Source organism: Taudactylus pleione, unplaced genomic scaffold (genome assembly GCF_031769625.1).
Source record: "Taudactylus pleione unplaced genomic scaffold, aTauple2 ptg000128l, whole genome shotgun sequence".
Taxonomy (NCBI): Eukaryota; Metazoa; Chordata; class Amphibia; order Anura; family Myobatrachidae; genus Taudactylus; species Taudactylus pleione.
Genome location: NW_028284530.1, coordinates 11,584,616 through 11,728,794, shown reverse-complemented (window position 1 = coordinate 11,728,794; position 144,179 = coordinate 11,584,616). Strand labels below are relative to the sequence as shown.

The 144,179-nt window shown below is 45.0% G+C and overlaps 1 protein-coding gene across 2 annotated transcripts; it reads left to right on the top strand.

Annotated features, from left to right (window-relative positions):
- Window positions 1–50,494: 50,494 nt before the first annotated feature.
- On the top strand, window positions 50,495–143,705 carry FAM120A (family with sequence similarity 120 member A). 2 transcript variants are annotated; one of them, XM_088472728.1, is made up of 17 exons: window positions 50,495–51,121; window positions 81,101–81,347; window positions 85,582–85,664; window positions 89,530–89,658; window positions 90,737–90,833; window positions 94,321–94,412; window positions 101,416–101,699; window positions 102,305–102,386; window positions 104,229–104,450; window positions 118,465–118,639; window positions 125,323–125,572; window positions 125,814–125,928; window positions 126,424–126,633; window positions 127,043–127,226; window positions 129,639–129,795; window positions 136,925–137,024; window positions 141,711–143,705. In XM_088472728.1, the coding sequence occupies exons 1-17, from the start codon at window positions 50,648–50,650 to the stop codon at window positions 142,026–142,028; spliced, it is 3,219 nt and encodes a 1,072-aa protein (XP_088328854.1). In that variant the 5' UTR covers window positions 50,495–50,647; the 3' UTR covers window positions 142,029–143,705. The 2 variants fall into 2 exon arrangements, with proteins under 2 accessions (XP_088328854.1, XP_088328855.1); XM_088472729.1 differs by having other exon boundaries at window positions 50,496–51,121; window positions 129,657–129,795.
- The last annotated feature ends 474 nt before the right edge of the window (window positions 143,706–144,179 follow it).

The following is a 144,179-nucleotide window of genomic DNA, read 5'->3' as shown; positions in this document are numbered from 1 at the left end:
TGGTGGTGGATTCAAGTGGGGACGAGTTAATACTTTGTGAGGATGAGGATGTACACACTGAAGAGGGTGAGGAATCGGTGGATGAGGAGGATGAGGATGACATCTTGCCTCCGTAGAGCCAGTTTGTGCAGGGACACATTAATTGCCAGCTTGTTTTGTGGGGGCCCAAACGAACCAATCATTTCAGCCACAGTTGTGTGGCAGACCCTGGCGCTGAAATGATTGGTTTGTTAAAGTGTGCATGTCCTGTTTATACAACATAAGGGTGGGTGGGAGGGCCCAAGGACAATTCCATCTTGCACCTCTTTTTTTCTTTGCATTATGTACAGTTTGGGGCCTAGTTTTTCTAACTGCCATCCTGTCTGCCACTGCAGTGTCACTCCTAGATGGGTCACGTGTTTGTGCCGCCCACTCGTGTCGCTTAGCATAGTCATCCAGCTACCTCGGTGCAACCTTTTGGACATAAAAACACTATTGTGAGGTGTGAGGTGTTCAGAATAGACTGGAAATGAGTGGAAATTAAGGTTATTGAGGTTAATAATAGCATAGGAGCAGAAAAACCTACAAATTCTGTGATTTTAGCTGTTTTTATGCTTTTTTTCAAAAAAATACAGATCCAAAACACAAAACCCAGAACCCAAAACACGGAAGGGTGGTTTTGGCAAAACCAATCCAGATCCAAAACACGAAGAAAGATCCAGATCCAAAACCAAAACACAAAACACGAAAAGTGGCCGGTGCACACCCCTAGTTCATACATAGATAAAATTAGGTGTTTCCAAGGAATACTTATGCCAGTTCCACAATCATCATGTAATCTGCCTATCTTGGAGCCCCGTAGCTGGCACCAGTATGTGAGTGATTGAGAAAAGTGCTTGGTTCAGATGAATTACTATAATTTTGACTCATAATTTAATATTGTTGTTTATTAGAAAGATAGGTTTGCAACTTGCAGAGTTATTGATGTTACTTGCTTTATGGGCAACCACTATATAAGGCTTAAGGTGAGAAAGTGGGGTGCCCTATAATATGGTATTGAACATGGACTGGAAGTAGGTCAGAAATGTAGTTGTAGTTGAACATTTATTTTTATAATAAGCTGTTCTGAAATGGTCTGGACCTGGGGACATTTCTGCTGTCTGACTTTAATTACATTTAAGATTTCTTCAATAGTGATTTAACTATTAAATTGTTCTGCTAGAACCGGGGGAAATTTGGGAAGGTTTGTCTAGTGCACAAAAGATTGTCAGAAATGATAAAGTTCTGTATCTGTATTAGTTCTGGAAAACAGAATATAGTTTTAGGATGATATGAAATGTGACCTGATTTTGTTTTGATGTTGAGAATATTATTTTAAGTCTAAGGGTCAGGATAAAGGGCCTGATTCACTACAGATCGCTATTCTGCTTATACGCGCACACTGCAGTTGCTAATATCAGTGATATGTAAATGTATGCATTCGCATTGCGATCGCAGCCTGACATAAGGACGCCCACTTCCCTATACTCACCTCTGTATATTAGGGCAACATAGCGAAACAATCGGTAACATCGGACCCATATGCACAGTTGCACAAGCCCCAGGGCCGGTGCAAGGCTTCTAGGCACCCTATGCAAAACTATTGCCAGCGCCCCCCACCCCCCACAAACACACACATTGCACAGGTGGAGTGCCGGATAACGGGTTGGGTATGAAATCCCGGCGGTCGGGATGCCATTGGGCAGAATACCGGCAGCAGCATCCCGACAGTCAGAATCCCGACACCTGTAAGGACAAAAGGTAAGTCTAACCCTTACCCCTCCCTCCACCGGTGCCTAACCCTAACCTCCCCCACGAGTGCCTAAACCTAACCTCCCCCTCCACGCACCCTAAACCTAGCCCTCCCCGCTAGTGCCCGATATTTACCTTCTGCATGCCGGTGGTCGGGATTCTGGTGCTGGAATCCTGACGCTGTCTGGATTTCGGCCGTTGGCATCCTGCGTGTCAGGATGCTGACTACGTCTCGTTTTGTGCATATATATATATATATATTATATATATACTAGGGGTGTGCACCGGCCACTTTTCGTGTTTTGTGTTTTGGTTTTGGATCTGGATCTTTCTTCGTGTTTTGGATCTGGATTGGTTTTGCCAAAACCACCCTTCCGTGTTTTGGGTTCTGGGTTTTGTGTTTTGGATCTGTATTTTTTTTAAAAAAAGCATAAAAACAGCTAAAATCACAGAATTTGTAGGTTTTTCTGCTCCTATGCTATTATTAACCTCAATAACCTTAATTTCCACTCATTTCCAGTCTATTCTGAACACCTCACACCTCACAATAGTGTTTTTATGTCCAAAACGTTGCACCGAGGTAGCTGGATGACTATGCTAAGCGACACGAGTGGGCGGCACAAACACGTGACCCATCTAGGCGTGAAACTGCAGTGGCAGACAGGATGGCAGTTTGAAAAACTAGGCCCCAAACTGTACATAATGCAAAGAAAAAAAAGAGGTGCAAGATGGAATTGTCCTTGGGCCCTCCCACCCACCCTTATGTTGTATAAACAGGACATGCACACTTTAACAAACCAATCATTTCAGCGCCAGGGTCTGCCACACAACTGTGGCTGAAATGATTGGTTCGTTTGGGCCCCCACAAAACAAGCTGGCAATTAATGTGTCCCTGCACAAACTGGCTCTATGGAGGCAAGATGTCATCCTCATCCTCCTCATCCACCGATTCCTCACCCTCTTCAGTGTGTACATCCTCATCCTCACAAAGTATTAACTCGTCCCCACTTGAATCCACCACCACAGGTCCCTCTGTACCTTCTGGAGGCTGGTCTCCCTGGAAGAGCTGATAATTCATTTTGATGAACATCATCTTCTCCACATTCTGTGGAAGCAACCTCCTACGCCTTTCGCTGACAAGGTTCCCGGCTGCACTAAACACTCTTTCGGAGTACACACTGGAGGGGGGGCAACTCAGGTAAAATAGAGCCAGTTTGTACAGGGGCCTCCAAATTGCCTCTTTTTCCTGCCAGTACAGGTATGGACTGTCTGACATGCCTACTTGGATGCTGTCACCGATGTAATCCTCCACCATTCTGTCAATGGTGACAGTATCATATGCAGTGACAGTAGACATGTCAGAAATTGTTGCCAGGTCCTTCAGTCCGGACCAGATGTCCAAACTTGGTCCTGCCTGCCCTGCATCACCGCCAGCGGGTTGCTTAGGATACCTAAGTTTTTTCCTGGCAGCCCCAGTTGCGGGAGAAAATGAAGAAGGAGCCGTTGACGTGTCACGTTCCGCTTCAGCTGACAGTGTGTTCACCAGCAGGTCTTTGCACCTCTGCAGGCTTGTGTCGGCCGGAAAGAGAGACACCACATAGGCTTTAAACCTAGGATCGAGCACGGTGGCCAAAACGTAGTGGTCTGATTTCAACAGATTGACCACCCTGGAATCCTGGCAAAGCGAATGAAGGGCTTCATCCACAAGTCCCACATGCCGAGCGGAATCGCTCCGTCTTAGCTCCTCCTTCACTTTCTCCAGCTGCTTCTGCAAAAGCCTGATGAGGGGAATGACCTGACTCAAGCTGGCAGTGTCTGAACTGACTTCACGTGTGGCAAGTTCGAAGGGCTGGAGAACCTTGCACAACACGGAAATCATTCTCCACTGCGCTTGAGTCAGGTGCATACCCCCTCCTTTGCCTATGTCATAGGTGGATGTATAGGCTTGTATGGCCTTTTGCTGCTCCTCCATCCTCTGAAGCATATAGAGGGTTGAGTTCCACCGCGTCACAACCTCTTACTTCAGGTGATGGCGGGGCAGGTTCAAGAGTGTTTGCTGGCGCTCCAGTCTTCGGCACGCAGTCGCTGAATGGCGAAAGTGGCCAGAAATTTTTCGGGCCACCCAAAGCGTCTCCTGCACGCCCCTGTCGCTTTTCAGAAAATTCTGCACCACCAAGTTTATTGTGTGAGCAAAACATGGGACGTGCTGGAATTTGCCCAGATGTAATGCCCGCACAATATTGGTGGCGTTGTCAGATATCACAAATCCCCAGGAGAGTCTAAGTGGGGTAAGCCACTGGGCGATGATTTCCCTCAGTTTCTCTAAGAGGTTGTCGGCGGTGTGCCTCTTACTGAAACCGGTGATACACAGCGTAGCCTGCCTTGTAACGAGCTGGCGTTTCTGAGATGCTGCTACTGGTGACGCTGCTGCTGTTGCTGCGTAAGGTGATACATCTACCCAGTGGGCTGTCACAGTCATATAGTCCTTAGTCTGCCCTGTTCCACTTGTCCACATGTCCGTGGTTAAGTGGACATTGTGTACAACGGCATTTTTCAGGACACTGAGGACACTTTTTCTGACGTTTCTGTACAGTCTCGGTATCGCCTGCCTAGTGAAGTGGAATCTAGACGGGATTTGGAACCGGGGACACACTACCTCCATCAATTGTCTAAATCCCACTGCACTAATGGCGGATACCGGACGCACGTCTAACACCAACATAGCAGTCAAGGCCTCAGTTATACGTTTTGCTTCAGGATGACTGCTGTCGTACTTCATCCTCCTCGCTAAGGACTGTTGGAGGGTCAATTGTTTAGTAAAAGTAGTGGTGTTCCTACTTCCTCTCTGGGATGATGAACGACTCCCAGCAGCAGCAACAGCAGCAGCGGCAGCAGTAGGCGTAGCAATGCAGGATCCTCCAGAGGAATCCCGGATAGGAGAGTCAGTCATGCCAGTGACATGGCCTGCAGGACTACTTCCGATCCTGACTAAGGAGGAAATTGACGAGGAGGGAGTTGACGGTGTGGTTTGCAGGCGCTTGGATACAACAGGACAACGGGATTTAGGTGTCCCTGGACTGCTTACGGTCTTAGCCAAAGTTTCTGAACTTGACAGTAACTTTTTATGAACGCGCTGCAGGTGCCGTATAAGGGAGGATGTTCCTAGGTGGTTGACGTCCCTACCCCTACTTATTTCACCTTTACATATGGTACATATGGCAAGACAGTTGTTGTCCGGATTTGGATAGAAATATTGCCAGACCAAAGAGGTGGAATGTTTGGTCTTCTGCCCAGGCATGACCGTGATGGGCTTTTTCATCCCACGGACAACAACTGTCTCCCCCGGAGCCTGATTTAAACAAACCACATCACCATCAGAATCCTCCTCGCCAACTTCCTCCTCAGCGCCAGCTACACCAGTATCCTCATCCTGTTGTACTTCAACAGTGACATCTTCAATTTGCATATCAGCAAGTGGACTGTGGGTGCTCCTTTCAGCACTTGCAGGGGGCATGCAAATGGTGGAAAGAGCCACCTCTTCCCGTCCAGTGCTGGGAAGGTCAGGCATCGCAACCACCACCACACTTGGACTCTCCTTGGGGATTTGTGATATCTTCTTAGAAAGCACAGTTCTTCGCTGTGCTTTTGCCAGCTTAACTCTTTTGATTTTTTTAGTGGGAGGAGGGCTTCCATCGTCATGTGAAGCTGAACCACTAGTCATGAACATACTAGGGATCGACCTTAGCCGTTCCTTGCCACTCCGTGTCGTAAATGGCATATTGGCAAGTTTACGTTTCTCTTCAGCTGATTTAAATGTCTTTTTCAAGGTCATTTTCCTGAACTTTGCCATTTGGGATTGTATGTGCCCTCTACTATGACATTGGGCATCGGCCTTGGCAGACGACGTTGATGGCATGTTATCGTCTATGTCATGACTAGTGGCAGCAGCTTCAGCACTAGGAGGGAGTGGTTCTTGATCTTTCTCTATTTTATTTTTATCGGAGAAAGTTTGGTCCTCCATTTATGTTATATCGATTTGATATATACGTGCGGCTAAACACAGAAAATAATTTTTTTTTTGGTTTGGACTGGAGTGTACTTTGTGGGTTACAGCACCCTTTAACGGTCAAGCCAGCCGGCCCTTTACTTATGACACAGGCGCACTCTTGGCACTACTTTGTTGATGCACGTGCGGCTACTGCGCACACAATTCACAAACACAGAAAATAATTTTTTTTTGGTTTGGACTGGAGTGTACTTTCGGGGGTTACAGCACCCTTTAACGGTCAAGCCAGCCGGCCCTTTACTTATGACACAGGCGCACTCTTGGCACTACTTTGTTGATGCACGTGCGGCTACTGCGCACACAATTCACAAACACAGAAAATAATTTTTTTTTGGTTTGGACTGGAGTGTACTTTCGGGGGTTACAGCACCCTTTAATGGTCAAGCCAGCCGGCCCTTTACTTATGACACAGGCGCACGCTTGGCACTACTTTGTTGATGCACGTGTGGCTACTGCGCACACAATTCACAAACACAGAAAATAATTTTTTTTTGGTTTGGACTGGAGTGTACTTTCGGGGGTTACAGCACCCTTAACGGTCAAGCCAGCCGGCCCTTTACTTATGACACAGGCGCACGCTTGGCACTACTTTGTTGATGCACGTGCGGCTACTGCGCACACAATTCACAAACACAGAAAATAATTTTTTTTTTGGTTTGGACTGGAGTGTACTTTGGGGGTTACAGCACCCTTTAACGGTCAAGCCAGCCGGCCCTTTACTTATGACACAGGCGCACGCTTGGCACTACTTTGTTGATGCACGTGCGGCTACTGCGCACACAATTCACAAACACAGAAAATAATTTTTTTTTTGGTTTGGACTGGAGTGTACTTTCGGGGGTTACAGCACCCTTAACGGTCAAGCCAGCCGGCCCTTTACTTATGACACAGGCGCACGCTTGGCACTACTTTGTTGATGCACGTGCGGCTACTGCGCACACAATTCACAAACACAGAAAATAATTTTTTTTTTGGTTTGGACTGGAGTGTACTTTCGGGGGTTACAGCACCCTTAACGGTCAAGCCAGCCGGCCCTTTACTTATGACACAGGCGCACGCTTGGCACTACTTTGTTGATGCACGTGCGGCTACTGCGCACACAATTCACAAACACAGAAAATAATTTTTTTTTTGGTTTGGACTGGAGTGTACTTTCGGGGGTTACAGCACCCTTAACGGTCAAGCCAGCCGGCCCTTTACTTATGACACAGGCGCACTCTTGGCACTACTTTGTTGATGCACGTGCGGCTACTGCGCACACAATTCACAAACACAGAAAATAATTTTTTTTTGGTTTGGACTGGAGTGTACTTTCGGGGGTTACAGCACCCTTTAACGGTCAAGCCAGCTGGCCCTTTACTTATGACACAGGCGCACGCTTGGCACTACTTTGTTGATGCACGTGCGGCTACTGCGCACACAATTCACAAACACAGAAAATAATTTTTTTTTTGGTTTGGACTGGAGTGTACTTTCGGGGGTTACAGCACCCTTAACAGTCAAGCCAGCCGGCCCTTTACTTATGACACAGGCGCACGCTTGGCACTACTTTGTTGATGCACGTGCGGCTACTGCGCACACAATTCACAAACACAGAAAATAATTTTTTTTTTGGTTTGGACTGGAGTGTACTTTGGGGGTTACAGCACCCTTTAACGGTCAAGCCAGCCGGCCCTTTACTTATGACACAGGCGCACGCTTGGCACTACTTTGTTGATGCACGTGCGGCTACTGCGCACACAATTCACAAACACAGAAAATAATTTTTTTTTTGGTTTGGACTGGAGTGTACTTTCGGGGGTTACAGCACCCTTAACGGTCAAGCCAGCCGGCCCTTTACTTATGACACAGGCGCACGCTTGGCACTACTTTGTTGATGCACGTGCGGCTACTGCGCACACAATTCACAAACACAGAAAATAATTTTTTTTTTGGTTTGGACTGGAGTGTACTTTCGGGGGTTACAGCACCCTTAACGGTCAAGCCAGCCGGCCCTTTACTTATGACACAGGCGCACGCTTGGCACTACTTTGTTGATGCACGTGCGGCTACTGCGCACACAATTCACAAACACAGAAAATAATTTTTTTTTTGGTTTGGACTGGAGTGTACTTTCGGGGGTTACAGCACCCTTAACGGTCAAGCCAGCCGGCCCTTTACTTATGACACAGGCGCACGCTTGGCACTACTTTGTTGATGCACGTGCGGCTACTGCGCACACAATTCACAAACACAGAAAATATATTATTTTTTTAGCACTTGGGGGGAGCACCCCTGATGGACAGAGCACCCCCTGGACAACACTACAGCACTCCTTTAGGACTGGGACACTGCACAGGACTTTGGAGTGGACACAGCCCCTATGGAGAACTGACTGCACAACACAGTCCAGCCAGCCCCTATGGACTTTGAAGTAGTGGACACAGCCCCTATTAACAACAGCAGCACAGCACAACACAGCCAGCCCCTATGGACTTTGAAGTAGTGGACAACAGCAGCACTACACTACACTACACTACACAGCCCTAACTCCCACCCTCCCTCTTCACTGTCCACAGCCGAGTGAGAAAATGGCGCCGACGTGTGTACCTTATATAGGATCCAAAACCCGCGAGACTCGGAAGGCGGGAAGATGACGTTTTGCCTCGATTTCAGATCCGAGTCAGGCGGGAAAAGTCGAGCCTGACTCGGATCGGACTCGGATCGGGGGGGCTCGGGGGGGTTCGGATTTCAGAAATCCGAACCCGCTCACCCCTAATATATACACACACACACACACTGGTGGCCAAAATTGCAGACACAGTTTGAAATTTGAGTGTTTATCAACTTCGAATGCTTATAAAAACTGTTTCACTTCACGCAGTGCAATGATTCATATCAAATGAAAGGAAATTTAATGCTGAATTCAACACAGTAAACAGAGGTCAATATTTGCATTACAAGGGAAGTTATGCTGTGAAAACAACAAAGGGTGAAAATCCCTGTGTACTTATGAGGTTACTGTCCTATCACTATTTCGTTGGGTATCCTTTATTTTTCAAGACCGCAGCACAACGACGTGATCCAGGACTGTGGTGTTAAGTGAAAATGGTCTTTCGTATGCAGCAATTGCAAGAGCAATTGGTGGGAATGTGACAACATCAGGAGTACAAAAGTTTTGTTTACGCTATCAGGAAACACAATCTATACAAAACAAAGAAGGAAAAGGCCGGAAAAAGTGCACAACAGCTGTTGATGATAGGAGAATAAAACTAATTTGCGTCAGGGACAGATGGATGTCATCTGCGGCCATTCGCAGTAAACTGAGTGCAACTAGTGTTTTTGTCAGTGCAAGAACGGAATGGAGAAGACTAACGGAGGTTGGCCTAAAAGGTAGGATTCCCCGAAAAAAGCCTTTGCTGAATAAAAAGCAGCAGCAGAAACGAATACAGGGCTTCATTCAGAGCCGCTCGTAAGCGGCAGTACGCTCGTTCTGAGCGATGTTCGCACATCTGCGCATGCGTACGGTTTTTAGTACGCATGCGCGAACCAGTCAGTGCGGCCGAAAATCGTTTGTTCGCTATATAGCGAATGCCTGCTATTTTGAGTGACAGAAGGAGGCGTATGTGGGTGGTAACAGGGGAAGGTGCTTGAAAACGGGGAGTGGAGATCAGAACGCAGGCGTACTTAAAGGTCAAAGCGGGCGTTTTAAGGGTGTGCATAATTAATACAGCAGCGGCATTGACCACGTCACTTGGTTGTTTTATAGTCAGAACTGCTCGCAATATAGTGGTAGGAAAAACCAACCACAAGAATACCGAGCAGTTCATACGCTGATCGATGTACTCGATTAATCTAATAGATAGCGGACATGACGTATGGTGCGAGCGGCAAGGGGGACTATTTTTCAAAATTTCGACCGCAAGTTTTGCTCGCTCATTCAGACTTAGAGGCGTGAACAGACCGCAATGAGCGAATGGTTCATTTGAATAGCCACCCCTTGTTTTGAACGAACGAGCGCAAATAGCGAGCGGCTCTGAATGAGGACCACAGTGTGCAAAAAGAACACATTGCATGGACAGAAGGTCAGTGGAAACAAGTGATATGGAGTGACGAAACTAAGATATCGATATTTGGTAGTGATGGGAGAAAATGTGTGAGACGTCGCATCGGGGAAGAGGTACATCCAGATTGCATTCAAGCGATAACAAAGAATCCTACAAGTGTTATGATCTGGGCATGTATGACAGCAGATGCTGTAGGCCGCCTTTATGGCATAGATGGCACACTGAACAGTAGAAAGTACATTGACGCCATCCTACACAGTGGCAAACGCAGGATTTCTAGAGGGGGGTTTCCAAATGCTTGATTTTAGAGTGAGTGTGACCAGTCCATGAAGAGTGCATATTTACCACTTATCCAGCTTTAATATGCGCAATACAAAGTGTATTGTGTATCATAATTCCAGCATATACAGGACCAGAGATCACAGTAAGCCATTAAATGCGGCAGTACGGCCATCCTGCCTGAGCTGAATGTTTTTATTTTAGATGTAGGCATCATTCCTGGGCATGGGAGCAAATCCGGGAGTCTGGGAGCAGCAGAATAACCTAGCACTGCTCTGGACATATATATAAATATTGGACTCTATAGCAGTGCATCCCTAATGGTGCATGTTTTCCAAATTCCCTAATTGGTGCACAGGTGTATTTATTATTGGCTGATACATGTTAAAAGAACCACAGGTTTTGCTATTTATTTCATTTATGATACTGAGAAGAACATGCAACGCTAGTAAAATTCCATTATATTACTATTCATGGTGTGGGCTGGGGAGGGGGGTTTCCAGGCAGATGGAAACCCCCCCTGCGTTTGCCTATGCTACAACCAAAACTTCTACCTTCTATCAGGGATCTTTTTCCAGATACTGCCCCATTTTTTTCCAGCAGGATTCATCTCCCTGCCACACTGCACATATATGTAAACAGTGGTTCACGGAGAATGACATACAGGTGCTGGGATGGCCAGGAAACAGCCCAGACCTCAACCCCAAGCTGGCAACCTGGCACAGTGCTGAATCGCATCTGGTGTCTGTGAGGAGGCAGGAAGCGGCAGAGGGGCTGGAGGCGGAGCAAAGTCTCCGTCGGCTATTTTTTTTAAAACTATACTAACTAAGGAGCGGAATCCCGGGGGCCAGACTGTCAGAGAGTGAAGGGCGGGCAGAGCGGCTGCCGGCTGCTTACACTCCTAACGCAGCAGCAAAATCCAGGAGAGGGGGGCTAGTTACTGAAGGGCGGGCTGTGCAGGAACTGGCCCGACGTCCCGGCAGCACAAACCACCCCCTGCCATCTAGCAGCATAATGGGCTGGCCAGTGACGTCGCCGGCGCCGGCCCCAGCTGCCGCAGCCTCTGGGTTTTTTTTTTGCCTGTTCCAGGGGTGGGAAGTGGGTGTAGATAGGCGCCCGCCGCTGGGATTTCACCTAGTCTCTCAGCCTGTAGGACTGGGCAGGCTGAGACCATGCCCTCAGCGGGCCGCCCCTCTGGTCCCGGCGCCCTTAGGCAACTGCCTAAAGCTGCCAAATGGAAGCGCCAGCCCTGACAAGCCCTGACCCTAGAAATTGCTAACAGCCACGCATGCTATCAGTGCTATGGCTGCTTATGGCCATGCAGTGGATAATTTATGCACAACCCCGCAACAGCATTGAAATGCACTCGGCCGTCCTACCGTCACCACCCACAAACGGCACTTCCTGTCAATGACTCTGCTCTGGGTCTGTGTTCCCTCTGCAATCGCAGTTCCAATCGCAATTGTTAGTTCACTCAAGCGCACCACGATTCATACGCATGCGCAGAACGCAACAATCGACCGGCTGCATGCATATTAGCAACTGTGCTCCTTGCTGAATCAGGCCCAGTATCAGCCGCATCTCCCTTTTTTGTACAATCACTGTTTTAGTCATTTAAAGCTTAGCTGCTTGGCCTCTATGCTTATTAAATGCCCTCAGAGTACTGCTTTGTGAGCTTCCTATAATGCATTGGGCAAAGTCTCAGTTAGATCATTCAAAGTGAAATATTCCTCTAAGATATCTGGTAATTGTTAATGGATTCAGCAAAGGACACAGATCTTTAGTATCATGCAAATTCCTGATTATCGGGAATCTGCGCATGTGCAGAATGAGTCTTCCGAGATCGCCTTGCTATGCCTCTGTCTGATTGAGAGGCAGAGGTATTTGCGGGGCAGGGGCAGCCTGTGTTTCGAGAAACGGGGGCTCGTCGCCCCAGTTTTCCAAGAGTGATGAGCAGGGCCGGCAACAGAAATCTTGGGGCCGGTACACTGATGTCACTGGGTGCCCCACCTTTTCACCACCAGCTGCGACCCCGCACCCACACATACTTCCCCTGCATGTGTGATATGTGAAGCATGATATGTTAACTGAAAGATATGCCAGCCTTTAAAAAAATTAAAAATTCACTATGACTTACCACACTCACACTGATGATGCAGGCTAAATTTTTTGTCTGCAATCTATTCCAAGGTCTTCATTGATGATAGTGCTGTGAATGCCTTAGGGGTCGGAGGGACCCCTGTATGTAATTGTATGTTTGAGTATGTATGAGTATGTATAAGTATGTAATTGTATGTATGAGTATATAATTGTATGTATGAGTATGTATAAGTATGAAATTGTATGTATATGTAATTGTATGTATGAGTATGTATAAGTATGTAATTGTATGTATATGTAATTGTATGTATGGGTATATAATTGTATGTATGAGTATGTATAAGTATGTAATTGTATGTATAAGTATGTAATTGTATGTATATGTAATTGTATATATGGGTATATAATTGTATGTATGAGTATGTATAAGTATGTAATTGTATGTATGAGTATGTAATTGTATGTATAAGTATGTAATTGTATGTATGAGTATGTATAAGTATGTAATTGTATGTATATGTAATTGTATGTATGAGTATTTTTAAGTATGTAATTGTATGTATGAGTATATAATTGTATGTATGAGTATGTAATTGTATGTATGAGTATGTATGAGTATGTATGAGTATGTAATTGTATGTATATGTAATTGTATGTATGAGTATGTATAAGTATGTAATTGTATATATGAGTATGTATGAGTATGTATAAGTATGTAATTGTATGTATAAGTATGTAATTGTATGTATGGGTATATAATTGTATGTATGAGTATGTATAAGTATGTAATTGTATGTATGAGTATGTAATTGTATGTATAAGTATGTAATTGTATGTATATGTAATTGTATGTATGAGTATGTATAAGTATGTAATTGTATGTATGAGTATGTATGAGTATGTATAAGTATGTAATTGTATGTATGGGTATATAATTGTATGTATGAGTATGTAATTGTATGTATGAGTATGTAATTGTATGTATGAGTATGTATAAGTATGTAATTGTATGTATAAGTATGTAATTGTATGTATGAGTATGTATAAGTATGTAATTGTATGTATGGGTATATAATTGTATGTATGAGTATGTATAAGTATGTAATTGTATGTATGAGTATGTAATTGTATGTATAAGTATGTATGAGTATGTAATTGTATGTATGAGTATGTATAAGTATGTAATTGTATGTATATGTAATTGTATGTATGAGTATGTTTAAGTATGTAATTGTATGTATGAGTATGTATGAGTATGTATAAGTATGTAATTGTATGTATAAGTATGTAATTGTATGTATGGGTATATAACTGTATGTATGAGTATGTATAAGTATGTAATTGTATGTATGAGTATGTAATTGTCTGTATAAGTATGTAATTGTATTGTATAAGTATGTAATTGTATGTATATGTAATTGTATGTATGAGTATGTATAAGTATGTAATTGTATGTATGAGTATATAATTGTATGTATGAGTATGTATAAGTATGTAATTGCATGTATGAGTATGTATGAGTATGTAATTGTATGTATGAGTATGTATAAGTATGTAATTGTATGTATATGTAATTGTATGTATGGGTATATAATTGTATGTATGAGTATGTAATTGTATGTATAAGTATGTATGAGTATGTAATTGTATGTATGAGTATGTAATTGTATGTATAAGTATGTAATTGTATGTATGAGTATATAATTGTATGTATGAGTATGTATAAGTATGTAATTGTATGTATGAGTATGTATAAGTATGTAATTGTATGTATGAGTATGTAATTGTATGTATAAGTATGTATAAGTATGTAATTGTATGTATGAGTATGTATAAGTATGTAATTGTATGTATATGTAATTGTATGTATGAGTATGTATGAGTATGTAATTGTATGTATGAGTATGTAATTGTATGTATGAGTATGTATAAGTATGTAATTGTATGTATAAGTATGTAATTGTATGTATGGGTATATAATTGTATGTATATGTAATTGTATGTATGAGTATGTAATTGTATGTATAAGTATGTAATTGTATGTATATGTAATTGTATGTATAAGTATGTAATTGTATGTATGAGTATATAATTGTATGTATGAGTATGTAATTGTATGTATGAGTATGTAATTGTATGTATGAGTATGTATAAGTATGTAATTGTATGTATATGTAATTGTATGTATGGGTATATAATTGTATGTATGAGTATGTAATTGTATGTATAAGTATGTATGAGTATGTAATTGTATGTATGAGTATATAATTGTATGTATGAGTATGTATAAGTATGTAATTGTATGTATGAGTATGTATAAGTATGTAATTGTATGTATATGTAATTGTATGTATGGGTATATAATTGTATGTATGAGTATGTAATTGTATGTATAAGTATGTATGAGTATGTAATTGTATGTATGAGTATGTAATTGTATGTATAAGTATGTAATTGTATGTATGAGTATGTATAAGTATGTATGAGTATGTATAAGTATGTAATTGTATGTATGAGTATGTAATTGTATGTATGAGTATGTATAAGTATGTAATTGTATGTATGAGTATGTAATTGTATGTATATGTAATTGTATGTAATTGTATGTATGAGTATGTAATTGTATGTATGAGTATGTAATTGTATGTATGAGTATGTATGAGTATGTATAAGTATGTAATTGTATGTATAAGTATGTAATTGTATGTATGGGTATATAATTGTATGTATGAGTATGTAATTGTATGTATGAGTATGTAATTGTATGTATAAGTATGTAATTGTATGTATATGTAATTGTATGTATAAGTATGTAATTGTATGTATGAGTATATAATTGTATGTATGAGTATGTATAAGTATGTAATTGTATGTATGAGTATGTATGAGTATGTAATTGTATGTATGAGTATGTATAAGTATGTAATTGTATGTATATGTAATTGTATGTATAAGTATGTAATTGTATGTATGGGTATATAATTGTATGTATAAGTATGTATGAGTATGTAATTGTATGTATAAGTATGTAATTGTATGTATATGTAATTGTATGTATAAGTATGTAATTGTATGTATGAGTATATAATTGTATGTATGAGTATGTATAAGTATGTAATTGTATGTATGAGTATGTATAAGTATGTAATTGTATGTATATGTAATTGTATGTATGAGTATGTATAAGTATGTAATTGTATGCATGAGTATATAATTGTATGTATGAGTATGTATAAATATGTAATTGTATGTATGAGTATGTATGAGTATGTAATTGTATGTATGAGTATGTAATTGTATGTAATTGTATGTAATTGTATGTATATGTAATTGTATGTATAAGTATGTAATTGTATGTATGGGTATATAATTGTATGTATGAATATGTAATTGTATGTATAAGTATGTTTGAGTATGTAATTGTATGTATGAGTATGTAATTGTATGTATAAGTATGTAATTGTATGTATATGTAATTGTATGTATAAGTATGTAATTGTATGTATGAGTATATAATTGTATGTATGAGTATGTATAAGTATGTAATTGTATGTATGAGTATGTAATTGTATGTATGAGTATGTATGTATATGTAATTGTATGTATGAGTATGTATGTAATTGTATGTAAGAGTATGTATAAGTATGTAATTGTATGTATGAGTATGTATGTAATTGTATGTAAGAGTATGTAATTGTATGTATGAGTATGTATAAGTATGTAATTGTATATATATGTAATTGTATGTATGAGTATGTATGTAATTGTATGTATGAGTATGTAATTGTATGTATATGTAATTGTATGTATAAGTATGTATGAGTATATAATGGTATGTATGAGTATGTATAAGTATGTAATTGTATGTATGAGTATGTATGAGTATGTAATTGTATGTATATGTAATTGTATGTATGAGTATGTATGTAATTGTATGTAAGAGTATGTATAAGTATGTAATTGTATGTATATGTAATTGTATGTATAAGTATGTAATTGTATGTATGAGTATATAATTGTATGTATGAGTATGTAATTGTATGTATGAGTATGTAATTGTATGTATGAGTATGTATAAGTATGTAATTGTATGTATATGTAATTGTATGTATGGGTATATAATTGTATGTATGAGTATGTAATTGTATGTATAAGTATGTATGAGTATGTAATTGTATGTATGAGTATATAATTGTATGTATGAGTATGTATAAGTATGTAATTGTATGTATGAGTATGTATAAGTATGTAATTGTATGTATATGTAATTGTATGTATGGGTATATAATTGTATGTATGAGTATGTAATTGTATGTATAAGTATGTATGAGTATGTAATTGTATGTATAAGTATGTAATTGTATGTATGAGTATGTATAAGTATGTATGAGTATGTATAAGTATGTAATTGTATGTATGAGTATGTAATTGTATGTAATTGTATGTATGAGTATGTATAAGTATGTAATTGTATGTATGAGTATGTAATTGTATGTATATGTAATTGTATGTAATTGTATGTATGAGTATGTAATTGTATGTATGAGTATGTAATTGTATGTTTGAGTATGTATGAGTATGTATAAGTATGTAATTGTATGTATAAGTATGTAATTGTATGTATGGGTATATAATTGTATGTATGAGTATGTAATTGTATGTATGAGTATGTAATTGTATGTATAAGTATGTAATTGTATGTATATGTAATTGTATGTATAAGTATGTAATTGTATGTATGAGTATATAATTGTATGTATGAGTATGTATAAGTATGTAATTGTATGTATGAGTATGTATGAGTATGTAATTGTATGTATGAGTATGTATAAGTATGTAATTGTATGTATATGTAATTGTATGTATAAGTATGTAATTGTATGTATGGGTATATAATTGTATGTATAAGTATGTATGAGTATGTAATTGTATGTATGAGTATGTATAAGTATGTAATTGTATGTATATGTAATTGTATGTATAAGTATGTAATTGTATGTATGAGTATATAATTGTATGTATGAGTATGTATAAGTATGTAATTGTATGTATGAGTATGTATAAGTATGTAATTGTATGTATATGTAATTGTATGTATGAGTATGTATAAGTATGTAATTGTATGCATGAGTATATAATTGTATGTATGAGTATGTATAAATATGTAATTGTATGTATGAGTATGTATGAGTATGTAATTGTATGTATGAGTATGTACTTGTATGTAATTGTATGTATATGTAATTGTATGTATAAGTATGTAATTGTATGTATGGGTATATAATTGTATGTATGAATATGTAATTGTATGTATAAGTATGTTTGAGTATGTAATTGTATGTATGAGTATGTAATTGTATGTATAAGTATGTAATTGTATGTATATGTAATTGTATGTATAAGTATGTAATTGTATGTATGAGTATATAATTGTATGTATGAGTATGTATAAGTATGTAATTGTATGTATGAGTATGTAATTGTATGTATGAGTATGTATGTATATGTAATTGTATGTATGAGTATGTATGTAATTGTATGTAAGAGTATGTATAAGTATGTAATTGTATGTATGAGTATGTATGTAATTGTATGTAAGAGTATGTAATTGTATGTATGAGTATGTATAAGTATGTAATTGTATGTATATGTAATTGTATGTATGAGTATGTATGTAATTGTATGTATGAGTATGTAATTGTATGTATGAGTATGTATAAGTATGTAATTGTATGTATATGTAATTGTATGTATGAGTATGTATGTAATTGTATGTATGAGTATGTAATTGTATGTATGAGTATGTAATTGTATGTATGAGTATGTATAAGTATGTAATTGTATGTATATGTAATTGTATGTATGGGTATATAATTGTATGTATGAGTATGTAATTGTATGTATAAGTATGTATGAGTATGTAATTGTATGTATGAGTATATAATTGTATGTATGAGTATGTATAAGTATGTAATTGTATGTATGAGTATGTATAAGTATGTAATTGTATGTATATGTAATTGTATGTATGGGTATATAATTGTATGTATGAGTATGTAATTGTATGTATAAGTATGTATGAGTATGTAATTGTATGTATGAGTATGTAATTGTATATATAAGTATGTAATTGTATGTATGAGTATGTATAAGTATGTATGAGTATGTATAAGTATGTAATTGTATGTATGAGTATGTAATTGTATGTAATTGTATGTATGAGTATGTATAAGTATGTAATTGTATGTATGAGTATGTAATTGTATGTATATGTAATTGTATGTAATTGTATGTATGAGTATGTAATTGTATGTATGAGTATGTATAAGTATGTAATTGTATGTATAAGTATGTAATTGTATGTATGGGTATATAATTGTATGTATGAGTATGTAATTGTATGTATGAGTATGTAATTGTATGTATAAGTATGTAATTGTATGTATATGTAATTGTATGTATAAGTATGTAATTGTATGTATGAGTATATAATTGTATGTATGAGTATGTATAAGTATGTAATTGTATGTATGAGTATGTATGAGTATGTAATTGTATGTATGAGTATGTATAAGTATGTAATTGTATGTATATGTAATTGTATGTATGGGTATATAATTGTATGTATAAGTATGTATGAGTATGTAATTGTATGTATGAGTATGTATAAGTATGTAATTGTATGTATATGTAATTGTATGTATAAGTATGTAATTGTATGTATGAGTATATAATTGTATGTATGAGTATGTATAAGTATGTAATTGTATGTATGAGTATGTATAAGTATGTAATTGTATGTATATGTAATTGTATGTATGAGTATGTATAAGTATGTAATTGTATGCATGAGTATATAATTGTATGTATGAGTATGTATAAATATGTAATTGTATGTATGAGTATGTATGAGTATGTAATTGTATGTATGAGTATGTAATTGTATGTAATTGTATGTACATGTAATTGTATGTATAAGTATGTAATTGTATGTATGGGTATATAATTGTATGTATGAATATGTAATTGTATGTATAAGTATGTTTGAGTATGTAATTGTATGTATGAGTATGTAATTGTATGTATAAGTATGTAATTGTATGTATATGTAATTGTATGTATAAGTATGTAATTGTATGTATGAGTATATAATTGTATGTATGAGTATGTATAAGTATGTAATTGTATGTATGAGTATGTAATTGTATGTATGAGTATGTATGTATATGTAATTGTATGTATGAGTATGTATGTAATTGTATGTAAGAGTATGTATAAGTATGTAATTGTATGTATGAGTATGTATGTAATTGTATGTAAGAGTATGTAATTGTATGTATGAGTATGTATAAGTATGTAATTGTATGTATATGTAATTGTATGTATGAGTATGTATGTAATTGTATGTATGAGTATGTAATTGTATGTATATGTAATTGTATGTATAAGTATGTATGAGTATATAATGGTATGTATGAGTATGTATAAGTATGTAATTGTATGTATGAGTATGTATGAGTATGTAATTGTATGTATATGTAATTGTATGTATGAGTATGCATGTAATTGTATGTAAGAGTATGTATAAGTATGTAATTGTATGTATGAGTATGTATGAGTATGTAATTGTATGTATATGTAATTGTATGTATGAGTATGTATGTAATTGTATGTAAGAGTATGTATAAGTATGTAATTGTATGTATATGTAATTGTATGTATGAGTATGTATGTAATTGTATGTTAGAGTATGTAATTGTATGTATGAGTATGTATAAGTATGTAATTGTATGCATATGTAATTGTATGTATGAGTATGTATAAGTATGTATATGTAATTGTATGTATGAGTATGTATGTAATTGTATGTATGAGTATGTATGTAATTGTATGTATGAGTATGTAATTGTATGTATATGTAATTGTATGTATGGTTATGTATGTATGAGTATGTATATGTATGTATGAGTATGTATGTAATTGTATGTTATAGTATGTAATTGTATGTATATGTAATTGTATGTATGAGTTTGTATGAGTATGTATAAGTATGTAATTGTATGTATATGTAATTGTATGTAAGAATATGTATGTAATTATATGTATGAGTATGTATGTAATTGTATGTAAGAGTATGTAACTGTATGTAATTGTATGTATATGTAATTGTATGTATGAGTATGTATGTAATTGTATGTAAGAGTATGTATGAGTATATATAAGTATGTAATTGTATGTATATGTAAGAGTATGTATGTAATTGTATGTATGAGTATGTAATTGTATGTATGAGTATGTATAAGTATGTAATTGTATGTATGAGGTGCTGCTGTCGGGATGTAGTTAGCAGACCAGCGGACGGGATGCCACCAGTCTAAATCCCGACGGTGCTAGCCCAACACAGGACTTAGGCATTCTAAATACCGATGCCTATCTTAATCCCGATGCCGGAATCTAGACAGACGGCATCCCAAACGAGGTAAGCCGGGACGTCTTATATATAATAATACACAGCGCAAAAAATATATAAAAATCAATAACTGTACAAATGATTCTGATTAGAAATGTATATATATTTATTAAAACTCTAATAATCAAAGCACATATAGAACATATGAACAGCAATATAGTTAAATCACATAAATGAAGCTGAAGCCGCAAAAACAAGGACACAATAAATTGCAATACGGTAATCAACACGGATGAAGGGATCAGTCCTGAGAAAAGCTGGAGGTTGTTTGTATTGCCCTCCGTAAAGAAGGTCTCCTATTAAGCTTTGAATAATATAGGACAAGTCCCGAATTAGTGAGCTGGTAAATGATGAAAAAAGCCACAATGTCTCATAGGAGATGCATTAGATATATGTATTGTTGCTCTTAATAGAGCTCTCACCATGTGTTGTGAGTCCCGAGGGGTGAAAGAAGCTGAAAATCTCCAAGTGGCTGTATTAGTATGTTCAGCTGAAGCAATCCTGCGGATGTGCACGCCAGCGTTCAGCTACAACAGGATAGCGGTACAGTAGGTAGACAATGCTCCGGACGTAGCCCACGGTATAAATCAGTGTGTGTGGTCATCGGGTAGGGTATGTCCGCAATGAGTTTCGTATCCAGCAAAGGAACGTGTTGGAGTGCGTTCACCAAACAGGTCAACCGACAGTGAGCTCCGTGTCTAGCGGCAAAAGTAATGATGTGGTAACTCCTGTAATGTTCATAGACTAAGCGGCAGTGACTGACGCGTTTCCCCGTGGCTACACCCGGGACATCTTAGCTGTAATGCTGGGCATACACAGCCAGATAAAGTGTCTGTCAGACCGACAGACATTTTATCTTGCCGGCTGCCAGCCGCAGATGTCGCCGGCATACACTGTGAGAGAAATCTCACAGTGTATAGCCCGACATCCGCGCTCCGCCCCCGGGGGAGGAGACATTTCCCTGTTCCTTCCGTAGGAAGGAACACAGGAAATGTCTGTCTGTCAGCCGCGCTGGGCATATACTGCCCGATGCGGCCGACAGTTACCGGGTAAATATCGCATCGGACGGGCATGCTGGACAATCCTGCATGCCCGACCGAGCAATATTTAACCCTCGGTCGCCTGCACACACGCTACAATTATTGGGCCGATCCGCCGATATCAGGTGGATCGCCCCGATAATTGTAGCGTGTATGGCCAGCTTTAGCCGTGGGGGGAGGAGTTAGTTTTAGGCAGCATAGTGGGGTTAGGTTTAGGTTTTGGGGGCGGGAGGTTAGGGTTAGGCACCCCTAGGGGGGTTATGGTTAGGCACCCCTAGGGGGGTTATGGTTAGGCACCCCTAGGGGGGTTATGGTTAGGCACCACTGGGGGGGGGTTAGGGTTAGGCACTAAGGGTGGAGGGTTAGGCAAGGGGGGAGACTTAGGTTTAGGCACTAACGGGGAGGGTTAGAGTTAGACTACAAGAAGGGAGGGTTAGGAGGAGAAGGAGGGAGGGTATTTTGATAGGAGGCATCCCGACTGCCGGTATTACATACTCATTCTGCTGCTGTCACTTGTAAGCAACACACAGTACTCTGGCCTGACTGCATATTCATTTTTGGTGGTTTGTGTGAGCTTTTGCTTGTACCATTGATGTGCATGTACTCTGTACCCTATACTGAGTGTGCCGTGTCAGAAAAGCTGAATATAGATGAAAATATGCTTATTTTTTGTGTGGCTTTATCACATGCTTCTCTGAATCAGGCCTTCTGTGTTCTTGTGTATGACTTGGGACACAATATGCATATGGATAAGGAAGTAGGCTCCATTACTGCTGTAATAGGCAGGCATGTATCCAGGGGAAATGAAATTCGAAACATAGTGCTATATGAGCAGTGGATACAGCAATACCTACAAGCTACTATAACAGCAAAAGCACATTTGGTATGTGCATACTTGCCGATATCCCGGCTGCCCTTCCCGGGAGGGAGCAGACAGGTCGGCTTAGCAGGTGGCGGGGCCGGTAAAAGGGGACATTACACCCCGTTTAGAGGTGGGGCTAAGGTGGCGGAGCCACATACTCGCATAATTTTGGCCCCACCCTCGCTACACAATGCCGAGATTTCCGGTATTGTGGAGCAGGGAGCGAGGTCATGATGATGTGATTCAGCGAGAATCGCGTCATCAGCCCCACTGCTGCGGGTGTTTGGGGATGCATTGCGGGGAGGACTGGAGGGGCCAGGAGGCTTGCCTACTTTTCTGGGGAGGTTACGGTTAGGCACCACTAAGGGAGGGTTAGGGTACTTACCTGCCCTGTCGGGATCTTCTCCCTTCGGGCTGCCAGCGTCGGGACTTCATACCCATTCCGTTGGGGGATGCTTCAGAAAGTTAGGTGGGCTCTAGTATCACCAACTTATACACATTGGTGCTAATTCTGAGTTGCACACAAGTCGGCTGCAAGTACATTCATATTGTGTGCACAGAACTAAATGTGGTATGCTGAGTTCTACGCCTGCCCAGCTGTAATCAATTACGTGTCCACAATATACCCATCCATACACTTGGTTTCAGAGTCGTCGTCATTATCAGTGCACACATGCATGATCCCTGTCCTTGTGGCAAGAGATTGGGCTGAAATAATAGAGATCTCGGCATAAGTACAAATCTGTATAGCCAGCCATTCTGTCTACAAACTCATGGCATGCCCTTACTAAAGGTACCCTACGTGCAAACGCCCTGGTATCTCCCAGTTACGGTGGAGCCTACTACTGATGTCTACTCTAGCAGCGCAGCACATCAGGGCAGGGAGAGAGCAGAGACTGCTGCTGCTCATTGGCAGCAGCCTTCCTTACCAGCCCAACACAAACTGCTGTGCGCTGCTCTCTCCCTGCATAACACTGCCCAGTTATGCCCATTGAGCCACAAATGGAGATGCCACTGTAAAACATAAGATTTGCATTTGACCATAGATGTGTACGCTCAGCTACGGAGCAAGCACAGTGCAAAAGATCCTTCCGCAAAATGGACCCGCAGCCGCATGCAACGCTATATCAACCAATTAGGTTAAAATGTAATTACAAATGCTAACTTCTCTCAGCCAAATAACCATTCATGTAAATATTTTCTTCCAGCAATTCTGTTCTTGTCATATGTCTGTCACCAGCGCAATTGGGTAGTTCAAACATATTCTGTCTCACATTCCCCATCTCAGGAACTGATATATCCACCCCAGGAGAGCACTCGCTGGTAACTGATGAAGATAACATTATGGCATAATTCACATTCCCTTCCTGTCCTCCATCACAGAACATCTGCTTTACTTAACCATTGGCTGGATTCCAGAACGGGTTTTTCAAATGACCTAATTAATGCTCTGATTCTCAAACGTTAATTAACAAATTTTAAAGCAGATATGGACTTTGGGTTGGCATCATTAAGTAAAGATTGCATAGCAATTAGGAAGCTCTTCTTGTTCTATAACATTGTTAAGTAGCTAATTGTTTTGGAATTTAAAGACAGTGTTAAGTGCTAGAGGCAACATCAGTGTATTGATCTGCAAGTCAAGGGTTAATAAGAGCCGGTCAATTTTCTGTGATTATGGGATGAAGACCCAGAGATCCCCAGGAGACCTACATAAAGGAGTAGTATGCAAACTCTATTTCAGAAAATAAGGGGCTGATGTAGAATTGGGTGCAATCGTGTCCCAAAACCACATGCGAAGAATGGGCTCAGTAAAGTAGCTGCAGTCATGTGCATATACAAGCTACAGTATATCTGTGACCAGATGCAGAAGGTCTGCACCAAAAGTATATGGACCAGGCTTATAGCTATTTCTTTAGCTTGATTAACATACATTTGCTATTAGATGTAAATAAAAGTTTAAAAAGTCCTCTAATAGAAACAACGCTACATCTCATGTACAGTTAAAAAAAATAATATTGCTAAAACATGCTCACAAAACTGTACATAAGCAGGAGCAATGCACTTATCAACGTCAGCGGTTCATTCCCAATCCACCAATCACAATGATTTCACTATCCAGGGGCGTTTTAAGAGAGGAGGGGGCCCGTGTGCGGACCCCCTCCTCTCTCTAGCTGTGCCGCGTCGGGTACAGCAGTAGATTCTGGCTTAGTGCCAGAATCTACTGCGCAAGCGTGGGCCTCCGGGACAATGGCGCCCGTGCCTGTTTTCCGTGGGATAGCAGTACTGCGCATGTAAGTTTTCCAGTGATTTTTGCTGGCGCTGCAGAGCAGCACTCTGGAAACAACGGACAGGTAAGTATAAAGAGTATATGGGTGTGTGCACTTTTCTGGTCATGTGTAAAGCAAGCAGTAGCGGCTCCAGGCACGGGCAAGCCGGTCCGTCGCCCGGAGTGCCACTGTATCCGTAGGGCGCAGAAAATGCCCACCCACCCTCCCAGCGGTAGAGGTAATAGGTAAGCTCAGGGGGAGGGAGCGGAGGAGGGAAGGGGCGGCACAGCCTAGTGGGCCCTGAAAGCAGGCTACGTAAACCGTAGCGGTTTAGTCAACATTTACAAGTTTGTTGGAAAGATACATCTTGTAGACGGAACTCACCGCTTAGAAATGTCGAAACCGAATAATTGGGTAAGACAGAATCTGTTTGCCAATCAGGAAAACATGCACAACGCCATCTTGTGAATGGCAGCAAGACTCCATTTTAGAAAAGAAAGCTTACACAAGCGCCATTTTGTCAAAAATATATAGTACACAATCCACAGAGCAAAATTGATAAAAGTAGCAATTTTGCTACTCACAACGCAAAAGTTGCTAAAAAGTAGCACGAACAGCTTTTTAGCAATCTTCCCCTAACATCTACCGACGGTGTTTAGCAGACATAAAATAACTTTGCAACACACTAAAATCACCACAGACTTATATTTGAGCAGTAGCAAAGTAGTGGTGTTTTCCCCTGCATTCACATTAACACATACGCAATGTAGCAAAAAGTAGCAAATTAGTGGTGTTTTCCCTGCACTTCATGTTAAACATAGGACAATGCAAAATAGCTATTTAGACGCACAGCCAGCTTTTTAGTGACCTTTCCCAAACCCATACTGGCATGCTCACATACATACACAGAAGCCTTTCCAACTTAGAGGGGTATTCAATATGAAAGGTTAACTTCCCTGGCGAAGTTAAAGTTTTTTTCTGCGTAAAGGTATGGTGCGCGCTCCCGCTTATCCCCGTATTCAATATCAAATTAACGAAAACGGGAAACTCCGAAGTTGGATTTGCGTAAAGTTACGAAATTTTCCTTAAAATAATTGTAAGACCCCCCTAAAGTTGTAAAAACATGGGGGAACACTATTTGTACCCCCGTTTTAGCCTTTAATTGAAAGTCGGGGATTTAAATAGCCGCAGCAGGTGTTTTTTTTCCGACATTGAAGAAATGATGCAGAAGAGCACTTAGGTTATTTTTTTCGTTTTTTTAAGTGGTCCCATCAAATTTGGGGTACATGAAAATGGGTACTAGCATATTTTGGTGTCCCTAAAGTAATTTTTTAAAAATTCTGCATTTGTGCACCTGCCGCTATAATTCTATTCTAGAAAACACCTGCCGCATACTTGCAGAATAGCCCTGAACCTATTTCCCTATTGTTTAAAAATTTTTTCCCTTTTTTTTTTTTGCACCCCAATTTTTTTATTCATTTTTTGGGGTGTCCCTATTTTTTTTTTAAACTTTTTTTGACAGTTCTTTTTTAAATGTCAATCTCAGGGGTGCAGGCTATTTTATTTAAGCCTGCTCCCCTAAACCCCAATTCTGCACTTTTTTTCGACACCTATTCAATGGTGAAAAGTTATCACCTTTTTTTATCAAAGACTTTTCAAAACTGCGATAAGTCTTTGAAATTGAATACGGTGTAAAACTAAAACCAGTGATATTAACGCAAAAAAGTTAAAAAGTGCGATATTAACGCAAAAAACGATGTTATCGCACCCATATTGAATACCCCTATTAGTGTTGGTCGCTAAGTGCCCCACAGACCCTCAAACACACAACACAATTTAGTGTCATTTCTCCCCGCACACACAATTAAAAGCAATGGTCCCGCAGCACGAAAGGAATGATTATTACTTGGTTTAATCGCAATGTCAGCATATAAAGAAATGAATGTTTTCTGTAACTATGGCTTAGTAAATGACAATTGGACCATGTTTGGTGCCGTACTGATCTACTCTGTTCCCACAGCGTTCCGGTGGCACCAGTGAGAAGATCAGAACATGCGGCTATGAAATATGAATGTTAGAGAGAATAACTTCTTGAAATGTTGTATGCCATAGTTAGATTAGATTTATTATGCAGCGGGAAGGTGAACACAATCAGGCTGTTAGAGGCTGGGTTGAGTCTTTGCACTGACCTATGAATTGTACCGTAACGGAAGAAGCAAGAAGAGGAACCAATGAGAACCTGCCAACGTATTCTATTGTATTGCTTATCCCAGTACGGGTATATATATGAGTGCTGTGAAACAAGATGCCAGTCTGCGGTGTTCCTGTTATGCTGTTCGACGAAGGTCTCATTATTGATGCCGGTATCTGGTCCCAGAGCGCACGTGTATGTATTGACTGTACCTTATAACCTAATATTTGTACAATTTATTTTGCGCTCATTGTTAGATCATAGCGTGGTAACATCTGTACTTTTACCTGAATAATAATCTTTAGCGCGTTGGACCGCTATTCAACTGTCTTAGAGTTTTATTAATGGTATAATTAAACACAACGCTAATTAGCGACATCTTGTGGTTTTAGAAGGTATAGGCAGGTTTTGTCTTAGAGGTTCTAGGCAGGTGAATCTTAGAGGTTTATAGGCAGGAATGTACTAAAGGTTTATTTACGATTCAACAGAAACTTCCGTGAAATGGAAGTTTCTGAGCGGTGACTGATAACGACCTTGGGAACACATGGATCTGTCCTGGCTAGTGGGAGTGTCATGTGCATGTAGGTCGACTTTGGTGCTCATTCATTACGTGTGGACGGAAGAGAATGGGATCATTGTAACATGCAGTTGCAGAGTTTCTGTGTACTCGGGTAGATTCTCACAGTCAGGGCTGTAGAGAGCCAGCCCAGGCCCAGGGGAAAATAAAAAATGTTTCCAACTCAGAATCAGCCTCTTTATCTTCAACTATAAACAAAGCTGTAACTAGAATTTTTAGTACCCTGGGCCAGAAAGAGCATTGGTGCCCCCACCCCACCCTAGATAGCTCCATGTGTATGGTGTCTGACTGCCAAGTGGGAGGTGATAGGTTGAGTCCCGGGTATGACAGTATTTTGAAATGTGTGTATAAAAAGAAATGGATGTGACTGAAGGTGCTTGGGGATGTGGCCAGATGGATGGGGAGCCAGCCAGGCAGGAAATAGGGGCGGCCAGGAGATACAGGGGATAAAAGAAAAGGAAGCTACAAGTAAGAATGATTATAAACAAAAAATTGGCAGGCCCGAACAGCGCCCCCTGCCCTGCGGTGCCTTGTGTAATGGCACATGTCGTACCACCCTAGTTACAGTCCTGACTATAAAGTGCTATGTGCTCATTTGCCCCCATATCAAGATAATATATATAGTATATGCAAGATAGTACAAGTTTGCAAGAGGTGGTGAAAATGAGAATAGTTTTTTAGAGACACGGTAGCAATAGTAATAAACCCAGACAGAACCAACCTAGTGCACACAATAGTCACAAGAGTTGGGGCAGGCAGCTTATTACAACACTAGTCTAAGGTCAGCTCAGGCAGCTTAGCAGAGTAATGCAAAACATGTTAGTTTCAGTGTCCGTACAAGGCAAGAGTGATCCGAGGTCAGGGCAAATAGCAGACAGTAAAATCAAATACAATCCGAGGTCAGGACAACAACATGTAGAATAGAACCGAGCAAGTGCAAAAACAGACAGGCTGAGTCAGTGATATAAACAGCAGCGTCTGAATGCCACTGATCACCTTATAATGCACCTGATCCTTAATCAGTCCAGCAATCTAAACAATGATAGACAAACTCATGAAAATAGGGACTTCATGGTTATTTGGTCATAAATGTAGTGGAAATTCTGAGATTATTGTTATTCCTCTCTCTGACTATGACACTATTCCTGACTTTTTATGAAACATCTGTTTTAGCCTCTCTGCGTGTACATCGCTGTTATTTATTCTTGACCTTTGGGACCATGGGCCAGATAGGCTAATGCAGCAACTGCGATGCGAAAATATGCAAATGTTGCAGCCCACCTGCGGCTTTGGAAATCCACTTATTGTCATATAATGTTGCAGCATCTGCGTACAAAGACGCAGCATTGGTTGCAGATCATTGGTTTGTTGCAGTCCTGAGTAAGCCTGTAGTCCTGCTGCATGGCTGTGAGAACTAAGACACCGAAGCCAAATTTCTTGCATACGGGATCGCAGAGGCAGGATGTGACACGCAACGGTCGCTACACACCTGCATTCTTTGCTGCCTTTTCCCGTTACCTCCCCCAAATGATCCCTGTCTGTCAAAGTTCCCAAACTCCGCCATTATGCTTGAGCACAGGTGACTTAGGGTTTATGTATCAAACAGTGAAAAGAGTGGACCAGTGGAGAAATTGCCCATAGCAACCAATCAGCTTTAAAGTGACAGTCTATAAAATAATACCAACACAAAAAACAAACAAACCTGTGACAGAACACTATAGATATATATGGGATCGGTATGTATTATTCACATTGAGAATGTTGACAATGACAAGGGGCGGCGTTATGGCAGTAATGCAATGTAAATCATTGTATAAAAAAAAGAGAGAACCAGCATCAGGCTAAGGGGTAAATCCTATTAGGTAAGAAGGGGGTGACTTGCCGCTGCACTGGCTTTACAACTTCCCCCTCATGGCCCAATTTTGTGAACGAGGCTGCAAACAAAAAGCGATGAGTCCAACGGTACGTAATTACTATACAGTATATAGCTGCACTTACGCTTGCCGCAAGCCAACACGCAGCTAATAGGATTGACCGCTTAGTGTACTTATACCCTGCTTTAAAGGAAATAGTAAAATTGAATGTAGAAAATAAAGACACCACTTAGCCTGACGGGTTAATTTTTTTAGATAGATTCAATGTATAGGACAGAGGTTCCCAAACTCCGCCATTACGCTTCAGCACAGGTGACTTAGGGGTTTATGTATCAAACAGTGGAAAGAGTGGACTAGTGGAGAAATTGCCCATAGCAACCAATCAGCTTTGAAGTAGCATTTATCAAGTACAGTCTATAAAATAATAAGTAGGAGCTGATTGGTTGATGGGCAACTTCTTAACTCTTTTCACTGCTTGATACATAAACTCATTAATTAGTACCTCATTTGATTTAACCATATGGACTCAAGCATGGATATCCCTAAAACCTGAACTGAAACAGCGTAGTTTGGGAACGTCTGGTATAGGAGATCCCTATGGTCAGTATATATATATATATATATATATATATATATTGATGGGATGAAGTGCCCTTTCCAGCCAATGGCTCCACTCTTCAAATACCAGTTTAATAGTTAACAACTTTCTGTTGCCTGCATAATTAATTTAGACTGAAAATAATGTTATACAAATATGCACATGGGTAGAACATTCCATTGATGTCGCTACTCTGAAGCTGGCCATACACCAGACCAATTTACCTCCAACCATCCAACTGACCAACCATTCAACTTGTCTTACCAACTAAAAACGCTGCCCCACACATCTAACCAACTTTTTCATCAGACCAGCAACCCAGCCAACTTTTCTCCAACTTATGATGTCACAGAAGTAGGCGGACAGTGTTTGCCTATGTCTGCATGTTTTGAATAGGATGAAGGTAGGTGAGAGAGAGAAGACAGGAGTAGATGGGTGAGGTTAGGGCACAAAGAGAGAGGTCAGGAGGAGGTGGGTGAGGTTAGGGTGCAGTGATATAGAATGATATAGAGTTAAGGGGAGGTGCAGTGCCGCTTGTCCCGGAGGGGGTCTGAGGTGCTGTAACAGGATAGTTAAGGCAGCATAGTACAGTACAGGGCAATATAATAAAGAGTGATTAGGGCAGCACAGTACAGTATACGTCGTTAGGGCAGTACAGTACAGTATAATAGACAGTGGTTAGGACAGCTGAGTACATTATAATACAGAGTGGTTAGGGCAGCATAGTACAGTATAGCAGAGTGGTTAGAGAACTATAGTACAGGTGAGACTGTTGTGCTGCTGTTTTTTGTTTTTTTTCGGGGGGGTTGTGGGCAGGGGAGACAGTGCTGCTGTATTGGGGTGGAGTTTGCGGGGAGGAGAGATTTAAACTCCCCGGCTGCTAAGGAAACTCTGCTGCTGCCGATCCCAGGCTTACAGGGGCAACCTGGCAGTATGGACTTCCACAGACTGCCCCTGATCCTTCACCCGCTGCCAGGGATCGTGGGCTGGCAGTGATGGACTGCCATAGTCTGTCCCTGATCTTTTGCCCACTGTACCATTGCTGCTGCTGACAGGGATTGTGGGTTGACAATGGCAGACCGGCAGTGATGGTCTGCCACAGACTGCCCGATCCTCTGCCCACTGTACCACCGCTGCTGTTGCCAGGGATTGCAGGGGACCCGCTGCTGCCGGTGCTAATGATGAGACCTGCTGCTGTTAGAAGGTGTGACAAAACTAGGCGGACACTGCTGGTCAGTGTCCGTCTACTTATCGTTTAGTTGGAGGGAAAGTTCCTCTACACTAAAATGATTAGTTGGGAAAATTCAAACATGTTTAGCTGGCCATACACCAAGACGATTTAGTTCCAACCAGCCTAGGTGGCTGGTTGGAATGATAGGGCAGTGTGTGGGAGCAAACGATAATCATTTGTTTGCTCCCACGCACCAAAAAAATGTTGTTCTAACTAGTTGGAAAGGGATTAGGTATGGGATGCTGGCGGTCAGAATCCCGACAGGGATAGGATAACGACACCTGCCGGTAAGTACCCTAACCCTCCCCCCCTGCAGCCTAAACCTAACCTTCCCCCTTGTAGCCTAACCTATCGAGTTGACAGTGCCAGCATTCTGAGCACTGGCATCCAGACAGCCGAGATACTAACTACATCCCTATCAAACGTTTCATTTTTCTCAACTAATCATTCTAGTGCAGGGGGAAAGTTCCACCCAACTGAACGATAAGTGGACAGGCACTGGCCAGCAGTGTCCGCTTACTTGTCACACTCACCTGTTGTCAAAGCTCCTCGGAGAGCCGTTGGTAGCCCTGCTGCCTTTCTGCATTCTGGCCTGAACACCGTTAGGACTCAAGGAGGGTCAGACTGACCCAGTCAGAGTTGTGGGCTCCCAGCTCCCCAGTCTGGAGTGGCAGTGCTGGGGGAGACATGCCAGGGAGTTGCTGCACCCTCTGTTGTCAGCTGTATTCTCAAACCAACCCTTCTACAGAGGGAGATACAGCAGCAGCAGCTCAACTACTGGGCAGTGTCACATCGGTATCAGCCCCCCCAAGTACAGCTGTCACAGAACACCACTGCCACCCCCCCACTACAGCCAGTACTGTACACCACTCACCCCCAGTGCAGCTGTCACTGTACAGTACTTTTGTCCCCCCCTGCAGTGCAGCCAGCACTGTACACCACTGTCCACCCCCTCATGCAACCAACATCACACACTACACCACTGTCCCCCTCAGTGCAGCCGGCACTGTACACCACTGTCTGTCCCTGGGTAGAGCTGGCACCACTGCTCCCGGTACCCACCGGCTCAATCTCCGATGCAGTGATTGACCCGGTGCAAACTGCCTCTTGTCGGACCCCTGCTAGACCTATTCCACTTATGATTGGGCTCCTTGAACTTGTCCACGGACGTGCGCTTTGGACCTTCCTCCTGACACTCTTCCTTTGTGACACATGCCGGGGTGCTGCGCTGATGCCTGACTGACCTCCGATCCCTGTATCTACAATACTGGGTTGCTGTGGATGACGCTGTAGATGGCCTCCCTCTTCCTGCCATTCAGGTTGTTGGATCTGCTACCTGTCTGCTCCATATCGTGCTATATAAATTTATATATGTGTTTGTATATATATATTCCATAGACAAAAAACCTTACGGTTTCACATGTCCCATTAAGGCTTCTTAGACATAATCTGAAAATTCACAAAACCTATTGAATTTTTGCCACTCAAACTCCAAAAAGCAATGAAATTACGATAATTAAGGCTGACGCCTTAATGGACGTGTTCCTTGCATAATACCGATATGGTATGCCATCACACCATGTGGTTAACTACAGATTCAGCACTCTCACAGAGTGATATTGCTGTCACTCACAAAATCGTGGAGCTGCTAATTCACAGAATTGTGTGCTCATTGGAATACACACATGCAGTCTATGCAACTGAGGTCTGAGCAGAACATAGAGCTGCTAATTGTCTGAAGAGGACAGATCCACGCATAGGAGTAGAAGGAGGTGAGTATGGGAGATAGTGTGTGCATGTATGTTTTATAAACTTTTACTTTTCTACGGTGTGTGTGTGTTCTGTGGTTTTTTAATATTGCTTTTGCTGTGGAACTACAGGTACCAGCAGGCCCGTAATGCCCCGCATGCTGATACGTGTGGTTCTCCAAGTACCAGCATGCAGGGGAGGCTTGCTGGGAACTGTAGTTCCACAGCAAAAGCCAATATTTTAACTCTTTACTAGCACTACACTTTACACAATCAACAATCAACCCGGCACCCACTGCTCCAGGGGTGCCGGTCCCCAGCATGGGCTGACTAGCGGTCAGGGGTGATGCTTTGGCTGGGGGGCCCTAGGTCATTTGTATCGGTATTTAGCACAACCAGTACTGGGTCTCCAAAGCCCGATGCTGGTTGTTTTCTGGGGGGCGAGGCCACGCCATTTTTTTTTTTTGTAAACACAGAAGCAGGTATCACTGATCTTCCAGATCCGAGCCTGCATCTGTGTGCTGCTACCTCCCCCAGGTCATAATGCCTGCACCACCGCCGTCTGCACTGCCCCCCGCAACACCACTGCTAAGGCCCGCTGCCAACCCCCGGCTGCAGCTAGTACCCGCTACCCCCCTGCACCTTTCCCCCAGATCCTGCTACAGCTAACGGCTGCTTCTTTCCCCCAGCCCACGGCCGCTAAAGCCAGCAACGGACATCTTTGTGCACCCAAGTAAAGCCACAGTGAGTACACCTGCTGGAGGCTACGCAACAAGTTGAAATTTCCTATCTATTCAATGGCTCATTCTTGAGGTAATAGTTTAAAAACTGTAACTTTCTAATGTACCTAAACCCCAAAAGCACGTACCCTGGAACAATAGCCACCTAATAAAATAAACCCAAAGTCTAAATTTGCCCCCTATCCTGAGTTATACCTTCCCAAAAAAAACCCATAGAGAACAGCAGAAAGGTGGTCCTAATTGAGAATGTCAGAAAAAACTGACAGTTGGAGATTTAGATTACTCCAAAATCCTCATTTTTTGTTTTTGTCCTGAAATTTGGCATGCAGCACCCAGCGACGGTTCTACCCACCCATGCCAAATTTCAGCTCGGTACCTCCAACAGCTTTTGAGGTGTAGCCCCTAAAACACCATACCACCCCCCCTCTGGAATTCTCTATGGGAGAATTGCAGTTTTTTAGATACAGCCTTAATATATGGGCACGACTGTGCCCTTATAATATATGAGCAAATATATGTATCTATATGTGTATATAAATATGTGTGTGTATATATATATATATATAAACTGTATATATATATATATATATATATAAAATGGTTATACAAACAACCCTTATCCTGCGCCTATACAGAGAACTAAACCTAGCAGCTACTCATACAGATACATTCGAATGCACCCAGCATATGCAAATCCGGCCAACCCACAGCAAGGCAGGCAATCGCGCGGCAAGGCATTAGCACGCCCACTATGTCTTGGTGTGTGATTGCTTTTTGCGTGCAGATGCCCACTAGCCTGTCTTAAGACGCCCACTTGCGCACATCATCTCCATGAAGTGTATGCAACCATCGGTACATCTAGTACCATCGGATACGATTGCAGCACTTGTGATTGACTATACCCTACTGCAAGCACTGCGAGCACTTCAGTGTGAAATACAACCAGGTGACGTGTACTATGACGCTGCCTGTTAATTATGCACACCTCTGAAATGGCGTTAAGACGCTCAGGCATGCCTGCGTTCGCACCCCCACTCCCGTTTTTAATGGCCAGCCCCTGTCACCACCCACAAACGACTTCTCCTGTCACTCACTGCTGGGCAGTCTATGAGCAGCGAGTGAACGCTTCCCGATCTCTCACACTGGTTTGCGCACGTCGTATGCATGCGCACAATACGAAAATCGGCCAGCTAAGAGTGAACGCATCCTAGTAAGCATGTCTGAATCAGGTCCAGAGTCCCCTATTAGTGGGACTAGATAATAGAAATGGAAAAATGTCTAAGAGAGCGCTTGAGTAACTTTACAGTTTATGCTGGAGAATTAATAAAAAAGGCCGTTCTCGATTAAAACTTCAAAATACAACTATTGGAGTATAAAAACATTCACATATAAAAACCTAGTAGTTTTTGTGGACAAGAAGCTGTTGACACCCTTATAAAAGCTTAATACAATTTATTACAATAAAAAACATTTTATACAGTACCAATACAATTTTAGATCGTGCTGATTAGGTTTACAGGATTCAACATTTGAACATGGACGATTCAACCTTAAATTTAAAGCATGTATTCGTAGTGGTGTAGTCACTGAATTAGGATCAAACACAGTTATCCTACGTGTTTCATCTCCTTGGAGAATTCTTCAGGGATTAATCTTAAAAATTAAACATAAAGAGTCCATAAGAAGGTGTCACACAAATTATTGCATACATGGAATTCGCAACCTTATTCAGAACATTATGCAAATAGTAGGAACATTATCCATTTATTATCAATTTACAGTTCTTTAATAACATATTATACATAAATTATTTACACTGATATTGTTTGGCGGTACACCTGTCAAACCGTAACGCAGGTGTCCTAAGGCGAGCTCAGGGAGGACAGAAACCTCCCATGGAGCAGAAGGGCAAACCTCCCGTGGAGCACAAGGTCCCCATCAACACATAGCCGTGCCTTTGTAGGCAGGCTATGGTCAGTTGAAGATGATTGTAAAACAACCGTAGTCTGTGCCAATATCAAAAGATCATCCAGATATGGCAGAATTCAGACTCCCTGACACCTGAGATAGGCAGTCATAATTGCCATTATTTTGGTAAATACCCGGGGAGCCATAGATAGGCCAAAGGGTAGAGCCGTAAATTTGTAATGTTGCTGAAGAACAACAAACCTTAAAAATTGTTGGTGGGATGGTAAAATAGGAACATGCAGATATGCATCCTGAATGTCCAGGGAAACCATGTAATCCCCCCGCTCCATAGCCAAAATAATTGACCGGAGAGTTTCCATACAAAACTTGGGTACAAGGATAAACCTGTTAAGGGTTTTTAGATTTAGTATAGGGCGATAGGCCCCATTTGGTTTCTGAACCAGAAATATATTGGAATAATAACCCCTTCCCTGTTGTGACACAGGAACCGGGATTATTACCCCCACCTGCAGCAGGGAGTGAATGGCTTCCTGAAGGGCCAAGACCTTGACCGCATCTGATGGAGGATTTGTGCAAAAAAAACTTCTGGGGAGGACACCTCCTGAAAGCGAAGGGATATCCCTGAGAGACCACTTTCCGGACCCAGGCATCTGTTGTTGTTTGATGCCAATAATCCACAAACTGAAGAAGTCAGCATCCCAACCTGGGATACCCCAGGAGGAGGCACGCTCCATCAGGCCGAGGGTTTGTTGCCCAGTTTAGAAGCTGAACATCTTGCAGAGCCAGATCTTTTAGTTTGTCGCCTTGTTGTTTGGCAAAAACTAGTCGGTTTAGAGGAAGACTGAGGACGGAAGGACTGAAAAGAAACCTGCTTAGATTTTATAGTCATGGATGGCAGACCTGCTGATTTTAAAGCCACCAGAGTAGCTATTATCTTATCCAACTCCAAAAAATGTCCTTTCCATAGAAAGGTAAGACTTCCAGCGCCCTCTTTGACCCTGTATCAGCTTTCAAGGATCTTAACCAGAGGGCCCTGCATGCCATTATTGAAGCTGCTGATGCTTTAGAAGCTAAAAATCCAGTATCTACTGCAGCTCCTCCCAGATAGGAAGCCGCTTCCTGTATGTGGCAGATATACATAATCTGTTCTCTGGTAGCATCTGGTAAATCTTCCAATGCCCCCATCCATTCTTCATCAGCTTTGGCTACCCAGGCTCCAGCCATAGCTGGACGAGTAACAGCTCCAGATGATGAAAATATTCCCTTAAGACATGCCTCAATTTTCTTATTTGTGGAATCCTTCAGAGAAGATGCTGACGAAATAGGCAATGTAGCATTTCTGATTAAATGCATTACATGAGCATCCACAGTAGGCGGTACCTCCCTCTTAGTATATACAGTAGCTGGAAAAGGATACAACAATGTTATTAATTTATTCATATAAAATCGTTTGTCTGGGTTACCCAATGCCTCATCCATAAGCTCAGTGAGCTGTTCAGATATAGGAAACTCCGTTTTAGCCATCTTCCGATGATGATTAACCATTGGAGCCTTCTTACCATGAGCTGGTTCATCATCCTGAATATCTAGGATTGATTTACCCACCTTCACAAAAGAAGGATCATCCACTGTGGACGGATGATCCTCCTCCCCCCGAGCTAGACCTGGAGAGGAACCCTGTGCATCATCTGATTCCCCTGGATGATGGGTCTGAATCCATATGTTGGGCAGACTGATAAAAAGCTAACTTGCACTTACGCGCCTTAGTCACTACCGGTTTGTTATCAACATTAGATCGTGCCATTCTCTGACTAGAGTGGCTATAAACATCCTTCCAGGAAGGATGCATAGGAGGTGCAAACATAACATACTGTGGACACCCCATCCAAGGAGGCATCGTAGGCGCAGCCATACAATCCACAACCTGCTTCATTACCTGGGACAAAGAGGAGACCCAAGATGGCTCTTGTCCAGACACAGGTAAACTCGACTGGTGAGGTGGCTCTTAAAAAAAGACAACACACAAACCATCCTTTACACCTTTACGGGACACATAAGCCATACATGATTACCATGAAACCAGCACAGGTGGCTCCCCCTCCTGTTTCCCTTTATTTTTCGACAAGTTCAATAAAGGCAATCATTGCAATGTTATGTGACAGCCTTCACAAAATCTTAATGAATGTGAAGTATTCAGAGAAAAACCTCCACCCCATAGAATGGAGAGAAAAAAAGTGATAGTTATAATTGACAGACAAAAATAAAAGTCAGTGGCCCTGCTTCAGAGCTGGACGCTCTTTTAGAGCGCTTGCTCTGAATCAGGGCGTTTTTTTTTTTTGGAACTGGCCTCCTGGCCGCTCGCTAAGCTGTGGGTGACCACCCACAGCCTTTGCGAGTGGCCAGGTGATGGGCGACCATCGGGCTGGCGATGAGACCCTTGTGGCAGGGTCTCGTTCCCGCAAGCCCCAATGAGCTTCCTGCTCTAACAGAGCAGGAAGCTCACTACTGACATCACTCGTGATGTCAGTAGGGCCGCCCCCAAAAGGCAGGCGTTCCTTCAGGAATGCCTCCATTTGGCCAGCCACCCCCCCCTCCCCGCCTACAAAACGGGGCGAGCTGTCGATCAACATTGACAGCCGCCCTGTCTTGTAGTGAGTCCCGCAGTGAGTGATTTCTCGCTCGCTGCAGGACTTGCGCACGCCACGCGTGCACTCTGCCCGGCCATCGACCTGCTTGCGAGCGCATAGCGCTTACGAGAGGGTCTGAATCAGGCCGTGTCAATACAGCAGCTAGCAAACAGTCACTTACAATGCATATGTAATATAATTACAATCGACTCTAGATCAACTACACAAACACAATGGTAGTATATAGAGCATTATGGGGGTCTTTCAGAGTCGGTCGCAAGCGCTGAGCGCTCGCAGCCGACTCGATGTTGCCCCACTGGGCATGCGCACGACGGAGCCGGCTCCGTCGTGCGCATGCGCGAGACCCAGCTAGCGATGCATGCTCCGTCACTAGGAGTCTCGCAGCAGACGGGGCGAGCTGTTGATGGTGAGTGACAGCTCGCTCCGTTTGGGAGGCGGGCAGGGGGCGTGCCTGTTCCGGCCGAAACGCTTGCCGTTTGGGGGCGGCCCCACTGACATCATTGCTGATGTCAGTAGGGAGCTTCCTGCTCCCTGGGGCTTACGAGTGCCCAGACCCAACCTTAGCCCTGATGGTCGTGATGATCTTGACCATCACCGATGTCGGTTGCTAGAGCCGAGGGTGTTAATCCACAGCTTAGCGATCGACAAGAAGGCGGTCGTTCAGGATGCAAGCAGCCGCCCTGATTCAGTGCGACCGATTACAACTAACGACCTCCACTGAATGAGGTCCTATATACCTTAACCAAGGGAGAGGTATACAGGGAGACTGGCCCAAACCTTCCTGAGAGACCAACAGCTACAGAGCACACTGAGGGCCTAATTCAGACCCGCTCGTGAGCGCTCGCAAGCAGGTCGATGTTGGCCGAGTGCGCATGACAGACCCGGCTCCGTTGTGCGCGAGACCTGGATAGCGGCGGTCAAGCCGTCGCTATGGGTCTCGTACCAAAGGGGGCGTGCTGTCGATGGTGACAGCACGCCCCCTTTGGTGGGCGTGGCTGCCCAGACGGAAGCGTTCCTATGGGAACGCCTTCCATCTGGGGCCGGCCACACTGACATCACAATTTGATAGAGCCAAAAGCACTCCAGGGCTTGCGGCAACGAGACCCAACCACAAAGGTCTCGTCGTAAGGCCGTCGGTCGCGATGGTCTTGACCATCTTTTTGGCCGCTCGCTATAGCTGTGGGTGGTCACCCACAGCTATGCGAGCAGCCAGGAGGCCGCTCTAAAAAAAAGAGGACGGCCCTGATTCAGAGCGATGGCTCTGTCAGAGCGTCCGGCTCTGAATCAGGGCCTGAGCGTGAACAGTGAGCGTCTCAAATACACGTGGAGGGTGTGTGCAGCAATCCAGAAGCACGAAAACCCTTCAGAGCTGCCGGGGGAGCGCCTACCTCCCCAAAGTTGCGTTAACCAGCTGGTACACTGGCCTCGTGGCATCAGAAGCGTCTATTGCCGATCCCCGGCATCAGACGATAAGGCCCCAGTGTTGTAGTAAGGACGCAGACAATCCCGGGCCCTAACTGCAGCGGCTTCTGGTGCGTCTCTGACACCAGAAGCAAGGACTGCCGCACTCAATTCTCCGTAAGCGAGGAATCTCCTTACCTGACATCTTTGTGCGTCCGGGTCGCAGCATATCTGCTAGCAAGCTCAGCTGCGACCCGCTGGAATCACCAGGCCAGTTACTGGTGTTGCAGCCCGGCGGAGGTAGATGGATTCACATTACATGCGTCTTAATTCAGACGCCTAGTACTGCCAACACAAAAACATAAAATCTAAATAAATGATAAAATAAAAGCTTAGGACTGCCTGAGCAGTCCCGTTACAAAGGTGCGTCTTGATCCTGCCGTACCAAATAGTTGAAGTCCTATGGCTAGGGGCATGGTATATATGGAGGACCTGAGGCATCCTGGGAGCTGAAGCTTTAACTGTTTGGTGCCTGGTCTCTCCAACGATAATATTCCCATGGTATCCCTGTGGATCCCTATGGACCCCGAAGAAGAAAGAGGGATTTAACAATACCTAATTTTAGTTTTCATACCTCGGTGCCTTCACATAAAGGCATATATATATTTTATTTGGCATCTTGACTTCTACTGCGTCCGGTCACACCCACCCCCCTCACCTTCACAGCTCTGTACCCACCAATCCATCCGGACTCTCCTCCCCTCATTCTGCAGTGTGCCCAGTGTCTTTTATATATATATATATATATACACTGTAATACACATATATATATATATATATATATACACAGTATATATCTATATACAGTATGCACAGTGTGTATATGTATACCAGGCCATGCTGACAACTGAAGTTCGACAAAAAATGGAAGAAAAATTATTATTTTTTTAATGAACACACAAAAAATGTCATCCTTCATTTATTTAGACCCTGTAAGCCTACTTTTGTGACATCACAAGTTGGAGAGATTGGCAGGTTTAATGAAAAAGTTAAGCTGGGTACACACGTAAAGATTTTCTGTCCAACCATCCAACTAGTTGATTGGTTGGAGTGAAAATCTGGTAAGGTATGAAAGCAAATGACAGTCAGCAATTTGCACCCAAATGCCGGAAAATGGACAAAAACTGTTTGTTAAATGTTTGATCTAAACAATTTGTTCAAACTTGTCTGAATGACCATTTTTATTTGTTTTCTGGCATTTAGGAGCAAATTGCTGATCATCAGTTACTCCCATAAGTTACCAGATTTTCATTCCAACCAATCAACTAGTTGGATGGATGGACAGAAAATCTTTACGTGTTTATGCAGCATTAGTTACATGTAAAGATTTTCTGTCCAACCATCCAACTAGTTGATTGGTTGGAATGAAAATCTTGTAACCTATGGGAGTAAATGATGATCAGCAATTTGCTCCTAAATGCCAGAAAACAGATGAAAATGGTCGTTAAAAGTTTGTTAAATGTTTGATCTAAACAATTAGTTCAAACAACAGTTTTTGTCCATTTTTCAGCATTTGGGAGCAAATTGCTGATTATCATTTGCTTTCATACTTTACCAGATTTTGATTCCATCCAATCAACTAGTTGGATGGTTGGACAGAAAATCTTTAAGTGTGTATGTACCTTTAAAATCCTTTTTTCTGAGTCCATGGGGGACACTGGGACTGTGGGTGTAGGGTGAGAAGCAGGAGCCTGGGCACCAAAGAGTAAGATTCTTTTGCAGCACAGGCTCCTCCTCCCCTACACCCCGCCTGAAGCCAGTTATTCTTAACAAGCCCAAGGAACAGGAATGGCGAAGTCGGCATACAGACAGAATTAGGCACACCACCTGTCTAGGAACCAGATGCCGGAACCATAAAACCTCTAGACAGCCAGGTGCGAGACGGTGGGTGCCCAGTGTCCCCCATGGACTCAGAAAAAAGGATTTTACAGGTAAGACAAAAATGCCCTCTTTTCATTCATCCAATGGGGGACACTTGGAATGTGGAACATCCCAAAGCTGTACATTTAAGGGAGGGAACGCTCCTGTGCTGCACTAAGAACCAGACGCCCAAAAGCCGTATCAGTAGAGGAGAAGGTGTCAAAGCTGTAAAATTTTATGAAAGTGTTGGCAGAGGATCAAGTGGCAGACCTACAAAGCTGCTCAGCAGAGGCACCACGACGAGTCGCCCAAGAAGCCCCCACAGATCTAGTGGAATGAGCCTTCTCCGAAGGCGGAACCGGCTTCTTTACCAAAAGATAGGCATGACAAATGGTAAGGCGCAACAAACGAGCCAGAGTTTGTTTTGAAGCTGACCAGCCACGCTTGTTGAAGTCATAAAGAACAAACAGAAAGTCTGACTTCCGTAGGTCTTTGGTCCGATCAACATAAGTGCGAAGAACCCGGACAATGTCCAGCGTCGAGTCAGAAGAACCTGAAGTTGACAGGGAAGGGACCACAATCTCCTGGTTGATATGGAAGCATGACACTACCTTTGGGAGATAGTCCAGACGTGTGTGGAGAACTGCCCGGTCAGGATGGAACACCAGGAAAGGTGCACGGTGAGACAATGCACCCTAGTCTGAAAACAATGTGGGCTGACGCAATAGCCAGAAGGAAAACTGTTTTCCACGTAAGCCAATGCAGATCAATGGAAACCAACGGTTCAAAGGGTTTTTTGTAGAATCTTAAAACCAAAGAAAGATTCCACTGAGTTACCGGGGGATGAAAGGTGGCTGAATGTGGAGGACCCCTTGTAGAAAAGTCTGAACAGCTGGCAGACAAGCTATTCTGTGCTGAAATAATACAGGGAGAGCTGACTCATGAACCTTCAAGAAAGCAAGGCGAAGGCCCAGATCCAAACCTGTCTGCAAGAAAGACAAGTCTAGAAAGACGAAACACCAGAGGATCCCGACCGCGGGCAGACCACCACTTAAAGTATGTCCGCCATACATGATAGTAGATACTCGCCGAAGGTTTCCTGGCGCGTAGCATGGTCCGGATAACTGAATCTGAAAAACCCGTGGCTTTTAGGAACGAGGTTTCAATAGCCATCCCGACAAAGCTGGCTGGCCGAAAGTCAGGATGAAGACACGGTCCCCGAGAGAGTAGATCTGGTCAGAGAGGGAGGCGCCACGGGGGTGCAATGGATAGACTGAGGTCTACGTTCCAAGTCCTCTGTGGCCAATCCGTAGCTATGAGAATGGCAGAGACACCCACTTGCTTTACTTTGCTAAGGACCCGCGGAAGGAGAGCCATCGGAGGAAAAAGGTATACAAGCGGAAATGTCCACTGTACCGCTAGTGCATCCACCAAGAAAGCTACCGGGTCCCTGGATCAGGATCCGTAGCGCGGAAGCTTGTTGTTGTGCCGGGAAGCCATCAAGTCGATGTCTGAACCCAGCGATGAATCAGCATCTGGAAAACGTCTGGATGGAGAGACCACTCGCTGGAGAGAACATCCTGTCTGCTGAGGAAGTGCTTCCCAATTTTGGACTACCGGAATTTAGACCGCTGAGAGAGCTGGAAGGTAGCGTTCCGCCCAACAAAGGATGAGACTGACTTCTTTCATTGCTCCTCGACTCTTGGTACCGCCTTGATGGTTTATGTAGGCGACCACCGTTGCGTTGTTTGACTACACCTTCACAGCTTTGTGTTGAAGGGTTTCGCTTGACAAAGTGCGCGGTATACCATTTGAAGCTCCAAGATATTGATTGGTAGGTTGGTCTCCTGAACTGTCCACCTGCCCTGAAAAGAATGACTGCCAGTGACAGCTCTCCAGCCATGAGGGCTGGCATCTGTGGTTAGAAGGACCCAATCCTGGATTAGGAATGGACGACCCCTGTCGAGATGTGACAACTGGAGCCACCACAGGAGAGAATGACGGACTTCTCTGGACAGGACTAGGGTCTGGGATTTGAGATGCCAGAGGGATCGGTTCCACCGCTGCCGGATTTCCCTTTGAAGTGGACGGGAATGGAACTGTGCATACTATACCATATCGAAGGTGGAGACCAGTTTGCCCAGAACCTGCATGCAGACATTTATCGAGACTCTTCAATGTTGAAGAAAAAGTCTGATTTGGGACTGAAGGGACGTCTGTTTGTCCCTGGGTAGGAAAACTCTCTGAACTCTGGAGTCCAGGAGAGCACCCAGATGGATCATTTCCTGAGACGGAGTCAGGCTGGACTTCCGCCAATTGATGGCCCTGAGAGGTCGACACGCGTAGGACGCTGCCACACACTTACTCTACAATACCAAGATGAATTTGCTAACGAGTCTCCTCGCCGCAAGACACCCGAGCGCGCAGGAACACCCGGAACCCTCTACAGCCCAAATGCGACCTCTCGCGATATCAGGAAGTGGATGCCGCGGTACCAGGAAGCTGTGCTCCTGATTCAGACCCACTCGTGAGCGCACAGCGCTCGCAAGTGGGTCGATGGTCCCCCACTGTGCATGCCGGCGTGCACATGCGCGAGACCCAGCCAGCGACGGGCGCTCCGTAGCTACGGGTCTTGCACCAAAGCGGGGCAGCTGTCGACTGTGATTGACAGCTTGCCCCGTTTTGGAGGCGGGCAGGGGGAGTGGCTGGCCAGAGGCGTTCCCGAAGGAACACCTGCCATTTGGGGGCGGCCCCACTGACATCACGAGTGATGTCAGTGGGTGAGCTTCCGGCTCTATTAGAGCCGAAAGCTCACTGGGGCCTGCGGGAACGAGACCCTACCACAAACGTCTCGTCGCAAGCCCCGATGGTCGTGACCTTCGCCTGGCCGCTCGCTAAAGCTGTGGGTGGTCACCCACAGCTTAGCAAGCGGCCAGGAGGCCGGCTTTAAAAAGAAAAAAAAAAACAGGGACGCCCTGATTCAGAGTGAGCGCTCTTAAAGAGCGTCCGGCTCTGAATCAGGCCCTGTGTACACTGCGGAGACACCAGCGAGCAAATGCTCGCCAGAACATGGTCTATACAACAGTTGACCAGCAGACTGAAGAGGATACGGACACGGACTCTGGATAGAGGTGAGGTTAACTGGGACTTATATTTACTTAGCCACACACTGTGGACACAGACAGACTCGAGACTTTTACCCAAAACTGTGACTGATTCACCTACTGCTTTGGCCACCACTAGCCGAAGGTGAGGGACGCCCACCCTCGGCTTCATTTACCACCTATACCCTGGACTTACCTTTTTACTTACCCCAACTCAGTACTTCTGGCCAGACCCCCCCCAATCTATATCCATTCATAATTTATCTTTCTTCCCATTCCCAATTTTTTTCACTACAATACCCGTCTTGTATGTAACAAGTAGAATACATCTAGGGCACTATGACACACAATAAAGCATTTTATATACAATTCTCCTATTTTATAATCATTATTATATCACCCTACACCAAGCACAGACCTTAAATCTAGATATTGGACATGTAAGTATGCGTCCTGAATGTCCAAGGAGTCCATGTAATCGCCTGGCTCCATGGCCTGCATTGAAGTGACTCCATTCTGACCCTGGGAACCCTGAGAAACTGGTTAAGTGTTTTCAGGTTAAGGATAGGCCTGTAGGAGCCATCTGGTTTCAGGACAGGAACATATTTGAATAGAAACCCATCCCCCTCTGGTGAGGGACTGGAACTATCACATTGGCAGCCAAGAGAGTCTTGATGGAAGCCCGAAGGGTGGTCGCCTTCCCGACGTCGATGGGAAACCCGGCTGAAAAGAATTGAACTGGAGGGCGTTCCTGTAAGGCAAAGAATAACCCTGAGACACGATGTTCCTTACCCAGGTGTCCGAGGTTGTTTCCAGCCAGGCATTGGCGAACTGTAGGAGACGGCCGCCCAGCCTGGAAATTTCCAGGTGGAGACCAGCCCCGTCATGCCGTAGGCTTATCGGCTGGTTTAGGGGCTTGACTGCCTCTGGATTTGGGATTTTTGTTGGAGGATCCCTGAGCTCTGGAAGAAGGTTGACCTCTTGCCTTTCCCTGTGGGCGAAATGATCGAAAGGATAATCCTTTGGACCTTGGAGCTGCGGAAGGAAGACAAGCAGTCTTGGACGCGGCTACTGTGGCCACAATTTTGTCCAGTTCGGAGCCAAACAGAACCTCACCAGAGAACAGGAGAGCCTCTAAAGCCTTTTAAGACTCACTGCTCTCCAAGAACTAAGCCATAGTGCGCGTCTAGCTGCCACAGAGGAAGCAGACACCGTTGAAGATAAGATTGCTGAATCAATGGCGGCCTTACCCAAATAAGATTCAGCCTCCCGGATGTTAGCCACTAAGGAGAGAAGGTCTGATCAACAAGATCCAGATCGAAGACCTTCCTCCAGGGAATCTGCCCAGCGACCGAGGGCTTTGGCAACCCACACTGAGCAAGAGCTGGGCGTAAAACTGCCCCAGAATTCATGAAAATGGAATAAAGGAAATTTTCTAATTTCCTGTCTGTGGGGTCCTTGAGAGAGGCCACATTGGGGATGGGAAGTGTGGTTGACTTCACCAACCTAGTAATACACCATCCACCGGGGGAGGTAATTCCCACTTCTTCTGCTCTTCAGGCGGGAAGGTATAAAAAGATGAGATTCATTTTGGAACTAAGAACTTTGTATTAGGATGCGACCAGGCCTCTGCCAAAATACCCTCCAGCTAGCAGAGAAAACCATTGGCTCTTTCTTCTTTCCGAAGTTAGAGAAGCATTCGAATCCTTAATGAGTAAGGCAGACATAACTGCTCTGACCAAAGCATCAACGTCAACTTGAGCAATGTGCTTGTCATGAGCTGAAACAGAATGCACGTCCGATGTCTGCGATAATTCGCCCTCTTCCGAGAAGTTGTCAGACTGGGAATCATTACCTGAAGGGAGAGACATACAACTCTTTCTTTGGGGCGCTCTGCGTTTATCCGGAGGCTCCAGCATGAAGTTAACAAGGGCTGCTCTGCAGCCCTAAGGGACCGTGCCCTCTTCCTGAAGACACCAAGAAAAAAATGGCTTCAGGTGGGGTGTAGGGGAGGAGGAGCCTGTGCTGTTGCAAAAAAGTTAACTCCTTGGTGCCCAGGCTTCTGCATCTCACCCTACACCCACAGTCCCAGTGTTCCCTATTGGATGAATGAAAATAAATAATTAACATTTTTTCCCACACACTGAACGATATTGTTCTAGTGTATGGCCAGCTTGAGACAGCACTACTCTTGCTTCCACTTATTAGAAGTCCACCTCAACAACAAATGCCATATTTGGATTAGGATGGGTACAGAAATTAAATGTCTTTTAATCAAGTAATGGCAACTAGTGGATGAGGTGACCACTCTGAAGTATTGTCTCCCTTATTAGTCATGGCAGTGATAGGTGCCACAATGATAGAAAATAAAAATTAATAAATGTGTTTAAAATAGTTTGCAAAAAACAGCAACTTTTGTATAGTTTTGAGGCTACTGGATAAAGACCCATTGGGTGATATTATGGAACCTAAAAATGCTGCTTTGTAGACCTCAAATTTGCAGATTTATCTTTGGCATGTAATCGGTCCATTGTCACCTGTTTACGATGATCTTTCAAAATGGAAGGAAATAAACTTGTCCAAAAATTCTCTAAATATTTAGATTACAAACTATTGGAACACTGCAGGGTCAAAGGTATGACCATTCATAGTGTACTGTATAGTGTTTACATAGTCATTCACTTATTACTTTCTTTAACTCTGATTATGTTTTAGGTGTAGAATTTGGATGGTAAAATTGCGATGCATTGGATTTTCAAAATGGCAATTGACTCAACTCTAAAGAGTGTTGAGTTATACATATTACTGTTTGATAAATTAACCCTTAGCAATTCACCTGACACAAACTTCAATTAATTAAAAAACAGGGTGGTGGAGGGATGTGACCACAAATATTGTTTAAACAAAAGGGCACTAATCTCCCCCCCCTCCCCTCCTCCACATGCCTGCTGGTGCGGTTCTAAGGGTATCTACACATTTCAATGAGCATGCAGACTCATCTGTTTCAAGAGTCAAAGGGGGCGATTTAATTCTTGTGTGAGCGGCGCCCATTATTGTGGTCTTCACGCCCTATTAGAACGGCTAAACCCATCTGAATACCTGGTTAGGGCACCCTAACCACGGGCTTATCGGACATTTTTACTCGCACCCTCCTGAGGGTGAGAGCAGAAGCACCAGTGTCTATCGCAACCGAACGGAGCAACACCTGAATAGCTTCATCGGGTGATCTAAGAAAATAGCCTCTGAAAAAAACAAATGAATCGCTCCCTAAGACTAATGCTGGGTACACACCTATACAATCGTCGGGCCATTCTTTCAATATCGAGAGAACAGCCGTTGAATTGTATAGGTATGTACGCTGTCCCAATGCAGGAGCGTTAGCCGATACACGGCTATTAACGCTCCTGCAACGGTCGGGGTCGGGAGGTCACATCTTATGTACTGTTTAACATTTATCGGTTCGACCTCCCGATCCCAAAGAAGCCAGTACACAGGGCCTGATTCAGCGGTGCACGCTGATCGCAGATTCCCGATGTTTGGGAATCTGCGCAGGACCCATTATGCATCTGTGCAGAATGGGTCCTGTTAATTCGCTCGCAGACAGGCAGCAGACTGTTCATGATTGACTGTCTGCTGCCGTTTGCGGGCTGGGAGGGGGCAGCGATGCCTTCCGTTTTCTGAAACGGAAGTGTGTCGGTGCCGTGGCGGGGGAGGGAAGAATCCAGGAGAGTCGGCTGATGGAGATTTCCTGGCCTCTTTATCTAAACGGCAGCGGCCGGCTGCGGGACCCCATGGGTCACCGCAGCCAGCCGATGGTATGCGATTATCCAATGCTGCGTTGGACAACGCAGCTCAAATAAGTAATGCACAGGAGGCGTAATGCCTCCTGCTGCATTACCATATCTGTAAGGATTGCAATTGCAAAGCTGCCTACATGCAGCTTTGCAATTACGATCCTTGCAGAATCAGGCCCACACTGTGCTATGTCTGCACATTGTGTAAACTGCTCACAGGCAGCTGATAGGGGGTCACACTGGGGACAGACTGCACAGCTGATTGGGACAGTTTTACCCGATCAGCCTGTATTCGAAATGGTGTGGCCTGTTCTTTCAATATAGAAAATGGCCGTTGAATTGTATAGGTGTGTACGCTGTCCCAATGCATGAGCGTTAGCCGATAAACAACTTTTAATGCTCCTGCAACGGTCTGGATCGGAAGGTCGCATCATATGTACTGTTTAAAATTTGTCAGGTTGACCTCCCAATCCCATAGTAGCCCGTACACACTGTGCTATGTCTGCATACAGTGTACACGGCACACAGGCAGCTGACGGGGCGACAGACTGCACAACTAATCAGGACAGTTTTACCCGATAAGCCTGTAATCGAAAGGGTGTGTACCAGGCTTAAGTATGCCTGCACTACACTACCTCACCCACCACAGAGCTTTGCAGTGACTGCCATATACTGCAGAGAGCATCAGTTAACTCTATGTAATGCAAAGAATATTACGGTGACCACCATAGAAGGCAGAGAACATTGTAGTGACTGCCATATAATACAGAGAGCATTGCAGTGACCACCAAATAATGCGAAGAACATTGCAGTGACCGCCATATAATTAGCAGAGGGCCAAACTCCGGAATGCTTGGTAAATCCGACAGCATTGCATCCCCCATAGAAACCTTTGGGAGCTGCGGAAGATTTTTCAATGGTGTATCTATAATGTGTGCAGTGTGGCCCCCACCGCATACCCATATATTGTTATACATACCTCTCCAGAAAGCAGCTTGGCACATGCAGAGCACAATTCACTCAGAAAATGGGGACTGCAATTTTCCTGGTGACTAGCACATGCGCAGTAGCGTTGTCCCCCAGGAATAAGGCATTGATGCCATTTTCCCGGAGACCTGTGCATGCGCAATAGATTCTAGTACCAAGTCACAATCTACTACACTTCCAGAGAGAATGGGGCCCTCTCCTCTTATAAAACACTTCTGGCTGCAGTCTCTCCTTCATACATTAGGGCAGTGGTTCCAAAACTGTGCGCCATGGCACCCTGGGGTGCCTTGGGACACATGCAGGGGTGGCTCAGGTTGGTGATCCAGCACTAAATACAATTATTTATGGTCAATGAAATGTAATGTAAATATGTGGGCAAACAGAAGCGCAAACCTGTCCACCACCACATAACTGAGCCTAAGGATGACAGGTAAGCACAATTTACTTTACTACTTTAAGTTTGTTATTGAGAAATTCAGGTAAAAATAAACAGGGGTGCCGTGAAAGCAATGCTGATACTCTAGGGTGCTGTGATTCCAAAAAGTTTGGGAACCACTGCAGTAGGGTGATACTAAATATTTGCGGGCTAATATGCTGCTTATGTTTACTGATAAAATAGGCCCCATCATGAGAGCACTGCAGCCCAGCACTGAGATGAGCGGGCCGGGTGACATGACATAGAGCACTGCAGCCCAGCACTGACATGAGCTATCGGGTTGTATAACCGGGTGACACGCCCGCCAAGAGCACCGAGCCGAGCTGCTATGATGATGGCAGGGACGGACATGTTACCGTGTGACGCCATCAGTCACCCCAGCCCCACCTGTTCCGGTTTCCTGTGGCCCCCGCCTCCCCCCACACATCCCCGGACATGGCTCTGTGAGACAGCACATGGCGGCCGCGGCCATGCAGAGCCCCCCCAAACCATCCAACAGCCCCCCGCTCCTAATCAGTCACTAGACACCCAACACTACGCCCGACACACCCGCCATACCGCAGCCAGCCATGGGGGTGCACGGTTTCCAGGACTACATCGAGAAGCGCTGCCCGGGCGCGGTGGTCCCAGTGGAGCTGCAGAAATTGGCCCGAGGCAGCCTAGTGGGGGGCGGGCGGCAGAGACCCCCCCAGACCACCCTCCGCCTGCTCATCGACGCCGAGAACTGCCTGCACCGGCTCTACGGCGGCTTCTACACCGACTGGGTGAGCGGGGGCCAATGGAACCACATGCTGGGCTACCTGGCCGCCCTGGCCAAGGCCTGCTTCGCCGGTAACATCGAGCTCTTCGTCTTCTTCAACGGCGCCCTAGACAAGGCCCGACTCCACGAGTGGGTGAAGAGGCAGAGCAACGAGCGGCAGACCGGCCAGCAGATCATCAGCCACGTACAGAACAAGGGCACCCCGCCCCCCAAAGTCTGGTTCCTGCCCCCCGTGTGCATGGCCCATTGCATCCGCCTGGCGCTTGTCCGTTTCCACATCAAGGTGAGGACGAGCCCCCTGCGCTGCACCTGTGACATCCCGACAACCCTGTCCTGCTAAATTTACTCTAGTCCTCCCGCATAAGTGTGACACCCCACCCCTGTGTGTCGCGCATATCAACCCTATGCCGTGTAATCCTGCATACACTACATGAAATCCAGGTTATTTCCAAACTGTCATATTGCCCCTCTGCATATGTTGCATCCAACCTAATGCCACAAGTCCTGGTTTCTGTATTCCTCATAGTGTAACCGTCATGTCCAGATGAGGAGCCTTCTCCCCAATACTGTATGCCTCTGTGTGCCAGTGTCCCCACCCAATACCATATGCCTCAGTGTGCCAGTGTTCCCCCACCAATGCTGTATGCCAGTGTGCCCCAATGCTTTATGCCTGTGTGCCAGTGTCCCCCCCACCAATACTGTACGCCTCAGTGTCTCCCCCCACCAATACTGTACGCCTCAGTGTCTCCCCCCACCAATACTGTACGCCTCAGTGTCTCCCCCCACCAATACTGTACGCCTCAGTGTCTCCCCCCACCAATACTGTACGCCTCAGTGTCTCCCCCCACCAATACTGTACGCCTCAGTGTCTCCCCCCACCAATACTGTACGCCTCAGTGTCTCCCCCCACCAATACTGTACGCCTCAGTGTCTCCCCCCACCAATACTGTACGCCTCAGTGTCTCCCCCCACCAATACCTTACGCCTGTGTCCCCCCCACCAATACCTTACGCCTCAGTGTCCCCTCCCACCAATACCTTACGCCTCAGTGTCCCCCCCCCACCAATACCTTACGCCTCAGTGTCCCCCCCACCAATACCTTACGCCTCAGTGTCCCCCCCACCAATACCTTACGCCTCAGTGTCCCCCCCACCAATACCTTACGCCTCAGTGTCCCCCCCCACCAATACCTTACGCCTCAGTGTTCCCCCCCACCAATACCGTACGCCTCAGTGTCCCCCCCACCAATACCGTACGCATCAGTGTCCCCCCCCCCACCAATACCGTACGCCTCAGTGTTCAGTTTCCTCCCAATACTGTAATGCCTCAGTGTGCCGTGCCGGTGTGCTAGTCTGTGCCCCAATACTTTATACTCTGAAGCCTAATGCAGTTAGTCAGGATTGTAATTAGCACCTGAGGCAAGAAAGAAAACAGATGATACTCATATTTTGAACCCATAGAAACGAAATCTTATGAGATGGGCAACAAAACCGACAACCTCACCAAGTTACTATAAAGGTGGCTTTACGACTTCCTCTCTCTATAATTCACAGGAGCGAACTTCTAATGCTGGGTACACACTAGAGCGATGTCATGCCGATTTGGCCAAATCGGAACAACAAATTGGGCATTTTGCGCGCTCTCGTAGTAGTGTGTGTTTTTGTCTGGTTGGCATGTTGCACACAATCGCTGTCGTGTGTATTAATGAAGAACGGAACAAGTGATGGTTCAGTCTTTCATTACATCGCTGTAGTGTTTATCGGCAATTGTGCGATGTCCAGGGTGTTCCTTGACATTGGCACAATTGCTGATCGCACAATTATGTACCCTGCATTACTCTCCTCATATGACTGTAAAGTGTAATGCACAGGAATGGTAAGTGACAATAATAATATAGGGTTGTGCTACCCACAGCGTTCTCATGTGATATAACTTTTTACTCTGTTAGAATCTCAACATATTGTTTTATAGGGATAATAAAAGCCCATCTTATGTGCAGTTCTGCTTTGTCAATGCCAGAGTGTGCAAATACAGGGGGTGGAATAGTCAATGGGCGCATACTTGAAAAATCTTTTATCTGCCAGGCCCTGTTCAGATCAACATTATGGGCGGAATTCAATTGTTTCTACCCCCTTTGTGCCCGATTGAGCACATCACTTTTCGTGGTCGTGCCCAGAGCTTTGGTCAGTGGTAGCTGCTTTATGCAGCTAAACCCGACCACTTTGGGCACGAAAAACGGCAGCAATTGAATAGCGGCCCGTGATCTCCTGTCACTTTAGATGGGAGATCCTGACCGCGTAAACAATTGAATTCCGCCCTATGAGTTCACATACTTTTGTGATGGGGAACCCACTTGACGATATATATTGTATCGGAAGGTGTGTACACCCAATATGTCTGTGAATGACGTCGATCACAGACCTATCAAGTCAGCTCTGCAGCACAGCCGATGCCAAAATACTGCATGTGTGTACAGGTGATCCACCGACCAACTATACAATTTCTGCAGAGACAGCCAACAATGACATCTCAACTGGGCGGGCAGTTGTGAGGTCAGCCCAGACGTGGCTGATTGGTAAAGTGTGTATAACTTACCCATCGGCCGCTCTGACTGCGGCTCGGTCTGCTGACCAATCCGTGATCTTAATGTGTACCCGGCATTACATTTATACCAAACAACTTTATTTGCAAGCTGATATACCCCTGCATCAGCCTGTGGCTCCTATACTGTACCCACCAGAAGTAATGCCACCAAACTAGTTCCGAGTGCCTTCACTTAGAACTGTTCCTGTTTTACCATTCAGACCATTTGCTTTGGGGTATCTGTGATACCAGTTGCAGCGGAAACCTCTAATATTCTATCTCTCTTGCGCACTGGGCCTGACTCAGACCCGCTCGCAAGCGGGTCGATTGTTGGGTAGTGCGAGCGCAAAAAGCACTCGCATTCAAAAGGGGCGACTGTCGATGTTGATCGACAGCTCGCCCCGTTTGGAGGGCGCGTGGGGGTGGCTGGGCAAAAGGAGGCGTTCCTGCAGGAACGCCTGCCGTTTGTGGGCGGCCCTACTGACATCACTCGTGATGTCAGTAGGTGGACTTCCTGCTGTATTAGAGCAGGAAGTTCCCTGGGGCTTGCGGCAATGAGACCCTACCGCAAGGGTCTTGTCGCAAGCCCGATGGTTGCGATGGTCTTGACCATCACGACCATCACCTGGCCGCTCGCATAAGCTGTGAGTGGTAACCTAGAGCTATGCGAGCGGCCAAGAGGCCGCAACTAAAAAAAACAAACCCCCGCCCTGATTCAGAGCGAGCGCTCGCTTTTTGCGAGCGCCTCTGAATCAGGGCCACTGTCTTTCTCGCAAACCTTGTGGGGAATTCAATTGTTTTTTGCGCACCCATAAGGAATGGACGCCCAACGATTCAATTCAATTGTTGCTCTGATGGGGCGCTCATTACTTGTCTCACCCAAATGTACCAGATTTAGCTGTGTAAAGCACTTGTGACCCTATATATCAATTGCTTTGTTTTCACATCAAGGTGACTGATACCTCACTACTGGGCACCACCGATGGGGGCGATTCAACTCAACGCGAATTGAATTGCGCCGGGAGCGAGCTCCCAGAGCTAATCAATTCAGTGCGCTGTGTGGTCGGAGAATGCCGGTCATCACGCCTTAACAAGGGTGTTAAGGCGCAGCAACCGGCATTCTCTGACCAAAGTGTCGGGCGCGCGGCTGTTAGCGCCGCGCTATGCAGAAAAACAGCCGCGCACCCGGCACTTTGGTCGGATTTTTCTTCGCATCCCCAGGAGGGTGTGAGAAGAAATCCTTAGTGCACCCAAACAGTGCGGTGTATTGAATAGCTGTAGGAGTCCCTCCCGTCGCTATTCAATAGCGCGTTGAATTGAATTATTTCCTAGTCAGGTTAGCCCTAATTCAGTGGTACGTCGTAATAACAAAGTATACAAATAATTTTGCTCTCTTTACCATTGATTACTTCTAAGCCATCACATAGCTTCACCTCACAGTAAGACAATTCCCAAGTTTGTATCCTGTCTATATTAGGCTATGTTGGCCTGATTCTTATCAGGTCCCTAGTCGCAATGGTGCACCTCAAACCTAAAATGCTATATTATCTACTCATTGTTTTACTAATCTGAGCAGATGATGTTACCTGCAGGACATGCTATTTCCCCTCAGGAAGTAATGATCATCTGTATTATCATTTATTCTCAGAAACTCCATCTAACACCCTTACAGGTACCTGTACCAGCCTAACTTTAAATAATAATTTATTGCTGTTTGTCCCAGACAACCAGTGGTACCTGTTTTGTATATTGTGATATACCAGCCTTCCCCACCCCACTTCATCATCCATGATACCATAAACGCAAATTTCTATTTGCTCTGGCAATTTGAATACATTGATGACAGATGACTGAGTTGAAGGAAGGCGGAGGCTCTAGCTGTCTGTCAGCATGAATAGGGCTTGCAAATGAAGTTTGAAAAACAAAAAAAAATAGATTTGGGGAAAGTTACCTTTTAAAATATCTGAAAAGGGTAGATAGACATTTGACTACTGAAATGGGACCCTCACCACTCATATAGCTCCTCAGTGGGATCCCTGCAACACCTAGGTCATAATATGCTGGTCTGTGCAGTGAAGCTGAGCTGTAGCTGTAATAATCATTTCAACTTTTTGATCGAGCCATATATCGTGTATATTAGTTGTATCTAGGCACACGTTTTTTTAATCGGAAAGGCACATCGTAAATCACTCATAGTGTAGACAACAGTAAATTGACCCATATAAGATTTTTTTGTTATCTTTGTGAAGGTGCCTTGGTCAGTGTCTACTAATACCCCTTTTACACCAGAGCTAAGACCCGGGTTATTGCAGGGTTAACCCGGGTAGCTCCTTGGTATAAAAGGGGACAGGGTTGGATTCCCGGATGGAGTGACCTGGCAATCCAACCCAGGTAACTTGCAGGGTTTAACATGGGAATGACCCATGAGACCCTGCAGTGTAAACGGCGCGATCCGTGTCACGATGACCTGGAGCGCGCCGCATGCCAGACGATTGGCCGGCTTCAGTGGCGCTTGGAGATGACGTCATCTCCAAGCGTCCACTTCCACGCCGGAAGAGTCGAGTCACTGCAGACCCGGCTCCGGTGTGAACGGCGCTAACTCGGGAGTTTCCTGGGTCGGCGCCGGCTAGATTCCGGATCTGATCCGGTTTGGAACCCTGTTCCAACCTCTGGGTCAGACCCGGAATTTAGGTATAAAAGCAATATAAATGATCACGTTTATGTACTTATTTGAATGTGCAGTGCCCATGTAATGTCCTTTGTACTTTACACTCTCCCAATGTAGTGTTTAAAAAAAGAAAATTAATAGAATGCGCATATTACAATATTTAAAGAAAGAGACCCCACCATTGTTTTTAAAAAGGAAACCCTTTGATTGAGAAATGAATGTGTTAAATTTTCCTTACAGCATGTCCCATTGAAATTATTTAGGTTTGTAAATGCGCTGGAGATCAGATTTTAATTATATGACCATATGTGAAATTGTCTCATTGTCTATGGATAATCTTACCTTGGTAGAATATAGCGACATCTTATAGTAATGAATGTAAATAAACTTCTTTACACAGATTAAATTTAAGTTGATGCGTTTTACTGCCACATCTGGTCAATACAGTAAAGTAAATGTCTTTCACATATAGGTATTTCTTGCATTTGGTTTTTGAAAAAAAAAATCACAAACCGCTCTTAACATAGTAACACTTTCAGCCATGTGTGCTGCGTCTGTAAAAAGTACATAAGCGTGCTTTGTGTTGTATTATAGACCTCAGTGCATGACCTATGCAAACAGCAGTGTGATCAGTACAATGAAGTATAATAGCTATGTGCTGCTGATATGTAAACTTGTTATTTTAGAAGCTTCTGAAAAATGTAATAGAAAAAGTTATTAATTGCTGCTGTGTAACGCGTTGTTATACAGTAAATGGTCACAAAATGTGGCCGATGCATAGTTTGCCGTAATTCCACCTCAAATCGCGGACACAATTTGTTAGCTGAAAAAGCCGCAACTGCAACGATTTTAATATTTGTACCACATTGCAACAATAACCTATGCATCTGGTCTATGCAAGGGATACGTCACATGCAACAATATTTTTAGCCATTTATTATATTTGCATCAAACACATTCAATATTGGGTGCCTATAAAAATCCTATTTAATACAACAGAAATAATTCCTCATCTCCTATATGGAAACAAATAAGTTTTTAGTTGAATTCACTTACAGGAGCACAATTATGCCTGCGTCAGCAGAGCACTGGTTTCGCTAGTGCTGGGAACAATCGTCACCATTCACTATTTGCCCCTGACCACCAGCTGTAATACAGCTTTTTCTTGTGCTTATTCATCTTTCTCAATATACAGCTGTTCACAATTGTGTGAATGTGCTGACTTGTACTCTGCCTATGAAAAAGTCCAGATTATTTTGTTTTGGATCATTATAATTATAAAAAAAAGTCTAGGCCAGAGGTTCGCAAACTCTGCCATTACAGTCCAGTTTTTAAGGATATCCAAGCTTGAGCACTGGTGCCTTAATTAGTACCTCAGTAAATTTGATTTAACCATCTGGCAGTGTTCGCAAAATACACACTATAGCACGTATTTACATGCTATAGGCAATGAGGGACTCACTTTTTAAAAATGTGTGGCTCCCGTAGGACGCGCTATGAGCGCACCGCAGCAGCCGGCCAGTGACTTCCCAGCATCTCTCCAACCAATCAGCGCAGACGGCAGCGTCTCTTTGTCCAATGAGGACGGCCGCCCCGTTCCCAGCTCGCCACCCACTAGACACTCACTATGCACTACAGCAGCCAGGAGGTTCTGTGCAGGAGTAGCCTGGTGGAGAGGGAGACCCAGGGAGACGGCAGCCGCAGCTTGTACTTCCCTGTCCTGACCGCAGCTGTCTGGAGAGGAGGGAGACCGTTGCGGTGGCACAGAACTCCATTCTACAAATGATGGGTTAGAACTGCGCTCTGCTGTATGGGCAGATGGGATGTGAGATGTATTGTTTGTGTCGGGGTGCTGCACCTTCCTAAAAGCAGGAGTACCGGGTCCTGTGTAACGATAGAATGGGGTAGAGGGTGTGGAGGGTGCGCTCGCCCTATGGGTGTAATGCTGGAGTAATAGTGTTGTGGTCTTATGTGTTCAATGTTGTGTGTGGAGTGATGGGGTGTAAGGAGGGAAGGGGGTCTAATGGACTGGAGGTGGTGGGTGAGGAAATGAAGACAGAGGCAGAAATGGGGGCCAAAGGGTTTATTGGAAAAAAACAGTACTAATCCTGTTCGGTCCCAGGCACCCAGGTGGGGTGAGCGATCCACTTGGGGGTGTGTGGGTGGAGACTGGGGAGGTGAGTGGACCCTTTTAGGGAGCTCCTTTCCGTGCAGTTCAATAGACCGGCATGTTACCCCTGCTGGACCTTTGGTCAACAGTCTTAGGATGTCTCGGGGGGAGGGGAGTGGTGGGTTGGCAGCGGGTCTGGCGGATGTGGATGTACACCCTGGCGGCGTCCCGCGCAGGGGTATAAGTCTCGGAGTCACTTACCTACCGGTAGGATTTGTTGGTGAAAAAGGCTTGGGCTGCTGGTAGCTGGTGTTAGTTTCCTTTTGCAGATGCGGTGTTGGATGGCTGCTGCGGTGTCAGCGGTTAGAGGAAGCTCTGTGTGTGGTAGTGGCTTGCTGGTGCACTGTGGGGCTTGGTGCACCACGTTGCTGGCGTTCTGTTCCTGCTGCCTGGTGGGTGCCTGCTGGTGTGGATCGCTTAGGGATTGCTGCTGGACGAACAGCTGTGAGTGGAGCTGGTGTTGGTTGCTCCCAGGGGGCGGTGCGTGGTCGCCTGGGTCTAGCAGGTGGAGTGGTGATCAAGAGGGGTGCGAAGGGCTTTGCTAGGTGTGATGCCCAGCGCGGCCCTGCGGGTGGTGGGTAGAGAGGGTTCTGGAAGCAGCAAGGCTCGACCGAGTTCTCCGCAGCAATGAAGAGCTCTGGTGTAAGCTGGCTGTGGTGTCAGAATGTAGGGGGCCTCCATTCTACAGTCAGCATCCGCGCCTGTCAGCATGCCGCCCTCAGTATAATGGTGCCCGGACCCGGGATACAGGGTACAGTAACACACTCCACCTCCTGCTGCCTGTGTCCGCTACAAGAAAGACACTCGCAGTGCACCCCCCCCCCCCCCCCCCCAAAGAAACAATGAGAACCACCTCTGAGTGACTGTTCTCGGAAAGACACCACCTGTACAGGGACCACAGGAGAGTGCTGGTTACAGGGTGCAGTGCACTAGGCTGTCACTCTCCACAATTATTATACAGAAGCTCATTGTGTGCACTGCAAACTCACTATGACCCTCTTGAGACCTTCTCCCCAATGTGACCTCTTTTGAGTTGGATTTAGTGCTGTAAACTTCCAAAAGTAGCACCCTAAGGTCTTTTTCATATTAAAATTGAGGTCTCACTGATGGAGAATTACTAAAGCTGTAGAATTCCTGAAATTAAGGTTTAATCAATTAAGTGTGTGCATATGTGGCACTCACAGTAACCCCAAACTCACCGATGTTTGCTCACAGACCCATATTGTAGCGCAGAATGGCGGCTGGAACTGAGACGCCAGAGCCAATTTACTGCGTATGTGGGCTAAAGAGGGGAGGTTCGCTGGGGTGGGTGCAGGCGGCACAGGATAGCGTTAATATCCTCTCCTCACCCCTGCACTCAATAGCCGTATGTGTGCTGTAAGTGAAGTCCCAGTGAGGAGCGAGGGGCCAGTGTGTACCATTGTGAGGATGGGAGTTTCTAACACCTAATGTCACCCCTCTGCTGTCTTGCTAATACACCACTTTCTCAGACTTTAAAAATATATGCCCTTACTCCTCTCTACCCCCAGATCTATTTTTTGTTATCTTTTTGAAGGTGCCTTGATCAGTGTCTACTAATACCCCTTTTACACCAGAGCTAAAACCCGGGTTATTGCAGTGTTCCTACCTTTGCCCCCAGCTCTATCCCAACTGCTATTTGGCACTTAAACCCCTCTGCCCCAACTGCTACCTGCCCCCAGCACTGTCCCAACTGCTACCTGCCCTCACCCCCATTAATATGTGATGGGACCCAAAAACCATGGAGTAGGGCCCACATTTTTGTAAAGTAAGGGGTCCCTGGGACCCACACATTTTTTCACTCAGCGCGATCACTGATCTGGGCTCAAGCATGTTTATTTTTAATAACTGGACTGTAATGGCAGAGTTTGGGAACCTCTGGTGAAGGCATTTGTGATGTTTTACAAAAACATCAGGTAAATGACCGTAAACACGAGCCTGCGCGGGTGTAAAATACAGCAGCCACTCATCCCAGGACTGGGTTGGTAGTTCTTTATACAGTAGATATGCGCTTTATGCTGTTACCTGTTGGAATGTTTAGGCCAATAAAGTTAATTCTGACTCACAGCAGTTTCTTTATGTAGAAGACAAAGTAACACACAAGTTAGTGTTGTTTCCCTGTGATTGTGTTGCCATGTAGTGCTGTTCTAGCACAAGCAGAGTGATTATAGTGGTACAGTCACCCACTCAGTGTTTGTGACAAGCGGAGATGTCTGTTTATGTCCTCCCTCTGTTTATGTCCTCCCTCTGCCTGACTTTTTGTGGTGATTGAGCTCATGTGGCTATACTTGCTTTTTGTGGACACTTTTTGGATAAAGTGCAGTCTGGCAGTCCCCTGGAATGCGTTTTGCATGTGTTCTCATCAGCTGAGCATTTTAGCCATAGGTTAGCTGTCTGTTGGGGTTGCATGAACACCTCACGCTGGGTTTATATTGTTATGTGATCTAAAGCTTCTCTGCAGCCATAATGTGCAGCTTCTTGTGAGGTCAAGGGAGTCTAGTGAAGCCTACAGGAAATATGTGGAAGGGATAAAAAAAAAAAAAAAAAAAAAGGCAACACTTTTTTTTTGAATAGGAAAGAGATGTGAATGAAAGCCCAGACCACCAGCTTTGTGTTCAGACCCTCTCAGTTCCGTGCATGTAGGTTTGAAAAACGATTTTTTATAAAGTTGATTTTCAAGCAGAAAAGTTAGCAACAATGTGCTAATCATCAATTTATTATTATTATTATTATCCTTTATTTATATGGCGCCACAAGTGTTCCGCAGCGCCTTACATAGTACATAGAACTAATAAGTGAACAAGAAACAAGTAACTTACAGTACATTACAGTGCAGGACAAGGACACAACTTATATACATTGCTGAAATAGTGATTAAAGCACTCACAATAAGCTGCCGGGAGTTGGCAGTCACGTGTTAGGTGCCCTAATGGGGAGTAGAGAGTAGAAGAAAATGTAAAGAGAAGCACATGATGGAAGAGGTCCCTGCTCATGAGAGCTTACATTCTAAGGGGAATTTATTCACTTTGTCATATGAATTAATGGTAAGTTTCAGGAACCACATAAATATACAAATGTGCAGCAGGGAGCCTGGGTCCTCCTCTGGAATTTTCTATTTTAAGCTATCCCTTCCCGTTTTCTACTGATGTTTCCTGAGTGTTGCTTTGAAATAAGGGCAGGGAAGGTCTGACTGCTTTCTAGAAAGTAAAGTGATTACAAGAGTTCCTCTGAAGTTCCTAAGGCTTATTTACATTCGTGCGGAAGTACGTTGTTTTGTGACGTCACTTTCATGCTCCTGTATTCAGAAATGGATTCATGTATTGGGTCTCCCTAAAGACTAACATTTAGGATATAGGGATCGGGTGATGGTGAGTAAGACTTCGGCGTGTACATGTACAGGGAGAGTGGCCACACGTCACACTCCCATTTCACTTCACGCTGGAGGAGTGCACATTGCTTCCCCAGCTGTTGAGCCGCCTCCAGCCTCATGCGCACAGCAGTTGGGAGCGTTCACCCCCTTCCTTTCATCCAGCCTGCAGATTGGACAATGCCGAAAAAACAGGACTGGTCCACTAATCGTGATGGTCGGGAGGATATACATAGTGTTCATTCTAGCACCCTGCTCCTGTCACAACCTGTGCAGTACCATCTTCCTGCCTGGGGTGTCGCTCTCTGCTCTGGTGTTTCTAGTACACTCTGGTCTGTATCTCTGAAGTTTGTTGCATCAGTTGAGTGTGCTAGAAGCACCAAAGCTGATTTTTACATAAAATTATGCAGTAACTGCAGTTTCTGCATAATTTTATGTATCGATCCTATGTACTAATAGCACAATGAAGGAGATTGCACATAAATCTCTGGCAAAATGCTAAACTAGTTCCCATTATTATCAATAGGGATTACGATCTGACCCCTATGTACTAAACTCCAAAAAGCAAAGCTTTTCGGAGTTTAGCATCGGTAGTTTACACCATCTTCAGATGGTCTAAACTACTATGTCTACGGGGTCTCCAGGGGAAAGAGAGATCTTTCGATCTCTCCCCCGCAGCCCCCGGCCAGCCCCTGAAGCTGATGCTGTGCGCATGCGCAGTGTAAGCTTCCCCCAGGGAAGTCTTTCACTTCTGCGAAAGACTTCTCCTAAATGCCGGGGATATAACTCATGGGACAGCAGTTACAGCAACCGCTGTCCCTGCGAGTTCCCGATAGTACATAGCCGGGATATTTTTATTAAAAATTAAAATGTCCCCGGGGAGTTGCAGCATTAATAATCCCGGCAGTACCACAATTATTAATACTTAAACCCCATAGTGTCCCCCCTCTTATGCTGCATACACACTAGACGATAAAAGTGAACGATAACAGGATCATTCAACAATATATCTTCTAGTGTGTATGGTCTGAATGACCAACGATGCGCGCTCCCTCAATATCTCCAGTTGGCTGTACATGCAGCTCAATCTGCCGAACGCAGCATGAAACCCGCGGTGCCTGGAAAATATCTGCCAGTTACGATAGCCCCTACATCGCAACTTTTCCAGCACACCTTTATGGGTCATAAAGAAAAACTTGCAACGTAGATGGATGTGATGTGATGTGCATGATGATGGAAACAGACCCTCCAACAACCCGTTCCATCATCGCATTTACAGTATTGTACTGAATTGATACATTCCACCCAAGACTTGCAGACTGTTGCTCTGATACTTATTAATATATTCCTTCATCTAAGGTTATAACTTTTATGGCTTCGTTATCTGATCGTTCTGCATGTGTTGGATGATCGTTATTGAACATCCAACACATGCATTAACTTGTAACGACCCGCGATTAACGATCGCGGGTCCCTATAGTAAACAGGCTAACATGGTCGATATCGACCATGTATGTCGGTTTGCCCGGACGATGGTCCGACAATGACCATTCTTGCTCGCGCATCGACCATCGTTTGGTCGTTTTTCAGGGGCCAGAAACTGGACGATTTGAACAATAACCATAGGATTGCTATCGTTGAAATCGTCCACTTTATCTGACTGCGTGTACGCAGCTTTAGGATGATGCGCAGCGTAACCCTTGTGGTAAACCTAGCATTTCTGGCAAACTGTAGGTAAGATTTAGGGGCCTATGTATCAAAGCTTGATGAGAGAAAAAGTATTAACCAATCCGCTCCTAACTGTAATTTTTCAAACACATCCTATAAAATGTAAGTTAGAAGCTGGTGATTTAAGTTAGCAATGGTTTTCTTTTTTGTCACCCTTTGATAAAGTGCAGTCGCTGTGTCCAGAGTCGTAACTAGACTTTTTGGTGCCCAGATCATCCCTTTAATAAGGGAACACACATGAATTGCACAGGTCGTCTGGTTGGCCGACTTTAGTCTCCTTTTCACATGGGTTTAATCCGTCACAGATCCCGTGTGATTCATGCGTGTCGCTTATTATAGGGTAGATCTGGCAGTCGAGAGCCATGAGTGTCTTTCACATGCAAATTTTTGGTTTTGAAAGCATGACCTATTCTAGACAAATTCACAGATGTGCTGTATTATCTCCATTTCTGTATATGCTCCGGGGGATACAATGCTTTTGATATGTTCTTATGTACTTACCCTGATTGGTGTTTTGGATTTGTTTAAAATTTTTCTTTATTTTCATGTATGGAAATTCACTAATAAACTGTGAATCCTGTCATATAAACAGGTGCATTTAGTACTTTAATTGTACACAAGTGGAACCCAGTTATGTAACCTCTGAGGACAACCGATTGCACCAGTTTATTGAGGTGTATCTTGGCAAAAAAAATGAATACTTAAGTAATCAATTACTCATTGTGTGGTTTAATTTGCTGTGAAGAATGGAACCGACTGAAATGCTGACCCCCCCCCCCCCCCAATAAAATATATAATCCTATTTACTTATTTTTGGTGAGTGCATGAGGGGGGAGATCAATTGATTATTCATGCTGGCCGCTCCCCTCTTGTGATATCCAACAGTTTGCTCCGCCGAGCGCCAGTGCCGCAGGCACCCACACTTATCACGCACGTCTCTCCCAAATGCACTGGCATTAGCCGTGCTCACTACGGGCACGCTGGCCACACAGTTTTTTGGGCACCCAAAAGCTTGACTTTGGTCTGAGTTCTGCTCGCCATTTCAGTAGGGTGCATATAGAAATAATGGGAGGTCATGGCACACGTGCCCAGTAGCACAAACAATTGATGATCGCCCATCACTTTAGATGGGAGCTGCGGGCACGAGTAAACAATATCCCCTAAGGGGGCTTCTTCCATTCGTATCATTGCAGGCACTATGCTGTGGGAACGCTCATAGGAGTGAGAAGTAAAATGTGTGGTGGGCTACCGTAAATTATGCCGATGTGCGCTGCCACACATTACAAACCTGACATCGCTCTGCATTGAATATGCCCCTAATATTTGTTAAAAATAATTACTTGCCCGACAATCTGGTTATATTCTCTAGTACTGAAGCCATGCTTGCTGCTAACAAGTGAAGGCAGTTACTGTGCTCCCTTCTTGTATTATGGAGACTTTGGGTTTCTGTATCTGATGAGCTTATGTCTCTACTGTAGAGTGTAAGAAATTGCTTCTAGTACAGGCCTGAGGTAATCATTGGACTGTACTACAAGCGGCCTGGCACTGCTCTTCTCCGGTTGCCAAGGTGTGTGTTCTGGTTGCCGTGGCGACCCAATTGACGACCTATAATATGTTATCTCCAATCCTACAGTACTTACTATATGTTACTAATAACCTGTGCTTTTCTAATTTCTGCTTTACACTTTTATTGACTGCTGCTTTTGATAGTTTATATATTAATGTTTTTATATATTAATGTTTCTGTAACAATGGTATATGAGGAGATGCAGTTATCTTTCCTATCCTCATACAAACTTATACTGCATTTTAACTATCTTGTAGCTTTTTGGGGATATATTTCAGTGTTCTCCCCAGGCTGTTTTCTGCGGGCGCATCGCCCGGCATTTTTCCCCGCTGTGGAACGCTGGCCTCTGAAGTGATCGGAGGCTAAAGAAGCCTCCGATCACTTCAGAGGCCAGCCTTCCCAGTGATGCACTGCGCGGGTGACGTCACCCGCAACGTGAGGAGCCTGCCCCGCGTGTCTGCTGGATCTAGTTAGATCCAGTCAGCGCGATGCAGCAGCGAGCGGGAGAGCGGTCAGCAAGTAAAGGTAAGTGCTGGGGCCAGGACCAGTACCAGTCTGGGGGCACTGCATAAAGGGGCCAGCCTGGGGGCACTGCATAAGGGACACTTTAAACCTGGGGGCACTGCATAAGGGGGGCCAGCCTGGGGGCACTACATAGGGGCACTACTTCAGCCAGGGGGCACTGCATAAGGTCAAAGCTAAACTACAGGGGACAATGCATAAAGGGGAAAACCACAAGGGGCACTGTATAAACGGCACAAATACAGGGGGCACTGCATAATGGGCACTTTTGTCTGAGAGCCAGTGGGGGAGCAGCCTGAGACATGTCGGGCTGGATTGGTCTGGGAGATACCCCTTTACCCGGCACGCGCATAATTGTGAAGGCCCCCACCCGGCTACTTTTGGATGCCACCCGGCTGGAAAAAATTTCTGGGGAGAACACTGTATTTGAATAAATGACTGAACTAATTTTATTTTAATTCATGTGGAGCAAATCCGTTCTTCTATAGGGTGCCTTAACTAATGGGCACCTGACGGAGCAGTTAAATTGTTGCTCTGCTGAGGCGCGCATAGCCACGGGCAGTCACATTTCTGCTCGCAGCCTCCTGAGGTGGCGAGCAGAAACGTGTGAGAAGTCAGCACTTTGGGCGCCCAAACAGGAGTTTGGACCTCTAAAGCAGTACTTTAGACGGGTTTAGGAGCTCAGCGCGGCTAAATCCGGTGCCGCCAGGTGCACTGGAACCTGAACGGAGTAACAATTGAATTGCGCCATCGGGCGCCCATTAGTTAAAGCATCTGATAGAATTGAATTTAAGGATTCAATTCTTCTTTTTGCCCGCTGCTGATAGTGCCGGATGGCAGGCAGGGCAATTCCAATTGTTGCTCTGTTTGGGCGCGTACAGCCGCAGGAGCACACATCTAAAATCCTTAGAATTTGCTATAGATTATAAGGATGAGCAGTCAATTTGCTGCTTATCTCTTCATTGATATCTAATATCCTTAGAATGTACAATTTCTGCTAGAATGTATGTTGGCACCTTACACTGTTATCATATCTGTAAATCTCTTGTTACTGGCAGATGGCAGTGCTCTGCAATAGGTTTTGATTGCAGGACAGTGTTTTAGTACTTGGAGGTAATGTTATGTGGTCATTTAGATGTAATTCTGTCTGGCATAATGACTGCCTGAGCTTTGCTGGAGGCTGTAGATTTGTTTCCTTGTTACTTTGAGCAGTCTATAGGATATGACCTTTGGAACAGAGATTAGTAACCAGAGCTTCGCATTATCAAAATGGTGCTGTTACCTGCCCGCTTTATGAGATTACACAATAGTGGTGGGGGAAAGAGATAACTTGTACATAGGCCTGCTATAATTCATCAACCCCTTGCTGCTGCTATTTTTTGTTTGTCTGAACCTTTCTTGGCAAGAACAGAAGCATAGGCAATTGTCTTACAGTACATGGTTGGAGATAGAGCAGGTGTATGTTCAACCACAAGTATTTAAAATAGAGATTGCTGTATGTGTATATATTTCCTATGGATGCTGTAAGGATTGTTGTGTAAGGGATGAAGTAATTTCTTGCCTTTGCACACAGTAATGGGCCCCATTTATCTGCGATGGATTGCCGCGATGCTGCAACCCGGGATCGCAGAAATCCAACATGTTGGATTTTCCTGATTTGACGAAAATGATCGCGATTGTTTAATCGGGGAAATTGTTTATTGAAAATTTCAGCGATCCTGCGACGGATTGCTGACCATCGATGGTGGCCGGCGTTTCCACCCGGCAGATCGACATTTCCGATCGCCTCGCAGGATTGCGGCAACGCCACTCTGATGTATGGGCACCTTAAGACGATGAGCAACCAGCCCCCAGCATAGTGTACAGACAGTTTGCCAGCTCTTTGTGTAATTATTTGCATAGTTTGTGTGGACCGGTTAAATAAGTAACACTCTGATCTCCATTTCAGTAACACATTGCCACTTTTCTGATATCTCACCCAGGCTAAGGGGTAAATTTACTAAAGTGAGAGTTTTTAGAAGTGAGTTTTAAAAGTGATGTTGCCCATAGCAACCAATCAGATTCTACTTAACCAACTAGCACCTTGTAGAAGATAATAGCTAGAATCTGATTGGTTGCTATGGGCAACATCACTTTCATAACTCACTTCTAAAAACTCACTTTAGTAAATTTACCAATAAAAGTCCAGCTGAAATTAAGGAAGTGTTGTGCTGTATATGTAACTTTAAATGTTAGCAGCAATATGGATATTAGATAGACACAGTTTGGAGATTTGGTCACATACAAATGTGTCCTCACTCATCTTTGCTGCCATCGCGCCAAAAATCCCCTCTCTGCGTGCCTGGTTCTGTCACTCTGCTAGCACCGGGCGTCTTATTGGCACTAATGCGTCTAGAACGCACCAGGTGACTGCTGATTCTTTTGATATGTTACACGTGTATCTGTGTGCGGCTGAGTCTCTCAGTCAGCATGCAAAGTGCTACGATGCCGCGACCACAGCTCTTTTCCACGCCAAGTTCCAATGACAGTCTCTCTCGCACACAGATAAACAAGTATCCTATAACAGATTATTTAGCGCAGTCTCCTGGTGTGTCCTAGACACCTGTTCGGCAATAAGACGCCTGACGCTAGCATGTTTGCACAGGGCCTAGCTGCTCAGTCACGCCAGGCATATCGCGCTGCATGGCGTATTGAGGCTAGGTTAGCAAGGACACCTCTGTGTGTTGCAGGTTAACCACCTGAGTCCTACATTAATGGCAATGTAGTGCCCAACTATGGCAAGCAGACTCCTGAGCACACCACCTGAGCGTTGGTCATTAGGGTGGAGTCTCCATTTAAATTACCTTGGAGTACTTTAATATAGTTATCAAATATTGTCTGTATAATGTTATCCCTATCCAGCTTCTATATTTAATGTGTTTACTACGGCATTAACATGGTGCGAGTCATTTTCACCTGTTATGTTCGCTAAGGCTGATTGCATTTGTGTGACTTGAAGTTCCCTATATATATATTTTTTCGTATGTTTCTAAAGGTGCCTACACACTAGGAGATGTGCTCGCGATGTGACGTTGTGTCCGATTTCCCCTTGAACTCTCCCCAGCAGCTCCCCGGCAGTTGTGGGCACGATTTGGTGTTAAAAACTGTCTAATGTGACAAATGATCTATCGTACCACAAATGATCTATCGTGCCTCCTAACTATTCCAGTGCATCGTGACTGAGATTGTCAGATCTGCCCTATAGCACGGCAGATCTGAAGATGCGATGTATGACCCGCGGAGACGCGCATCGGCGTCGTGATCGGACATTCATGATATGGGCATATTTTACATGGCTTGTTGTCGCGTTGCGTCGGAATCGGGCAAATCGTGTAAAATATCGCTAAGTGTGTAGGCACCTTTAATGTTGTTGGTAGTATTTTCACATACAGCATTTGACCTTTAGTGGTCTTTTCAGTAAATATGTATATAATGTAGTGTAACACATGGTGTGCGAGGGACTATAAATCCTGTTACACTTTCTCTCCATGCTGTCCAGTCCCTTGCTAGTGGGCTAATATTCTGCCCCTCATCTGATCATGGAGACACGGCATGGCATGTATGTGGCTGAAGCTACCACAGCTGCAGCTAATCTCCCTATGGTTTTGAGAAATTCAAGTGCAATTCTAAATATCCCAAAGTGAGATTTAGTTCGGCGGCTAAAATATTTGGACCCTGAGGTTTGGGCATGTTTGGTCTAACACACAGAATTATAATTGGCGCTGTCCCCTCTGTACTGTATAACCGGAAATGAGGGCAGTGATCAGGAATCATACATATGTTAGACTGGGCGAGCCAACCTCATTTCATTCTCCATCAGTTGTTTCAGCTGTCTTCAAATACATGAAATTCCTTTCTGCATAAAGGTTACAGCCCACTTATTAACCATGTGCTAACATCTCTCTCCATCTCCTGCTCTCCTATCATCTTGCCATTACTGCAGATAATGAGCAATACAATACTATGCAATGTGCCATTATACTATTAGCTTAGTGCATTTCATATTTAAAGGTAAAATAACCTAATGGGAATGGGGAAAAATGAACTGACTTGTGAACTTTGTTTTGATCTCAATGCAGCTGTGTATAATCGGGGATTGCTTACTGCATGCTGCTGAGTGCTTGTGTATTTGTATGAAAATCTACATTCATAATCAGTGACATAGGACAATGAAGAGACTTGCATGTTAGTAACAGTACTCGGCTTGCTTACATTAGTACACTTCTACAAGAATAGATATTCAGAGCAAAGTATCTTTATTGTTATACAAAATTCTTTGGTCCGTTTATAGGAACCAGCATCACCCACTGCGAGACAGCTCACCATTACGGTGTTCCTGACACACCCCTTGCTCAAATCATTCATCTTTTCTCTTTTATTTTGTAAAAAACTCATTGTACAAGCTCAGCATTCCAACAGCTAGTTGATACTTTTATCTCCAGTTAATAGTCAGGATGCATTTACCCATTTGATTAAGAACAGCGCGGGCGATTCTTTTCTTTTGCATGAATTTAGCTCCCAGGTTAAAGGAGGCCATACATCAGGCAAATTTCCTCCAGCCATTCAACTTGTCTGTCCAACTAAAATGGTTCGCCCCAAATCTAACTAAAGCTGCGTATCCACTACACGACTAATGTACGATAACAAAATCGTTATTGTTCAATAGTTCATTATACTGTGCAGTGGATATTGTGCCCACACTGAACGATATGTCGTTCAGTGCCGGCACCCTCCCTCATCCCCGAACCTGCACAACCTGATGTTATCGTCAGGTTGGACAGTAGGTTCAGGCGATGACAGATGCCAACCAACGGGAGCTTGCATTGCTGGTCGTTGCTGGCATATTCACTGCACGATTAATGAACGATTGAACGATAACAATGTCGTAATCGTTCATATATATCGTGTTGTACAGGCAGCGGTTCTCAAACTCTGTTCTCAGGACCCCACACAGGTCATGTTTTCATAGGTCATCCACATTTGTCCTGATGACAGGTTGAAATAAACCCGAAACGTTGATTTGATGGAACTTTTTTGAAATCTTTTTTATTAACCCATTGAGTGCCGCTTTCTCGATCTTGCTATTTTAATTCATGACTGGCACCTCGGTATTTTCATTATGTGAATGGGAGTGCCGACTCTACAGTACAGTGTTCTCCCCAGGCTGTTTTTTGCAGGTGCACCACCCGGCAAGAAACAGCCTTCCACCCGGCACTTTGGGAGCCTGCAAGTGGGGACAGTATCTAGGAGCTATATAAAAAGGACCAGATCCTACAGACTTTGCAGCTTTTCCATAATCAGATGACTGGGCCTCTAATAAGACAAGAGGAGAATTAATATATCAGATGTTACTTCAAGTTTAAATCATTATAAGGTCAGGGTTTAAAACATTTTATTATTGTGATGACCCCACCTGGCTAATTCTTGGTGGGTATGTGTGTGTGTATGTATGTGTATATATATATATATATATATATATATATATATATATATATATATATATATGTATATATGTAATTTTGACACTGGGCACACTGCCAAATGAGGGGAATAGAGTTGGGATATGTCTGCTTGTACAGAGCCGTTATAGAGCAGGGAGAGGGAGGGCGGATGCAGTAGAAGTCTGGGTCTTCCATTGCAATAATATATATATATATATTTATTTTACACACACACACAGAGCACGGTGAAAAAAAATGCAGCAAAGTAAGAATGCTTTCAAAAATAGAGGTGTCAATAGTTTTATTTTTATCAATTCACAAAATGCAAAGTGAATGAACACAACAAATGTAAATCAAAGCAATATTTGGTGTGACCACCCTTTGCCTTCAAAGCAGCATCAATTCTTGCAGGGAGGTTGTTCCAAACATCTTGGAGAACTAACCCCATATTTTCTGTGGATGTAGGCTTGCTCAGGGCTCTGTGGGGCCATATAATTACTTCCAGGACTCCTTGTTCTTCTTTATGCTGAAGATAGTCCTAAAAGACATTGGCTGTGTCTTTGGGGTCATTGTCCTGCTGCAGAATAAATCTGGAGCAATATACATATCCATACACAAACACATATATGTATGGGGCAGACAGGTAGCAGGTCCAACAACCTGAATAGCAGGAAGAGGGAGATCATCTACAGCGTCATCCACAGCACCCCAGCATGTGGCGGTAGAGACAGGGATTGGAGGTCAGTCAGGCATCGGCGCAGCACCCCGGCATGTGTCACATATGGAGTGTGACAGGAGGAAGTTCCAAAGCGCACCTCCATGGAGAGGTTCAAGGTCGACAGGGGAAGGGCAGTGTCCATCACTGCATCGGAGATTGAGCCGGCGGGGGAAGGATGGTGTGGAGGGCGGGATGAGGCAGAGCCTGAGGTGACCCACAGTATGAAGAGTCCAAGAAACTAGTGTGTGTGTGTGCGTATATGTGTGTGTGTATGTGTGTGTGTATATATATATATATATATATATATATATATATATATATATACACACCCAGATATATATATATATATGTATACAGCCAGATATATTTTTATATATACATACAGTGCCATCCCGGCTGTGGGGAGAGGATTGGGGTGAAGGTGCACAATGCCAGCTATACTGAGGAAGGGGGATCAGTGCCAGCTGTACTGTGGAGGGGGGGGTGAAGGTGCACAGTGCCATGATGAGCCAAATGTGACACTGCCCAGGTTTATCTAGCTGAGCTGCTGCTGATGGGTTCGGCACAGCATCGGGAGCAGAGCTGCAGAGAGCAAGGTGTGCCGTCTGGGTCGGGTGCTAGACTGACAGGAGGGGATGTGCAGCACTGATCCCCTCCTCCCACACCTCTGTAGACAGGTTTGGAGGGGTTCTGCGATCACGGGGCTGGGTGGGTTTCCACAATTGCGGTGACGGGGGGGGGGGGGGGGCAAGAGGGGCTGAAACATGTGAGGCAGACGCCTGCAAGACAGATCCAGCACCCATACTCCTGCTCTGCCACTGCCGTCTGCCGCTGCCGAGTATATGGACATGATGATGGTGAAGAAGTAGGCGGAAGTGTCTGCCTACTTATCGTTCAGTTGGGGGGAAAGTTCCCCCTACACTACAATGATTAGTTGGGAAAATCAAACCTGTTTGATTTCTCTGACTAATTGGACCAACCGTTTTTGGATGTTTTACACTGTGTGAGCAAACGCCTGTTTATCGTTTGCTCCCACACACTGCCAGATTATCATTCCAACCAGCCAGCTAGTTTGCTGGCTGGAATGATATTGTTCTGGTGCATGGCCAGCTTTAGTGCTCAGGATCTATTCAATTACTTCCCTCAACTAGCCCAGAGGATGCACTTACTGCAGATTTCTTCTCACACCCTCTTGAGGTGCGAGCAGAAATCTGCGTTAAGTAGGACTTTGGAGCTAGTCGCGACCTGACAGCTGCATTGCGCCCAACACTTAGCACGGGAGCTAAATTTCTATGAAAAATGAAATCTCCCCCGATGACATCACTGTATAACGTTTTTTTTTTTCCTCTCCATTTATTCAAAACTGCGGTTTTATGTGACTTGTTCTACTTGATACTAAGGACCTCATTCAGAGTAGGTCGTTGCGGCCGCTCGGTCGTAAGGTAAAAGGTGCCGGATATGCAAATTAAGCGCTCGCAAGTTGAGTCGTTAAGTTGGGATCGTTAGCTGGACGAGCGAGGGGAGGATGCGGCCGTAAGACTAAAAATACGCCCCCTTCTCGTTCGCATTACACGTCATCTCCGGGCATATAAGGATTAATCGAGACCATCGGAGCTGGTCGTAGAGCTTAAGGTAGACCATACTCTTTTTCTACTTCAGGGTCCGTAGGGGGTCCACAGGGTTGACCTTGGGGTATAGCTGGATCTGGATCCATGGGCACCACGCAGTTAAAGCTTTGCTGCTCCCAGGATGCACTTGGGTCCGTCCTCCTCTATACCCCGCCCCCGAGCCACAGCACCTCAGTTTTAGTTGGTGCCCGGCCGGAGTCTGGTCACCCTGGGCAGTGGGGCTGCATAAGCAGCCCCTAAGCTTTATTTTTTATTATTTTTAAAGAAGATTTTATTTATTTTTACTATCTTCAGAGTGGCAGCATCATACTGTCCATCTGGACGTCCACGCTGCCGCTCCAACAGCCCTTCTGGCGCTGCAACGCCAGTACTGATCTGGGGATCGCAGCGGGACCCCGGAGTCAGTACTAGCGTGGATCCGGGACCTCCCACTGACTGCTGCCAGATTCTACGGGGCCAGGTAAGCCGCGTGCAGCGCTTTGCGCTGCGCGGTGAGATGAAATGCAGTCTTTAGCTGCTGGTCTCTGGGGACAGACCAGCGGCGCTAGTAGCGGCGGCAGGCTCCCCCTGCTACGGAATACCCCGCGTGACCGCTGGACCACCAGGGAATAATTGCTGGAAGGGACCAGCGTCCCTGGGGTTAATCACTAGCCAGGGGAGGCAGCCTTCCCTGGTTTAGCGGCTCCTCCCCTCAGCCCAGCGCGCCTTCTCTCATGCTTGCTGGCGTCGCTGGGCTGTTATCTCTCGGCCACTCCTCCTCAGAGCTCTCCGGCGGCCTTCTTCTCAGTGGCAGCAACGCAGAACTCCCAGGCGGTATCAAGTGGACCGGTCCCCCTGCGTACCTCTCCCCTGCTAAGTACAGTGTTCGCAGCGCTATAGCCCTCCCAGACACTGAATCTGGGAGGTTGATTGTAGCGAAAGGTGCAGTGAGTATAACTTCCTGCATGGTGTGTGACTTTTGCTAGTGCTGCTGTCTGTGCTTATTTATTCTTACTGTCAGCTTATACCTATCCCTACGGCCCGCAGGTGCCTCTGTGTACCTCACTTATATAGATCTACGTATTTGTGAGGTAGTAACATACAGTGGTGTGCTACACAGTACCATATTGTGAGCTGTTTGTGTTGCATACGTGGGAGTGTGTGGGTGTTTTACGCCTCACCTCTTTTCGTGATACACTTTTATTGCAAAAGTTATTGTGTCATGTCTGATGAGGAGAATGAGCGCTCCGTGGCTCCTGTGTTGTTTTCCTGCCGGCGCTGTTCGGCAGGGGTTGATGGGGTGGATTTGTCTCAGGACGGTCTGTGCGGGCGGTGCCAGCTGGTACCTGCTCCCTCTAAACCCCCGGTGGCGCAGGATCCTACTTGGGCGATGTTTACACAAGTGCTGGCGTCGATCGCGGACCGGCTTGCAGTCCCTTCTAGGGCGTTGCCCCAGCCTACCATCCCCCGGGATGCACTTGCATCTGGTGCAGTCTCCTCCCAGGTCTCAGAATGTGGGTCCTTATGCGGGATTGCCTGTATACGTGCAGTCTCCCACGGTGACGCAGCAGTCAATGGTACCCTTTCAGGGGTGGGGTATCCTCAGACGGTACCCCCTACCTGGGTGGATGTCCTCTCCAGCTCTGTTCAGAGCCTGGCGGCCTCGTCATCGGCTTTTCAGTCAATGTTGCACAGTGATTTGCCCCCAAAGGCGTCCAAGCGACCCGTTCCGGCTTCACTGGCGGCACAGTTCCCTTACACGGACGTGTCTTTGGATGATGGAGAGATCCATGAGGACTCTGACTCGGATACCGGGGCCCAGGAGGTGGAGGCTAAGTCCTCCATTAATGTGCCGGCATTGGTTAGGGCGGTGCGGGCCATCCTCCATATAGAGGAGGATGCGCCGGCTCCCAGGTCGAAGTACCCTAATTTTAAAAAGGCCAAAGTAGCTTCGACTGTTTTTCCCCTGTCCGACCAGTTGACGGATCATATGGCGGGGGCCTGGCAGTTGCCCAGCAAGAGATTCCAACCGCAGAAACGGTTGGCTTCCAACTATTCTTTTCCTGAGGCTCATTGCAGTAAATGGGAAACTCCGCCTGCGGTGGATTCCCATGTCACCCGCTTAATTAAAAGCGCTACGTTGCCTTTGCCGTCTATCTCCTCCCTGAAAGATCCCACGAACAGGAAAGTGGAGACTTGTTTAAAGTCTATCTACTCTCTCTGGGGCTGTGGCCGTCCGTCCATGGCCATCTCTTGGGTGGCTAAGGCCATCGAGAGCTTGGCCAACGCTTTGGAGGATACCTTTCCATAGGTATGGATGCTCCGGATATCCAGAGAGCGTTGATAGGACAAATGAGGGATGCTGCTTCCTACATTGGGGAAGCATCGTTGGATGCGAGCTTGCTGACCTCTAGGGTGTCGGCTGCAGCTGTGTCGGCGCGTCGGTCCTTGTGGCTGCGGCCTTGGAGAGCTGACGCAGACTTCAAAAAGGGCCTGGAGGCCTTACCTTTTAATGGAGAGTTGCTTTTTGGTCCAGACTTGGACAAAATAGTGGATACTCTGGCTAAGTCTAAATCAGCCTTCCTCCCTTCGGCTTCTGCACCTACCAAAGTACGGAGCTCTGCCTTTCGGGTTCAGGGCAAGGCAAAAGGTCAGTCCTTCCCGAGGCAGTCGGCGACCAAGGCCGCTTCTAAGCCCAAGAAGCAGGCCTGGAGTGCCAGATGCCCTTCTTCCAACCAGGAAGATTAACCTTCTGCCTGATGGGATGGGCCTCCCTCTGGGGGACCCCAGAGTGGGAGGCCGACTTCTTCAATTTGCCCAGTGCTGGCACAATACCACCACGGATGCCTGGGTTCGAGAAGTGGTCTCCCAGGGGTATGCCCTGTCTTTTCGGCACAGACCGCCCCAAAAGTTTTTCTGCACAAGTCCTTCTCAGGACAAGACCAAGGCTTTACAGATTCAGGAGGCTATAGAGTCCTTGCTGAAAGCAGGGGTCATTGTTACCGCTCCTCAATCACAACGAGGGACGGGGTACTATTCTACTCTGTTTCTGGTGCAGAAACCCAATGGTTCTCATCGCCCTATCCTCAATTTGAAGTCTCTGAACAAATTCCTCAGAGTTCCCAAATTCAGGATGGAAACGTTACGTTCCATCATTCTGGCAATGGAACCTGGGGGATTACATGGTGTCCCTGGATATCCAGGATGCCTACCTCCATGTTCCGATAGCACCTTCGCACCAGCGGTATCTGAGGTTCGCTATCCTTCAGCATCATTATCAGTTCCGGGCGCTACCCTTTGGCCTCTCCACGGCACCGAGGGTATTCACAAAGGTTATGGCAGTCATGGCCGCACATCTTCGGAACCAGAATGTACGGCTGCTGCCGTATCTGGGCGACCTCCTGTTGCTGGCGAGCTCCCCGGAGGTACTGCTTCAACATCTCCACCTGACGATCGCTTGCCTGCAAGCGCACGGGTGGTTGATAAATTGGAGAAAGGTCCTCCCTGATTCCATCACAGTGGATGGTTCATTTGGGAGCCCTGCTGGATTCTCGTCAGCAAAGGATCTTCCTGACTCCGGAGAAGGTCTCCTCCCTACAGCTACGGATACGCAGTTGCCGCCTGTCGGTCCATTCGGCTATGAGAGTTCTGGGGTCCATGGTGTCGACATTCGACATGGTGGAATTTGCCCAGTTCCATTCCCGGCCCCTGCAGGGGCTGATTCTATCGGAATGGAACGGGTTACCTCACCGGATCCGCTCTCAGATGCTGGTGTTGTCCCCGGACGTTCGGCAGTCTTTGGCTTGGTGGCTTCAGACAGCTCAACTGGTCGAAGGACGCGCCCCTTTTGGATCCCGTACTGGGTCCTGCTCATGCCAGTCTCCCGGGTTGGGGGGCAGTGACCGGCTCATTGTCGCTTCAGGGTCGTTGGTCTCGAAAAGAAGCTCTTCTCCCCATCAACATCCAGGAAATGCAGGCAGTATACAGGGCCCTGCAGTCGTCCGGCCCCGCCTTCACGGAAGGGTGGTTCAGGTGCAGTCCGACAACGCCACCACGGTGGCATATATCAACCACTAAGGAGGAACTCGCAGTCGGGCAGCGATGTCGGAGGTGTCTCGCATCCTTGCTTGGGCGGAGTGCCACATTCCAGCGATCTCGGCGGTCTTCATCCCCGGAGTCCTCAATTGGGAGGTGGACTTCCTCAGCCGTCACGACGTGCATCCCGGGGAATGGTCGCTTCACCTAGAGGTGTTTCAGCTACTCGTGGACAGATGGGGGCTGCCGGAGCTGGTCTTGATGGCCTCCCGTCACAATCACAAGTTGCCCGTTTACGGGTCAAGGACAAGAGACGCAGGCGCATGTCTGGTGGACGCGCTGTCGGTGAAATGGACGTTTCACCTGGCGTATCTGTTTCCTCCGATATCCCTACTTCCTCGGGTCCTGCGGAAATTCAAGTAGGATGGCTTCACACTCGTGCTGGTGGCTCCGGCGTGGCCCAGACGTCCTTGGTACTCCGATCTGAGGAGCCTCTCCATCGACGCTCCGTACCTTCTTCCTCAGCGTCGGGACCTGTTGTCTCAAGGGCCCTGCCTTTACCCGGATCTGGGTGGGCTGTCTTTGACGGCGTGGCTCTTGAGACAGCCGTCTTGAGGTCTCGGGGGTTTCTCCAGTTCGGTTATTGGTACCATGCTCAGGGCACGCAAGCCTGCTTCCGCACGGATTTACCACAGGGTGTGGCGCACTTACTTTCAGTGGTGTGAGTCCAGAAGCTATGATCCTCAGGTGTTCCGAGTTTCTAGAATCTTGGAATTTCTTCAATCAGGTTTGGACCTCGGCTTACGCCTTGCCTCTCTGAAGGTTCATGTGTCCGCTTTGTCAGATGTTCACATCTTTTTCCAAGGTGTTCTCAGGATCCAGCCTCCCTTCGTGCCTCCTGTGGCTCCTTGGGACTTGGCGGTGGTGCTACGGGGCCTGCAGGGTCCTCCTTTTGAGCCTCTTGAGTCAGTGGAACTCAAGTGGCTGATGTTTAAGACAGTTTTTCTCCTGGCAATTGCTTCTGCCAGGAGGGTGTCAGAATTGGGGGCGCTTTCCTGTCGCCCTCCTTTTCTGATTTTTCACCAGGACAGAGCGGTGCTCCGCACTCGTCCTGAGTTTTTGCCTAAAGTGGTCTCAAAGTTCCACATCAATCAGGAACTTCTTGTGCCAGCTTTTCAGTCACCTGATCTTTCAGCTGGTGAGGTTTCCTTAGATGTAGTCCGGGCCCTTAGAATCTATGTGGACCGGACTGCTTCGGTTAGGAAGTCTGATTCATTGTTTGTCCTCTTTGGTTTTCACAGGAGGGGTTGGCCTGCCAACAAACAAACGTTAGCCCGTTGGCTTTGTTCCGTTATTTGTGAGGCTTATGCACAGTAGGGTTTACCTGTGCCAGCCTCTGTTAAGGCTCATTCCACTTGTTCTGTGGGTCCCTCTTGGGCTGCTAGACGTGGCGCCTCTGCTGTTTAGTTGTGTAAGGCGGCCACTTGGTCTTCAATTCAGACTTTTTTGAGGTTTTATGCGTTTGACACCTTCGCATTTCAGGATGCATCCTTTGGGCGCCGGGTTCTCCTTTCAGCACAGGAGCGTCCCTGCACTTAGTTGAACTGCTTTGGGACATCCCCAAGATCAACCCTGTGGAGGACCCCCTATGGACCCTGAAGTAGAAAACAAGAGATATGGTAAGAACTTACCTTTGTTATCTCTGTTTTTACGAAGTCCATAGGGTCCACAGGGCGCCCGCCCTGACGCACCTGGCTTCATATGGGCTGTGTGGCTGGTCACCGGTTTTCCGTCTCCCATTTCTGTGAGTATGGTTTCTCGAGTGTTCCAGTCTTCCTTCTCTCTGTTTAGTCTCCTCCTCCGGCCTTGGCTGCTTACCAACTGAGGTGCTGTGGCTCGGGGGCGGGGTATAGAGGAGGACGGACCCAAGTGCATCCTGGGAGCAGCAAAGCTTTAACTGCGTGGTGCCCGTGGATCCAGATCCAGCTATACCCCAAGGTCAACCCTGTGGACCATATGGACTTCGTAGAAACAGAGATAACAAAGGTAAGTTCTTACCATATCTCTTGTTATTAAGCACTGCGATCAAGTCAGTGTAAAAACTTCCCATGTCACATGCGCCATGACACTACTTAATTATGCATTCCCATAAAACACCGTTTGCATAGTCAGACACGCCTGCGTTCGGATCTCCACTCCCCGGTTCACAAGCACCTTGTTACCACCCACAAACGCCTCATCCTGTCACTCAAACTAACGACCTGGCCAAGTTGAAGGAGAGAGATATTTCTGATCGTAATAGCTGGTTTGCGCACGCGCATTGTGAATTTTACGCATGCGCAGTTTAGCGAACATCCGTGGCGTACGACCGAACAGCCGCAACGACCGACTCTGAATGAGGTCCTAAATGCCAAGGTTGGTTGTAGAATATTTAGTATTCTTTATCTGGGCTGAATGAATTGACAAATAGGGAGTTTTTAAGCATTAGTTCATTCAGTCAAAGTATCAAAATGAGTGGGACATTGGGGTGCTTAGCAGTTTTTACCCATTGAAAAGTGCCCACTTAAGGGGGTATTCTGGCAGGTTTTAAAGCTTGCAAAATATGAACAGAACTGTGTGTCTAGATAGTTTTATTTTACAGCTTCTATTATCCTTTTAGCACCTAAATTCTGTTAGATGCCAAAGTTGGAGTAATCTAAAAATCTTTCTAATTTGTTTTTTAACAGCTATTTGCTTAGTAATTTTCTTTAGATGGAGCTCCCCGGATATAACTGAATAATGGGATTTTTGTTGCCGTTTCCTTGACCACTAATGCAGTAAAATCTTACCTGTTCTGGGGAGCCTGGTCTGTGGAGCAGATATAGGCCCTGCTACCCCTTTTATAGTATTATATAGTCAGTTTTTACCCAGTATAAACAAACTAAGGCCCTGATTCAGACCCACTCGCGAGCGGCTGTCCGCTCACAAGTGGGTCGATGGTCTGCACTGAGCATGCGCACGACGGAGGGAGCTCCGTCGTGCGCATGCGCCAGACGCGCCGAGCGAAGGACTTTCCTTCGCTCGTTGTGTCTGATCAAAGGGGGCGTGCTGTCGATGTTGATTGACAGCACTCCCCCTTTTGTGGGCGTGCCAGGGGCGTGCCTCCCTGACGGGGGCGTTCCCAAGGGAACGTCTACCGTCAGAAGCCGGCCCACTGACATCACTAGTGATGTCAGTGGGAGTGATTTTGGCTCTGATAGACCCAAAATCACTCCGGGCCTTGCGGTTGAAAACCTCAACCGCAGGCTCCGGCTCGCAGTGGCGATGGTCGCGATGGTCAAGACCATCGCGGCCATCAAACTGCACGCTCGTATAGGCTGTGGGTGGTGACCCACAGCTATACGAGCGTCCAGGAGGACGCTCCATAATTATGGAGGGCGGCCCTCATTCAGAGCGTGCGCTCTGCTCAGAGCGTACGGCTCTGAATGAGGGCCTAAGTATGTAGTGTTCTGTTTGTGATTTACTCTTTCCAGCTAATTTAGTACAGTATATTTAGTACAGTATATATCCTTTGTAATCCTGTTATCATCCTTTTTTCACCATGTTTTGTTTTATTTTCTTAATAAAAGTGTAGTGTATATAATATAAATATATTATGGCTGCATGTTAAATGATCTATGGTAGATGATTCAAACTGTTGATGAAGTTAGAAATGTTTAACGTCCTGTCCGTAAGGCACAGTGCTCTCCGTAACCTGCTTTATTTGTCCTTCACCAGAGTGTTAGCATAACATGTTTTCTCCTGTTCTGTTTTCTAACAGGTCGCACAGAGCATTGAAGATCATCACCAAGAAGTCATTACTTTCTGCCGTGAAAATGGATTCCACGGTCTGGTCGCCTATGACTCAGACTATGCTCTGTGCAACATCCCTTACTATTTCAGTGCCCACGCTTTAAAGCTAAGTCGCAACGGGAAAAGCATCACAACCAGCCAGTATCTGATGCATGAGGTGGCCAAACAGCTGGATCTCAATCCCAACCGGTTTCCCATATTTGCTGCTCTTCTAGGTAACTTCATTGGCTTCTCTCCATATTTATACATTCATATACTAGATGGTGTGGAAAAGCGTTTAATACAAAGTATAGGTTCCCGAGTCGCTGAAATCTTAAGTGTTGGCAAGACCCTTTAAGGAGTCAAGTAAGTAAAATAACTGACGTCAATGTATTTGGCTCTCTCGAATTAAGCACTAGATGTAGCTGCCATGTTTTGGACCAGCTGGCTATCTGTCTCCTGGCTTGGGGAAGCCCTGGCTTCCCCAACATACAATTCATCCCACTTATAGAAACAAAATTCAAAAAATCTCATAACTTAAGCTGGGTACACACCTATACAATCTTCCACCAGATATAGGGCGATCACGTATTGTATCGGTATATATGCAGGAGTGTTAGCTGATAAACGACTTGGGGCCGTATTCCTTTTGAAGAGAAAAGCCATTTCGACGTGTTTTTGGCGAAAACTTTTCGCCGATGACTTAATTTTCGCCTGTTTGGATTTTACTCTGTATTCAATTTGAAAGATTTTCCACCTAGGCGGAAAGTTAATGCAATGTAATAGGCGAAAAAGCTTCGCCTATGAATGGGAGGCGGAAAAAAGTGCAGAATTGGGGTTTTGGGGTGCAACGTTGCGGGAACCCCCGTGCAGCCTTCAGACAGTCCCCCAAAGGTAAACTGTCAATTTTTTTTTTTAAAAAACACTTAAGGACACCCCAAAAAATGACTTTAAATTTGGGGGCGGAAAAAAAAAAATGTTGGGGGACAAAGTTAAAAACTAGCGAACTTGACTCTGGGGGGGTCCCCAAGTATGCCCCAAGTGTATTTTTGATTGCAGGTGCTTGCTGCAGGTGGATTTTTCACGTTTTTTTCAACTTTACTTTAGGAACTTTTAAATATGCTGACCCCCATTTTCAAGTACCCCAAATTTGCTGGGACAAGTTATTTTCTGCAAAAAATACTCCTGAATACTATTCTGTACCACTTATACAAAAACGCTATTTAGCAGCTATTGACCCCGTTTAAAAACCCCAAATATCTTCAGCAAGCCAAATCGGGGGGTCCATAGTGAATCCCCATGTCAGAGCATCTTTTGGGGGGTGTCAGGCTGATTTCCCCAAAACTGTGACAGCACTTTCCGCCTGTTCAAGTTTCGCCGGGCCTGTTTTTTGCCTACTTCCATATTGAATATGGGATAAAATGGGGACGGCCGCGATACTTTTCCGCCTACAAAAGACGCGATTTAGGCGAAAAGTCTGGGAGGCAAAAAAGTATTGCTAATCCGCTCTAATTGAATACGGCTCTTATAATGCTCCTGCAACTGTTGGCGTCGGGAGGTTGCATCTTATGGGCTGTTTAATATTTGTCAGCCAGACTTCCTGGTCCCATAGAAGTCCGTACACACCGAGCTTGTACGGGCCTCGCAGGCAGCTGACTGGGTCATGCTAGGGGCACAGCACTTTGCTTATTGGGTAAATGCCCCCGATCAGCCGAGTGAACGAACAGGTGTGTACCCAGCTTTAGTGGGCAGTTCTATAAGAAGCTGTTACATTTCAGATTGCTAAAATGTGTTTCCCTTTCCAAGTAAAGATTTTTATCTGCAAACCTAAGCCATCATGGAGTTATTGCAATAGAATTCCTGAATGTACTTCTGCATATAAACCTGTAAAACCACACACCTTAATACAGTGTACATGAATTTTCTATTAAACATGAAAGAAGTGGATAGAGTAAAAAAATCTGACTCTGAAAAACACAGAAACTCTGTGTACTGTAGGTCATCCATCATTATATTTGCACTGTCAGGTCTTTTGTGTCTTTTAATTGATAAGGCACCTGAAAGGGAGGACAAAGGGTAGAGCCAGCTCATCTGTGTAAATACCTGGCTCTGTCTGCATTAATGCTCATATTCTTCTGCACATACAGTAAAAAAAAAAAAAGGCAGCACACATTCAAAATGCTATTCAAGGGATTGTCTTGTGTTTGAAAAATAAAATATATAAATTTACATGATAACCATGATGAGACGGTGAGAGATTTCAGGGCTTAAGCGTTTTTTTTCATTGCGTAACGCAATACGTTTCTTGCATACACCTCTTGCCATAGGCTTGGACCACTCTTTTCCATCTGTTTCAGCACCAGTTTAATTTATATATAGATTGTTACGCTAAAGGTGAGCATTGGTCGCTTTTAATAATTTTTTTTGTAATGATGTCACTTTTGAGAATGGAAAAATACATTTAAAAAATCCTGTTTGGTCTGCTGTAAGTGGTTATTGTTACCATGGAAAAGACATTTAAATGGCTTCACAGACCCCAAACATTCTTGAATTTGACAGAAAAAATTGAACTATATTAAAACCCATGTACTAAGACTGCCTGTCAGCAGTAAATGCAGTGGCTGAATAAATTGGCATCTAGCCTCTTTTTAGTTGGGACTCGGGGAGAGTCTGTCTGTGAAATAATCATTGCAGCACTGCTTGGAGAGGCCTGTTCTGTTGTCAAGGTTACGAAATCCTTCTGTGGGGCGTCAGGTGCTAATCTCCAATGGAGGCGGCCAAGCTCATTCTCTGGGCTTAGCCAGAAGTGCCTCGTTGTTCCTAATGCCGTGTAATGTGCTAATGAAGCAGCCGCCATGACTGAGGCATTGCAACCAGTGGAGAGAGAAAAATGCTCTACATCGTTATGTGTACACAAAGTTACATTGCGTTTAAATGAAGAAAAAGGTACTGATGAAAAAATAATCACATTGTTTTGCTGGTTTTCAGTGTACATGCCGTGGTACATAGTATATATTTTTCCTTTTCCCTGTTACCACTCCCTTCTCCCACACTGGCGGGAGAGAAAGATGCACCTTGAACCATGAACTGCTTGGTACTAATTTATGTCGGTGTAACACCCAGAATCGCCCATTGCAGTGTTTTATTGAAGGTCGGTGACTTTATACAAATGGCGCTACGTAGTCCTGCCCTTGTATACATCCGTGCGTACGAATGCGCAAGGACTGAGGCTCCCACTTTCAGCATCCAGGGATGCAGTAATACCGATTGTTGTCTTTAGATGGCACCATCGAAACTTGCATCGGCCCTATGGCAGGCGCAGTTTCTCTGTCTGACTATACCCTCCTTAATGTGCAGCTCTGTACACAGCCGGTGTCACTGACATGCTAGTGGCACTCCCATAACCCGCCCATTAAATGGACCATTTCTGCGTGCATTGCTAGCCACCTCCCAGCAGCGCCCTAAACTTATCCACAACTTTTCTGATACCATGCACCTAGATCGCAACAGTGCCTTTGTGCGCACATTGCGTCCATCTCTAAATCAGGTCCGTGATCTCAGAATATGGGAGAGTGAGGATAATGAGTAAGAGTAAAGCATGACCAATGTAGATCTAAAAAGGGTTGTGCGATTTAATCTAAATAGATGGTTTTAGTTTTCTGACTTGAGTGATTTCAGCTGTGTATTTATATAACGAAGGCCCAGATTTATCAACAAGTGATATCCTTGTTATCACTCGCTATGAATCTTAAATGGTGCTCCAACCAATCAGCTCCTAACTGTCTTTTTTAAAACACATGAGAGGAGCTGATTGGTTGGAGCACCATTTAAGATTTGTAACGGGTGATAACGATATCACTCGTTAATAAATATGGGCCTAATGCTGGGTACACACTGGACGATCTGTTCAGTGAACGTTATCGCTGAACGACCTCCCTTGAAATTCCTGGTGTGCTGGATGAACGATATTGTTCATCCACACAGCAACGATGAGCGACCAACAATCGTTCTCCTATATAAAGAAAAATGACGATATCGTCCAGATTAGCCTGCATGCATGCCCGATGGATGATATCATTATCGTCCTGCGGGAGCGCGCATAGTCGGTCGTTCATTGCATACAAACGGAACGATATATCGTTGAACGATATCGTCATGATATATCGTTCCGTGTGTAAGCACCTGAAGTTTTTTTTTCATGGAAGATGGAATAAAAGATGCAGAATGGTCTTATACAAGTTGTATTTAAGCTCCTCTAAAAGCAAAAAAAAACTTTTTACCATGTGAAAGGTGTATTTGAGGGGTTATAACTTGCAGGCACTTAACTTGGGTGACTCACATGACATCTATCATAAGTGGGTACACTAGAGCAGACCATATAATTATGGTCTGTGAGTCTGATTTCCAGGGGCTATAGTACATTTGTTGCTATTTATTGGGTTTGCTCTTAATTGTAAGTTTGTCTCCTAGGTAACCACATTTTACCGGATGAAGATTTAGCCGCTTTCCATTGGAGCTTACTTGGACCAGATCATCCATTGGCTTCACTGAAAGTATGAAATTACCAATAACCTAATAATGCTCTCATTTGCATGATTGCTCTTGCATAATGTTTAGTGGTGATTCATTTCCTACAATAAAGTACAAAAAGTACATCACGAAGTGCTTTGATTAATATTCATAACTTGGTCTGCAATGCAAAGGTGACTTTAATATACTTAATCTTAAACTATTTTCACACAATCTTGTACCTTTTTTTTTTTCTTTTTTTTATTTACAACAAAGTGTGTAGAACAACCCCCATCCTAATGTATGTTTGTATTGCAGTTTTATTAAGTTTCAATGTAGCTTAGTTTTTTTTTTTTTTTTTCCTTTCAAATGAGAGTATTTTTGTTTCAGTGGTCCTAATTGTAAAAGTCTGCTGCATGGGACATGGTTTTGATAGTGCTGGTTGTCGGGGTGGTGCTGGATGTCATTTAATCTCTGGCTGAGTTAAATGTAGTGTAGAACGGAAGAATGAAGCTGTATGTATTCAAACACAAGAGGATATTATTACGCACATTGTGAGTAATTGCGTGAGGATAAACCTTGCTTGTTTTTGCTTGCACCTCTGTGGGATTGAGGGATACATGTTGACGGGGAAGAGGAGAGTAAAGAACTTGTTTTCGGTAAAAGAAGAGAGAGAATGAGAACTGGGTGGGTTGTGTGAGAGAAGTAGAAATGTGGTGTAGGGGTATAGTATTGCAAAGCAAGTTTATTGACAGATAATGTCGCTGTTGAAGTAGTTAGCAAAGTGAGCAATGAGGGGAATGGTTGTGGGGTTTGGTAGAGGCTCAACAGGCATTGTGTGGTTGGTGCGTTCGGTGGATATTACGGATATATAGTAGGTTTGTTTGCTCAGAGAGTGGTGTAGCGAGAAGGCAGGATACATTTATGGTGGATGAGGTCTGTTGGAGTGAGGTTGTTCCATTGGCACTTGGTGGTATGGGAGCACATTTGTAGGCAATGGGATTGTTTTGGATTTCAAAGTTTGGGGTTGCGGTGTTTGAGATGATATGTGGTGGCTGGACCTGAGCTGAGTGTAGTGTTGTAGAATGAGACTGCAGCAAAACAATTTGGAAGTAGGAGCGAGTGGTTCAGGTGAGTGAGAGATGAAGATTGTATCCAGGCTGTTTAGTTGTTGCTTTGTACACAGATTAGGGTGTAGGAGACAAGGTGAGGTAGAAGGAAAATAGATTGTGGTCAGAGCAGGAAGCCAGGACCTCATTCAGAGCCGGACGCTATTTGCGCTCGCTCGTTCAGTAAAAAGGGGTGGCTATTCAAATGAACCGTTCGCTCTTTGCGGTCTGTTCACGCCTCTAGGTCTGAACGAGCGAACAAAACTTGCAGTCGTTTTTTGGAAAACTACGCCCCCTGGCCGCTCGCATCCTACGTCATGTCCGCTATTTATTAGATTAATCGAGTACATCGACCAGCATATGAACTGCTCGCTATTCTTGTGGTTGGTTTTTCCTACCGCAATCTTGCGAGCAGTTCTGACTATAAAATAACCCAGTGACGTGGTCAATGACGCTGCTGTTTTAATTATGCACACCCATAAAACGCCCGTTTTGACCTTTAAGCACGCCTGCGTTCGGATCTCCACTCCCCGTTTTCAAGCACATTCCCCTGTTACCACCCACATACGCCTCCTCCTGTCACTCAAAATAGCAGGCATTCACTATTTAGCGAACAAACGATTTCCGGCCGCACTGACTGGTTCGCGCATTAGTATTACGATCCGTGCGCATGCGCAGTTGAGCAAACATCGCTCGGAACGAACGAGAGGCCGCTTACGAGCGGCTCTGAATCAGGCCCGAAGTCCAGGGAGTATCCATCACAATAGTTGGGAGATGATGTCCACTGGGAGGCACTATGTGATGAAATAAATATAAGGAGTTTAGAGGCGGCAATGTTAGTAGGAGTTTGGTACAGAATGCCAGCACTCAGGATACCGGCGCTGAGAATCCAGACGCTGGCATCCCGACTGGGTTAAAATACCGACACCGGCCAGTGAGTACCCTACCCCTAACCCTCCCCCCCACAGCAGTCTAAATTTATTTGTGTGACGTCTAGGTTGGTTCAGGGCAAATGTCGTTGGCAGCAGGAGATGAAGGAAATGTTAGGTGAGGGGTAGTTCCAGTGGGGAGAGAGCATTTGACCAGGGATGTGTTAAAGGGGTGATAGAACTGAGAGATGAGAAGAGGGGAAAGATGTGCGCCAGGCCGGGAGGTCAGAGGGAAGCCCACCGTGATATTAAAGGGAGGATAGTAGTAGAATTGGATTAGGGTAGATGAATGGGCTAGTACAGGATAGAGAATGGGTGGTAATAATAAGGAGATTGCTAAACAGGTGTGAGAGATGGAATAAGTGGTATAAGATTGTTTATGTAAGTGTTCACACCACTCCTGTATTATATACTCACTGAACTCCTATTCAGAAACTATAGGGTTGCTTCTCTTTGTGGCGAGACTCATGACAGACACCTGCCAACACAAATCCCCCTCTCCTGTGGCATGTCCTGGTGTCCCGTGTCCCGTTGCAGCCTCAGACTCCTACTGCACGTCATGTGACTCCCGTTCATGCCGCAGGTGAGTTTAGTTTTTGTTGGGGTCTTCTTGGTAACCATGTCATGTATGCGTGTTGAAAAGAATATAGTGCTTCGGGGGCCTTAAGCTTTTTGTACAGTATGTACCTCTTTTCTACTTTTGAATGAATAAGTAAATACTTCACTGTCGAAAGCAAAAGTTGTTGCCTCCATTTTATTCATGTATTTATTACAGAAAATCATCTGGATCCTATGTTCTTTAACATTTCTGGGTCACATAATCACTCTTCTTTGTTAGCACTTCACACGAGTATTAGGTGTCCGGCTGAGGGGAGTTGTCCACCAGCCAGCACAATTAATCTTTGGGTTGGGAGGAAAATGTAAATCTTGCCTGTACTGCATGTTATGTTACATAGACTGAGTAGAGTTTGTACAGCAATGCCATAGAGACAAGAGGGCGGGATTGCTTTAAGGTCTGTGCATTCCCTACTGATGGGTACTGAGATTCTCTGTGTAATGTCTAGGGACTGTAGGTTTTGCGTGGCAGATCCTCTCCCTATGGTTTCTGCTATATAGATCTATAGATGTTTTGTGTATATAATAGTTTCCTTCTATGATATGAGCTGTTTACGGATGGCTGCATTCACTTTTTAAAATGTCTGTTATACAGTGGTATTGTTGAAATACAGCATGAGGCATTTCGCTGAAGAAAGACATGACTTTTTTATGTATAAATAAGTTTATAGAAAGTACATAAAGCAAGAATATTGTTCATTCTAGCACCCTGCACCTGTCACAATCCGTGCAGTTCCTCTTTCCAGCCTGGGCTGTCGCTCTCTGTTCTGGAGCTTCTAGCACACTCTGGGCTGTATCTCAGCAGTTTGTTGCATCAGCTGAGTGTCCTAGAAGCACCAGAGGAGCGTGCGACACCCCAGACAAAAAAGAGGAACTGCACAGGTGCAGGGTGCTAGAATGAACACTACAAGACGTGCACAGATCCCGTGTAACTTACGACTAGTGATTAGGTCCAGAACATAGTTTTGCAAAACCTACATTTTTATACTTTGTGGAATTTTATGTTGTGCTGGACCACCAACCTAAGTCACCCCTGCAAGTGTCCCGAGGCACCCCAGGGTGCCACGGCGTGCAGTTTGGGAACCACTGCCTTAACCCAAGATTAGATATCTGCCAGGGACTGCAACCTTTTAAGTGGCTGCTCCAGCATGCTATGCCAGTTGTCGCTGGTTTGCATGATTAGTCATACCGTGATGCATTATACCAGTCGTGTGTAATGGGCTAGCTTGTATTGACTGGCTCTCTTTCACTCGTAGGTTCGTGCTCACCAGCTAGTTTTACCCCCATGTGATGTTGTAATCAAAGCGGTTGCTGACTATGTGCGCAATATCAAGGATACAAATGATTTGGATGCAATCTCTATGGATGTTTTTCAGCACTCACAGGTAAATAGTATATAGATTTATTTATTTAAAATTCTCCTCCTTTTATGGGTGGTTATGTCTCCAGTACGACATTGTGTAGTGTGAGAGATGTCATTAGTAAATCCACTGTAAAGGACCTCTGTCTAATCACCTATGAATCCTTCTACCATTGCATTCCCTCAGCAAGTTTGTTATAGTGTCATTAGAGTAAGATGTTTTGTAAAAAGAAAATAAAGAATAAATATGCGCTCTGCAAAATTCCGTTACCATTGCAATAAGTCTGCATTACTGTGGTCGGCAATGGTTAGATGGGATTACCCACTCTGCGATAGAATTCAAGATTTCTTTGGCATATGCGTCCCCATTTGGCCATTTGTTTAATAAAAAATGGACGAACACCCCTCCTTTCTATCAAATGTATATTAAAATGACACTGCATCAAATTGGTAACAAACCAGGATATCTTCATGTACAGATTTTTTTTTTATTTATGGGTGTTATATGGCATGAATAAACCAATCATTGTCCTTTTTTATTTTCTTTTATTTTTTTTTATTTTTTTTAGTACAGGTTTTGCATTTTGTAGAATAAGCTTTGTGCCTCGATTGATTACAGTGCTAAACAGTTGGGTCTAAATCGGGTGGGCAATAAGCCCAGCTGTTGGAGAACTGCGCATCCCAGCATGCAGTGCCACAATTTTGCTATTTGGCCATGCTTAAACTGTTGCAGGGTGTGCTGGGATGTGTAGTTCAACAGCAGCTGGAAGGCCGCTTATTGCTCACCTCTGGTCTAAATACTAATGGCATTTTTTTTTTTCTTTAATGGGCTTTAAATAGTACAATGGTGACAGGTTATCCATAGACGATAGCTACTTCTCACTATCTGCTAAGGTTAGGGTGATGTCATTGCCATTAGTGCTATTGGATGAGTGCGTGATTTGGTGCCTAAATATTGTAGGGGAAGAGGGTGACTTGGGTAAAAAGAATGTAAGGCTGGAATTATGGAAGAATTGTGCTAGTGATATAAGAGGAGCTTATATCTTGATTTATATCTAAACTAGTACAATAGAAGTGTATTGAAAATAATTATTGTTTTTCAGTCCAGAACAGATGACAAAGTTTCCCGGTTCAGGAGAGCTGTCGCTTACTACAGGGCCACCAACAAGCCACTGCCATACCCACCAGCTCCGTACCCTGGTAAGTCTGGTGTTTGAATAACTGTGCTTGAACATTAATACATTTCAAGACATTGGTCTTAAATTATTTATTCTTGCTTGCCATCATGACTGCTTATTTTCAGTGAATGTTATTCCACAGTAGTTCATGTCTTGCATAGGTTTTTTTTGTTGTTGTTGATATTTTGATGATTCTGTGATGAATAAACGGTTTGCTATGGGATATATTAAGTTGGCTGCAGGGTTCAATTTGAACCTTGCAGCTATCTTGTCCCATAAAGGTGCATGCAAATAAACAAGATAGGGTTCCTGCACATATTGATGACCACTAATAGTACGTTTGAACCAAGGTTCCTGATAAATACAGGCGATTCTATAGATATTGGTTACATCTCCAAGTTGCTTTGTCTTATATTTGACAATTTGAGTTCCCCCTATCTCCTTCCATCTGCCCACTTCCATTGTTGGAGTTCTCTCCTCCACCTCTGTCCTGGCTTCAGCTGCTGGTCTAGTTGACCTTTGCAGTGGGTAAGTTATTGCTGCAGATTGATTGCAGCATCACCCAATTCTTTCTACAGTGTCTCAGGCAAGGAAGGTGAATTTTCAGCCATGGTTTGCTGGGCAATTCATGATAGTGATGAGGATGGTCCTGTGAAAGTGAGTTTTTGGGGGCTGTTACTTGAAGACACTAAATTAGAGGTGACCGGACTAATGCATAGTCTGGCAAATAGGAGCTGCTGTTATCCCAGCAACAATTACTGTTTGGTCAAAATGTCTACTGTGCTCCAGAGTCCTGTGCCTGCTGTGACCTGCTACTAGACTTTATTCAGCCTGTACAGCAGACCTCTCACGTCACTGCCACATAGACAAGAATTCTAGAAGAATCAAAGAAATACTAAGATTAGGCGTGCTACATGGAGGTCCACAGTCATATATGCGCCAAATGCCAGACCAAATTTCCTCTGGACTAATCGGGTTCTGCATTGTTCAGCAGATCCAGATGGCATGCAATCCCTGAGCCAAGGCGTGTCCAATTCCAGTGCATTTGCTTCTTGTTGGTAAGGTCACACGCCCCTCTGCAGCGTCACACAACACTCTCTCTTTCAGCCAGAGCCGTGAGATGAATAATGGAGCACTGGTAAAAGTGTTTTTTTGAAGCAGCTCCTTGTATCTGGGGTACATTTTTAAACAAGTGTTTTATACCATACCTGAAAGTACAATTTGAGACTGTCTTCTAATAAGCCTGTTTTCTTCCTCTGGTCCATGGGCTGGGTCTTTAAAGTAACACTCAGAAGACCAATCTGATGCAGGTTGCCTTTAATATCTGGGGTGCATTGTACTACTTCGAAAGACCTAGGTCTTGATTTTTACCATATTATAGACCAGATCCTTAGCCAGTTCAGTGGTGGTGTGCAGATGGATGTAGGTGGTGCCTGTCATACCATCTTAGATCGAACAGTCCTGGTAGACATCTCTTGATAACTCTGCCATCTTCAGCAATCCCTGCTTCCAACAGGGCCTAACAGCAAATCTTTAGAGCCATGGCTATTAAAATAAAATGGTCTCGCCAACCTTTTTACTCAGACCATGGCTTCAGACAAGGAAACCTACTTTCCTGTGTCTGTTGTAGAAAGTGGAATTCCCAATTTGCCCTAGAACACTGTTTTTCAAATTTGGTTCCTCGGGATCCCTAACAGTTCATGTTTTCCAAACCACCTAGGTGTTGCAGAAGTATATTCATAACAAACTGTCACAGTTTAAAAGCTGCGTTGCCTTCATTCCTGACGCACTCTACAGATCACAGGTGGTCTAGAAAACCTGAAATGTTTGGCATCCTAAGGATGGAGCTTGAGAAACACTGGCTTGGAACTGTGTTTTCTATTCCAAGTATTTTGTTTCTCTTGTTTTCTCCTTTCCTCACAGAGAGGCAAAAAAAATGTCTGAGCAATGTATGACCACACTGCTGTTTTAATGCATTCTATTTGCAATTTGTTGCCCTGTTATAGTTTTGGCTAGCCAGGTCTCAAAGCTGCAAGTTTTTCCCCTTCCTTCATTTGATTCCCTAAAGGTGTTCACTCCTTGTTCTATTGGTATGCAGTCGGGATGCTGATGGTCTAAATGCCGACCGTCAGCATCCTGACTGTCTTAAAACCGGCAAGGGTCTAATGACAGGCGTCAAAATCCCTTAGGTTAGGTTTAGGCTGGGGGGAAGAGGGCTTAGGTTTAGGCACTTACAGGTGGGTTAGGGTTAGGCACTTGGGGGAGAGGTTAGGGTTGGGCACCCCTAAGGGAGGGTTAGGGTTGGGGGGGGGGGGGTTTGTTAGGTTAGTAAATAGGAAAATACTTACCTGTCAGGATTAGAACAGTCTGTCTTCCAGTGTCGGCATTATCATAATCATACCGATCCCGTTCTGTTTGCAACCCCAAGTAAGCAATGCTTCGCTCCTGGGAAGCTATGTTTTGTCTTCAATCAGACGTTCTGGGACTCAGGATGCTTTAGGAAAAAACATAAAAATTAGTTGATGTCTTGCAGGCTGATTATGAACTCTGAGGTTCTGGTTCCCAGTTTATTATTAAGCTTTACTCCATTCCCTTTGAAATTGTGGCTTTGGGACTTGCTGTGGTATGTTAGATCAACAATTCTCATGTTGATGTGAGAATGTTGACATGGATGAAATTAATCATATCCATATGGATTACATGTCGACATGATAAAGGTCTACCTAATGTCCCTGGTGGCCCAGCGGTTACTAACCTAGCCCCAGCGGCACTGTAAACTTCCCGGAGGTCATGGGACCTGGCAGCACGATCTGATGCTTTGGAGCTCCAATAAGTATAACTGCTCTAATCCATAACCCTTCCCCTAGTACCTTCCCTCCTTCCCCACGTAGCCTAACCCTAACATCCCCCTAGTGCCTAAACCTGTCAGCATTCTGAGTGTCAACATTTCAGATGTCAACTTGTTGGACCATGTTGATTTTGTGGTGTTGACATGACAAATGTCGACCATGTGACTGGATACCCTCTGGGACATCCCACATATATGTATCCTTACCCCTGAAGGTAGGGGGACACGGGTATAAGGATTTTGTACAAGCCATTTCTAAAGGGGAGCAGTGGTACAGTACTGCTGTGAACTCCAAATATAAAGTGGGACATCATACACACAAATAAAATGTGTTAACTGCTCCAGGACTACATAGGTATCCTCTGATTTGTGTCTAAATAAACAGTTTTGTTGAAACATCTAAAGGTAATGGACCTTTGAAGACATTATTTAGCTCTGTAGCCTGCCACCCTCCCATAAGCTTATTTTTCAGCCCAGCGTGTGTCTCATTACCTTATTAGGATCACTTTGTACCCAGAAAGCTGTGGGGAATCTGTACTTCAGAGAAGATGTGGTAGCAGGTGGTTTCATGTCTGAGAAGCTGGGCTAGCTCACTGATGATTTTCTCTGTATATTTTATCATTACAGAGCATTAATGGTGTGTGTTTATTATTTTGCGCAGGAAGACCACATCCAGGCAGAGACCATGGTATGATGCAGGTTTGCCCGCCTTCTCAAATGGTTCCTCCGGCTTCCGTACAATCAAAGTCTATGGTAATTACTATCCCTGACCTTTCATTTTATTTTAGTGTAATGATTTAAAGAGTACAGTCTTTGCTTGACTTACCTGGCCAAACCTTGCACGTGTGCTCACAGGGCTTTACAGCAAGCCCATGGCATTTTGTCCACAAGCTAGGAGCTATGGTGAGCTGTGCTAAGAGTGTCATGGTTTAACTAAAGATTGTGGGATTTTATATAACTACCTCTACTACACACAGATCAATTTATACCACATTCAGTATATGAAGCTAAAAGTCATAATCCGATCCCAAAATGTTATGTAATCTATACCTGGGTGGAAGACCTCTATACTTACCTTGCAGCTGTTATATGACCTGTACATAATAAGTTCCACCTTGAACAGTATACAAAGCTGACCCAATGCAGGAACATACCTGCTCTCACTAAGCATATCTGGTGCAAGTAAGCTGAGCCATATCTGGTGCTAATGCTCATCTGGCGCCAATTCTCATCTGGAAACCCGATGGTTTGCATACAAGTCTGATGATGATGAGGGGGGAGTGACTGTGCAAGACCTCTACTGCACAAGACCCCTACTGCACACGAGCAGAATGGGTCTTGCGAGATCGTTTGCAGTGCTCTCAATCTGCAGCCCCCTTTTGGGGGCGGGGCGTGACAACACTGTTTTGTAGGTGTGCCGAGGCCAGGGTCTGCGTCTTCTGAAACAGATTTCCTGACCCCAGGTGAGAGCACTTCCAGCAGATGGGGTTTACTAAGATGGCCGATGGTGATCCCATGCTATGTCTTGGACACAGAACTTGAATCTGTGATGCCGACAGGAGGCGTCTTTTACGCCTCCTGCGGCATTAGCATATTTTAGCCTCGCTGCTGCCTCCAAAGACACAGCAGCGATGCCTATAGTGTACAGCTCTGAATCAGGCCCTGTGTACCAATATTTACATTGCAATCTGCCAATATACTCACTCTCCTGATTAGTTTAAACGGTTTAGCCAATATACACAATATTACAAATGTCAACCATATACACGAGTACTTGTATCTACAGTATGAGTCACATTTGCTTCCAGACTTGCAGTTTCGAGCTTTCAGTATATATGTGCTTGCAATGCATACCTTAAATGTTTCCTCTCGTTGAGTCCCTCAACCTGCTTTAGCCATGGCAACCCCCTATTTTTGTCCACTTTTTTTTTTTTTTTGTTAAAAAGCATTACGTCCACTGAGCCTTGGAGATGTATCAGCCTGCACTGTAACTGGCTGATAGTGAGTAGTTTCCTGTCCTTCACTGGTCCTACTTATCAGACAGGGGTACATTATGGGAAGAAAGCTAAATTGCTTCAGAAGCTCGGGAGTGGGATCCCACCAATGCAGGGAGAGAATGCAAAGTTACATCCTGACATCCTTTGCACCAATGGCAATGTTTGTATGCCGTGCGGTTTGAAAATTGCACCAGAGACTAATTATGTTATATTTCTACTGCAGGTTCCATAGGGTATCCACAGGATACCTTGGGTATAGGCGATGGCAGTTGTCATCGGGCACCACCTAGTCAAAGCTTTTGCCCCAAGGATGCATCGGGGCCCCCTCTTCTATACCCCGCCCCCAGGCACCTTCAGTTTCGTAGGTTCCCGGACGGAGTCGGGTCACTGCATGGAGGGGCTGTTACAGCCCCAGAAGATCTTCAGAGCGGATAGCACGGACCGTCCAATGGTACCCATCCGGGGATCTCGGCGGGCTTCTGGGTGTTTCCGCTAGGAGGGACCCTGGCGGCCCGGGACTGTGGCCGGGCTGCACAGGGGTTCAGAAGGTAAGCAGCAGGCGTCTGCGGAAGGTGCCCGCTGGTGCACAGTCCTCCATTGTCCCCAGGGTTGGGGGCTCCCTGGGGACGGCAGCATGTGGTGCCAGGCACTGAGCCTGCGCTACCACTGGACCACCAGAGACGTTGGGCTGCAGCGTTAAGGAATACGCTCCAGCATCCCGGGGGTTAATAGCATGCCATAGGCGGGCGCCTTCACCGTACAGCACAGCCGGCTTCTCCCCCGCTGCACACAGCGCCTTTCCACTGCGGTCTGGCGGGCTTTTTCAGCGCTCCTCCTCCGGGCCCGCCTCCTCTGAGTTCTCTGGTGGCCATTTTAGGGCAGTTAACACTGGTCTCATCGAGCAGTGCGGAGCCTGGGTCACCCTGCATACCTCTCCTCCAGAAGGTCAGCGTATGTAGCACTTTTCCTACCAGACTTCAGGTCTGTTTCGTTGATTGTGATTGTAGTGCCATTAGTGCAGGTGGTTATTCTGCATTGTATGTGACTTATACTAGCGCTGTTTGACTGTATTTTCTTTGTCAGCCATTTTGCTCTCCCTATACCTTTCCTCCTCTCAGCCCTCACGGTGCCAGTACTGTCAGGGTGGAAACTTACCTCAGTTAAAGGTGTTTTTCTATGTGGTGGGTCACATACAGCAACTATGTCTGGGGGTGATGATTCTGTGCAGATTGGTGCCCCTCTGCTGCTTTCCTGCTCCAGATGTAAAGCAGGCATCGGGGAGGGAGATGTACTTAATGGGGGCTTATGTACAACATGTTCTGCCCTTTCATGTACACCTGCTGTTTCTAACTCTGCGCAGGAGCCTCCCTAGGCTTGTTTTGCACAAGCCATACATACCTTTGTGGAACGGTTGGCAGCTCCCCCCGCGTTCCCCCCCAACTGGGGTTCACGCAGCAGGTGGTAGTTCAATCTCCCGTACAGGGGGTAGATGATGGCGGTGCAGTGCCTACCTCCACAGCCAGCACCTTCTCAGGTGTCTCCAGAGCCTATGTGGGTTAACTCCTTCTCTACCACGGTTCAGAACCTGACAGATGTTTCAAGGTGAATCCCCGCTTAGGTCTGCTAAGGAACAACTAATGTCTCAGTCAACGCACTATGATGAGGACGAATTGCCGTCGGACGAAGAAGAGATACATGACTTGTCTGACTCTGAGCCCCCCCCCAGCGGGATGCTGAGCCCAAGTCAAAAATGTATGTCCACGGTCTCATACGTGCGGTATATGTGGCCATGGAGATTGGGGACGAGGAGCCTGCGGCAGCTGTCCAAACATGCCTTTTTCACGGATATTAAAAGTAATTCTGCAAACTTTCCTCTGTCTGATCAGTTGGTGGATCATTTAGAGGAGGCTTGGAAATCTCCAGGAAAGAGTTTCCAACCTCAGACGTTTGGCTTGCGCTTATCCTTTTGAGAAAAATTATTTCTCTAAATGGGAGACTTCCCCTCAGGTGGACTCTCATGTGACACGCCTGGTTAAGAGTGCGACTCTGCCCATGCCGTCCATGTCCTCTTTGAAAGACGTTATGGACAGGAAGGTGGAGGTGTGTTTAAAGTCCATTTATTCCCTTTTAGGAGGGACTTCCAGGCCAGCTATGGCCGTCTGCCGGGTTGCCAGGGCCATGGAATGCTGGGCGAACTCTCTGGAGGCATCTTTCCCCTTGGATGCTACCAGTGAGCAAATAGAACTGGTAGGTTATCTCAGGGATTCAGCTACGTATATTAATGAGGCTGCTTTGGATGTTAGCCTCTTAACGTCCAGGATTTCAGCTACGGCCATTTCGGCGCTTTGCTCCCTATGGTTACGATTTTGGAGAGCAGATGCTGAGCAAAAGAAGGGGTTGGAGTGTTTACCCTTCAATGGAAAGGTCTTGTTTGGTCCGAATTTGGACAAATTTGTGGACACCTTGGCAGCTGCAGAATCTGCTTGTCTCCCCTCAGCCCTGGTTCCATCGGGTTCTGGGACCTCGTCCTTTCAGAACTATCATCCTCAGGGAAAACCTAAGGTTCAGTCCTTTCCTAGGCCATCAGGTGCCAAGAAGTTTACCAAACCCAAGAAACAGGCTTGGAGCACCAGACGTCCGGCTGCCAAGTCTGCCGATAAGCACTCAGCCTGACGGGACGGGCCTCCCCTTGGGGGACCCCAAGGTGGGGGGCCAACTTTCTTCAATTCGCCCAGTGCTGGTGGCAGACCACCACAGACACTTGGGTAAGGGAAGTGGTGTCTCATGGGTACGCCCTCTCCTTCTGCAGAAGGCCTCCTCATCAGTTCTTTAGCACGGGACTTCAGTCAAACCAGGACAGAGCCTTGGAGATCCAGAAAGTAATACGCTCTATGCTCCAAGCAGGAGTCATAGTACCGTTACCTCAGAGGTGAACGGGTTACTATTCCAACCTCTTTCTGGTTCCGAAACCAAACGGTTCATATCGGCCTATCCTCAATCTCTGAATACCTCGGTTCAAGATGGAAACCCTGCGGTCTGTTATACTGGCTATGGAACCTGGGGATTTTATGGTGTCTCTGGATATTCAGGATGCATGCCTGCATATTCTGATTGCTTTGGCTCACCAGAGGTTTCTCAGGTTCACTGTTTTACAGCAACATTACCAGTTTCAGGCCCTGCCTTTTGGCCTGTCTACGGCACCGAGGGTGTTTACCAAAATTATGACAATTATGGCGGCTCATCTGCGGCTGTAGGGCGTCCACCTGTTGCCATACCTGGATGACCTTCTGCTACTAGCAGCGTCTCCAGAGTTACTTCACCGCCATCTGCAACATATGATCTCGGTGCTGCAGAATCATGGTTGGCTGATCAACTGGAAGAAGTCCTCCCTGACTCCCTCCCAAAGTATGCTCCATCTCGGAGTGCTGTTGGATTCTCAACAGCAGCGGATCTTCTTGACCAAGGTCAAGATCTCCAATTTGCAGATGCGAGTACGCAGATGCCTGCATGGTAGCCAAGTGTCTATTCTTTTCGGCAATGTGATTACTGGGCTCCAATATGTCGACATTCGACATGGTGGAGTATGCCCAGTTTCATTCCCGGCCTCTGCAGACATTGATCCTCTCCAGGTGGGATGGATCTTCACATCGGATATGGACACAAACAATGGTGCTCTCTCCGGAGGTGCGTCTGTCTCTGACGTGGTGGCTCCAGACGGGTCATCTCACAAACGGGCGCCCCTTTTGGATTCCGGAATGGGTCTTCCTGACAACGGACGCCTGTCTCCAGGGTTGGGGCGCAGTGACGGATCCACACTCCTTTCAGGGACAGCAGAGGAGTCTGCCCTACCAATAAACATATTGGAACTTCGGGTGGTCTTCAAGCCCTACAGCAAGCCAGAATTCTACTTCACGGGAAACCTGTGCAGGTTCAGTCATCAACCATCAAGGAGGAACTCTAAGTCATGCAGCTCTAACGGAGGTGTTGTGCATTCTGGCGTGGGTAGAAGACAATCTTCCTGCCATATCAGCAGTGTTCATACCAGGAGTACTCAACTGGGAAGCAGACTTCCTCAGCCATCATGACATGCATCCAGGGGAATGGTCTCTTCACCAGGAAGTGTTTCAGCTCCTAGTGGACAAGTGGGGTCTTCCGCAAGATGGACCTCATGGCATCTCGACACAGTCGCAAGCTGCCGGTGTTCGGGTCCAGGACAAGAGACGCAGAGGCTCTTCTTGTGGACGCTCTGTCGGTTAAGTGGACCTTCCAGTTTGCATACCCGTTTCCTTTGTTCTCCCTTCTTCCTCTGTGCTTCGAAAGTTCAAAGAAGGAGGCATGTTCCGATTGGTGGCTCCAGTGTGGCCCAGACGTCACTGATACTCAGATCTGCAGTCTCTCTCCATCGACGCTCCGTTTCTGTTGCCTCAACGTCCTGACCTGTTGTCTCAGGGTCCTTTCCTTTATCCGGATCTGGGTTGTCTGTCTTTGATGGCGTGGCTCTTGAGACATCCTTCCTGAGGTCTAAAGGTTTTTCTACCTCTGTGGTTAACACCATGATCAGAGCACGAAAACCTTACACTCATGAGGGCCTTCCTGTTCCCCCCTTCTCTTACTGCTCATTCTACTCGGTCTGTGGGTCCTTTGTGGGCAGCTCGCTGTGGCGCCTAGACTATTCAGCTTTGTAAGGCAGCCACGTGGTCCTCTGTCCTTACCTTTTGTGAGGTTTTATGTCTTTGATACCTCCGCCTCTCAGGATGCTTCCTTTGGGCGGCGGATTCTCTTTACTGCACAGGAGCGTCCCCACCCTTAAAGGGACTGCTTTGGGACATCCCAAGGTATTCTGTGGATACCCTATGGACCCTGCAGTAGAAAATAAGAGATATGGTAAGAATTTACCTTTATCTCTTTCGATGTCCATAGGTTCCACAGCACTCCCACCCTGTCGCACCTGTGCATCAGATGGGCTTTGTTCTGGTCACCATTTTTCCATCTCTTTCTGTGTGAGAATGTGATCCTTGTGTGTTCCAGACTTTTTTTCTCTCTCTCGTTCTCCTCCTCCCTATGGCTTGTTACGTAACTGAATGTGTCTTGGCCTGGGGATGGGGTATAGAAGAGGGGCCCCGTTGCATCCTGGGGGCAAAAGATTTAACCATGTGGTGCCCGATGACAACTGCCATCGCCTATACCCCAAGGTATCCTGTGGACCATAGAGATAACAAAGGTAAGTTCTTACCATATCTCTTATTTTTATATTTATTGACGGCAAAGCTGTAGTACTGCTTAGTGATGGTGTATCAACCTCTTGTTGTTAATGCTACTTTACAGTATTATCATGTATGCATTGACCTTATTTATTTTTCAATTGTAGTTTTCCAATTACCTATTCAAAGTAAACTGCAATGGTGTTATGGAAAGCTGGTGTTGGGTATTTCTTCTCCAGTATAAGTCTGATTATTAGTGGTAGAAGTTAGGTTTTACATTGATTCTACTTAACTTAATTCAAGAGTATTATCAATTTATTTACAAAATAATAAATTCAGGAGTTGGTCATCTTGGCTGTACTACGTAGGTGAGAGGATACACAGCCATTGAAAACTATAGAAACTACACCCAGTAAGCAGCCAGTGTTGGCTTTTTGAGATTCATACAATGTATACTTTGATGAACCTGGGGGGCTTACAGTGACTAGTTCAAATGTATTGAATTGCTTATTATCTTTAACTCCTGTGAGTATTTTATATCTTTTTTTTTTTTTAAAGGCCCCACACATGTCTAGTCATAGCGGTGCTACCGTTAAAGGTCCATATCCGTACAACCTACCTGATTCCACAACCTCCGTCAGTCCCACAAGTAAGAGTGTGCCTGATCAGAACAACTACAGCAACATTCCTCAGGAGGGCAAACACACACCCCTGTATGAGCGGTCTTCTCCCATAAACCCAGCGCAGAGCGGGAGCCCCAACCACGTAGATTCTGCCTACTTCCCACGTTCTTCTACTTCATCCTCGTCTGACAATGACGATGGCACTGGAGGAGCCAGCAAGTGAGTGGTTTTTCATTATCTTCTAATGTTTTAAATTCTATTCATTATGGGAGTAATACTTCTAGAGTAGCAGAACTACAAAGTGTTTCTGAGAACTGTACTTCTATAATGTAACATTTTGTAGGCTTTGCGGTCTGGGACTTTTTGAAGTGCATCAGTGATGACCACAGTGGGCAGCCTTGGAGTTCCCACTGAGGTGCTGTCTGCTTGGAGTTTGCTAGTTCCCATAGTTTTTTCGGACGTTTTAACTGGTGCTCTGTTTCTCTGATGGTCCAAATGCATACTAACAGGTTAATTGGCTTCTGTCTACATTGTCCATGTTGTGAGTGTGTATGGAAATTTGTTTGCAAGGTCCACTGGCAGGGACTAGAGTGCCCAAATAGACAGCCTCTGGCCTTTAAAGCTCTTATGTAATGTGTGCTCTACGTAAAATGACCGATGATGTGCAAGACCTAAAATAATAAACATATGATTGAAATTCATATTTGGCATAATACAACTAATATCTGTGAAAACGTTCTTGTATTTAAATACAGCTGCTGTGTGTAAGCAATGCATTCTCTTTTATGACTGTATTTACGTTTCCCTTGTATTTTCCCTACCAGCCACATCAGCGGAACCAAGTCTGGGTGGGATAAGAAGAAGTCATCCGGAAAAACAAATAAGGATCCCACAGACCAGACCAAGGTAGTGTGTGCATTTGGGCAGTTTCAGATTATGGCAGGGTAGGCAATTGCTGGCACTCCAGCTCTTGTTGCACTATAGTATGCCCTGCCATAGATTTAGCATGCCCTATCAGTCAAACTGTGGGAGAGCATGCTAGGGTGTGTAGTTCAACAGCAATTGGAGATCCGCACGTTGTCTGCCCTTGATGCTGGGAGATCGACAAGAGTAGAATGCTCCTTAAAGCATTTAATGCATGCCGGCAGTAAAACTGTAAGCATATTGTTCTACTGGCTCCCATGAAATGATTTAAGGAGTGTGTTTTATACTTGTCAACATTTCGGCGCCGACATTCCAGGCTCTATATACTGCTTGTAGATATGTGGTTTACTTTCCTACTTTAGTCAGCTTTTATCTCCTAATGCAGTGGTTTCCAAACTCTGTCCTCAACGCACCCTAACGGGTTTTTAGGATTGCCATGCTTAAGCACAGATGATTTAATTAGTACCTCAGTCAGTTTGATTATACCATCTGTGCACAAGCATGGATATCATTAAAACCTGGACTGTTAAGGTGCCTTGAGGACCAAGTTTGGGAAACCCTGCTCTAATGTTCTTTATTACCCAGTCAGATCAGTGTAATTGTCATTTCATTTATTTAGACTGAAGAAGTAGTCCTGTGTCAATAGCAGAAGCAATAATAATAATAATATAACTGATCATTACATTTGTATTATTATTAATAGTTCTATAGCGCCAGCATATTCCATTGTGCTTTACAATTAGGAGCAAACAGTGATAAAACAAGACTGGGAATAACAGACAGACATTGAGGTAAGAGGGCCCTGCTCACAAGCTTACAATCCATAGGGAAATAGGCATTGATACAAATAGATAAGTGTTACACATTACATATCGGTCCAGCACGATTGCAGAGGTTCTTGGTAGACTCTACGTTCCAGTCACACAGGAATGTTGGCATATGGTGAGTGGGATGTAAAAGAGAAAATATGTAAAGTTTTATGTAAGGACTGTATAGAGGTGATGTAATTGGGCAGGCTAGGCTATGTGGGTGGTTCTGCAATTTGATAACCTTGTCTGAAGAGGGAAATATTTGGGACTTTCTTTGAGAAATAGTGTTCATTCTAGGTCCAGGGCAGGGCGCCGGACCATAGAAAGGAAACTCTAGGGGGCGTGCCTGGCACTTACGGACACACACTGAGCTGCCCCCAAGCTCTGCCCTCACTATATATAGATGCCGTACGCAGAGCATCTATTCACTGGCGGTGAGGGCTGCACCGCAATCCCCAACTACCCACCCCCAAAAACAAAAAAAGCAGCAAAACAAAATGCTGCAGAGTGTGGGGATGGCACCTGGCATGTTTTAGCGGGGTGCCGGCAAGGCGCTTTCTGCCCTTTTCAAATGGGCAGGGCGCGGCTCCCAACTCCTCTAAAACAGCCTAGCGGGAACACTAAGAAAGCAAAATAAAATCAATTTTTCTTGCAGTTTGTTTAATTCAGTGGTTCACAAACTCTGTCCTCAGGACCCCACACAGGTCATGTTTTCCAGGTCACCCAGCAGGTGCACAGGTGTAGTCTTTACTCAAACACATTTCAAAAGATCCACAGGTGGAGGTAATTATTTCACTTGTGATCAGTGAGGAGACCTAGAAAACATGCATTGTTTGAGAACCTGTGGTTTAATTAAACAATTCTGTCCAATTTGATTCATGTTGTTATACTTGTCACTAGAACGATCAGAAACGTGCTGTTTGCCAGGCAAATTACTTTATTTCATAGCATTTAGCCCTTCTGTTCTCAGGTTTTAGGACATTTGTCCAATAAATTTGTCCTCTATGTAACACAGGCTGAAGGTCCCTCTCCCACCACATCTGGAATCAAGGCGGCTGAGAAGAAAGGCAACCAGGGAGGTCTACAGATTCCTTGTCTTCTCTCCATGCCCACCAGGAATCACATGGATATCACAACTCCACCGCTGCCTCCCGTTGCACCTGAAGTATTGAGAGTAGCGGAACATCGTCACAAGAAAGGGTTAATGTACCCCTACATCTTCCATGTCTTGACAAAGGTGTGTAGTCCACACTTTACATGTACAAGGCCTTGTTCTTTAGTTTCATATACCAGCTGGAGAGGTTTTGCACCATGTTCGATCATTTTATGGTTTAATTTAGCTGTCACCATAAACCTGTGTTTGGAGTGGTTTATTTGCTTTGACCCAGCTCTGGACCTATTACAATTCGAGATGGTGACCTCATACACTGTGGCTCAAGTCGTGCCAAATAGCCACTATTGGTGCGCCAGGGTCCGTATGATTCAGCCATGCCGAGCGTCTAATTTGCTTAAAGTGTGTGTCTTATTTGCACTGCTAAAACAGCTAGAAACGACTAAACTACATTGCTAGCGCACACTGGAGTGTGCTGTACTTGTACATGTGTGTGACAGTCTCAGATCTGTGTAAAAAGGGTTTTGATGTAAGCTGCCACAGCTATTCCTCTGCCACGTTCTGGTATGCTTCATGCAGTTGGTACAAAATACAGCTGCCAGGCTATTAACCAACCAGCCCCATTCCAGCCACATAACACCCATTCTCTACTCCCTTCACTGGCTGCCTGTCAGATGGCGAATTGTTTTCATTATCGGCTTACTAACTTTCAAAATTCTACATGACCAGGGCTCAAGGTACCTGAAACAGCTTCTGATTACTTACTGTCCCACTCTATTACTGATGTCCATTGAAGGACTATTAACAGTACCTAGAATCTCCTGGAATTTGTCTGGAGTTCGAGCTTTCAGCTTTGTGGCTCCGACTCTATGGAACTCACTTACCCGCACAGTCTGAGAGGCCTCCACTCTAGAATCCTTCAAAAATAGACTCTAGACTCACCTATTCACCCAAGCATTTCACTAATGTCCCTTGTTAAGCTTGTTTTGTATTTTGTACTGTAAAGGCAAATGTAAAGCACTTTTCAGTCCTTTAGGAGAAAAGCGCTATATAAATTACATTATTATTTATGACTTCGTACATGTGCTATAGCAATTCCTGTGCTAGAAAAGTCGCAGCCGAACACCTAGTAACTGCACGTGGCTTTGTCTGTGGCAGAGATGCGATTAGGACGTAAAATGTTAAAAAGAGGTTTGCTATTCTACCAGAGTCGGAGCGTCTTAGACGAGCCAAGCGTCTCACGCCGTATGGTGCAAAGATGCTAGTTATAAGAGGACACCTCTGTAGTCTCCGAAAGGTTTACTTTGTGATAACTGCACATTAGTGGGGAGATGTCCAGCTGTGCGCACATTATGGTCAATTACAGTAGACCATTTTGACACATTTTCCTGCACACCATTTCTAGGTGTGAGGGGAAATTACTGGAGATACTGGTTTCTGCAAAGTGTGTTCTCATGAAAGTACTGGAGCCACTTCATGCCCGTCGAGAGGAAGTCAATCTTGTCCTCCTTCAAAATTCATCAATGTAATATAAATATATATATATATATTTATATTACATATATATATTTCTCCTTCATCCACTAGGGGACACTGGAGTTCAAGACAGTGGGGTATAGACGGTGGTAGAGCAGAGCCTGGCACTTTAAATAATTTAAAAGTGTGACTGGCTCCTCCCCGTCTATGCCCCATCAGCCCCAGTTTTTAGAATGTGCCCGAGAGAGCCGGTCGCACATCTGGCTGTCTCCAGCCTTTTTCATATTTTTTATTTAAACAAGCATTGAGGACAGGCAGGCTGCTTGCTGTGACAGTCTGCCTGCTACGGGGGAGCCGCCGGGAGGGCACCACACGGCTACTGCAGCCTGTGTCCGGTGACCCTGACGAGGGGGCACCAGCAGATGGAGTCATTGGACCCTGCGAGGACCCGCCACTGCTGACACCGGCATGTGTCCAGGTTCCTCGCCACCCCCTCAGCCCAGCATCCCGGCCGCAACAGCCCGTAAGTATATCCCACCACTTGGTGGGCGAAAATGCTGGGCTCAGGACAGCGCGCGCTGCGCGGCTGTTACACAGCCTCCTTCTCCCTGCCAGTAAACAGGCAGTGTCGGAGTTGCTGGCTTAGCCTAGCCACTGTTCCCCCTCTCCTATTTAAATGAGGGGATGGATAAAGCAAGATTCCCCTCTACGTTGGTGACAGCGCGGTGCTAGCCGCAGCTGTCATTGAAGACGCCTGCTCCTCACTCCTATATGCAAGGAGGGAGACTGCTGCATCCCACTGCTACCATAACGGGAGTCTGCAGCTATAGCCCTGCATAACGGGGGCGGGGCTTAAGGAGCCGCTCAACGCGGCTCTAAGTTGCCGCGCTGGTGCTTGTATGAAAGCATCGGCGCTGGCTTATGCTCATTAGCCGCTGTAGAGCGCGGTACAGCGCTCTTAGCGGTTGGTTGCTGTGCAGGTGCTTATTTGAAGAAGCACCGACGCTGGCTCTCACAGCGCTATGCCTGCCTAGAGAGAGAGGCTGGAAGATAACATAGCGCTAGTAGTGCAGAGTACCCGTTAGCGGGATGGGGTTGATTTACCGCCATTAATGTGGCGTTGGGGGCGGGGATTAGCGGCGACCCGGCCAAGGCCAAAACGCTGGGCTCAAGGAAAGCGCGTGCCGCTCTGCGGTTAGAGCTAATGAGCACAGCTGCGCCTTTGTACGGGATCCCCCCTCATGTAGTCTGCACTGCAGCAGCATCCCTGAGGTTAGTAAGCAGCTCACTGTAATAATGCCGCTTCCCTGTACAACGCTCTGGAACATCCTGCCTGAGCAATGCCAGCAGTCAGTTCCAACACAGGTGGGCAAGCGCTGACTAAACCCTACTCAGGAGAGAGGCTGGAAGACAGGACCCGCCATAGCTGAAATCGGCAGAGTCCGGGTCTCCTGCCCCTTCCCCAGCATGGCTGTTAGTAGGCTGACAGCGGTGAGGTCTCCGTTGCACCGCGCACCCTCCCGCCCTGTATGCTGCGTTGTCACTTGCAGGGAAGTGCGGGTGCTGTTGCAGTGCTTGTACAGGGAGGAGGCTTTCCGGTGGCGCGCACTCCACGCGCTACAGACCTGTGCCCTCCATTTCAGTATGCGGGCTAGGCATAATGCAGCACTGCCTTAGCGATTAGCAGCTCTCATCTATTAACAGGAGGAGACGCTGCGTTACGCAGCTCCTGGCTGTGCTGAGCAACTTTACATGCCCGCTCCTCCAAATGATGATTAAGCCCCCCTCACTTGTGTAGGAGCCATGATCGCTCCTCCCGTGTTATCGGCACCGGCTGGACCTTCAACTACTCCGCTTTTATGCGGTTCTACTGCGGGCGCAAGTAGCGCTGTGTTGACTGGAGTATATCAGTGGCTCACACAGCGTGGTAATTCAGGAATGCATACAGTCCAGCGACTACAACAGCGCCCCTGCTTCCCTATTATGGGCAGCAGTATCTACCTGCACACAAGCAGTATAGCTCAGTGCACTACCTGCAGCAGGGAGTGCTTTAGCACTGGTCTCCTACGAGACCCCTCCCTTTTTGGGAGTGCTTCAGTAAATAATAAGGGATGTCCGTCACTGTATGACAGGAGTATTCCCAGCTAAATACGCTGTGCTGACGGGACACGGTCCCGCCATTTTGCCAGACAGTGTAGTGGTTAGCGTTGCTGCCTCGCAGCAGTGAGGTCGTGGGTTCTCTTCCCACCGTGATCCTAGCTGTGTGGAGTTTGCAAGCAAGGGGTGTTACCCCCTGTCATGGCTTCCCCTTGGTTCTATAACAAAGGGCACCTGGCTTAACCTAATTAAAGATATATAGTATGTATAGTACTTGTACTAGTCATTGTTCTGGTTGCTGGGGCCAAAACTTATGGTTATAGCTTACCCATAACCAGGGTTAGCACATTATTGCGTCCCATCCCCAGGCTTATGCCTCATAACCCTGAACACGCTCTATCTCGTCTGATTTTGGAAGCTAAGCAGGGTCAGGCCTGGTTAGTACTTCGATGGGAGACCACCTGGGAATACCAGGTGCTGTAGGCTTATATAGGTGCCAGCACATATACTACATTATAGGCTGGTTTTAAAACCTTCCAGTTCTGTATAGTGCTAGCTACTGTGCATAGCTAGTTGTTAGCAGAATGGGAACTAGCCTAAACCCCTGTTTGCACTATAACACCGCGTTATGCGGTTCTGAGAGGGGCCAGTTACTCAGCCGGTGCACATTCCCGGCTAGAGGCGCTGGGCTGACGGGACACAGTGCCGCCATTGCAGCGCAGGGTATTACCCACTGTCAGGCTTCCCCTTGGCCTTATAACAAAGGGTGCCTAGCTTAATCTAATGGCCTGATATCATAGCCTGTGAAGGTTACTCCATGGTGTACTAGCTACTCTGCCTAAACTGAGATCGTCTTTTTGATTCCCTCTTCGAAAAACGGGTTAATCTGGAGCTAAAATAGCTCACCTGAAGCACGCACGCTCATAATATATAAGGCGAGTACACCAGTAACAGAAGTCCCAGGAACGACACCAGTCTGGGACAGCACGCTGCTAACACATCTTGCCTCTACGCCATAACAGAATGACGGCCACATGAGCAGCTTCCCGGTGTGGAGGTAAGCCACGGTATATATATATATATATATATATATGTGTGTGTGTGTGTTTATATATATATATATATTAGTATATATATATATATATATATATATATATATATATATTAGTATATGTTGTATTTTATACCAGCCCTGCTTTAGAATATATACATGCTGGAGTGAATTTGTCCTTCCATGGCGCTAATTATGCTCAGGTTCTATTTTAAATATTATCGTCGCCTACTAAACTTGTATGTAGGTACACGTATGCATATGTGGATATCGCGTCTTATCCTTACCATAACATACTAGCATAATTAAAGATGCTACGATTGGAGGCTGGACGCTCCTGATGCGGTAGTTGGTACAATGACTCCGCTTTACACTATCTCTCCCTAGAAATTGGGTTGTGTGTGTGTGTATGAATATATAATGTTTATACTTCCACATTCATTAGGTTTACCTATTATTCCACGGATGCGTAGCTGTCTGGGTTTACCATAAGCTGTAGGCTATATCCATTCCTATTATATGGTGGTTCTATAAACTAGAGTCATGTTCTGCAGCTTACATAGTGATAGTCACAATTCCCTGGGCATTGCTTCCAGTATGGTCCCTATACATGTCCTGGGGCGCGCCCCATTCGGGGGATCTATTCTCATTACAACTACAGTGGTGCACTTGTATTAATATTTCCGAACAGGTACCCTTCTCAGTATCTATTCCGGTACTCCATATTTTTGTTGCATATCTCAATAAAATGATTCTCAAAAGGGCCCTTAGGTACAATTCATACCATGAGGCCTTGGGCCACCCACAGAACAAGCTCAATTTAGAGTCCTGTTATACGACCACCTTGTCTCCACTAACATTTTATTAGTTTCCACAGTAATTTCTACTGCACTTCTCCAGACTAAGGTCCGTGCTGTGGAGCATTGGTCTTAGCCCACTGAAGCTACTCTTTATACCTAACATGGCCGGTTGCTGTGTGATAAAAGGTCAGTGACATTCTACATAGAGTCCAGAGTGCTTCTGGTCGCTCACAGGTAAGAGCTTACCTCACTAATGCCTAGGAAGATGCTCCTATTTCATGCAACCTGACATACATAACGTTAATCTCCCTTACGGAGCCTAGCGGCTGTCCTAGCAGCCCTCTGCTCTTTTAATCAGTTGGCTCTACACTTTCGAGTTTCCCTGGTGTGTGGGTGCATAGTTTGTACATTGAGATTAGCGACACTATTCTACTAGAATCTGTTGGGGTTATGGACCAAAGCGCATCTCTGGGCTAGTGCACATCTTTACATAAGTGTGACAGTCACTATGTTCCACGTAGGGGGCCTGGTTGGGTTTTCCTGTTCAGTATCTGTTGATATTTTATCACACTAATAGGTACCTGACGGGTACTTGCATGGTTGTCCTGCTGCCCTGGCCTTGCTGTGTGGGATGCTTCCCTATATTGGTAGCTCTCCCTGGGTGGGGTTACATTCATGCTCCTTTACTGCTAAGTTCCTGGTTGTTTTCACACTATGTTCGCGCCGGCAGTTGGTACTGACTACGCACTTCCATCAGGTTGGAAGTTGTCTTTTTATCCCTGTTTTCAGTATGGGTTATACTGCTGTCGGACTCTCTGAAAGGAATTGTAGTCTCCATCCTCTCGTATTCGCCTCTGCCTCATGTCCCGTGGGATCTCCACACGTTGGAGACTTCTATGGTATAACCTTTCCGCTGGTTCACAACTTTGTTGTAGTGGGACCTCAAGGATCGTTCCAAGCGATTGTGCGGTCTTGTCTTTGACCTCCCAGCATACTCTTTATTGGGAGTCTGTGGACAGGATCAACTTTGTATCTGTTGATTGGTATTGTCATACTTCTATCTATATGATTATGACCAGCGGTGCTGGGATTCTGCTGTCTGCAGCTGTTGCAGTTTCCTGTGCAGACTCTAGTACGATTCACGAGTTCTTCTCGTTTTCTGCCCTTCGCCTATGGATTCTTGTTGGTGCTCTCTGCTACCAGCTGTCTGGTTTGGTCTATTTTCAGCCGCTTCTCAACTGTGATTGTTTTCTCGCCAGCCGTTCTGTTCATTTTGGCTTCCGCTGTGCGTACGTTGTGGAAGTTCTTCTGTGACTGTCTCCTGAGGAGTAGTGTTTGTCTACTGTGCTCTACGACACTTGATCCTCTGCCTCTGCTGGGCCTATTGTTCTTGGCAGTCCCTATTTCGGTTTGGCCGAGGGGTCAGCAAGTTCTCCGCGCTTTCCACCCAGGAGGTTGGCTTTGGGACGTCCCCACTGTCTTGAACTCCAGTGTCCCCTAGTGGATGAAGGAGAAAACAGGATTTTGGTACTTACCGATAAATCCCTTTCTCCGATTCCACAGGGGACACTGGACGCCCGCCCAGCGCTGCGTACCTGACGTTTTGTTGGGTTCATTCTATGGTTGTGTGACTGCATGGTTCCCTGTTATGGGTTCCACTGTTCTCATTCAGTCGGTCTTGTTCCGTTCTGTGGTCTTCTCCTTCTCCTCGTTTTCTTTTCTTTTGTCCTCCGTCTCCTCTCGGGCTCAGTTCTTAAACTGGGGCTGATGGGGCATAGAGGGGGAGGAGCCAGTCACACTTTTAAATTATTTAAAGTGCTAGGCTCTGCTCTACCACCGTCTATACCCCACTGTCTTGAACTCCAGTGTCCCCTGTGGAATCGGAGAAAAGGATTTATCGGTAAGTACCAAAATCCTGTTATATATTTATTTATTTATATATTTTTATTATCTTTATCTCTCCTTCATCCGCTAGGGGACACTGGAGTTGCAACACTGGGGTATAGACGTGGGTCGAGAAGAGCCTGGCACTTAAAACATTTCTAAAGATGTGACTGGCTCCTCCCCCTCTATACCCCATTAACCTCAGTTTTAAAAATGTGCCCGACACAAGCAGGAGCACTGAGGGGTGTCTCCAGCTCTATTGGATATTATTTTATTTTTATTTTATTTTTTTAATCCCATGTTTTGATGAGGACTGGCAGGCTGCTTTTTGCGACAGCCTGTCTGCAACGTGGGAGCCGCTGGAGAGGGCACCGCCATGGCTATTGCTGCTGGTGTCCGGTGCCCTGATGAGACAAGTGAGACCTCAGTCTCAGTGAGACCCGCCACAGCAAAAGCTTGAGCGTGTGCCGGTCCTCACTCCTTTTTAGCCCAGCGCCCCTGCTGCAGCAGAGCATGTGAGTATACACACTTCTGATTAGCAGGAGCAGTGTTAAGTCTGGGCTCTCAGTGCGTCACCTGGTGCCTGCACTGATAGGTAGCAACAGCTCTCCTCTTGATACAATGTGAGGAGAGCAGGCGGCCCTTGTACACCGCGGTAATCCTGCGGCTGGGTCGCGTATCTCCCTGCTTCTCCCGACGGTCCAGGACGGTGTTGGATGCTGGTGGGGAGAAGTATAGCACGGTATAGTCCTCATGCATTCTGGCCGGGAACCTGCGTCAGAGGGGGCTGAGCTTAGGCGAGTGGACATTATACAAACGCCGCCTTCTCCCTCTTAGTTGGCATGCTCTGCACAGTACAGCGCCATTTTACATAGCTGGGACACTGGTGCTGCAGGCTCTGCTGTGTTGCCGTGTTCGCTGGGGAGCCAGTCCAAAATTAGGGGTTTGTAAGCACCCATAAGGTGGGAGCTTGTCTGTGGCCCGCTCCTCTCCTTCTATACCTGTCTCCCTTCCATTCTGTCCTGTGCTTCAGGCTGGTGGGTGTGCAGTGTGTGTGGCTGGCTGTATGCAAATATGAAAGCTAGAGCAGCAGAGAAGACATCACAAAAAAAATATTTGCTTGCTCTAAATGCAAGAAATAATTCATACGTTCAGAGGGAAATACCCTATGTGATGTCTGTGATGCAGAACAATCTATTGCTCCGCAGGGTGTGAATATGCTTCCATCCTGGATGCAGTCTTTTACTGGTGTTATGGCGGATTTAACTTCTGAGTTAACCACCTCCAGTAGGGAAAGGGAAGCTGCTCGGTTAGGTCCCAGTACTTCCCAACACCCTTTTGCAACCAATGAATGGGCACAGGGTTTCTCCTGTTCGGTAGACAGTTTAATACATATATGATGTTATTCTTCCAGACCATCGAATGTCTGTGTCAGCCGGCAGCCCAGAAAACAAACTTTGCTGGCGATTCTCCAATCTGAGGAAGAATCTAATGGAAATGATTATTTACAGGAAGAGGAGGAAGGCGAGACACTGGAGGACTCTGATATGGAAGTCTTCTCTCACGAACCAGAATCACCGTCGCAAGGAGTGGAGGCTTTGATCCTCGCAGTTCGTGAGGTACTTCAGGTGTCTGATACAGATGTTCAGGAATCAGTAGATGCAGACCTGTTCGATAAGAAACCTAAATCCACTGTTACCTTTCCAGTTTCCCTGAATAAGGACGAACAGATGGCTGCTGCCTGGAAACATCCAGATCGAAAGTTTCAACCTCCACTGCGTTTTCTGTATTCTTTTCCTCTCTCGCCTTTTTAAGAAAACTACCCTTCTGGTACCAGACGCTACAACCTTGAAGGACGGATCAGATCGCAAAATAGAAGTCACTCTCAAGACCATTTACGTGGCTGCAGGGGCTCTACTTAGATTGGCCCTTGTTGGCTCTTGGATCAACAAGGCGGTAGAAAAGTGGGCTGAGCAACTAGCGGAGGGTCTACGATCTAATGCTCCTAGATTAAAGCTTATCACCCTAGCGGAACATATCAAGAAATCAGCGGTATACCTGGGAGAAGCTTGGAGTGATATAGGCCAGGTAGGCTCTACGATTTCGGCCTCTGCTGTTGATGCTCGTCGAACCCTATGGCTGCCTTCCTGGCCGGCGGATGCGGAATCCAAGAGTGCGTTTGAAGTGCTTCAATTTACAGGTGATATTCTATTCGGTCCCGAGCTAGACAAATGGATTTCTCTAGCCACAGGCGGTAAAAGCAAAATTCCAGGACAGACCCAGGGGTGCTTCATCCGCTACCAGAGGAGGTCGTGCTAGACTAGAAAATACCAAGCTGGCAGCTCTCGTCGTCCTGGGCCCAAGCCTACCAACAAGCCTGTCGCATGACTGGCTCCTGTCCCACCTGGGGGACTCCAAGGTCGGTGCTAGTCTTCTGGGGTTTGCGGAGGTCTGGGCCAAGACGTCTTCGGACTCCTGGGTTTGCAGTTTGGTCGGTTAAGGCTACAAGATCGACTTTGCCTTTCCTCCTCTAGTTTAGTTTTTTACCACAGATCTTCCTGTCGATCCACAGAAACGTTTGGTCCTTCAGTAGGCAATCGACAGACTTTTGGCCTCCTGGTTTCATTTCCGACTCCCCAAAGGAACCAGGGTTTCTACTCAAATCTTTTCATAGTCCCCAAACCAGATTTTTCGGTCCAACCCATCTTGAACCTAAAATCCTTAAACCTTTATCTGTATTATCACAGATTCAAGATTGAATCCCTCCAGTCAGTGATTGCAGGATTGGAAGAGGCAGAATATCTGGTCTCATTAGACATAAGGATGCATATCTTCACATCCCCATTTGGAAACCGCATCAAGCATTTCTTCGCTTTGCGATTCTGGTTTCCCATTACCAGTTTCAGGCCCTGCCCGTTTGGCCTATTGTCTGCTCCCAGGGTTTTCACCAAGGTAATGGCGGTGATTGCCAATCTTCGCACACAGGTAGTCAACATTGTCCCATACTTGGACGACCTTCTCATCAAAGCATCGTCGAGGAAAAATCTACTGGACAACATGGCTGGATCATCAATTTCCAGAAATCCCAGTTGATCACCTTCTCAGCAGCTTCAGTTTCTGGGGATGATTCTTGACACTGTGTTGCTGTGAATTTTCGTTCCTCCGGACAAGGCACAGGCTATCCAGGACTTAGTACATCTAGTCCCCAAACCCAAACGTGTTTCTGTCCACTTTTGCATCAGACTCCTAGGGAAGATGGTGGCGTGATTCGAGGCCATCCAGTTTGGCAGGTTTCACACCAGGATGTTCCAGTTGGATCTTTTGTCCCAATGGTCCTGATCTCATCTGCAGATGCATCACCTGCTAACCTTGTCTCCGCAAACTCGGATTCCCCTACTTTGTAGGCTCCAGACGGATCACCTAATGGCAGGACGTCGATTCAGCATTTGGAGCTGGGTTTTGCTGACCACTGACACCAGTCTCCGCGGTTGGGGGACAGTGACCTTGAGCAACTGGTTCCAGGGACACTGGACACGCCAGGAGTCTTTCTTGACAATCAATGTCCTGGAACTGCGAGCTGTCTATTATGTTCTCATTGCAGCAGCTCCTCTGTTACCGGTTCGTATACAGTCAGACAACTCCACAGCCGTGGCATACAGTACATCAATCGCCAAGGAGGCAGAAAGAAACGTCCCGGCCATCTCAGCAATCTTCATTCCAGGAGTAGACAACTGGGAAGCAGACTACCTCAGTTGGCAGGATCTTCATCTGGGAGAAAGGTCTCTACATCCTGGAACAATCACCAATTACCTCTGTATTGCTCCAGGACGAGGGATCCCAAGATGGTAGGAGTGGATGTTCTCTCTCTACCCTGGCCATACGATCTGGTGTATCGGTTTCCTCCTTTCCCTCTAATTCCACAAGCGCGAATCAGTGACAGCCATTCTGGTGGCTCCGGGTTGGCCTCGCCGAACTTGGTGCTCTGATCTTCTCTTCCACCTGGCGGAGGAAGCTTTTTCCGCTTTGATCAGACCTTCTGCAGCAGGGCCCGTTCGTTCAACCCCGATTTACGTAGTCTTCTTAAAATGGCGGTTTCACCAGCTACGCCGTCAAACGAAGTCAGGGAATTCCAAGGAAGGTGATTCAGACCATGCTTCGGGCTCGTAAGCCGGTCAACTCGGCACATTAGCATAGAATTTGGAAATCGTATGTGTCCTGGTGTGAGCTGCATGGTTTCTCTACTTCTTTCCATTTACATTGCCTTCTTTTTCTAAAAAGAGGCATGGATGCGGTTTGGTTCCCTTAAGGTGCTGGTTTCAGCATTATCTGTTTTCTTTCAGCGTCGGCTGGCCCTGCTTCCCAAGGCTCAGACTTTTTTCCAAGGAGTTCTTTGTGTACAACCTCCCTTTGTTCTGCCTACATCCCCATGGGATCTTTACCTTGTTCTTTGTTTTCTTCAGTCCATGCTCTTTTGAACCTTTGCCTGAAATTTACTTGAAATACCTTACCTGGAAACTGATCTTGTTGCTGGTGCTTGCTTCTGCTAGGAGAGTTTCTGAATTGGGCGTCCTTTCTTCCAGGTCTCCTTACTTGGTTTTTCATGAGGACCGAGCGGTACTGCGTACCTGCCCGTCCTCCTTGCCTAAGGTGGTGTCTGCTTTCCACATAAATCATCCTATTGTGGTTCCAACACTGATGGATTAGTCAGGAGCCTCGGACCCTCTGGATGTAGTGCGTATCCTACGAATTTATGTATCTCGCACTGAGGGGATCTGTAAAACGGATGCTCTTTTTATCCTTTGTGATGTGGCCAAGCGGGGTTGGCCGGCGTCTAGCCAGACTTCAGCAAGATCAATCTGCCCGACTATTAGTCAGGCTTATTTGTCGAATTCTTTGCCCCCACCCGTTTACATTTCTATGCGCTCAGTGGGTACTTCTTGGGCGGCGCGCAGGGGGGCCTCTGTTTCTCAACTTTGTAGGATGGCTATTTGGACCTCTCCTCATACCTTTTATAAGGCTTTACAGGTTTGATACCTTTGCAGCCTCAGATGCTAGTTTTGGCCTTAGAGTGTTACAAGTGTCACAGCACTCTCTCTCCCACGATGGGGGCTTTGGGATGTCCCCAGTGTTGTAACTCCAGTGTCCTCTAGTGGATGAAGGAGAAAACAGGATTTTGGTACTTTACCGGTAAATCTGTTTCTCCGATTCCACAGGGGACACTGGATGATCTCCCGGCACTGTTTCCTGTTGTGTTAAGTTACCTGTTGTGGTTGTTTTCTTCTGCACTCATTGCTGAAGTGTGGTGGAATTTATGGTGTGACTGCTGTATACCGCGCAGTGTGATTGGCTCGCAGCTGTGCTCATTTCCTTATTAGCTTTCCTTCTCCTTTTATGTGTTTCCTCCGTCTCCTCTCGGGCTCAGTTTTTTAACTGGGGCTGATGGGGTAAAGAGGGGGAGGAGCCAGTCACATCTTTAGAAATTTTTAAAGTGCCAGGCTCTTTTCGACCCACGTCTATACCCCAGTGTTGTAACTCCAGTGTCCCCTATGGAATCGGAGAAACAGATTCACTGGTAAGTACCAAAATCCTGTTTTTTAATGTCAGTCTTTACTGCTGGTATTCCTGCCTAATTCAAGTGGCTCTAGATTTAAATTGCCCACTATGAAAGCTGTCCTTATAGTTGAATATATTAGGACTTGTACCCTAAATTAAAGTAGATGTACGGTCCAGAAAATATTTCCTGTCGTCTCGTAATAAAGCCTATGATCATTTATAAACATTACCTTTGGCTTAACTCTTTATCTATACCCTGTTTTGTTCGAGTGCATATATGCAATTAGGTTCCATTCAGTCGATCAGTGTATCATTAAATGCCCTCGGCAATAATAGTCGCCCATTGATTGACACAGGACCTCATATGCAGTGAGGATTTCTGTCTTCACATAACTTCGTGGGAAGTGTAGTTTCTGGGGAGGCTTCTGGGACGCACTGCAGTTTGCCGAAGCAACCAGTCACAAAGTATTTTTTATTCATATGTCGGTGACTACTAGAACTTAACGTGTTTTAAACAATGTAAATTTGTTGAGGCAACTTGAGGAAAAAAACTCCATCTATTTGGGATATGATTTTACTGCTGTATCAGAGAAAACAAAACCGTTGTTAAGGATCTTTTACATTGTATGTTGCTCTAATTTGCCACAAGGTATTGTCCTTTGTCTTCAGCCAATGTAGTCATTTTACAAGCTTAGTTACTAAGGACCTGATTCACTGCATTGTCAGGCGCAGTGGATCGATTTTTGGCTACTGTGCATGCGCAGCGATGGGTTTGAGAGAGCGTTCTCAACAAGGATTGTTTTGCAAAGGGAGTGACAGGTAGTCAGCATTTGGGGGGAGGTAACGGGGGGTGGCTCCATAACGTGTCCTAGTGAGCCTCTGCAAATTCGTACGCAGCTGCAGAGGACTCTGCGTCTGAGACATCATTAGGGCCCCTCAGATGTCCGATGTGCGACCGATGTTTCGTCTTTTGCACGGAAGCGGTGGATGTGAGACGCCGAAGGTGGACATCTGTGTACAAGATATCAGCTAGCACATCAGCATATTTCTGCAGCAACACTGCTACAGAATCGCAGTCATGGCGCGATTTGCGTGCACTTCTGTATCTGGCCATAAGTGTTGTGCATGTGAAAGACCCCTTTCCCCCCCACACACAGATCTTCCTGAGCACTTAAGTAAAGTCGGTGTTGACCTGCCACCTACATTTTTACTGTATAGAGTGTTATAAATTGTTTTCATTCTCTCTATTCATATAAACTTCTTTATTTTTTGTAAAAAGGGAGAAATAAAAATTCCAGTTACTATTGAAGATGAAACGAATAAGGACCTTCCCCCCGCCGCCATCCTCTTCAGATCAGTGCGCCAGTATGTCTATGGAGTCCTGTTCAGTCTGGCTGAAAGCAGGAAGAAAACTGAGCGTCTGGCTTTTAGGAAGAATAGGATGATCCCTGAACGTAAGTCATCCACAATAGGTCATTCACTAAGTTATGAGCATGGACTATATCAGTAAATAAAGATAATCAACTTCTCACAAATAACATGGTCTTGCAGCGAATTGATGTAATCTGCAATTCACTTCATTAAGTAGTTGTGTTTAAACCTAAATGAGCTGAAATAAAAATGTAACATTGAAGTTTCTGGCTGCTTTTCCTGTCTCTATAACATTTAAAGCTAGGTACACGCTATGCCAGAGGTTCCCAAACTCTGCTGTTACAGGTTTTAAGGATATCCATGTTTGAGTCCAGATGGTTAAATCAAATTGACTGAGGTATTAAGTCACCGGTGTACAACCATGGATAGCCTTAAAACGTGGACTTTAATGGCAGAGATTAGGAACCTCTGCCCTATGAAATAATTGGGCTGATCAGTCGTTTCTTAGTAGCTCGGTCCAATAATACCAGAGTGCACCTGGGGCCGATTATCGTTCCAAAACCATTTGGATTGGATGTGACCCGCTGCACAGCATTTGTCCGAAACGATGAGCCGATATGATGCATATTGTGTATGAATTTGTGATCATCTGTTCAACGTGTCTGCTGGTGGTTCATTTAAAAAGTCACCTTTTATGGCGATTTTAGGATGGATAACACTGTGCAACAAAAAAATACTTTTCATTTGTTTCCTTCCTAAAAATAGTCGTACTTTACTAATTTGAAGTCAAGAAAATGAATATGATATCAGAATGTTTTATTAGCCTTGGTTTTGGAGCTACACTACTTGTGCTATATGTACTTTATTAATAGTCATAATGAAAAGCAATTAAAAAAAACATTTATGTTCTATCAAGAAAATATCAAACAGTTGTTTCAATTAATTCCATCGCAAATAAGAACACAAAACGAAACGACAAACGGCAGCGAAAGTACTATTTCACTTAGTGGCCTATTCATGAGAGCGCTTTCTCTTTGTCGCTTATTCTCCTCTTCTGGGGCGTCTCTTGTCACTGTCCAGCAGTATTCAACAAGCATAGAAGAGATCCGCCTACCCTGATGTCTTTCTGCCATTGATGACATGTCTTGGTGGAATCACTCACCGTACTCGTCACTCTCTGCACTGCAGTGGTCAGGGGAGAACTCTAGATGACAGTCAGGAAAGTGGATTTTGAGTGACCTGTTGCAGCCTAATCATTAAACGTCCTTTTTTATTCAACCATCCACCTAGTTTCACAGAACATGTATTACAGCAAATATAAGCTGCCCAGGGTTTGTCCTGCTCCCCTACCTTGTCTCCAAAATAATAATGATGATAGGCTGTCTACACAAGTGGAGTAAGTTGGCGTTTCTGGGTGGGAAAAGGTCACATCACCTTGGCGTTTCTGGGTGGGAAAAGGTCACATCACCACACAGCAAAAAATGGCATCATTGTTAACACATTTACATGGCATTCTGGCTTTTAATGTAAATTATCACCACAAAACAAATAAAAGGGACATCAATCAAAACCTTCACTTGATGCAAGCTACAGATGTGTCCACAAACATCTATCCTCTGTGCGCTACAAGTCGCGTTACACAGCGCATGAGCGCCGCGTGATCTGGTAGCACCGAGCATCTTTTCATGCGACTTTTTCCCTTCAAATGTGTCTTATTCGCACAGTGATGTGAATAGGATGCAGAAGCAGCTTCTGCTGATTGAGATTATATGCAGCATGCCTATATTCTGTATGCAACTATGGGTGTATCTGCATGTGAAATGCTACGATAGTGTCTCAGGCTGTGACACTGTAACGTAGCATTAAAATGATATGCAGCATGCCTATTTTCTGTATGCAACTATGGGTGTATCTGCATGTGAAATGCTACGATACAGTGTCTCAGGCTGTGAAACTGTAACGTAGCATTAAAATGATATGCAGCATGCCTATATTCTGTATGCAACTATGGGTGTATCTGCATGTGAAATGCTACGATACAGTGTCTCAGGCTGTGACACTGTAACGTAGCATTAACCACTTAACTGACAAATTTTTTCCCCAAAAACCGCTCCAAAATTGTCGGATTTTTTTATGATTGAATTAGGTCAAGAACATCTTTTTAAAACGATTCCAGCGCAGTTTTTGTTTTTTAAACACCATGTACCATAAAAATAAAAATTTTTATGGTATACTGAAGTGATGGCCATTGACAGCTGTACCACTGATGGCCGATGGGTTCAACCATCGATAGAAACAATTGATTGTGTGAGCCCATCTGCCGATGTTTCCTTAACATCGGTTGGGGGGTTGCACACACAATCTATATACATTTTATATATTCATGTGTATATATTACATGTGAATATATTACACGTGTGTGTATATATACATATATACACCTGTGTATATATCACACATTTGTATTTGATTGGGACTGGGGCGGAGTTGCAGCTAGAAGGAGGGGCCGGGGACAGGGAACTAGGTAACTGGCCGGGGGAGGAGTGAGTGGGCTGCTGCCGGGAGTGAGTGTGCTGCTGCGGTTTGGGGACAGAGTAGTAGCCGCTGATGCGGCTGCTGCTTCTGTCGTTCTATTACAGGTGAATGAGCTGCCGGCTCCCCGGGGGCAGAGCAGCAGCCGCGGCTGTCTGGAGTCGCAGCTGCTGCTTCTGTAGCTCTGATGTCACCGGCAGCCAGCGCCGGTGATGGAAGTTGTAGGAGAGCCGCCGGCTCTCCGAGAAAAGAGCGGCAGCCGCGGCTGACAGGAGCCGCACCTGCGGCTCCTATAGTTATTATGTCACCGGCAGCCAGCCGGTGATGGAAGGGATGGGAGAGCCGCCGGTTTCCCGAAAACAGAGCAGCAGCAGCGGCTAACAAGCCACCGCTGCTGCTTCTATTAGTCAAAGCCATGCAGAGAACAATGAGGTGGCGTTCCCGCTGGCTGCCCAGGCCGGGGACACAGCAGGGCAGCCGTGCAGGGAGGGGGGTCACACCCGCTGCCCGATCATTGCTGGCCACAGTGATCGGGGCACACAGGGGGAAGTATCAAGTGATGCCGAGGGACCTGCAGGTCCCTCTCACATAGGCGGCTGCGGGAAGATCAGCTTCCCGCAGCCGCACTGTGAGCATTTTGACTGGTCGTATCAGATACGACAATAGCATGTAAAGTCATACCCAGTCTGGTATGGTCGTAACTGATACGACTGTGCCAGGCAAGTGGTTAAAATGATATGTGGCATGCCTATATTCGGTCTGTAACTGTGAGTGTATCTGCATGCGAAACGCTACATTAGTGGTGTGTCAGCCGCTGTGACACTGTAACGTAGCATTACACATATACGCATATACAGTGCCTTGTAAAAGTATTCACTCCCCTTTGCATTTTTCATGTTTTGTTGCCTCACAACCTGGAATTAAAATGGATTGTGTGAAGGTGTGCATCATTTCATTCACAGAACATGCCTACAACTGTGAAGTTGTCTTTTTTTTTTTTTTATATTGTGAATCAAACAACATTTAGGACAACATAACAGAAAACTTCAGCGTGTATAACTATTCATCCCCCTAAAGTCAGTACTTTGTCGAGCCACCTTTTGCAGCAATTACAGCTGCAAGTCGCTTTGGATAAATCTCTGAGCTTGCCACAACTTGCCCCTGGGATTTTTGCCCATTCCTCACGGCAAAACTGCTCCCGCCCTTCATGTTGGATGGTTTCCGCTTGTGAACAGCAATCTTCAAGTCTGACCACAGATTCTCAATTGGATTGAGATCTGGGCTTTAACTATGCCATTCCAACACATTTAAATGTTTCCCCTTAAACCACTGGATTGTTGCTTTAGCAGTATCCTTCGGGTCATTGTCCTGCTGGAAGATGAACTTCCGTCCCAGTCTCAAATCACAGGCAGATTGGAACAGGTTTTGCTCAAGAATATCCCTGTATTTAGCACCATCCATCTTTCCCTCGACTCGAAACAGTTTCCCAGTCCCTGCTGCTGAAAAACATCCCCACAGCGTGATGCTGCCACCACCATGTTTCACTGTGGGGATGGTGTTCTTGGGGTGATGGGATGTGCTGGTTTTGTGCCAGACATAGCATTTTCCTTGGTGGCCGAAAAGTTAAATTTTAGTCTCCTCTGACCAGAGCACCTTCCTCCATACATTTGGGGAGTCGCCCACATGCCTTTTGGCAAACTCAAATAGTGTTGTCTTATTTTTATCACTAAGTAATGGCTTTTTTTCTGGCCACTCTTCCTTAAAGCCCAGCTCTATGGAGTGTACGGCTTATTGTGGTCACATGCACAGATACACCAGTCTCTGCTGTGGAACTCTGCAGCTCCTTCAGGGTTGCCTTTGGTCTCTATGCTGCCTCTCTGATTAATGCCCTCCTTGCCTGGTCTGTGAGTTTTTGATGGCGGCCCTCTCTTTGCAGGTTTGTTGTGGTACCATGTTCTTTACATTTGATGATGGAATTGATGGTGCTCCGGGTGATCATCAAAGATTTGGATTTTCTTTTATAACCCGACCCAGAATTGTACTTCTCAATAACTTTGTCCCTGACTTGTTTGAGGAGCTTCTTGGTCTTCATGGTGTGATGCCTCTTGCTTAGTGGTGTTGCAGCCTCTGGGGCCTTTCAGAAAAGGTGTGTTTATACTGACAGATCATGTGACACTTAGATTTCACACAGGTGGACTTCATTTCACTAATTGTGACTTCTGAAGGTAATTGGTTGCACCCGAACTTTTGAGGGGCTTCATATTAAAGGGGGTGATTACATATGCACATGCCAATTTTCAGAGTTTTATTTATAAAGATTCTGTTTTATATATATTTTTCTCATTTCACTTCACCAAATCAGACTATTTTGTGCAGATCCATCACATAAAATTCAGATAAAAAATAAAATAAAAATTACAGATTGTAATGTAACTAAAAATGTAAAAAGCAAAGGAATGTGAACACTTTTGCAAGGCACTGTACACCCGCAGTCGCACACAGAATATAGGCATATCATTTTAATCAGCAGAAGCTGCTTGTGAGTCCTATTCGCATCGCTGTGAGAATAAGGCACATTTTAATGGAAGAAGTAGCCCCAAACGACATTTGGCGCTATTGAGTCACGCCACAGCATGGCACGTCTAGAAGGGCTGTATAATGCGCAAGGAGGCTAGATATGTGGACACATCTGTATAAGAGGACAATAAACAAAACATGGCCTACAGTGACTCGGCATTGTTGCATTCAGGTTTGCCAACCTATACTCTAGATGCCAAAATTCCCTAGTATTTAACAAAATACTCCTACATCATCATCATATGGGCTGTAGTTCAGAAACCGAGAGCTGAGTATTAAATGTCATATTTGTTCTTCGCATGCTGAAATCAATTAGAAGTAACTAATTTCATGTCTGAAACATTTTCACTGTTGCACAATGTAATCGTTAGATTTGGAACAGTAAATAACTAGATTGTACGGCACAATTTGATATCAAGATTGTTTAATCACTCTGAAACTTGTGAAGTTGGTCTGATCATGAGTGAAATCGTTCTTGTTTACCTAACATAAGCCTTCTAGCTTGCATCATGTTAAAGGGAAGAATACCCGTGCAATTACTGCTATTGGCATGCGTTTGGCAATTATTACATAATGTATCTCCCTTGTAGATTTTGTGATAATATTTTTCAAACCATTAATCATGTCTGTCGTTGACTAATGGAGAATGTGAAACTGATTGCATCAATTCCCGGTTCTGCCAACGGCTGTGTCGGGGAATCTGGGATATTCAACATGTTGAAAAATGTCAATTCGTTGATCAGTACACGAAAATTGTCGGAATCAGGGATTTTTACATGGTTAATTTCCATGATATTTCAACAGATTGTCGATCGATGGCCACCGATCCACGATCGGATTGGAAGAACGGGAAACAGGGCTGTAGATTAATGGGCCCCTCACGAGTAGCATATAGTGATCTGATTTTGAGGGTCTCAAACTAAAGTAATGTAGTGTATACAAAATCAAAACCCACCACACTGAATATTGGTGTTTGTAGGTGCACTTTCACTCTTCTCTTCTTTGTAAGCCCAGCTCACACACCCAGGCAATACTCAGCAGTGTTATCTGGTATCTGCACACAGAAATTGCACAGCTCTGGAAGTGAAGCAGAATTACCCACCAAGACTAATGCTGCGTACACACTGTATGACAGCAACGATCAGCTAACGATCAGACGATCATTGTTTGATCGTTCTGCATGTGCTGGATCACGCATCCAGCACATGCAGCAGACCCCCCCACTACTATAAAGAGGGTCCCTATAGTAAACGGGCTAACTCGAAATCGACCAGGTCTGCCTGCTTGAACAGACGGTAGTTCGCCGTCAACTACCATACGTGGACGCACATCGTCCATCGTATGGTCGTTAGCAGGGCCCAGAAACTGTCAGATTTTAACTATAACGATAGGATAGGACATGTTATCGTACTGTGTACGGGCCATAACAATGTGCATGCATCAATATAAAATAGTACTCAGAAATTCAGTACTGGACTGTAAAACAGAAATCGTGGCGGCAGCTAGGGAACTGAGCCCTGTGCGTTTATTGCAGCCCACTTTAAACCAGTTGATCTAAATTCTTCATTAGCTCCTGTGGCTGGTCATGCATGTTATAGATATGACCTGTTTCATCTCTGTTTTCTCATTTATTGGCTACATTGCATTTCCCATACAGATTACCCAGTCATCATTAAAGAGTGGGCAGCCTATAAGGGGAAGTCCCCCCAGACTCCAGAACTGGTGGAAGCTCTCGCCTTCAGGGAATGGACCTGTCCCAATCTAAAGCAGCTGTGGTTGGGGAAAGCTGTGGAGGACAAGAACCGGAGGATGAGAGCTTTTCTGGCATGCATGAGATCAGACACACCAGCCATGCTGAATCCTGCCAATGTGCCCACTCACCTCATGGTGCTGTGCTGCGTGTTACGGTAAGTGTCGCGTACCTGTGGCTACAGAGAGAGATGTTGCAGAGGTGGTTTCTGGGGACTGGTGGTTCAACACTAAACTGTGTGTGTGTGTGTATTATGAATCCTTCATAACGGAAGTTGTTCTTACTGTTGGAGCTTTTTGAACCCTCTAACGATTCGGTCACCCGCAGCTCTACGTTAGGATTTGCGGAGCTGCAGTTAAAACATTACCTCCATTCTTCATTTCTGTGCTTGTTTGCAGGTATATTGTGCAGTGGCCTGGCATCAGAATACTCCGGCGCCAGGAGCTTGATGCCTTCCTTGCCCAGGCGCTGTCACCTAAGCTGTATGAGCCAGATCAGCTTCAGGAACTTAAGGTAAGGAGTGCTCCATATTCTGGGGACAAAAATGTACTCAGAGTTGTAACAAATTATACATCTTTCAATGCTACTTTTATTTGCTGTTTCTTAAAGACTTCCCGACCCTATTTTTATTTAATGATGTTCTTTATCAAACATAAATTGGCAATAGATGCATAATATTTTCATTGTAGTACCACGCAGAATTTGGCAAGCATACACTAATATTTTGTTTTTAAAACTTTACATCCCAAAGGGGTTTTCTGCATTCATGTTAATTTTTTATTTTTGCTTTGAGTTTTAATGTAGGTAAATGGGACAGTTGCCATTGTTTGTCTTTTATCCAAGAGGCAACACTCCTCTTCATAAGCATTTTGAAACCTTTTCTTGAACAAAGCCTTGTCATATAATTCTTAGCTTAGTTCAGCAATGTCTCATGAAAATGCTCGGTGTTGTTGTAAATGTAATATACATGTAGAAGCCACAGATTACACCAAAGAAACTTTGTTTCAGATCGATAACCTGGACCCCAGAGGGATTCAGCTGTCTGCATTGTTCATGAGCGGAGTGGACATGGCTCTTCTAGCTAATGACGCCTGTGGACAACCCATTCCCTGGGAGCACTGCTGTCCTTGGATGTACTTTGATGGAAAGTTGTTTCAGACCAAACTCATTAAAAGCACCAGGGAGAAGGCCTCACTAATTGACCTCTGTGATGGTCAGGTATGTAAGCAGATCTCCAGGTAAGTACTGGAGTATAGATTTCCAGTTTTCTCTTGCTTCTCCTATACTTGCACACATTACGACTTGATGCATGCCGATAATTATCCTAAGCAAGATGTTAAAGAACACAGACCTTTTTTTGCACTATGAAATATTGAATCTGGAATGGTTAGTTCCATGTACTGCAATTGATCTTGGCTAACTAGCGTCAGTCGTATCTGATATTCCCTGTAGCTATGTTATCTGAATTTAAAGAAATAAAGTGTAAGTGAATCACTGTAGTGATTTTCTGCATTCTGAATGCTAGTATAGTACAGTGAGTTTTTGCCATTATTTGTCCACTGATTAATACTATAATTAGTGCCAGAGAGTTCTGTGATGCACCCTGTAATGTCTCATTGTAATGCAGGCAGAACAAGCTGCTAAGGTGGACAAGATGAAACAAAGCATCCTGGAAGGGCTTCACTTTTCCAGGCAAAACTATCCACTGCCATTCCCACCGCCACCCGCCATGCCTTTCTACCCTGCTGCTATGTACCCACGACCTTTTGGACCAATGCCTCCACTGCCAGGCAGAGCAAGAGGATTCTCTGGTGAGTTTTATATTAAAACCATATAGAAAACAAACATTTTCTAATAGCATTAGCCATGGTCCATGAGTCACTTGCCTTTACTCCCACAATCTTGTTGTGTGGCTAAATTTCCCTTTCATTGGGCCAGTGATGATGGTCGCTAAGCAGGAGTGTCTAGAGCAGTGTTTCTCGAACATGGTCCTCATGGAACCCTAACAGTGCATGTTCTCAAGGTATCCTCAAGAATAATATTTACCACCTGTAAATTTATTGTGGTGTTCAATTAACACACCTGTGCTCCAGCTAGATCTAGAAAACGGCCACTGTTAGAGTCAGCTATCGGGAAGCCGACGGTCTAAATACTGGCGCCGGCAACCCGACAGCAGTCAGGATCCCAGCTCCAGAATGCAGACCGTCTCAGGGTAAGGGTTTAGGTTTTAGGGAGAGGGTTAAGTTTAGGGTGCGAGGACGTCGGGAATCTGACCACCGGAATCCAGACTGCCGACAACCCATACCCAACCCCTATCAGAGTTCTATGACAACAGAGTTTGAGATACACTGATCTTAGAGGCTTAGTCCATGAAGCTTAGAGACTGCACAATGACAGGCCTATGTCTGCCTTGTAAGCATATCTTTGTGTAGACTGGATTTTATTGAGAAATCTAAACCATTTGTTTCATGCAAGATGAAGAAATACAGTTCTGGTACTTTGCTCATCATAAACTGTCCAAAAAAAACACTTTATCTCATAATATTCCTTTTGGACACACAGACAGGTAATCAAACACTTGACACCGAAGGCAGAGCTCCCGAGTGGTTCTGAAATGGATGAAATGCATACATATTTTACGGAGACACATAAATAGCATGTGCATTCAACCACTGATTAGTGTGCACTAGCATGATAGTAATCTGACATTATATAGTGTAACAAATACATTACAAGACTTCTAGCAATTAAAACTAGAAGCCACTTACATTCATGTTCAGTCAACAAAGAAGATTCGGCTAGCCAGGTGTGACCTATAAAGGTGCATAGTGTCACACAGGAGGCTGTGCAAACCCTTAACTGAGGTTCACAGATCTTACCAGTTTGGAAAACATCTCATGTCAGATATTTTAGAGGGCTATCCAAATTATTGTACTTGACATAAATGTAGAAAATGGGCGTTACAATATAATATATATATATATATGTACTTTGAACTTGTTGGATACTTAGGAAGATTTCAATGCCTCCTCTCAAAATCAATCTTTACAGAGAGCCACAACAGCGCTTGCTTGGATCACATTGTTTATTTTGTTGTTGTGATCTGTTTCTTACTACACATCATCATTTTTTTTATTGTGATCTGTTTCTTACTACACATTTATTTTGTTGTGGTGGTAATCTGTTTCTTACTACACATTTATTTTATTGTGATCTGTTTCTTACTACACATTTATTTTGTTGTGGTGATCTGTTTCTTACTACACATAATGTATTTTGTTGTGATCTGTTTCTTACTACACAATGTATTTTGTTGTTGTGGTGATCTGTTTCTTACTATGCATTGTTAATTTGTACGATTCAAATATAAAAGTTTGGTGGTGGTGAACTGCAGAACTAAGGGATGTTTGGCAATTAAATATTTTTATCATAATTTGATACTTTTTCTGTATTGTCCCTGGAATCTCTCCATGATCTGCAGCATCAGGCACACTTTGTACATGTAGGTGCCCATACATGTTACTGCTTTGAATCTATTTGTCTGCTAACCACAGCATGTGTGGCAGGCTGGAGAAAACATATACCCTCAATAGTACAGATAGTCATTCCTCAGTGTGAGGATGGCATGAATATGGCTCCAAGTTGGACAAACTGCATTTCTCTTTATTTTGACTCCCTGTGCTGTCACCGATTTCATCCCTTATCCCATATACTGGATGTACAATTTATTTATACCATTAAATTTGTTTCAGTTGCTGCAGGTTAATTGTATAATTATTGCTTCACAATTAAGTGAGGAAATAATGGCTCCACTGTCAGTAGAACCTCTTTGTAAGGAACGTTCTCCTACCAGAGCCATTCTATTCCCTAGGTTTCCACCCATCATACTCATTCCAGCCTGATAGTATTGCTTTTCTCATTTGAATGTCAAATCATTTCTTCCCACCTGGCACTACTGCCTATGAACACATTTTGCTGTAGTATCTGTTACATAATGCAAGGTGACAACTTCATAATTGAAAGTGGTAAAGTTATAGGCTAAACACCTTTATAATCATCAGCAGATTTTTATTTATTTTTTTACTTCTTATTTTAAAGAAATTTGTTTTAATTTCCACTTGAAGAAAAGTCACCGAGTGATTGTATTACAGATCCAATTAATGTCCTGAAAGGTGCTTGTTCTAAAGTACATCATGTTTTTTGAATCATTGTGCCATTTTCAGTTTCCTTTTCCTGTTTAGGGGTCCAGCCCATTCCTTCTCAGGGAGGGAAGCTTGAGATAGCCGGGACGGTGGTCGGCCAGTGGGCAGGGACTAGACGTGGTCGTGGCAGAGGACCATTTTCCCTGCAGGTGGTTTCTGTTGGTGGACCAACTCGAGGGTACGTACAACAAGTTATCTTCTGGCTGCAGGTGTATATCCATCACCTATGGTAATCCCCAGTCATAGTAATAGTACCCTTGTGGATTCACTATTCTCAGGACTTAAACATGTTCAATTTCTCACCTGAATGACAATTACACAGGCGCGCTCTCTCCCTTTGCTCTGATAATATTGCTGCCTCGCCTCCATCATTGATCAGCACTTCACATTTACATATTCAGGATTACTCCCGGTCCGCTCCTAACATTTGGAATGCCCATGCGCCATTAGACTTTAAGCCAGCCTTCAGGTGTGCTATTAAACTTTTTATTTCATTCTAGCTAAACACTCTTCCACCGGCAGTCTTCGCCCTCTTCTCCAACTTTGTCCACTCATAGCCCTTACAGATTGCAAACTCGCATGGGCAGGGTACTCTCCCCTTCATCTTCTCCACATAATTATGCTACTGACAGTCAGGATGCCGACGGTCACAATATTGACAGCAGCATCCCGACTGTCTGAATCCCAACAGATTGCGGAGGTAAGTACTAGGCGAGGTTAAGGCTGCGGGACGGGAGGGTTAAGCTAATGATGCGGGAGGGGAGGGCTACGATTAGGCAGTGGGACGGGATAGTTAGTGTTAGGCTTCAGGAGGGGGTGGTTTACATTAAGGGTTATAATACTATAATAATCTGTCGGGATTCTGACTGTCTGCATCCTGATCGTCGGGATCCCTTACCCAACCCCTGCACACTGTGTAGTTTTGTATCTTACTGTCTTATTAAGTTATTTGTTTAGCGGGCACACACATTCCACAGCACTTCAGAGGACAATGGTTCTTGCCCCAGTGGAGCTTACAATATATATTCCCTATCACATGTACACACATACATATACTAGGTTTAATATTGTTGAGAGCCAATTAACCTACCTGGAGGAAACTCACAAATGCTCGGGGATAACATAAAAATTCCACACAGTTAGGGCCAAATCGAACCCAAGGCCACAGTGCAGGAATGCTAACCATTACAGCAACTGTGCTGCCCAATACCCTGTACTTCTTTTTCTTGTCAGTTTTATCTCCTTGTACAGCGCTATGGGACCTTTAGGGTGCCTTATAAATTAAAAATATTAGAGAATATGTGTGGAGTTTAGACACCGCTGACCTGCGGTTTTATATACTGGTATTTCTCCTTCATCCACTAGGGGACACTGGAGTTCAAGACAGTGGGGTATAGACGGTGGTAGAGCAGAGCCTGGCACTTTAAATAATCTAGAAGTGTGACTGGCTCCTCCCCCTCTATGCCCCATCAGCCCCAGTTTTTAGAATGTGCCCGAGAGAGCCGGTCGCACATCAGGCTGTCTCCAGCCTTTCTCATATATATTTTTAGTTATTAGACAAGCACTGAGGACAGGCAGGCTGCTTACTGTGGCAGTCTGCCTGCTACGTGGGAGCCGCCGGGAAGGGCACCACACGGCTACTGCAGCCTGTGTCCGGTGACCCTAAGGAGGGGGCACACATAATGGAGTCATCTGACCCTGCGAGGACCCACCACTGCTAACACCGGCATGTGTCCGGGTTCCACGCCGCCCCCTCAGCCCAGCATCCCGGCCGCAGCAGTCCGTAAGTATGACCACTGCTCCTGATTAGCAGGAGCAGTGGACGTTAGCTGGGCTCAGTGACATGCCGCTAGCGGTCACTGTTAAGCCCGCCATTTCAGCGGTGCCATTTGTAAAGCGTCTGTGGCTCAGCGTTAAGGCGGGCTCTCCCCCTCAGTGCTCTGCACTGCAGCGAGGTCAAGCGCTGACAGGCCGCAGTCCGGGTCCTCCTCCCCAGAGGGGAGCAGGAGGGGGTAGCTGCGGTAGGCGCGCCACTAGCAGGAGCTTCCCTGTACTGCGCCGGGGCTTGTAATGTAGAAGCTCCGGCGACGGCATGGTCAGGGGCACCGCGCACCCTAACAGAGCCGTTCAGCGGCTGTCTGTAATCACCGCGCCAGTGCTTAAAAGAACACCGGCGCCGGGTTGATCTCCCGCGCGCCCGTTATATGCCGCTACAGCGCGCCTGTCTACCTGCAATGTCCCTCCTCTTGTTACAGGAGGAGACGCTGCACCGCGGATTATAGAACCACAGCTTGCGAGTCAGGTCTCTGATTAGGGGAGTGGTGCGATGATAGCGGGAGAGTCTCTGTTGCACCGTGCACCCTCTTGCCCTGTATTCCCCAGTACAGTCTATGTGCCCCAGGCAGCAAGTGCAAAGAATCATCTTAAGCACCGCGTGGAGGCCCGACATTCTCCATAACAGGAGCGCTGCGTCTGCCTTTTCAAAGGGCGAGCTAGTATAGGCAGCTGAGGCACAGTCAAAGTTACAGACCTGCTGGACATAGAGCAGCGTGGTTCTGCTATCATTGTTCTATAACAGATAATGGTTGACATGACTGCCTTTCAGCGCTGACGTTGTAGGCTCAGATCCCTCCGCAGCCCTTTGCTGTGTGGAGTTTGTGTGTACTCCCTGTGCTTGCAGCACTACCTGAGGTTTCATAGTGTAGTGGTTATCACATCCTGGGTTCAGTCCCCAGTGAAACCACCAAATAGCTATTAGCAGCTCTCATCTAAACTCAGGAGGAGACGCTGCATCCCGCAGCTCCTGGCGGGGCTGAGCAGGCTTCCCTATTGGCTAGTCTATAGCATAGGGCTAATAGCCTTAACGTTATACCAAATGCAGCTCCCCAATGTAGCGATGTATGACCGGCACGCCCAGCCATAGCAGCCTACGACCGCCTGGGAATACCGGGAACTGTAGGCCTAGAACAACATCAGTGCTCCCATGAACCCTCTCCGGTCTAGCAGGAGAGAGGTTCAGTTAATGAGGGGTTTTGCATTAGGAGCCTTGGATGCTTCCGCTTTATGCAAAACCAGTCGGGGACAGCACGCTGCTAAAATATCCTGCCCCTACGCAGTAGCAGAATGACGGCCACATGCGGCACATGAGCAGTCTCCCTGAGTGGAGGTAAGCCACGTGTGTGTATGTGTGTACATATATGTGGGTGTATGTATATGTAATACATATATATATATATATATATATATATATATATATTTGTATGAGGAACGCGTATCCATATGTGGATATCGCTTCTTAGCCTTACCATAAGAGCAGAGGTAGGATCTGTTCTTATCAGTTTTATGTCGGATACCTAGCATATTGAAAGAAGGAGGCTGCGATTGGTTGCTGGCTCTCCTGATGCGCTAGTTGGTACAATAACTCCGCTTTACACTATCTCTCCTTGGGGTTTGAGTTGTGTGTGTGTGTGTGTGTATACATTCATATATATATTTATGTATATGTGTAGGTATGCCTATACTTCCACTATCATTAGGTTTACCTATAATTCCACGCATGCGAAAGCCGCCTGGGCTTACCAGAAGCTGTAGCCTAGTTCCATACATATTATATGGTGCTCTATAAACTAGTCATGTGATGCGGCTTACATAGTGATACTCTTAGGCATTGCTTCCAGTATGGACATGTCCTGGGGCCTTCTTGTATGTCCACAAATGTATATAAAGATACGTACTTACACCCTCCTGGGGTTATAGTTCGGTTTCCGTCAGTCTATATCTACAGCGCCCTGTTCAGAGGACCTATTATTACTTGGTAGCAAACTTATTAGACACCCATTCCTTGTATGAATACTTGGGATGACAAACGCGTTATATGTCTAAGTACAGGTACCCTTCTCAATATCAATTCTGGTACTCCATATTATTGTCGCATATCTCAATAAAATGAGTCTCTAAGGGGCCCTTGTGTACACTTCATATCATGAAGGCCTAGAGCCACCTGCCGATATAAGTAGTGTCAGTTCTATTAATGGGGTTAGCAGCGCTGTGCTGACTGGAGTGTGACACTTCGCACACTCAGAGCGGTATTCCAGCGCCCCCTGCTTCCCTTCTAAGGACAGTAGTTATAGAACATACACAGGCTGGGGTGAATTTTGTCCTTGGGCTCCGTTCATTTCATGGCTCTTAATTATTGCTCATGTTCTTATTTAGAAATATTACTGTCATCTCCTGCACGCAGGTAGTATAGCTTAGGCACTACCTGCAGCAGGGAGTGCTTTAGCGTGGTCTCCTATCCCCTCCACATCCCACGCTGGGAGTCCTTCAGCGCAAACGGTAGGGATGCCTGTCACTGGATGACAGGAGTATAGTGATGGCTGGTTTGCTAGTAGAATGGGAACTAGCCCAATCCCCTTTTATTTTTGAACTATAACACCGCGTTATGAGGTTCTGAGAGGGGCCAGTTATTCAGCTGGTGCACATCCCGGCTAGTAGCGCTGTGCTGACGAGACACAGTCCTGCCAATTGCAGCGCCTGCTATTACCCCCTGTCAGACTTCCCCTTGGAACTGCCTCACCGCATCTATCACAAAGGGTGCCTAGCTTCATCTAAAGTCTGAGCTATCTCATGGTATACTAGCTACCTTGCCTAAATGTATAGTATTAGCCACTGTTCTGGTGCTGTGGCCAGAACTTATGGTTATAGCATACCCTTCACTCAGGGTTAGCTCTTTTTTTTGGGTCCCTTCCCCAGGCTTATGCCTCACATTGGCTTACCTTTGAGAGGAGCAGTACTCTTCCCATGCATATATGTGAAAACCATATACTACATTATAGGCTGATCTTAAAACCTTTTTTCATTCTGTGCTCACGTTAGAGGGTATGCATATGTGCATCTATATAGATTTATATCTTCTGTGCTCCATTCGGTGGCTCATACAAGAGGAAGTTAGTGATGCGCGGCTAGTGCGGTGGTATTACTGCCTCACAGCATTGAGGTCGTCTTTTTGATTCCCACTTCAAAAACGGGTTCATCTGGAGATAAAATGGCTCACCTGATAAGGGGAGTACACCAGTAACAGAAGGGTCCCAGGATCGAATGCCTGGGTGGTATTCGATTGGTGGGCATAATACGCACTTCACCATTATACATATTTATGTAAGGACTTACACTAGCGGACCGTTTTAGGGGTATATGTATGGTCTAACACGACTATACAGATACACATCCCTTATGGAACAGGCTCAAGTATAGAGTCCTGTTCTACGACTTTCTTGTCTCCACTAACATTTTGCTAGTTTCCACAGTATTTTATGCTGCACATCTCCAGATGGATGTCCGTGCTGTAGAGCATTGGTCTTGGCCCACTGAAGCTACTCTCTATTCCTAACGTGGCAGGTTGCTGTGTGTTGGTAAAGGTCAGTGACATTCTACATAGCGTCCAGAGGGATTCTGGTCGCTCAAAGGTAAGAGCATACCTCACTGATGCCTAGGAAGAGGCTCATTTTCCATGCAACCTGACATACATAGTGTTATTCTCCCTAATGCACCCTAGCTGCTGTCCTAGCAGCCATCCACTCTTTTAATCAGTTGGCTCTACACTTTAGAGTTTTCCTGGTGTGTGGGTGCATCGTTACAACATTGGATTAGTGACACTATCTACTAGAATCTGTTGGGGTTATGGACCGAAGCGCACCTATGGGCTAGTGCACATCTTTACATAGATGTGTAACAGTCACTATGTTCCACGCAGGGGGCCTGGTTGGGCTTTCTGTTCTATATCTGTTGATATTTGATCACACTGACAGGTACCTGACGGGTACTTTCATGGTTGTCCTAGTGCTCTAGCCTTGCTGACTGGATGCTTCCCTATATTGGTAGCTCTCCCTGGTTGACTGTTGCATTCGTGCTCTTTTACTGGTAGGGTTCGGGCCAGCAGTTGGTACTGACTAGGCACTTCCATCATGTTGGAAGTTGTTTTCTTTTTAGCGGCAGCGTTTCAGTTGCTGTTTTATCCCTGTTTTCAGTATGGGATGTACTGCTGTCTGACCCTCTGAAGGGTCTTGTAGTCTCAATAATCTCTATTTCGACTCAGTCTCAGGCCCAGTGGGATCTCCACTCTTTGGAGACTTCTATGGCCTAACCCTTCCGCTGGTTAACAACTTTGTTGTAGTTGGACCTCAAGGAGGGTTCAGGGCGACTGTTCGGTCTAGTCTTTTGACTCCCTGCATACTCTGTTTGGAGTCTGTGGACAAGTTTAGCTCTGTATATTGATATTGTTATACTTCTGTATATACGATTTATGTCCAGCTGTGCTGGGATTCTGCTGTCTGCACCTGTTGCAGCTTCCTGTATAGCCTCTAGTACGGTTTCTCGAGTTTGTTCTTGTTTACGTCCCTTCTATGGATTCTTGTTGGGGCTCTCGGCTGCCAACGGTCCGGTTTGGTCTATTTCAGTTGAGATAACTGGTTCTGACGTTTCTCAACTGTCTTTGTTCTCTCGCCAGCCGTTCTGTTCCTTTTGACTTAACCTGTACGTTATGGAAGTTTCTATGACTGTTTAGCAAGGAGTGGTGTTTGTCTCCTGTGCTCTACGACACTTAATCCTCAGCTTCCGCTGGGCCTATGGTTCTTTGCGGTCCCTGTTTTGGTTTGGCCAAGGGGTCAGCAAGTTCTCCGCGCTTCCCACCCAGGAGGTTGGCTTTGGGACGTCCCCACTGTCTTGAACTCCAGTGTCCCCTAGTGGATGAAGGAGAAAATAGGATTTTGGTACTTACCGATAAATCCCTTTCTCCGATTCCACAGGGGACACTGGACGCCCGCCCAGCGCTGCGTACTTGCTGTTTTGTTTGGTTCCTTCTATGGTTGTGTGACTGCATGGTTTCCCTGCAATGGGTTCCTTTGTTCTCCTTCAGTCGGTCTTGTTCCGTTCTGTGGTCTTTTCCTTTTCCTAATTTTTCTGTTGTCCTCCGTCTCCTCTCGGGCTCAGTTCTTAAACTGGGGCTGATGGGGCATAGAGGGGGAGGAGCCAGTCACACTTCTAGATTATTTAAAGTGCCAGGCTCTGCTCTACCACCGTCTATACCCCACTGTCTTGAACTCCAGTGTCCCCTGTGGAATCGGAGAAAGGGATTTATCGGTAAGTACCAAAATCCTATTTTCAACATTTCCAGAACAGTCACACTGTATGTAATAAAATGCAGGTATATGGCATAGTATCACATTTTTAAAGAGTAGATTATTTTAGGAGACTAAACTGTCCCGCAAGGAAAAATCTTTAAAACTATCTGTATTTTTCCCCAAATGCAGTCGCCCCAGAGGAGTTATATCCACCCCAGTTATACGAACATTTGGAAGAGGGGGCAAATACTATGGAAGAGGAGGCTACAAGAACCAAGGGGCATCTCAGGTAAAGAGAGTGATTAATAGGACCCTGCATTAATATTGATCTACTGTGTGATAGGAATTTGTTGTAATGGATTAGTATCTCTTAATAAATATTGCTTCATCTGTGATATATTGTTGAACCAAAAATTAATATACAGGAAATGTATATTAGAGATGCTGTGTCTTATTTTATTTCTTCTATACCCCTTTTGACCCAGTTTAGTTTTATTGCCCAACAGAGCCGTGCACTTGATTTTACATTTATTTTACCATTTACTGATTCGGGGACAGACTCCATACTACGGGCTTCTGTCTGCTTCATGGGCACCTCTGGGGGGCCCACCGCATCCACCACAGGGTAGCACCGAGTGCAGTGACCACCGTTCGTGTCGTTTTAAAGCGCAACCAGGGGCCTACTGTAGCAGTTAAGTATGATCCGTCCCTTGCATGGATCGACAGCAAAAGCAGCAGTTTGCCCCCATAAACTCCTAGTAAACTCCCCCTGCTTTTTATTGGCTCCTGCAAGTGACAACAAGCTTATTCAGTCTCCAGGAGGTGGGGTTACCAAGCAGTGCACCAATTTTCCTTCATTTGGTGCACTTCTCCATGCGGACAGCCCACCAAGCCATCATCCAAACCACGCAGCAGTACAGTGGCACCGCAAGGACCACTTCTGCTTAAACAGAACCCAGCAGCACACGCTCTTCCACATAGTGGACTGTAGCATAGCCGGAGAAATTTTGTTTGGGGTCAAGTTGGATAAGATCATTGCCCTAGTTTACAAGAGGTAAAAGTTCCTTTTTAACTCTCCTCTTCTTACATGCCCAGACTTAGGTCCTCTTCAGGTACTTCCTTTTGCTCGTATTGGCCCTTGGGTAAGCAGCAATTGAGAAGAGCTCTGGGACAAAAGAAGGGCCGACAGTCCTGGCCTTTCCGTCATCTGGATGCAAAGTCTTCAGAAACACCGGCTGCATGACTGATTACCCACCTACATAAGTGATCCTATGGTGGCGGGTGGTGTCCTAAATTTCAAACTATTTGGTTTCAAACTTGTTCCATTGCCTGGGTCAGGAGTACCCTCTTGGTCAGATACAAGATAGAATTTTTGGGCCTCCTCCTTGGAGGTTCTTTTCCACGGGCTCCCCGCCTCCCACCAAAAGAGACTGGCCTTGAAAGGGGCAGTAGACAGTCTGTGGGATTAATCGTTCCAGTTCCATTGGGACAGAGATCAAATGATTTTTTACGCCAACCTATTTGTAATACCAGCGCTTGGTGTGACCCATCCTGAACCTAAAACCCTTAAACATTCATTTTGCCATTTCAGAAATTCAAAATGGATTCTCTTCGATCAGTAATTGTCATGCTGGTGTCCATGGACATGTAGGATGCTTATTTACACATTCCCATATGGGAACTGCATCAATTCAACCTTCGGTTTGCGATCCAGGATGCCCACTTCTATTTCTGGGCCCCTCCCTTTGACATCTCCTCTGCCCAATGCATCTTTACCAAGATAATGGCTGTACTGTTGGCCCACCTTCTGTCATTGGGCATTTCGATCGTCCCTTATCTTGACGATCATTTGATAATGCATCTGATGGCCCCTTGCTAGGAATGGCTTCTCTCATGTACAGCAAACTCATCAGATGCTCTTCTCTCATGGTTGGATTGTGAATTTCAAAAAGTTCAGTCTGATTATGTCTTAGAGATTGATTTTTCTCTGAATGTTGTTTGACACGTCGGTACAGAGAATCTTCCTCAGGACAAGAACTTAGATCTCCAGACATTGATATTTGTTTTCAAGAAATGGATAATCTCAATCCATCTGTGCATGCACCTCCTGGGGAAGTTTGTCTCCTCATTTGAGACAATTCTGTTCAGCAGGTTCCACTCCCAGGATCTTCAATTGGACCTGCTCTCCAAATGGGGCGGTGGCACCTTCATCTGTCTGAGTGAATTGTCTCTTTCCTTACGCCTGTCTATTCCTCCTTTTGGTGATTGAACCCCAAACATCTCAGGGCGGGTCACCCGTTCACCAGATGGAATTGGACAGTGCTCTCCACAGACACCAATCTCAGAGGCTGGGATGCCGTGGTCCGTCCAGTCTCAGTTCCATGAATGTCCCGGGAACATTTCGGCTGCTGCTTCAAGTCTTGAATCACATCAAACAGCAGCAGGTGACCGTAATCCTGGTGGTTTCAGATTGACTACGCCGGGCCTGGGACTCACACCTTCATGGTCTTCTAATAGACCCTCCATGAACACTTCCACTTCATCTAGATCATCCCCGTCTGAGACCTTTTGACCATCTGGCCTTACATGGAACTCAGGGCAATCCTCAAGGCACTGTTCTCAGCTCAACAGCTTCTGTGGGGACATCCCATAAAGACCCAATCAGAAAACGCCACGGTAATGATGTATATCAATCTCCATGGGTGCACAAAGAATCTCTTGGCCATGAGAGAGATGGCTTGAAAATTTCGGTGGGTAGAAAAACACATTCCAGTCATATCAGCAGTGTACATTCCCAGGGTCGACAATACCTCAGTCATCCTTGTCTTAAACCCGGAGAATGGTCACTTCACCTGCAAATGTTCTACTGTCTGGTAGTGAGAGAGGAATTTCCAGAGGTCAATCTCAGGTGTCTCATCTCAACCATATGGTTACTCTTTATTGTTCCAAAACAAGAGACCCGGCAGCAGACTCTGTCTCTGCCATGATCGTTTCGCTTGATTTATCCTTTTCCGCTTCTTCCTCGGGTTCTCGTCTACATTTGACTGTGTAGCTGTTGAGACTGTGATTTTGAGGGCAAAAGGTATTCTTGAGAAGATTAATACAACAATGCTTCAGGCCTGATAGCCAGCCTTGGCCCAGATTTATCATAGCATTTGGTGGGCTTAGGTGTCTTGGTGTGAGAAATATGTATTTCCTCCTTATTCCTTTTGCGTTTCCCTTTGTCTTCTGCGTCTTCAAGCTTGTCTGGATGTGGGCTTACGGCTATGAACTCTGATGGTACAGATGTCTGTGCTTTCCATTCTTTTTCCAGTGCCATTTGGCCTTGCTTCCTGCAATACAGACATTTATGTAGGGGATCCTTCATCTGCATCCCCCGGTTTTAACCTTCCACGTGGGACCTGAATTGTGTCTTGGAATTTTCACAATCAGATTTGTTTGCACCGCTTTGTCTCCTGGCAATTGCCTCCAGCAGGAGTTAAATGCCTTGTCATGTTGTTCTCCCTATCTGGTATTCCATGATGACCAGACAGAGCTGCATATCTATCCTTCCTTTTTGCAAAAGGTAATTTCCAAGTTTCACATACATCAACCTATTGTAGTTATGGCTCTTCCCAGTGGAGATTCATCCTTCGATCATCCTCTGCATGTTGTACTAGCGCTTCGGTGTTATGTGGCCCGGATTTAGGCTATACACAAGATGGATGATATGTTTCTCATCTATGGTGCCCACATGGAGTCATCCGGCTTCAAAGCAGACAGTGGTTAGGTGCCTTTGAGTGGTTATTTGACAACCATATGTTGCTAGTGTCCGTCAGGTGCCCTCCAGGTTTTTTTTTTACTCACTCCACATGGTCAGTGGATGCCTCTTGGGCTGCGTGTCATGAGGCCTCTGCTGCTCAGCTGTGTTGGGCTGCCAAATGGTGTTTGCCTACCTTTGTAAAATTCTACAGGTTTAACACATTTTTGCATCTTAGGTGTCTGGTTTTGGGTGCAGGGTGCTCCAATTAGCCACAGCGCGCTCCCTTCTGTGAGAACTGCTTTGGGTTATGCTCAGTGTAGCTCCAGTTTCCCCCAGTGCTTGAAAGAGTAACCAGGATTTTTGTACTTACCAGTTAAATCCATTTCTCTGGTTTCCTTGGGGGTCACTGGGTGTTCTCCCTGTGCTGCTGTGTTTTCCTTTCTGTCTAAATTTGGTTGTTTGCAGTTTGACTGTGACCACTTCTAGTTTGGACATGTTGTTCTTTAGGATGGGGGAGTTTCTCCCATTCTTTTCTGTTCCCCTCTTCGCTCTACTTGGGCTTGGTTAACTGTGTAACTGGGTCAGACTGGGTATCGAGGGCGTGGAGCCTGTTTTACATCTATTCAGATTTAAAGAGCCAGGCTCCACACCACAGTGTACCCCAGCGTAGCTCCTGTGTTCCCCATGGAATCGAATAAATGTATTTTACCGAGAAGTACAAAAATCCTGTTTTTGATAATTTTGCCCCATGGCAAAAAAACAAGGTTTCAAAATATCAGCTTCTCTGTGGCATTTGGGACCTGGGCAAATTGTGATTGGGTGCCACATTTTAATGTTCTTATTTTGGTTCTTTTCAGTATTTCTAAAATAATTTGAATAATTGTTATGTGATATAGGTGATTCTGTTGCCCATTGGTCTTTTTGGCCTTGCAGAGAGCTGCAAAAATCTAATAATTAAGCAATACCTATTTGTCCTATTCTTAGTCCTGTTGTACGGGGAAGGAAGTAGTCTGTGATACTTTAACTTAAATCCATTACATTTAATTGATATAGTCCAGATAAAATCTCCTGTCCATTTTGGTGTCTCGCATGTAATAGTGTGTTCCTATTTTGAAGAGACTGGAAATTTGACAACTATCTAATCTCCAGCACACTTGACAGCTAAACAGTCACCATAATTTGCCCAAAGCTGTGAATTAATATTTTTATTAATTTTTTCCCCCTTCACCACAGACCAAGCCGCCGCCGTATGCTACTTCTGCGGCAGAAGTGGCCAAAGAGCTTAAGACACAATCTGAAGACTCGTCCAAATCATCTGCTGTGTCTTCAGATGGATCTCTTACCGAAAACGGAGTGGGAAATGAGGAAACACAAGCTTCCCAAATAAACGGAGGCTCAGGAGAGGTCCAGGCTTCCATTCACGCTGAAAGTGCCTTAAGCAATGACTCTAAAACGTGCAATACGAATCCTCATTTAAATGCACTAGATCCAGACGGCGAGCACCACGAGGAGGAGACACTCGAGGCCGCTGTCTTAAAAAAAGAAGAGTAAACTTATTTTTCTAGAGGGTGAAGGATGTAAGACAGTTCAGGGTTAGGAATATCTGGAGAGATGGAGAGCCTACAGTTACGTACATTTTTTCCTTTCCGTAAGTGAAAAATGAGGTTTTGGAAATTCGGATCCCTCTTTTGATGTCAGACTAAAAAAAGAAAAGATTTTATTTTACTTTTTAACCAGTTGTAGTCAAAATGCTGCAAGGATTATAACAAACAAAACAAAAGCTGAGTAAGAGCATTTGACATCCATACTTTAATGAAACACACGACAAGTTAAAACTGGTTACAACAAAATAAGCCGCTTGTTCTATTTCTTGAGACAAAATAAAACACACAAAAATAAATATATATATATATATATATATATATATATATATATAAATAAATAAATTTTAGTACATCTTGTCTATGATTTCTAGTATCTGGCACCATATATATGCCATTATATTTGATTTTACATTACTGTGTCACAAGAAAGGGGAAGACCAGATCAGAAACTCTGGTTTCTGAATCATAATTATGAAATATGGCACAAGCAGTTTTTTTATTTTATTTTCATTCTTTATTATTGCATCGCTGTTGATGTGGTTTTTTCGTTTTGTAGTAAAATGTGCAACTTATTGGAACACAACAAATTATAGCATAACATTTGCAGATTTTTTCTGATATTTTAAATACTCATTACTCACTATTCAAGCAAGTTCTAAAATCATAGAAAAAGAAAAAAAGGCAACTGACCTTTTTTCTGAAACGAGAACACAGGCGTTCTCTGTTTCCGTGATACTGTTATACCATGCATCCGTGATCAATGAAGTTGTGTGGTTTTTGAATCAGGCGTAGACCATTAGTGCTACTATTGACCTGCATGGTTCATCATTTTAAGGTGTGTAGTTAATATTATGCATGTTCTTGTCCTATTTCTGCCAATCTTACAAGTTCTGTGCCCATCTGCAAAACAAGAAAAAAAAAAACTAATAATCAGTAATAGTTCTATGAAAGATGTTACTTATGTTTAGTCATTGACTGATCTCGCTCTAACCTAAAAAAAAAAAAAAAATTTGTGATTATTGACCTCTGTTGCATTTATCCTTAAACAAAAAAAAAATATCTAGCCGTTTAAATATCAACGTTTCACTGGTGTATCCATTGCTGTATTGCATTATTGTTCTTTGTTGCTGTTTTCACATTAGAAAATATGAATTCTGTGGAAAAAAAAAATCATAAAGTACTTTGATCTTTAAACCTTTCCCCACCCCTCACTTCTTTAGCAGGACAGGTTTTCTGACCGCTTCTCTTTCAGGAATGTAGCCTTATCCTACACAAAGTACACCTGTATCATTTTGATGTTTCTGTTAGTGTTTCCAAACTTTTAAATGTACTTTTTGGAAAAAGAATCCAAATCATTTCTTTCTTTGTTTTCATATAATTCTCCTAATGCTCATCACTCATTAGTGATCAGAAATGCGGTGTAACTCCCCGTTCCTTGCCCGCAAGAGCTGAGTAGGTATTTTTAATGTAAGTTGAAAGGAGTTTTGCCCCAACTCATGGACTGTGCAAGAATGAACTACTGTTGGCTTTGTCTGGAAGTCGGTGGATTGTGGTGCGTTATGTTTGAAGGCTATTGAATGCAACTTACAATGCTTAATAAAAATCTTTATTCTTTTAGTATAAATTGGTAGTGTTGTCCTTTTATTTTTCTCCACTGGTTATAGCTTAATTTTATGGGGGAAATTAAATTCTTACATGGGAATTTAGCTTGCGGGCTTAGTGCTCAGGAGCTCCTGAGGAGCGAGCAGAAATCTGCGTGAAGTAGGGCTTTAGGCTGGTCAAGGTTGCCGGGAACACTGTAACTGCATCATGCCCGGCTCTTCCCACAGGAGAAGCTGATAAACGCAGCTAATCCCTTGCATTGTCGCGCAAAATAGTGCTCATCGCCGGAATTAATTGAATAGCACTTAGCCCGGGAGCTAAATTCCTACATAAGAATTAAATCACCCCCTATATGACTAGGATCAAAACATGTACTATATATAGTCTACAAAACGGTGCACATGGATGAATGGGACATACAGAGGGTGTTGCTAAACCAATCGGCAAGTATTTAGTTTTAGCTGACTCCTGTGTCCATGTTTAAAAAAACGTGAAA

Excerpts from the sequence above, each read along its gene's own strand:
- FAM120A (XM_088472728.1), top strand. The coding sequence starts at position 50,648 with ATGGGGGTGCACGGTTTCCAGGACTACATCGAGAAGCGCTGCCCGGGC. Across the intron at positions 89,659-90,736 it reads ATGTTTTTCAGCACTCACAG|TCCAGAACAGATGACAAAGT; the intron begins GTAAATAGTATA and ends ATTGTTTTTCAG. Across the intron at positions 125,573-125,813 it reads GTGCTGTGCTGCGTGTTACG|GTATATTGTGCAGTGGCCTG; the intron begins GTAAGTGTCGCG and ends GCTTGTTTGCAG.